This window comes from Triturus cristatus, chromosome 5_1, assembly GCF_964204655.1.
Source record: "Triturus cristatus chromosome 5_1, aTriCri1.1, whole genome shotgun sequence".
Classification (NCBI taxonomy): Eukaryota; Metazoa; Chordata; class Amphibia; order Caudata; family Salamandridae; genus Triturus; species Triturus cristatus.
Genome location: NC_140587.1, coordinates 530,095,922 through 530,240,100, shown reverse-complemented (window position 1 = coordinate 530,240,100; position 144,179 = coordinate 530,095,922).

The following is a 144,179-nucleotide window of genomic DNA, read 5'->3' as shown; positions in this document are numbered from 1 at the left end:
AGAGGGTGGTGGACATCCCCCTCCTCACTTGCAATATTTGCGGAATCAACAACCCACATAAATGTAAACAGGTCCTCACATATTTATCATGACATGGAGCTAAAATAGCTTTCCTGCAGAAAACTCACCTGCCACCTAGAGACTCCCAGACATTTGCTTCTATTTGGGGTGCACATTGTTATTTGTTTAGCTATAGCTCATACGCCAGGGGTGGTATTATTCTCATACATAAACGTTCTCCTTTTTCCTCCTCACCAGTCACTCAGACCCAGAGGGCCGTTATATTATACTGATCGGCAACTTGGCAGGCAAGTGTACGTTACTGGTTAATGTTTATGTCCCAAATGTCGACTCGCCTGAATCTTAGAGGACATATACGCCCATATGGGTCGGGCAGAAGTGGATCCTGTTGTAATGGGGGGCTTGGACCTGGTTCAAAACCCCACAGTAGACTCCACCAGTACACACCGAGTGGTTACCCACACGCCACGACGGTCCGTCACCATATCATCGACACATATGCCCTCAGTGACATCTGGCATGCACATCACTCCACCTCGTCTGACTATAGCTTCTACTCCACTCCCTATTATGTGTGGACACGGCTTGACTATTGGCTCTTGTCTGCCAATGTCTCGCTTTGGGCTACAGATGTCAAGTATCTATCAGACCACTGTCCGGTACTCCAGAGACTGCACATCCCTGGTGTTGGTGGACTGCGATGCTCCTGGAGGTTCCCTGGCAAGACCCTACATGATCAGGTTTTTCACACTAAACTACACAATGGCATTATTGAATACTTTGCCTTTAACACAGGCACGTGTCGACTCAGGCCACCCTTTGGGAGGCATATATGGCCTACATCCACGGCATCTGCATGTATACACATGCAGGCATTCTCCGGGACATAGATACCCAACTGACCCGGATCGAATCTGCACTGGTTGACATTGACCAAGCTGACTCTCAACCAGGTTGTTTCCTCCAATTACACAAATGTTCGGTCTTAAGGACTGAGTTTTGCAAATTTGCAGACAAGAAGGTGGCATACATAGGGATCCATGGCACTGCCAGACATTATGGAGAGGGGAATGACCAGGCCGCACACTTGCACATATCCTTCGCCCCAATCACCTCAGCGGATATGTTACCAAACTCCATACTACTACTGGGACCAGTATTTCTAATAATAATCAGGGCATATTATCTGAATTCAAGCACTATTATGAATACTGGTATGCCTCCCACTCTTCAGATGTTGAGTCTGAGATTGCAGTCTACCTTGCTGAGGTTCCTATGATGTGGGTGACTGATGACGAACGATGCTGTCTGAGTGAACCTATAACATGTGACAAAATTATACAGGTAATGGATGTTTTGGACGGCTCAAAAAATGTAGGTCTTGATGGCCTTACTGGAGCATTTTGCAAGGCTTATAAACATCAAATTGCCACATACCTACTCGCCTTGTACAGGGAGGCCCTGGACACTGGCTCTCAACCACTCACACTGCGTAAAGCGGTGCTCATGCTTCTCTTGGAACTAGGCAAGGACCCGCACTTATGCTTCTCCTATCGTCCGCTCTTCCTCCTTAATTTAATTAATAAAACCTTTGCAAAGGTTTTCGCCACACGTCAATTCCTGCTAATGGAGCAAATTATCTCTCTCGTTCAGTCTGGCTTTGCCCCTCACAGGTCCACTTCCCTTAATCTGAGGACACATTTGCGACATTAAATAGTATCTCTCAGTTCTCTTTTAATCCAACCCAGTGGTATGCCTTAGGGTGAACGGCTCCCTCACTGACCTCTTCCCTGTCACAAGAGGGACCAAACAGACTTGCCCTTTCTCCCCTCTCCTGTTCATCATTGTGATGAACCCATTAGTTTGCCACCTTCAAGAGCAGCACATGCATCGCTGCCTCCAACTCACACATGGTGCTCTTCTGCTCTCCCTGTCTCAGGATGACATATTGCTGTTCATCCATCATCCCTCTGAAAATCTCCCCCCTCTGATTTGCGAGATTATAGGTTTTGGAAGTCTTTCAGGTCTTCTAATAAACTGGGCTAAATCTGACTCTTCCCTTTAAATTAGATCACTCACCCCACAGATGTCGAATATCCCTAATGTGGAACACAGATTCCTCCAAATATTTAGGCATGTGCCTTCACACTCAAAAGGACCAAATACTTTGACTTAATTAAGGACCAGCCTTTGACAAACTTTCGACTCAAGTGGAACGTTGGATACAACTCACACTTACCATGCAATAAATTGGTTGTCCTCCCCCGTTTCCAGTATCTCTTTCTAAATATCCCAATACCACTAGAATAACATTTCTTTACCACCATCCACAGCCTCCTATTGTGGCTCATATATGCTGTACGCAAACCCCATATCCGGTGAAACACCTTAACTCTCCTTTATGAATGCAGAGGTTTTGGGGTCCCAGACTTCCATCTCTGTTATCTCGCTGCACCATGCCACTAGGCATACCGCTGGTACCATCCAGACGCCCGCTTCCCTTATCCCAAACCAGAAAGAGACCAGCTGGGACAGCAATCACATATATCTATACTACCGCAGGGTATCCCTATGGATTCTTCCGATATTCAAACTTTATCCACCACCTGCTGGGCCTGGCAGAAACTCTGCCGCGTTTTAGGAGTGGGTATCCTTTATTCTCCTGCTCTCCCACTGGCTGACAATTCCTGGCATCCTACACACTCCTGCATACCACATACCCTCTTGCCCCAGATGACTTCCCACTGTTAACACTTATCAGATCTGACGCTGATGATGGTCATTAAAATCCAGATTGTATCGCACTTGCTTGCGCATGAAGCTTGACTCCACCAAACGTGCTAGGGAGGCTTGGAGTGTCGATCTGGGCTATCCGCTCTCGAACAAAATTTGATCCTACTGTTGCTCCCAAATGAAGCTTGTATCTGTCAACCACAAACACAAGCTTATACATTTTAGGTTCCTACACAGGTCATACATCACCCTTATAGCTTTTGCATGATTCATCCCCACACGTTTTCCCCAGTGCCCCAAATGTCATGCTCCAGATGCCGCTTTAGCACAATTAACCTGGTCGTGCCCCCTCATTGGATGTTACTGGACCACTATCTTCACCCTCATTTCCACTATGATAGACTCTATGGTCATGTCTGACCCCTTGAGGACACTATAGGGTGCACCTATGACATTACCAATCTACCAGCAAATTTACGTCAGTGGAATTATTGTTTGCTAAACGGGAGCTCGCGTTGCGTTAAGGCAGTGGACAAGTCCATACAGACTCTACTAGGGTCAAAAATATGACACAGTGTGACATAATTAGTGAAGATTTTGCACAACTACAACCCCCCACCTCTAGGCCTAAAGATGTTTGCAGCACTTGCAAGACTATCTACTCACCCTGGCGTCAGACGACTCAAGTTGAACTATATTTCTGATTTATTACATGCCTGCTCAATGTGCTTTTTTCTCTAAGCTTCCTGTATCACCTACCTCTTGCTCCATAGCATAAGACTAATTTGTTAACATATCTTTTTCCCCTCCACATATTTTTTGTATCCATTTCCAGCTCACAAGTTATGATGCATCAAGTACTAACACGACAATGCTTATGCCTCTATGCAATGTACCTTTTGGGTGCTTGCATTTCTTTTAAAACTCAATAAAGAAATAATATATATATATTTTTTCTTACTGCAATATGCTGCTCCTTGCGGTTCCACCTTCCCACGGTACCGGTGACTGCGGCGGCGGCAGCAACCGTCTTAAATATTGTCCTTTTGGGTACTTCCTGGGGTTTCAAGAATAAACACAGCGGCACACCTCCAGACAGCATAAAATATTTATTATGCACAAAGACAACCCATTTCGGCAAAAGCGTGCTTTGAGTAAAGATCATGTGCCCATATGCCTCTAGAAATAATCTCAGGAGATCATAGAAAGAGAAGAGATACTTTCATGCATTGCAGTTACATCTAACTTTGATAATGCATCGCACTGAGTTTATATTTGAATTACGAACTCATTTCGATGTAATATCAAAGATCTTTACTCGAAAAAGGCTTTTGCCGAAACGCATCGTCTTTGTGCACAATAAATATTTTATGCTGTCTGGAGGTGTGCCGCTGTGTTTATTATTGGAGCCCCAGGAATTACCCAAAAGGACTTTACTTACTGAACTTTTTGACCACACCTTTGAAATTCACTGGAAAAATCATAGGTTTCAGGCACGTTATAGTTAGAAATTAGCATTTAAAAAGCCTTTGAAATTCACTGAAAAAACCTAATGCTAATTTCTAATTATAATGTTCTTTAAACCTATCTTTTTTTCTGTGTTTTTTAATTATCATCCCATTCTCAAATTGATGAAAACTGCAAATCTCACCACTCTTCCATCGATACCTTACTCCAACAAAATCGCCACAAACGAGAGCCACAACTAACACCAATGAAATGCAAAGTAGGCGTTCCTGTGCAAAAAAAACACAAACACACCACTAACCCATATTTTCAACGACCAGCCAAATCTGCAATGCGATCCAAAAAGCAGGCGATAAGCCGAGTTAGCAGTAACAAATTAACATCAACTTTTAACTGGTGTAAGGAGGTCGACTATCTACTCAGTGAATTGGACCCAACTCACAGCCACACCTAAAGACCAACACGTGATAGACCTACTGATCATGCAGCTCCGACACCCAACAAGGCCACAGCGCCACCACCACCAGAACCTCCCCCCCTGCACCACCCCCCCTACTACAACCGAGACAGTGCAAAACAGGACAACGGACCTTCCCAAAACGCCATGCCCCTCAGCCACACAATAGCTGAATGTTGGGAGATGTGGCAACCAACTATATATGAAGGAGGCAAGTCACCCATCAACAATAAAGCACACAATGCCAAGTGTAACGCAGATGTGCTGCACAGACCTCACTATGCAAAGCACAAACCTCTCCATGTGGAGATATACTATTGATACTTGTAGTGTAGTGCACAGTGGACGCAACCATGTTACCTCAGGCAGTGGGGAAGATCTTGGTCATGTAGCTGTGTTGTCACCCCCTGGAAGCGGAAGCGGAGTGGGCTGCTCCAACGTACGCCAATCCAGCGTAGGTGTATAAATAAATAGGCCAGACCCTAGGCGTGGTTCACTTGTGGGAAGACCAACGAGTCTGTCACAGCGGCAGCCCTCACCCTGGCACATGGCTGCCACCATAACCACGGGCCTCCTCGACACAGGCCCACTGTGAACCCAGCGGCACAGCACCGCAGATTGAAGATGTTGCAGTCCAGTTCGCAAGACACGTTGATCCCAGTATGGCCCGCACGGACCACGCATGATCGCAGGCTGTGCACACGCTGTGTGCTTCAGGTGCTACTAACTCATTGCACCATAAGTCATCACCACGTGGCCTCATCAAGCCAGAATTCATTACACAAAACACATTGCTCCCAGTGCAGCCCGCCGGAACCACGTATCATCACAGGGTGCGCACAAGCTGAGTACTCTAGGTGCCACTAACTGTGCAGCTCAATTCAATGCCACGTGGCTGTGCGTCCATCCTGACTGCTACCTCCGCCCTACACAGCGGTTACACGGTTCATAATACAAGCTTAGTAGCGACGCAAATTGTGTAAGACACTATAATGGGTTAAGAAGACCAAATGCTCCCAATCTGTGCAGCTCTACTCAACGTCACCTGCCTGTGGGCATTTTCTGACCGCTGCCTCCAGCCTACACTGTGGAAGACCGGCGACACGTGGTGCCAACTAACCCTGTTCAACACAAGCCGATCCCACATGTGTAACTGTGTCCTGAGTCCTGAATGGCAGCGACCACAGCACCAGACTCCCTTCGATCAGAGACGGGTATTTCCATATGGAAGGCCGGCGACACATGGTGTCACTGAACCTGCACTACGCAGGCCGGTGGGACCACCAACATATGCATGTGGCTGTGAAGCCTTGCTCACCGCTACCTCTGGGCTACACTGTGGAAGACCAGCGACAAATGGTGCCACTAACCGTCTTCAACACAAGCCGATCCCACATGTGCAACTGTGTCCTCAGTCCTGAATGGCAGCGACAACAGCACCAGACTCCCTTTGATCAGTGAGGGGTATTTTCATATGCAAGGCCAGCGATAAATGGTGCCACTAACCATCTTCAACACAAGCCGATCCCACATGTGGAACTGTGTCCTGAATGGCAGTGACCCCAACTCCGTGAGACAACCACAGCACCAGACTCCCTTCAATCAGTGAGGCATAGTTCCATATGCAACGGCGGTGACACGTGGTGCCAATAACTCTGTTCAACACAAGCCGAACAATCCCACATGTGGAACTGTGCCCTGAGTCCTGATTGGCAGTGACCCCAAGTCCATGGCAGTGAGCACAGCAGCATACTCCCTCTGATTAGTTAGGCATATTTCCATATGCAAGGCCGGCGACACGTGGTGCCAATAACCCTGTTAACACAAGCCAATCCCACATGTGTAACTGTGTCCTGAGTCCTGAATGGCAGTGACCCCAAGTCCGTGGAACCGTCCACAGCACCACACTCCCTTCGATCAGTAAGGCATATTTCGATATGCAAGGCCGGTGACACGTAGTCCCAGTAACCCTCTTTAACACAACCCGATCCCACATGTGTAACTGTGTCCTGAGTCCTGAATAGCAGTCACCCCAAGGCCGTGGCAGCGACCAACGGCACCACACTCCCTTTGATCAGTGAGGGGTATTTCCATATGCAACTACAGACACCAGTAGGCAAGTAACTATCACAGTCCTACACCCTACATATTATCCTTTTAGTATCCTCGCTTCAAGAACTTTTTTTATATCAGTTATAGATTTAATACAATGACCAAATTAATCTTCAAATGCAAACTAACATGGAATAGCAGTCTACACTGCAGGCGGTACAGCTCACAATTCCAATTTTAAATGCTAATTTCTAACAACAAGATTGTACTCAGAAAATCCAACACTTCGTCAGTGTATTCTATTCTTATTTCATCTTTTCATCATACGCCTACACTGCACTCAGTAGGGCTCACAATGAAAATTATTTCTTCATCCATTAACTACAGAGTCCACTAGGCATGTAACTATTACAGGCCTCAAATCTAGATAATATCCTTTTAGTATCCTTTCTTCTTGAACATTTTTTATATCAGTTATAGCTCTAGTACAATCACCAAATTCATTTTCAAGTACAAACGAACACTCAGCAGTCTACCCTGCAGGCAGCAGACCTCGCAATTTGAATTTTGGACACATGGTGCTAACTAACACTGTCCAACACAAGCCGATCCAACATGTGTAACTGTATCCTGAGTCCTGAATGGCAGTGACCCCAAGTCCATGGCACCGACCACAGCACCAGACTCCCTTTGATCAGTGAGGCATATGTCGATATGCAAGCCCGGCGACACGTAGTCCCACTAACCCTCTTTAACAGAAGCCGATCCCACATGTGTAACTGTATCCTAAGTGCTGAATGGCAGTGACCCCAACTTCGTGGCAGCGACCACAGCACCAGACTCCCTTCAGTCTTATTTGTTGTTCTTTTCTTTAAATAAATTTTTTTATATGTAACTCTATACATGACTAAGATTCTTCTTTGTCCAACCGCACAGGGACACTTCCAGGCCCAAGAAGGTTGTTGGGGGTATGATGGTAATGTGGGAAGAGGGTGTGTTACCTGCTGATGTGGGGAGAGGCAGCGTCAAAGGGGTATCTATAACAGAAAGAAGTCCGATATGTTTTCACAAATGCCTCAGAAAAATGCCAGCTGATGGACTGAATCACAAAATGGGTTTTCAATGCTTATGTAGTGTGAGTTATGAACAGTTCACACCCAAGCTCGCAGAGGGACAGCTGCGGCCCGTCCGCTCGACTCACAGATGCAGTACTATGAGCCGTCTGCGTCATTGTAGCCCTCCCTGCCCTGTTCTGTCGTACGCCACGCCACTTCGATTACGTTCCGACGTTGGCCCCACATAGCTACCTGACGCAGGCGTACTCGCTGTTAGTGTGCAGGTCAGTGGTCTAGTTCTCAACATCTCACGGCCACTCCCTGAGGGCAGGTTTGCACACACATCACACCCATCCGGCACATGCGTCACACGCCATGTAACCATGCAAATATAATAGATCAACATCACATCCTTTATTGCTGGTGCTGACTAGATGGCGGACGCTCCACGTGTCTCAACCATAAAGAGTCTTTGAAAAGTTGCGCAGAAGGCTAGTCGCACCCTGATCTGTATAGCCATCAGGGGCCTACCACCCCCTTGGCACAGACTTCAGATGCACAGGGTTAGTGCCACCTGCAGCTCATATGGCCATCAAGGGCCTAACACCACGTGGCACGGATTTGAGTTCTACAGGCTTAGCGGCCCCAAACTCAGGACTCAGCAACATGTGTGAGATCTGCCGGACCGCGGAGAAGCTGATGTGGTCTCCGCCATTGATGACTCAGGACTCAGCAACATGTGTGAGATCTGCCGGGCCGTGGAGAAGATGATGTGGTCTCCGCCATTCATGACTCAGGACTCAGCGACATCTGTGAGATCCGCGGAGAAGCTGATATGTTCTCCACCATTCAGGACTTAGCGACATATCTGGGATGCGCAGAGTTTTGACCGGCAAGTGGAGTGCCCACTGCTGCACACTCCGGTGGCACCAGGCAATTATTTGCTCATGGATGCGCAGGGGCAGCAGTGTCTGTCTGTCTGTCTGTCTGTCTGTCTGTCTGTCTCTCTCTCTCTCTCTCTATAACTCTCTCTCTTCCTTCTATCTCTCTAACTCTCTCTCCTCCTTCTCCCTTTCTCACTCCCTTTCTTTCCTTCCCTCTCTTTTTCTCGCTGGCTTTTTTTCCTTCTCTGTTTCTCTGTGTCTCTCTCCTTTGATATGCCCATTACAAACGTCCTTATTTTGTGCTTTATTTTCCAGGCTGTTTCGTCGGACATCCATGGTCCACATAGGAGTATTCCGCCTTGTTGTTTTATATTATTTTTGTTAAATTTTGCTTATTAGTTTATCATTCATTATATATATGTTAATAAAAAAATAAAGTTTGAAAATAGTTTTTCGTTTATCGTTTACATATATAATTATTAAAAAATAAAGATTGAAGAAAAAAAAATAATAACGTTTTGGGTTGTTCTCTTCACTGCTGTGGGACTCTTTCTTGTTCTTATTACTGTTATTTGATGGTGTCCACCGTGGTGTTAAATTTTGGGGCACTTATCGTGGGAATACTGGTGATATCTGCCGTTTGCACTAACTTCTGAATAGTGTGTTAGAGTTATCTCAACTTTACTTCCATTGAAGTGCTGATAATGAAATACAGACTAGCCGTTCCCGTACAAAAAGACACGAGGTGCACCTTTGGGATTTATTCTAAATACTAAAATCCTTTATTGAATTGCACTGAGGTAGTGGCTGCATTTACAGTGTACACACAAAATCAATTAAGAAATCTCATTGTATTTATATTGATTGGGAATAATGCATCCTGTGCTGGATCTTGACGAGATACACTGCTCAGTTTGTATATTGTTCTGCACACGAAAAAAATCACATCACAACTTTCACACCAACTACAATGCGAAACAAATTCCGGCGATAAGCCACGTTAGCACCAGGGATTTTACACCTGCTTTCAGCTGGTGTTAAGCAGGACGACTACCTGCACCATGAAACGGAACACAGCCAAGAGCCACACCAGAACACCGACAGGTGCCATACATGATACAGGTGCCATACATGATACAGGGATACCCATGAGGGCCACAAGACTCATCGCAACAACTCCAGGACCGCCAACGCCCCCAAACCTGCATCTGAGCAAGTGTTTCCCTGTAATCATTTTCTTAGCATGATGGGCACGACCCCTGCAACATCACAGTGTGCTGTCACCTCAGCGTTGGCAGTGAGCCTGGACATGTAGCTACGCACGCATCCTCCTGCATGCACAACCGGCGTGTGCTGGTCCGGAGTACATAGGTCAGCGCAGGGATATGCCTATCCGGCAAGGGGAACGGGATGTCTCGGACATGTCCGTGTACAGGAAGTGCGATAAGTGTGTCTCTGTGTTCTGGTGTGGCCTACCACAAAGGCCGCAGCACTCGATGTTGTAAAGTGGCATGCACCACCTCCAAACGGCACTGTGATGGTGTAGTTTGAATGTAGCAGGATAGGCGCGAATAGGCATTACAATGGTGTGCCGTACGAGTGCACGAGATACAACAGCGCATCATAGAAAAGTGTGGGGGCTCGTGGGAGGGAGGAGCAGCTGTTTGGCAATGTAACACACAGTGAACTTTCCCATGTGCCACGTGCTGGGCATCTCATCCATCATGATCACGGTCGCAGACATCCCACAACACCAACGACCGGCCTTTGTACACATACTGTATGAATGCAGTGTGGTTTTCACTTCTATGCTCGTTCAGTGGTGGGATGTTTGTGGGTTGTCTGACTTGTGCTCCTTGTTGGTGTGTTTCATTTTGGCCATTGTTTCTCTATACTTGTACTGTACTTAATTGTGCATGTGTGCCATTCTGCCCATCTCCCCCCGTCCCCCAACACCCTGCTTCTTCTTCTTCCTGGTGCTGTTGTGTCTATAATTTTGTTGCTCCACACATAAACACATGTAAAGAACAAATTAGAATAGTTCCTTGATTCTTTTAGGTTTCAGAACTTCTCTCTATTGGTTTCTTTTTAATTTTCCATATAAACCGTTTTTTTAACATTCAACAAGACATAGAAGTCAGAAGTGCAACATATTCTATGAATACACTTTCTAGAACATTCTACATCACGTACAGGTTAAAAGTTCATCAATTTTTTTAAACTTAACGATATTTTTTTGCAACATTTTCTCGAACATTTAACGGCACGTGCAGGTTAGAAGTTCATGATTGTTTTAAATTCGAACAGTGCCTTCCAAATGCAAGTAGCAGCTGTGGTTCAGTTGAGCAAATTTTATCCTATGATATGTACTCCACGTTGAAACTGCTTTTTCTTAACCAATCACAAAGATGCTTTTCCACAAAACGAATGTACACCCTACTTTTCATCTCCCAATCACGTATCGTTTTGTATGGCAAAAAAAAGTACTTCCCCATCTTTGAACATATCTCTTATTCTACCAAGGAACTGCATGAGCTACAGACATCTTTCCATACCATCCAGCCATACCTTCAAAATGCTAGTGTGGATCGTAGGACATAGCTATATTTTCAGGTGCAAGAGGTATGCAGAACACAGACGTACTGACTTAGACCTAGGTTTACAAATTGTGGACATTAAATGGTTTACACAGAGAAGATGGAAGTGGCACCAATTGCTACCTTTGGTTAAAACCTCTTTGCATCTTCCACACCCTGACCTCATGATTGTGCATTGTGGTGGAAATGACCTAGGCACATTGACTGGGGTAGGTTTGGAAATGCTTATGAAGGACACCTTTGGACACCTCAGCTCTGGGCAATAGCTCACTTAGTAGCTCACATAATTTCCACGCCGGCCTCAAGGGCCTTCAGACCCATAGGGGTGAGTAGTTTGTGCTTTACAAATACCGTATTCATGTGATACGTGAAAATTTACCTTCGCACTGCCTGTATAACACCCCCTAAGCACCATACACAAGTTACAATGTTCGAAACAAAAGTTCCTCTGAGTAGGTATAACTACATGCTGACACTACTTGACAGATGTGGCACAGTGGCCAGAGCACATGACTTCACAGAATATGACACACACTTTGGACTCACGCTTTCATCCCCGACTCCGGCAGCAGCTCACCTTAGCAGCATCAGACTACGCAATACCTCACTTAATTTCCGTACCCAGCACTTTCAGACCGGTAGGTATGAGTAGTTTGCTTCGCACCCCCTCTATAGCACACCCTAAACACCCCACAGAGTTTACAGTGCTCCTACCTCCTCTTTCCTACTTTTTTCACCCTTTTTTCCCCTTACTCGCTTCGATAGAATCACAAAATGGCGGCCAACACTTCCTGGTTGCAACCGCTCGCAGCCAATAAGCAGCAAGCTCGTGCTCAAAACGCCTCAGCCAATCAGATGGCAGAATTCCCAAATATCGATATCTGTAAATGTCGATATTTCTCAAACACTACTGAACGGATTTACACCAAATAAAAAAAAGCGTGCTTTCTAGACCAAGACCCTTCTCCCTGCCCAATTTGAGGTAAGTCCGTTCACCCGTTCGACCTGTAGCCTTGTCTAAAGTTTCCTATGGAAATTAACATGGAGAAAACACGTTTTGGGACCCCCCTTTTTTCTCGGCATACCCCCCTTGACGAATCACCCTTAAGCTTCAACATAGGAGCTGATATGAACAAAGAATTAGTTTAGAAAATTTCATGAAGATTGATCAAACGACGTCAAAGTTATAGGCAAAACAAAAAATGCTCTTCCTATGGAAACTTGGTCCTAACTATAACTACCTACTGGCGACTGCCAGTAGGTAATATATATATATATATATATTCACTGAAAAAACCATAGGTTTCACACACGTTATAGTTAGGAATTAGCATTTAAAAAACCTTGCAAATTCACTGAAAAAACCATAGGTTTCACACATGTTATAGTTAGCTGGACATTTTACTGTTAAAAAACCAATGAAATTCCCCCGTTATAGTTAGTGCAGGCAACTATAACTCACGCGACCGCAATCTTCTGCTGATGCTAATACTGTATTTAGACACTTATTTACCCATGTCTTCTTCCATAAATTTTTAGCTATACATATATTACAAATATTTTTTTTTCATAAAGACACATATGTCATCAGCAGAGGATTGCGGTCGCGTGAGTTATAGTTGCCTGCACTAACTATAACGGGGGAATTTCATTGGTTTTTTATCAGTAAAATGTCCAGCTAACTATAACATGTGTGAAACCTGTGGTTTTTTCAGTGAATTTGCAAGGTTTTTTAGATGCTAATTCCTAACTATAACGTGTGTGAAACCTATGGTTTTTTCAGTGAATTTGTACGGTTTTTTAAATGCTAAGTTACTTTACGCCATTCGTGCCGTGCGCGCCCACTTAACGCAGTTCGTTCCGTGCGCGCACGGTGCGCTTCGCGCACCGTGCGCGCACAGTGAGCACGCGGTGCGCTTCGCGCACCGCGCGCCCACTTTACACAGTTAGTGCCGTGGATGGGCCATGTACGCACGATGCACTTTGCGCACCGTGCGCACATGGAGGACATATTCAGCGCTTCGTTGTGAAAGGTAAGCTTTAAGATTTCTAATGCGGGCACCATTGGCACACGGGGAATGGAGAGTGTGGATAATTTTTTTTATAAGATATTTTTACCGTACGCGTAATCGGCGATTTTTCGTAAAAAAAAAAAAAAGATTTTTTGGCCTAGGAGGTACTTTGGGGACACATACATCAAAGCCAGGTGGTTAGGAGCTGTCTAACCAGTCCCTTTATATGTTTTTGGCCTTTGTTTATCCTCTCCCCGTCAGAGTGCGAGAGAGAAAATGGCGGACGCCGCTTCTTGGTTTGGAACGATTCGAATGTTTACTAAGATCTAACAGCCAATCAGAATAGCGCTCGCGCAGGGCACCGTACGCGTACGGTAAGCTTACGGTAAGCGCACCGTAAGCTGGCTCAGATATATATATTGATTTAAATGCTATTTTCTCAGGAACTACTGAACAGATTTACACCAGACCTACAAAAGGCACTTCCTTGACCTGAGGACTACCTCTCTGCCAAATTTCAAGTAACTCTGTTCAGCCGTTCGGGCTGTAGCTGTGTCTAAAGGTCCTATGGAAAAATGCATGGGAAAAACGCGTTTTGGGACCCCCCTTTTATCTCAGCCCCCGCTTGACGAATCCACCCGAGACTTTCAGGGTAGGAGCGGAGCGTAGCGCCCCATTAGTTTTGAAAATTTCGCGAGGATTCGTCGACCGGCGCCAAAGTTATTCCAAATAGAATGTTGCGGTTTTCCTATGGAAACAGGGTCCTAACTATAACTACCTACTGGCGACCGCCAGTGGGTAATATATATATATATATATATATATATATATATATATATATATATATATATATATATATATATATATATATATATATATATATATATATATATATATATATATATATATATATATATATATATATAAGAGAGAGTGAGAGAGAGAGATAGAGAGAGAGAGAGAGAGATATGAAACCCAGCACAGCTCTTCATGCTACGGCCACGGATGTACAAACGTTTTCTGTGCATATGCTAGGCATATATTTTCTGCTTGAACCAGATGTGTGATTGTTTTCTTGCAAGAAAACTGTTTTTTGTGAAACTAGGCGTGCGTAATTATATTTTGCAAGTTTTGGTTTCTCATGCAAAGTTGATATGCCATGTTCTCAGGAGTTTGGTAACGCAGAAAGGTTTTCGCCTGGATTGAGATGTGTGATGTGCTTGCTAAGTTTTCCTCTCGATTGAAATCAGATGGGTGTGCTCTATCTTTTTTCTCGCAGTGTTTTTTTTTTTTTACCAAACTTAACTTTTGTTGAATTTTGGGGGATTCAAATCGCAATGTAGAGCTTCCTAACTTTAATTCTCTCAAACGAAAAATATTTTTTTTATTAAAGAAGGATCACAGAGAGGAGTATGCAGTGCGTTATTGTGCAGGCATTTGTCACTTTCTCTTCCTACCCTAATGACTCGCCCCTCGTGAAAGTGACTGACGAAAGCATCACAGCATTCATTGTCAGCATCACCATACGTTTTTGGGAAAACCTAGTAAATTATTGTTGATTTGTAATGTGTTCTGTTTGCTGCACTGATGGTTGAGGTATAGAAGGCATAAATTATGTATTATTCTCTTTTAAGCATATTTTGTTTGCTGGAGGAGCTGGATGTATTCTTGTGCAAGACAGTTCTATGTAAGAGAAAAGTGAGTGATGAAAGAGCAATGGGCACTTTATGGACTAGAATCCATTACTGCAGTTGTTGGTGGCCTGGTTAAGTCACAGATTACCCGTGGGCATTTTTCTGGCTTCTTTATATAGTCTGTAATCATTTTTTGTACATGGCCGTGCTGCATTTTTGTGCACCAAATGCTTTTCTCAATACATTCTTTGCATTTTTGCATTTTTCTTTGTCTTCATCTTCTGGGTCAGACTATCATTTCGTGAATTTAGAGTGTGTGCATGTCTGTGTGTATGTGTGTGTGTGTATGTGCACGTTTGTGTAAGTGTACGTGGGAGAATGTGCATGTATGTGTTGATTTTTTCTGGACTAGTCAGACATTTTTCCAGCATGCCTTTTGGGATTCTGGGGGTGCTAGGAACCATTTTCTGCTGTTTTTTTCAAATTTGTGTGGTAACCTGCTGGGAGTGCTGGAAAGGTGATTGGTCATAGATATTTTACTCCTTTTGTCAGCATTTTCTAGCATATCTGTTGGGTTATTGGATTTTTAGGAGTACTGCCGTGAGGCCCTCAGATATTTTACTAGAGGTTTTCTGTATTTTAGGTATTTTTGTCTAGGTAACCTTCTGAACTGAGCCCTGCTGTGCAATTCCTCTCCTTTCTAATAATATGATTCACTAGCAATATGTATTTTTTATCCTTAGGGTGGATGTTCATATCAGTAGAATATGTCTGGCCTTCATTTTGCTAAGTGATAAAATGAATACATCTCTTATAGATCTTATAGATCAGAAGTGCTTGTCATAATCATAGACAAACAACATATCTTTTTAGCTCATTTGAAAAAAGTGACACCGTTTTTTTTATTAAATCATTGTATAGTTTGCATCCATGATATTGGTCCTGGTGAAGATCTGATTCTCCTCAAATTAATTTATACAGGTCGAAACATCAACAAGCAAAAACAATGTACCAAGCTTAACCTATTTCCACCTATACAGTAATTATTTCATTTTCTTTCACCACTCACTTGGATACTGTGTCATATCATGTCTTCATAGCCTAGGAGCACCTGTATGCTACTATCGAAACCTGTGTTTTTGAGCTGTGTTAAACAATCTGATGTTTCATCATATGAGAGAGACACTAACACATTTGAGAATTCGTGTTTTCATTCATTGATTATTGGAGAGCTCCCAAATGGAGTGATGCTCAAATGCTCAAAATGTCAAGCGAATAACCATCATGAAAATGAACATGAATTACCTCTCAAATTATTGTGTAGTGCCATCAGAAGCACCAGAAATGCTGTCCAGCTATCAGATTGTTAGCCATTGACATATCTGCAGTTGCAGCCTTCACTAAATATTTTTTATTTATCACCTCCTTGACTGACCAGTGCAATTTTTTTTAAAGAATATATGCTGTTAGTCCACTGATAAAGGGCATGTCTGTAATCCATGTCAGCTGACTTTGTCATGAATGCTGAAAGCGATGTCTTCCATTGCTACTGCCACCTCTTGGACTGATATGTATCTGTTCAGTCAAGGTAAACTGCACTTCTTTATCATCACAAAGGAAAACTTTAGTCAAAATAACATGTGATACGCTACTAACTCTACTTGCTCCATACCTGGCTGGTCTCCCTGGAGGACCCGGCTTCTTGCAGAGCTTTCTTGGCCTCACGGTGGGTCATTTTGGACACTTTTGCTGTCCCTATTTCTCCTGGTGGCTTGCTCTAGCCACTCGGAGCAGTCTTTTCATGCCTCCTTCTCCCACATGCACCTGGGGGTCAGGGTGAGCATACCCTGTCCCCTTACGTGACCTTTCATTTTTTTTCCAGAAGTCCTCACATTGCTGCCACAACATACACTCCATGTTGTGGCCAGTCCATTAGGATCCACCCATGCAGTGCCAATGGGCCACTCAGAGCATATCTGGGCACCAGCGGTCCAGACAGACCTAACACTTTCTGAGGGTGAATTTCCTTCATGCACAACACAAGCCCCTTTTGAAATGCTACTTTCTCAAAAAAAGGCCGAACAGATTTACTCCAAACCATAAAACATGCTTCCTACCTGGCCGAAAAGCTTTTGTGTTAATAGTTTTGATAATTAAGATTACATTTTAGAAATAACAATATGGAAAAAGATAAGCACATTACACTGGAAAAGAAACAAGGGATTTCAATTGTCTTCTCAATTGTGTACCTGGCTTAGTATGTAACAATATTGCCTATAAAATTGCCCAATTCATTTTATTTTAGTATATCAATAAGCATACCTTTGCACTGGTGCACATGGGAGAGCAATACTTAGTAATGCTACATTTTTCCCTATCAAAATGTATTCTGCGTGCTCTAACATAAGCCGTTTGAGATGAGTTCTGACCTCAGAGTGTACTTGGTTCACAAAACAGAACATGGCTTTTGAACAAAAATTCTTGGGAGAGCTCATGTTTGATCTTGTTTGCTTGCAGCTCCCATTTGTAATGACCATTGAGAATACCTAATTTTGAAGCCAGCACAGTAGGGATTTTGGACACAAATTGAATTCACTTTTAATTCTTATATTGAACAATATGCAAATATTGCATCTATTTTACTTCTTTCTACAGTACTTCCCCCCCTTGTTTAATGGGAGTCTGTGCAGATGTGTTAAGAACAAAAGTGACGTGGCAGAGGACGATATGGAAATAAAATGACTGAAAGAAAAGAGGCAGAGAAAAGATGTGTGTGACTGAGGCAAAGGCATTTTTGAGGAATCACATTTTTTCACTGCATTCAATTTTACCATCAAACAAAAGTGTAGTCTGCAACATGCACAAAAACCTGTGTGATTTGCCCATTCATCTAAGGTGGGCAGGTAATTAAAAGTATAGGAAAAATAAAAAACATGTAAGAAGCAAAGCTGTTCAGTGGAGCATGCATTACAAACGTGTATCCTTTGTTTGCACCATATGTGCTGACCTGTCACAGCATGGGTGATGTATGTGATCTCATACCAACCTTTTCCCGAACTCCACTTTGCTATCCAATCAAATTGTTCCCAAACCCAATTCACTTTAGAGATTTATTGTGTTGTGTGAATTGTTTTTCAATCATCCAAAGATCTCACAGTTAGTGGGACAGAGGTGGTCAGCAATGAGCTAGTTGAATGAAAGCAGCCTCATGATCAATCGTTCTTTGCACAAGATATATCATCCCCGGTGATTCCAGTACAAAGCTTATCATAGATGTTTCAAAGACTGTGGTTACATCTGTTCCTCTTCGTAGACTACTATGGAGGTGAAAACTAACATCAATGTCATTATTATTCTGATCACTGGAGAATATTAGTACAAAAACACTGGACTACGTGTGAGCTAGAGTAAAATAACTCTAAGCATGAGGGACCAATGGGCAAAAAAGAACTCCAAGACCGAAAGGTGATGGTAAGTGACTAGTATTGGGAGATGTTTGTACCTCAAAAATGGGGAGGTTTAAGAACCATGGTAGTAGATTCTGGTAATTAAAAAGAAAAATTAATTATCTTAGAAAGCTAATTGTACATTGAAGAGTGTAAACCTTAATGTTGAACTGGCACATATTTGAAATGTGCTGATTCACAATGGACAGTCATAGTTATTTGTGTAGGGCATAGATATGCTATGAAGCACATTTTGTTTAGCTAGATGTGAATTTAATGCTGCTGAAATGTGCACAGACATTTAGGAGTTTCACCTTTAAAAAGACCTGCTTAGAATTGTTGTCATAACTGCAGAATGTTTTAATTTGACAAATGTATTACTTTATAAGTAACTTTATTTCTTGAATGTCCAGAACTTCCTATTTTCTTTCTGTTTCATATAACGTTTAAACAGAATAACTTGTTCATTTTAAACAATAATGTTTGATGTGTATTAGATTTTAGATATATTGAGCGAGAGCGACCCCTTGTATTTTCCAAGGGAATGGGGTACTAATATCACAACAAAAGATACAATCCCTCTGCTGAGACACAGTGGTACAGTACTAGTATTGCATAGTACTACAAACAATTCAATTATGCTCGAATCATCATAATATGTTACTCACATTTATTATGCAGAGAAAATATTTAAAACAATTTGTGTACACGTATTTTATAAAAACAGATCATACATTAGCATGAATATTAAAAACACAAAGTTACACACCATATACTACTTGACAGATATTAAAAAACATATAACAACCTGTTTTGAGCCCGCAAAACAGAAAACAATACGAGACAGTATGCTTTGTCATTTGTTACACATCCTATTGGGCAATAAATTGATGTCCGTAGTTTGTGATATGTTACACAATTATATCTACTCCTAAAACCACGGTTCTCCCCAGATTGTGTAGTTAAGAAGCGTCGACGCGTTTCGATGGTAAACCTTATTAATCCATCTTTATCAAGACAAGTGTTATAGGCTTTAAGTCCTCGTTATTCAATCCGGGCCCTATTGAGAGAAAGAAAGTTTTTTGTTTTATATCGCCATTATGGAATGAATACTCCATTATTGGAGTGCTAGCTTAACCAGTGTCACTCTAATTATCAAGCCTGGCTAATGATGCATACAAGAATACTCCGTAGGGCACTATGGCGTTATACTATAATTATAAATGCTCCTAACTTATGCAAAATCTAATTCTTTTAAATAAAATTATTTTCAAGAGGAAACTATCCCCTTCATACGTAAGGAGCCAACACCGTGTGTATTATAGTAAGAGAGAACCACTTACTTCTCTGTGTTGAAAAGCGATGATCAATTAATATTGTCAATAATTATGCATAGAGGAAACAGAGGTCCGAGCTATCTGTCCTCATGGGCGACTCACCTAGTATAAAGAAATATAATAATATGTACTTGTAAGAAGCACTTCTAAAATGAAAGCTACGTTTATCTTATTATTCAAGCAGCGTATCCTACTCGCATAAACCAACTGGCCCCAACTGGCCCAAGAGACTACTTACTTGTCTGTTTCCAATACGAATATCCTAATGTGTATTTAAAGCAGCGTGACGGAGATTCTTAATAATTCTCCCACATTGGACGTCACTTGTTCACCAAATAAACAACGTGTGCAGATACTGACGCCATGAAGCAGCTTGAGATACCGTGACGGGGATCCGTAATAACTTTCCCTTGATATGCGTCACCTGTTACAAAGACGTGTGTAAGTATTCGCATTACACAAATAACATGACCAGCTAACGGGGCATAAAGTCCCCTTTAGTACGTTCTATCGTTTTTAATTTAGCTGCTAGTACTCTCACCTCTGCGTTCGATGTTGACGGTTCCGAGTGCGGAAATGCTCCTAATTACTCTCGCCTCACCTACGCACAAGGCGTCTGCTTATTTGTTGGTGCTGTCGAATACTGTGATAGGTCGGTGAGCACACCTGACTCTATCACGTGTCATATGTATCTTTTTTTTATTATTCTGTTTATTTATTTATTTGTCGAGACAATTTATAAAGGTAAACATCACGAATTTTATACGGAGGGCGCATAAAGTAACTGCTAATTGGTATATACTCACATTGGCTAAAGAAATCAAAATACACACGTGACTACAACCCCTCTAGTATATTAGTGACCAAGGAGATGTATCATTTTTTTAAAAAGGTGTGCCACGCATCCCATTAATAAAGTGGGCCGTGCATCGCATTATATAGATGGTTATGCGGAGAATATCCCGACGTAACCTCGCTGATGGAAATAACCTGATTGAGTGGGCAATCGAGGTCCTGCTATCAACATAACTAGTAGTTAATTCGTGTCACGTGATCCCGTACGTAATGTTCTTTGAAGTATTTCCAACTTTATCTTCACACTTTTTAATAATCCTAAGTACATACATATGGACATGCCCAAAAATTCTTATAATTCATTTACATATGTTATTTTATACATTTCTATACAGAATATAAGATTAGCCACGTATTTCAGTACATTATAGTAATTACAATATAAAGTAGATGTAATTAAGAACAGAAACAGTTCTCCTTTTTTCCTCATTTCCAATATGGCTTGCATTCGTCAACACCATATTATAGTAATTACAATATTAGGTGGATGTAATCAAGAACAGAAACAATTCTCTATTATATGTCATTTCCAATATGATTTGCAATCGTCAAACCTACATCTAGTAGAGACAGAGCTTATTCCATTACATGTGACAAAAACTATAATTGTACTATTCTCACTCCACTCACATATTCCAAATAACCCATATATAGGATATAACAGTGATAGTTTCTAAAATTTCAACAATCTATCATATCTATTGATGTACTACAAATAGTCCATATACAGGGTCTGACAATAGTATATTCTGAGATTTCAACAATCGTTTTTTAATCTGATTGCGATTGTAGCTTCATATTAATCTTCTATATAACATAGAAAGAACTGACTGATACTATGTGAGCTCGCATACCTTCGCTGTGTAAAATTTTCTCAGGTGGCTATGATACTCATCCAGTCCTCTTTCGAGTTAAGTCCCTTTTCTACTGTATTAAGATGGCATATAAACCATTGTTCTCTCTTTTTTCTTTTTATATTGACGTCTCCGCCTCTTCTATTGACTGTCACTTTTTCTAGAATAAACCACTGTATTTGATCCCAATTGTGGTTCTTTTCCAGAAAGTGATCTGTCAAAGGAGCATTTACTTTATTTGTTTTGATTGCCGATTTGTGTTCTAACAGGCGGGTACGTAGCTCCCTACTCGTTTCACCTACGTACCCAAAACCACATGGGCATATTAATAGGTAAACGATATTCTTGCTACGACAGTTATTTAAACTTCTAGCCCAGATCGTTTTGTTGTTATGAGTGAGGCTTTTTGCTTCAAGGCATAGGGGACAAATGGAACACGTTCCACATTTGTAATTACCCTTTGCTTTGCCTCCAGTAACCATAGTTTGAATTTCATGCTTTTCGTCATATGTTCTAACTAACGAATTCCGTATTGTTTTGTTTCGCCTGAATGAAAACAGAGGCTTTTCTAAAGTTGTTTCAGCTCCATAGTTTAAAATCTTCCAATTCTTATTCACAATATTTTTGATTCTATTACTAAGATTGGAAAATTGCGAAACGAAAACTATGCGTCCTGTTGTTTTATCATCTTTTTTCTCTTTATTGATCTCCAGTAGCTGATCACGATTATAGAATCTCGCTCTTTTGAACGAGTGTTTGATCAATTTGCTAGGGTAACCTCTAGCGGCCAGTTTTTTCTTCAGAGTTTCAGAATGGAGATAAAAGTCTGAGAGGGTTGTGCAATTGCGCCTCAGTCTTAAAAACTCCCCAAACGGAATATTGTCCTTTTGGGAGCGAGGATGGTTACTACCATATAATAGGAGTGTGTTTTTATCAGTAGGTTTGGAATATAACTCTACCTGCAGAGTATCTGTGACATTTTTGATTTTTATGTCTAAAAAGGCAACCTCAGAATCACTGTAATGAGCCGTAAATTTCAAATTTGGGTCTCCCAAATTGATCCATTCCAGGAACAGCTCTAAATCCTGGCTAGCACCGTTCCAGACAAAGATGATATCGTCAATGTAACGGTGCCAGCAGGTAACATTTTCAAAAAATGGAGCCATCTCGTTGTACACGTGTTTGGTTTCAAAGTCCCCAACATAGAGGCATGCCAGGCTCGGCGCACAGGCAGCCCCCATGCTGGTTCCTTTGATTTGGATATAGGCTTCATCTTTGAATAAAAATATGTTGTTTTTAAGTACCATTTTAATACAAGACATAATGAAGCCCTTGTTAGCTCCCTCCAAATCCTCTTGGTCTAAAATGTTCGAAATGACTCTTATGGTGTCATTCTGGGGGATATTTGTATACAGGGCTTCAATGTCCAGGGTCACCAACAACTGGTTGACCCTGTTGAAGCCCTGCCCCTCAAACACTGAAATAGCATGTGCTGTATCCTTTAAGTAAGATCTTTGTTTCTGGACAATCGGTTTAAGAAAGTGGTCTACATATTTGCTCAAGGGCTCCAATAGTGATCCTACACTGCTCACAATGGGCCTCATTGGTGGATCAGTGATACATTTGTGGATTTTGGGAAGTCCATAGATGGCCGGAATCATGGGGTGAGAGTTCAATAAAAATTTATGTTCATTCTCACATATCCATCCTAGTTCTCTCCCTTGATTTAAAAGTAATACCACTTCCTTCTTAAGGGCATCAATAGCTGTGAGGCGTATAGGTTGATAATGCTCTCTCACATTTAACAAGTCTCGCATTCTCCTATCATAGTCTATAGTATCAAATACGACTACACCTCCGCCTTTATCGGCAGGTTTGATAGTTATTTGGTTGCTTTCCTGTAGTGTTTTTAATGCCTTTTTCTGATCAGGAGGGAGGTTGTTGTTGTAATATTTTGAAACAGCCTGCCTCATATTTTTTATTTCCATTTCGACCACTCTCTCAAACAATTCCACGTTTTTATTGACTTGGCCTAAGTTGGGAGTAAATGTGGACTTTGGTTTTAAACCTGATATATTAGGTGCAGGTTCATAATGCTTATCCTCGAAAAATTTATTGAGCCTAATTTTTCTGAAAAAGCTTTTTAAGTCACTTTCTAACTCATATAAATTGTGCGGGGCACTTGGTGCAAAACTAAAACCTTTTTTTTAAAATTTCATTTTCGTCTTTGGTTAAATTCCTCTTAGATAGATTGATTATAGGCAATTCATCTACCTCCAATACTGTCTGCTCCGAGTGGCTAGATATTCCTGTCCCGGATTCTGAGGTTGATGGTTCCTCAGGGGTTCTTGCCGGTTGTAGCCACGGTAGCCCCTCTGTCCCCGATTCTGGCGTCTGCCTAAAAAAGGTTCCCGTTCAAATGAGGGAGCTCCTCTCATATTTTTCTCCCTATCTGTGTATTAGAAACAATGGATTACCTAACAGTGATTTTGCCTTTTAGTTAGTAGTTTTGGGACCTGGCCCTTTTTGCAGGGTTATAACCAAACTTTTTGCTTCCTTCCTCCTATTTTTTCTGACCCTCTTTGGTTGGCTATAGGACTCTGGGCACTTTACCACTGCTAATCAGTGCTAAAGTGCATAGGCTCTCTGAGTAAATTGTGATTATGATTGGTTATCCATCACCGGCATATTTCTTTACTGGTAAGCCCCTAGTAAAGTGCACTGTGTGTGCCCAGGGCCTGTAAATCAAATGCTACTAGTGGGCCTGCAGCACTGTTTGTGCCACCAACAGTAGTAGTTTTTTTCAAATGTGACTCAGATCTACCCCTGCAGTATCTGCATGCAGTTTTAACTGCCATGTCGACTTGGCAAGTGCAACCACTTGCAAGGCCTTACCCTTCCCTTTTACTACATGTTAGTCACTCCTAAGGTAGGCCCAAGGTACCCCCATGAGCAGTGTGCAGTGTATGTGAAGGGCAAGACATGTCCTGGTGTGTCTTACGTCCTGATAGTGAAATACTGTGCATTATGTTTTTCACTATTGCAAGTACTAGCTCTCCCATAGGCTATCATTGGAGCTGCCTTGTAACATTTTACATGTGTAACTTTCAATTGGGAGCAGCTAGAGATTTGGAGTTTAGGCTCTCTGAACTCAGTGTTTAAAACCCACCTTTTAGTAAAGGTCTTTTTTAAATTGTGTGTTTGAAAATGCCACTTTTAGAAAGTGGACATTTTCTTGTTTAGCCATCCTGTGTACCTCTGCCTGTTTGTGTATTCACCATCTGGTTTTGGAGTGACAGGAGCTGGGAATGGGCGTTCACTCTAAATGTTCACAAGGGAGGGGTGAGGTGTGTCCCACCTTTCCTGGGTGACTCGCAGCCAGGCTGAGTAGACTTTTCTGCATTTAGAGTGGTGTGAGGAGTTTTCACCAGTTCCTAAATAGGCTGTGTCTCCTCTGCACAATGCTGTCTCCACCTCCTGTAGTGAAACTGTACCAGGGAGGACTGAACTGGTTTTTACTGCACTCTGAGACTCTGGAAACAAAGACTACGAAGAGAAAATGGGGTATACGTATTGGACATAAAGCCCCAGAACTTTAGATAACTTCTGGAAGTAAGAGGACCCTGCCAAGAAGAAGAGCTGAAATGCTGCCCGGAGGAGTACTGCCCCTTTGCTGTGTGTTGCTTTGCTGGGTTGGCCTGCAGTTGCTGATTGTGTCTGTGGGCAGAGGAAAGGACTAAAACATTTGCTCTGCTGGGGCATCCTGCTTAAAGAAGATCTCCAAGGGCTTGATGCATAGCTTGTATCTTGTTCTGAAGTCTCAGGGACACAAAGACTTCACCTACCTGCAGCATCCTTGAGCTCCATTGCTGGAAGTTCTGACCTGCCTTGAGGTTCCAACTCAAGTTCTGGGCCCTTGGAGGTTGTTCCTGCTGCAAAGAACTAAAGAAACCTGAAAATTGATGCCTGGCCTGTTTTTCTGACTCAGCACTGCCATGCGGGAAGAATTTCCACGCACCACCACTGTGCTATCGAAGAATCGATGAAGCGTCTGTCAGCGGCTGAAAAATCTGCTGCATGCCAAGTCCAGTGCACTGACCCCCAAAGTCCGAGATCAGTGACCGACTCTGACACAGGCCCGGCTGTTTAGCTTAAAGAATCGAGGGATTGTGGCTGAAGAAATCGACTCTGCGCCTGTTTTGCCACATCGAACTCCAGCGCGTCGAGATTTCCATCCATCGCACCTGTGCAACACGTTTTCCGACTCATCTCCCGTAGACCAGAATCGTCTTGAAATCGACGCATTGCTTCCCCTTACAGTCCAGATTCAATGCAACACTTCTCCTGCGTGCAGCAGAACTGACGCATAATCTCCCTGAGGATTCAGGAACCGACTCATGGCTGTGTTTTTCTACGCTTCCCTTCTCTGTGGCTGTTTGGCCTTATGAATTTTGACCCACCTGAAGGTACATGGTGTAAAATCACGCTTCATTGATTTCTATAGATAGAATTGCTTGAAACCTTTTAAAAGTGATATTTTGATATATATGTATGTTTGATTTTTGTCATTTTGGTCTTGTTTGGTTTAGATAAAGATTAAAACAGATCTAAACTGGTGCAGTGTCCATTTGTGATGATTTCACTGTGTTACTGTGTGTTTGGGTACAAATACTTTGGGATACGCCTGTCTCATGCCAAGCTACAAAGGGGGCGAGCAGGGGATATCTAGAGTGTGTAACTCTCCTATCCTGACTAGAAGGAAGGGTCCCTACTTGGACAGGGTGCAGGCAACTGCCAACTGGAGACCCCCAATTCTAACTGTAGTTCATTGTTCTTGCAGTGAAATAAGTTGAAATGTAGAAGGTTGATTGTCATTTTGAGCCTATGGGAACAAAGCCTGATGTTTCCAGAATCTAACTACACAAGACTATCTGTAGCTAACCTTGTGATAAAAAGTATAAGCTGCATGTATTTCCATGAGAATGGAGGAACTGAACCTGCTCACTGAAGAACCCTGCTACCCTAATGGTCCGTGAACAAAGGCGCCTTTTACAATGTTTTCGACATGTTTTCTTGACTTTTATATTAGTGTGTGCTCCTAGGTAATCTCAAGTTATATTCTTTGGAGGATTGACCCAGACCAGTTGTGGCTACTGCTGCTACTGTTTTCCCTCTCTGCCTTACATTGCTATTTGACTTCACAGACTGCTACTGCAACTGTATGCTGATCTCCATGCATCTATTGAGACTCGGTTGAGTCTCATGAACTACTCTTTATGGGAGGATCTGCTATTTTAATTTGGCTTTGAAGCTTTATGCTCCTTTGATTTCACTCTTGAATTCGAACTCTTCATGGGTTCTTGAAATCTAAAGTTCTGATCCTGATCTGTGGAACAAGGAACTTAGGGGCCTATGCATCAACAATGCCATTTGCGATTCCTTATTAGCGAAAAATAAGGAATCGCTAATAAGGAATAGCAAAAGGCTATGCATGTAGGAATCGCTATTCAAATAGCGATTCCTTAATATTCCTTATTACCGAATCGGTAATACCGAATCGGTAATAAGGAATACCTACCCATTCATTCCTATGGGCTTGGAGGCCCATAGGAATGAATGTAAAGCCAGTCTGTATTAGCGATTCGGTATTACCGAATCGCTAATAGCGGGAGCACTTTCAAGGGTGCCAGGGTGTCAAAAGGACACCCTGTTGCACCCCTGAAAATGATATGTGCACATATGTTGCACACACACATGCTCTAAGGGCATGTGTGTGCGCAACATGAAACTTTGAAAAATGCACATAAGTGCATTTTTCAAAGTTTTTGCAAATTACCATGCAGTTCATCTTCATGGTAATTTGCTCCCCCTATTAGCGAAATTGCTAATTTTTTAACTTTGATGCATTGCATTTAAGGAATCTCACTTTGGGATTCCTTAAATGCAATCGGTATTTAAGGAATCGGTATTTAAGGAATCCCTATGTAAAGAATCGCTATTTAAGGATTCCTTAAATAGCGATTTCTGCTTTTGGGTTGATGCATTGGGATTGGGTATTTTTTCCTTAATACCGGGAGCTATTACCGAATCGGTATTTTACCGACTGGATTTTGGGTTGATGCATGAGGCTGTTATTCCTTTATGGAACTTGCTTAATGCAATTTATATTTTGATGCTTTATCCTAAGCAATTTTTCTTTGATGCGATTTCTATAAATGTTTTGGTTTTATGGACTTAAAGAAATGAAGACAAAAATAAAGAAAATAACTTTGCTAATCTCTTAATGAGAAACCAGGCTTTGAAAATAAAATACAACTCTCATCATTGACTGAATTTAACTGACAATTAAATTTAAGATTGAGATGTCTAATTTGCTCCTTGACTCCTATTACAATATTCCAAGGTCCATTGCTGAGAAGAAGAAGGATTTAGGGTGGTAAACAGGGCTTAACCCTACAAGATGGTGAATTGGTTCTGCTGCTAAATATTCTAGGGCCCAGTCCACGCTATTAAAGGGCATCACCAGGAGTTAAGTATGTATGTAGGTAAATAATTGGATAAATGAACACACCGTAATAGGTATCTAAAAGTATATAGGTTTCAGCTAGACAGTGTGATTTAAACAGGAATAGTAAATGAGCAAGCGTTAGGAATAGACAAGTGAAACGTTTTAAAGGGCTGGGGCAACTCAATGGCTGGATTAATGAACTATAAAGAGCAAACTAGAGAGGTCCTGCTCTTATTACGAAATCTCATGGTCAAAGTAACAGGACAGATTTACATTCACTGTTTGCGTCAACGGCACAGTGAAAAAATATTAAATAATCAATATGTATATTTTTTTGTGACAATGGCTAACCTCCTGAAGACATTATTTTTCCACTTGCTTGATAAAAAAAGATGTATGAAAATGCGCATTGTGCGTTGTGTTTTTTAAAAGTAAGTTCCCACATTTACGATGATTTTCTCTTGCGTGTGTGCCCTAAAATCTAGGGCCATAATTCACTGTTAGTTTCCAATGTATAACCTGATGCTGTTCCTCTCTTTCAGAAGAAGGTCACTGGGGAAGTAGGTGAGCAGCAAAGCCTGAGGGAATATTGACAGATTGCACTGGAAGTTCAAAAGCAAATATTTGAGAAACAGGCTCCGGCAGGATGCGGCTCCCATTAATCAGACGCTAGCTGGTGTTGTCAGCATTTTAGCCCAACATACAAAATGGTGATGTTAATTTGTGCTAACAGCTTGAGAGATGCAATAAAGCACTGTAATCACAACACGGTGACGCAATGGAAGCTCGCATGTGCAGGAAACATTATTTCTTGTTTGTCACCTCATTAAAACGAGATAGTTGTTCTCGCGCTTTCTGTGCTATTTGAACAGCAGGAAGTGCGCATCTTTAGAGCGAGAAGGGTGTTACTAAGATATACCATCTGTAAGCCTCTCGTGTGGACAGACCAAGGACGGCAAAACAAACACTCCAATCTGCCTTGGTGCATAGGAAGTAGATCCAGCCGGGAGTCTGAGGTTCAATGTGGAAAGAAGTACGCATGCGGAGGATTACACAGTGCGCGTGAAGCAAAAACCATCGCTTACAAGGCTCAACTCAACCCTTTGTTAAAACCAGGCTCCTATTACTAAGCAATACACCTCTGGATGAATGCTGGCGTCATGTCAACGGGGGCACTGTGTTCCCGTCTTTGGCTTTGATTTCACAAAATAATAGATGTTGTGAGGTGTAATCCTCCTTCCCCTTACTAGAACCAATGGCACTACATGTCTAGATTGGAAAAAAATTGAAATGTGGTGTCTTCGATGAAATGCAGTCATCGTGTAACCTTAATCTAGATGCTACACTGTTGCTACCACGTTGCGCTTAATAAATTGCACGGATACCAGGCGTGCTGTTATGTTATGTGTATTTCTAAAGGCCATTATCACCCGCAAGGGTATCCTGCTCCCACAGAGCAGAGATATTCACTGTCACTGTGCACTCACTTTCCCTGCCCAAGTATACAGCCGATACAAGCTTTTTCAGGGGGCTCTGTTTAATTAACTGGGCCCCAAACCTGCCGCTCGAGCCTCTATTTTTCCTTTCCCTTTAAATAATATATGAAATATGAAGTAATACTGAAGGATGACACACATACAAACATACACACACACACACAAGCACACTACAGAGTAGCAGTCATCACTGTGTAGTTATAGTTTTAGTTTTAGTTAAAGTTATAGTTAGGTCAGCGTTCCCATAATAACTTTGCACGGTTTGACGAATTTGCAGGCAACTTTCAAAAAAATACTTTATTTGCTTTCACTCCTTAATGATAAATTTCGCACAGATACGTCAAGAGAGGGCCAAAAATGAAAGGGGATTTCCAAAGTGTGATTTCCCATGATAGTTCAGTAGGAAACTTTGCTTTCCAAAACAAAAAAAACGCTGAACAGACATACACCACATTTGTAAAAAAGTTGGATATTTAATCAGGAAGCATTTTTTGTGATTTGGAGTAAATCTGTTTAGCCATTTCTTGAGAAAGGAGCATTTCAAGAAGGATTTGTTTTGGGCATGAAGGAAATTAACCCTCAGAAAGTGTTAGGTATATCTGGACCGCTGGTGCCCAGATATGCTCTGATTGGCCCATTGACACTGTATGGGTGGATCCTAATTGACTGTCCACAACATGGAGTGTATGCTGTGGCAGCAATTAAAGGTGTCGTATAGTTCCTATAAACCTATATAGGATCTGCGCATTTAGACAACATAGACTGTAGGATAGGTGTCCAGACTGATTCCAGAAAACCCCACTGGGTATGTTCACCTGTATACCAGCTAGCTCACAGTGCCACTGTAAACTCCTCTTACCAAGAAGAGAATAGTTCTTGGCAACTATCGAACATGACAACTCTGTCCCATCAGGGATCGTGGAAACAGTACAGTACTTTTCGTTCCGTCACTCGTGCTCACTTTGTCTCAGAAAGATACACAGAATAAATGGTGGGGATGTTTTTCAAAAAGCATTTATTGAACCAGCGTCATTCCAGTGTAAAATAGGTGTGCTGAAACAACAATAAGACAGAAGGATATATAAATGATTATAAGCACCAATAGAGTAAAAGGATGGTAGATTCCTACCATAGTGCTCAAACAATAAGTATATGCAAGCATATAAATATATGACAAGAATAATGCGTACTCCTACGATGCAACCCTAACTAGATGTACCTAAGTGTTCCTAGCATGTATGTAGGAGTAGAGCCAAGAATCCCCCTAAGCCGAAGCCAACCCCATTACTTGAAGTGAGAGACTGTGGGACCCTGTCTTGGTCTCGAGATGGACACCCCGCGAGGGATGTCAGACCATTGCGAGCTGGAGTATCTGCTTGCAGGAAACTCAGGGACTCGTGTCAGTGTATCAGCATGGAAGACTTTCTCCTCTGCCTGCCCCAGCAAAGATATGGTGTATATATATATATATATATATATATATATATATATATATATATATATATATATATATACCCAAAAGGTACCCTCAGGGGTTCTACCTTGCTGTGTTGTGTCATATAGGTCGTGGATGACAAAAGAGATGACCGTTATACATAGTTATTATAAAGAAGATGGTAATCCTGCTGTGATTCTTAGAATCCTCATGCATAATAAATGAGGCTCGTTTTCTGGGAAAACCACACGACATTTATGCAGTACCTTAACTAGGTAAAAGGTCAATACCAAAACCCGTTATGTAGTACAATGGCAGGGAAAATGTAGGTGAAAGTTAGGTGACTACCCAGTCCTATATTGGGGTACATTACAAAACATAACATAGGACTTCTGAAAAAAAAATGAAAGGTCACGTAAGGGGACAGAGTATGCTCACCCTGACCCACAGAGACATGGGGGGGGGGGAGTATGGAAAGGCTGCTCCAAGTGGCTAGAGCAGGCCACCAGGAGAAAAAGGACAGTAAAAGTGTCCAAAATGACCCACATGAGTTCACGAAAGCTGTGCAAGAAGCTGGGTCCTCCAAGGAGACCAGCCAGATATGGAGCAAGTAGCTCCCAGAGTTCTTGAGGACCAAGTCCTCTGGGGTCAGGACAAGGAGTTAAAAAAAAATTATAGGGCCCGATTCACAGAACTAACTTAAGACAAAATCCTAAACTTACTACCATTTTGGTATTCACAGAAGGCACTTACTCATTTTGGTATTCACAGAAGGCACTTACTCATTTCGGTATTCACAGAAGTTAGGAGTCCTAACTTTAGGACTCCTAAATGCCTTTTGTGAATACCGAAAGTCTTACAATTATGATTCTTCTTAGTTCAGTAGTAGTATAGTTAGGACTCCTAACTTTAGGACTCCTAAATGCCTTCTGTGAATACCGAAAGTCTTAAAATTAGGATTTTTCTCAATTTAGTAGTAGTAAAGTTAGGACTCCTAACTTTAGGACTCCTAAATGCCTTCTGTGAATACCGAAAGCCTTAAAATTAGGTTTTTTCTCAGTTTAGGAGTAGTAAAGTTAGGACTCCTAACTTTAAGACTCCTAAAATGAGAAAAATCCTAACTTTAAGACTTTCGGTATTCACAGAAGGCATTTAGGAGTCCTAAAGTTAGGACTCCTAACTTCTGTGAATACCGAAATGAGTAAGTGCCTTCTGTGAATACCAAAATGAGTAAGTGCCTTCTGTGAATACCAAAATGGTAGTAAGTTTAGGATTTTTGTCTTAAGTTAGTTCTGTGAATCGGGCCCAGCGACTTAGGGAGAGGGCGTGAGTGGAGCCCCCTCCACACAAGTCCATTAGCTCCCAGAGCCCCATCATCCCGGGAACCAATGAGCGCTGCTGCTCTCTCACAATATCTGTTCCCCATGGTTTCCAGCTCCCTGGGGACAAACAAGGACATCTGGAGGATACTCCTCCCGCTCCTGTGCCTATGTCTGGGGCGCAGGATCAACCAGCCTATAGTCTACCACATGTGCTGAACACATGTGGGAAGAGAGCTCTGATCTTGCTTCTACCAGCAGTCAGCGCAGGCAGGGGCAGGGAAGGATGCAGGCTTTCATGCTGAATGTATGTGGGGAGATGGCAGGGGCCACTGGGGCTTTGGGGGTCCCCCTCAAGCCCACAATGAAAAACAATGCTGTGGGTGCCACAGGTGAGACCAAGACACCCATTTAATAAAAGAAAACAGCATATTCCCCACTGTTAGAATTAACCCTGGGTGTGACACTACGCTTCGCCCACGTAGTGTACGTAGCGCTGCCTGCTTCGCAGTTTTTGAAGTAGGCGAAGCAGGCTAGCGCTACGCACACCCAGGGCGAAGCGTAGCTGCCTGCCGCCGCCACCCGCCTCCCGCCCGCCCTCCTTTTAAATCAAACCCCGCATTTAAAATAAATAAAAAGTAAAGAAACTTACCTGAAGCGCGGCGTCTCCGGAGCTCCCTCTTCCTCATTTCCAACTTCTTCTGACAAATGCGCATGTGCGGACGCCCGCGCATGCGCATTTCTTGCGAGAAATGCGCATGCGCGGGCGTCCGCGCATGCACATTTGTCAGAAGAAGTTGGAAATGGAAGAGGGAGCCCAGGAGACGCCGCACTTCAGGTAAGTTTCTTTACTTTTTATTTATTTTAAATGCGGGGTTTGATTTAAAAGGAGGGCGGGCGGGAGGAGGGTGGCGCGTAGTGGGGCTACGCATAGGGCGCGAGTGTGCGTAGGTTTGGGCACACTACGCGCTGCTTCACGTAGCCCCACTTCGCCCACCCTTAGAATTGGGGGTTTTCTAGTTGTCTGAGGTAGGTACCTTAGTCCAAATAGGGACCCTTGCTTCTAGCCAGGGAAAGGAGGGACACACTCTCAGATAGCCCCTGTTCACCCCTGGTAGCTTGGCACGAGCAGCCAGGCTTACAGCCGCGGTCGGTAGTAGGAGTAACTGCAGGGCGGTGACGTGGGGAGGGGGAGGGGCAGGGTGGGGGGTAGTAAACTATGGATTACGGAGGTGTACAGGTAAGTTAACAAATAAATTAATAAAACGAATTTCGTTGCGTGCACAGCATCGCATTTGGGGATGCAGTGCACGCAATGAAATTCGTTTTATTAATTTATATGTTAATTTACCTGTAAACCACCGTAATCCATAGTTTACTACCCCCCACCCTGCCCCTCCCCCTCCCCACGTCACCGCCCTGCAGTTACTCCTACTACCGACCGCGGCTGCAGTCTTATCTCCAAGGCATTGTGTAAAGTATTTGCAATCACACAAAGGAGAGATTTAAAAACCTGGCTCTTCTTACATTAGATTAGGCCTCCCTGCGTGTGCCTGAACTGCTTTGTCACTGGTTTTCTTTCCAGCGTCGGGACACTCCATGGAGTAGCCGTGCGTTTTACAAGTGCCCAGTAACATAGCATAACATAACACTCCCAGTAACACAGTGATAACACCACAAATGGACACCACAGAGGTTTTATAAAAATAGCGGTATCTTTATCAAAAAGGGATACGATGAGACCAAACGATAAAAATCCAGCATATGAGTATTCGTAATATTTCACTTTGCCGGTTATTAGGCCAACAATTCACTTGTAGGTTCTTGCGGTATTAATGAGCAGTTCGCGATTATCTAATTCAGTCTTAATGCTATGCACTTCGTAATGCAGTTCGTAACATAGAAATAAGACAATCCTTAATGCAAGAATAATGCAGTTCGTAATGCAAGAATAATGCGGTACGTGATGCAATAATAATGCGGTTCATAATGCAAAAATAAGGCAATTCGTAATGCAAGAATCAGGCAGTTCATAATGCAAAAATAAGGCGGTTCGTAATCCAAGAATCAGGCAGTTCGTAATGCAAAAATAATGCGGTTTGTAATGCAAGAATCAGGCAGTTCGTAATGCAAAAATAATGCAGTTTGTAATGCAAGAATCAGGCAGTTCGTAATGCAAAAATAATGCGGTTTGTAATGCAAGAATAATGCAGTTCATAATGCAAGAATAATGCGGTACGTGATGCAATAATAATGCGGTTCGGAATGCAAACATAAGGCAATTCGTAATGCAAGTATCAGGCAGTTCGTAATGCACAAATAATGTGGTTCGTAATGCAAGAATCAGGCAGTTCGTAATGCAAAAATAATGTGGTTCGTAATGCAAGAATCAGGCAGTTCATAATGCAAAAATAATGCTATAAGCCAATCTGTGCTGTCAACTCGAGCACCACTAGGCCCCAACAACAGGGACAATGGTCGTACGCTTCGCGAGGCGGCCCCAGTACTGCTGGGCAGGTACGGGCTGCTCTGGGATTCAGGACGTCTAACGCAGTGCGGCGGGAGAGAGATCGGAGCACTCCTGTACTCCTCCTGCACACATCCCCAGGCCACACACGCTTGCGGCTCCTTACCGGAGTCCAAGCCTTACCTGGGGGGGTGTGCTGCCTTGCTCTCTCTCTCCGCTCGTCGGACGTCCTGCTGTGCGGCCCTGGTGACGTCCAGCTCCGTTGCTAGGCGATGCTGTAGCCGGACGGGTTATGGCGCTGCCTTCTCCTTCGTTGACGATCTTGAGCAGATTCCTCTTGGCGAACAACGATCACGATCACTTTTGCCTCACAGCTTCCTTAGCTTCACGAAATCCTTTAGCAAATTGTGTCTCGGGCTGGCGGTGGCGATCCTCCCTCACAGCCTCAGTTACGATTTTGGCTCGAGCCACAAACAGCAATGCAGCAGCATGGACGATGTTTCACGCTGTGGGGGCAATGCGGTCACGGGGCACCTCGTAAACAGTACCACCGACCACACGGCAGTCTCAGGCGTGCAAAAGCACACGCACTAAGCATCGCTGAGACACGGTCAGAAACTTTGATGTTCCTGAGTTTCCACAACAAGGAGCCAGCTCTCCTCAGGCCCTTGGAGACAAGTTACTTCAGGACACAGCACACAGCAAAGTCCTTCCAAGCGGGGGACTCACAGCAAAGTCCCTTGTCCTCTCCTCAGTCAAATCAGCAAACTGCAGGCCAGCCCCAGAACACACAGCAAGGGCAGTCCTTTCCTTCGGTCTCTTCAGCTTTTCTCCTTTGGCAGAGGTTCCTCTTGTTCACAAAGTAGTTTCAATCCTGTTTCAGTCTGGATTGCAGTCTTCAGTTCAGGGGTTTCAACTCTTACATTTATACCCCTAAATGCCTTTGAAGTCTTTGTGTTCAGGGGGCTCTGAGTCCGGTCCAAACCAGTTCTGGGTGTCTTCCTGCCAGTGCATACCTTCTTCCTTTGATAGTGGGGGTCTGGTCCCAGACACTCTGCAGGAGGTGGAGCCATTCCTTCGTGGCAGCAGCACAGGCCTCTTCGCATCAAAGGGGCTACACCTCCCCCTATACCAAATGCAAGACAGTCTGTGTTGTCTCACCTACTCTTCTTTGGTTTCAAGACACTCCCCAGACCCTGTCACATCCAAACCCAGACAGTTAATACACAACCCGGCAGAGATACACAGGATGATTAGGACAAGAAACCAGCCACTTTTAAAAGTGTGGTTTCTGAACACACAATTTAAAAACCATCTTCATAGAAAGATGAGTTATCAAATTCTGAATTCAGGCACACTAAACTTCACCTCTCCATCATATGCCTATGGGAAGATATGCTGGAAACATGTGACACAGCATTCCCCATTCTGTCCTATGGGCAAGATGGCCTTGCAACAGTGAAAAAAGAATTTGGCAGTTTTTCACTGTCAGGACATGGTACACACCTCAGTACATGTCCTACCTTTCACATACACTTCACCCTGCCCAGGGGGTACCTTGGGCCTACTATAGGGGTGTCTGATGTGCATAAAAAGGGAAGGGTAAGGCCTGGAAAGTGGGTGCACTTGTGAGGACATCAAGGCAGTTTCACAAACTACGCGCAGGCACTGCAGTGACAGGCCTGAGATCTCTCTTTAGGGCTACTTATGTGGGTGGCACAACTAATGTTGCAGGCCCACTAGTAGCATTTGTATTATCAGCCCTGGCACACATAGTGCACTTTACCAGGGACTTTACTAGTAAGACAAACATACCAATTATGGACAACCAATTACTATAACACTTTATACAGAGAGCACTTGCACTTTGACACTGATCAGCAGTGGCAAAGTGTCCAAAGCATCTAAGCCAATAAGCGAAATCCATCACAGCATCACAAAAATAGAGGAGGTAGAGGCAAAAAGTCAGGGGTAACAACGCCAAGAAAGGCCAGGTCTAACACCCACATAGTCTGGCTGCATCAAAAGGTCACAGTGGGGATCGGCTCAGCAGAATTTGCATATTCCTCTTGTATTGCCCCTAAGCGGGCAAGGACACCACAAGCATGTTCCTAAATGCTTGCGGGGCTGTCAGGAGTGCAACAGTACCCACAGGTGCCCCACTAAAGTTTTGTTTTTTTAAGTCACCCAACATTTCCAAGGGGGTTCAATTAGAGACCCCAGGAGACTTTTCACACATTGTCAAGCACAGCTAGAGCTTGGGCTTTTTCTCAGAGGCTCTGTCATGTGGGTGATCTGTTGGTGGGTCCTAAGGCTGTGCTTGTAGCCTGTTAAAAGATAAAGACAAAAAGACTTATGCTCATATTTTATTTAAATTGCATGCTTTGATGACACTGACAAAATTGACAGTGAAGTTTTATATGTCACAATAAATGCAATAAAAAGGTTCAATCAAATACCATAAGGTTTAATTTGAGCCATTGCATGGTGGTATCATCCCCTAGCGCTTTTAAGGATGTTGCATTGGTTTGTTATTGTATCTTTCTGCTTTGATGAATGTTGCGACACTCTGAAAAAGCCAAAAGGTCAGCCTTTTGTTAACTACCCTCCCATATATTGTGTCTAGTGTGTATGGGTGTATCATGGTGTTACGGTTCAGGGCTCGCCTGGTGTGTGGACTGTTAGGAGGGATTGACCATAGGTAGTTCCACCTGCCTAAGTATACATATTTGAAAATGAAAGCAGAGTATTAAGTAGTGTGCCCCATAAGTCCTTGTGAGGGCAGTTTCAAATGTGCATGCTCTGCTTGTTCTGAGTGACTTGTTCCTAAATGTTTGTGGGGTTGCCCTGAGTGCAACAGTTCCCATAGGATCCCCACTAACCTTTTTTAAAGTCACCCTATGCCTCCCAGGGGGTTAAATGAGTGATCATGTGAGACTTTTCATACAGTTCCAAGTAAAGCTTGGGCTTTTGCTCAGAAGCGTGAGAACTGCTTTTGATGGGTTCTACAGCTATATTTGCAGCCTGTTGAATATGAAAGAAAGGTTTGTACATATATTTTAATGAAATTGCAATGCTTTATTTACAATGACAATATTGACAGTGATCATTCATATGCCTTAATAAAGGTCATAAGTATATTTAATCAATTATCACTAATTTAAAAGTGAGTCATTACATCTTCTCTTGAATGTCATTGTAAGATGGTGTAATTCATAGCAGTTCCAATGATTTTGCATTGGTCTGTTATTGAATGTGGTGACACCCTGAAATAGCCAGTGCGCCTTCCTTTTTATAACTGCACCCTGTAACATTGTGTCTAGCATACATGGGGCACATCATGGTCTTAAGGTTCAGAGCTCACTCGGGGTGTGGGCTGTAGTAGAGTGTCACCATAGATATGTCCACCTGCCTGCTTGTACATATTTGTAAATTAATGCATAGTATTAAGTGGTATGTACATAATGTGCAACAGTTATGCTACAAATGGGAAAGAAGCAATGACCGCTCCCAATTGTTAATACAACAAATTTTCTAAGTAAAAAGAAGAAATGCAGGCCTGCAGTGGAGAAATTCATAGTGCCTGAAACAAAGATGGCGGCCAACAGAGACCCAAAGGGAGTTGTTCAGTGAACTCTGTCCAGACGTGCTCAATAGTCGACGAGAAGTGGGTATAACATTGCATAGGAAGCGCCTGACACTCAATGCAACCCCCACAAAATTTAACCTTGCTGGAATGAACTAAATGGTGATGAGGAGAAGGGATGACTCTAGAAAGTTAGTATCTACCCGAGAAGGCACCTACTAGTGCCTATTCCCAATTTCTTAATGAAACAAAAATGCACCCACAAAACAGAGTCAAAATGTCACCGGCCAATCTAACTCCCCTCCATGCCTATACAGCAAACGGCTTAAAAACCCATGGCCGGAACTCCTTTTCCATCTTATTCCCACCCAATCTCTCACCTAAAGTGAAAAGAAGAAATTTTAAGCACAGGCTGATAAGACAACACCAGAAAACACTATTCACAGACCTATACCACTGCTCCTCTAAAGGCCAGCAGAAAATGGATCTCATTTTCCACACCCGGAGCCCTGCAAAATGGAACTCTATTCTTAGATCCAACCTCGACATTTCTAAAACAACTAGCACCTCTTTCAGCTGCAAACTAACGTTCCTAATCTCAAACCGAATCACTGACAAAATATCGACTAGCACAATATCGGGGTACAAAAATATCATGACAAAAATATCGAAGTCAGGAATATCGACATCCTATCTACATCATGGTAAGTACAAAAATATCCCCGAAAAATATTGTTGTCAAAAATATCGTTGTTAAAAATATAGTTTTTTTAATGTTAAGAAAATAATTAAAAATAAAGTAAATAATACATATAATTAAAAGAAACATAGTTAAACCTATTTTGAAATGTTTAAAAATGATAACTAATACATATAATGTAAAAATAAATTAAACATATATATATGTAAAATATAATATATATACTTAATAATATCAATAATTATTTTAATAACATAAATTGTTAAAAAACATTTTATAAATTATAAATACATATATACACATACAACAATAATATAAATAAAAATATATATAACAAATTAAAAGATTACAATATTTTTAATCTTCTTAAAATAAATTATACAATACATTAACTAAAACAGGAGAGAAAATATTGGATAGCGGAGGGAATATAATTAGTATTCCAACTACAGAGAGTGGAACAGTAGGGAAAGTGTTGGATAGTGTAGGGGTAAAAACTACTATTCCCACTTCAGAGAGTGGAATAGTAGGGAAAGTGTTGGATAGTGTAGGGGTAAAAACTACTATTCCCACTTCAGAGAGTGCAACAGTAGGGAAAATGTTGGAGAGCGTAAGGGTTACAATTACTGTTCCCACTCCAGTGAGTGCAACAGTAGGGAAAGTGTTGGATAGCGTAGGGGTAAAAATTACTATTCCCACTCCAGAGAGTGCAACAGTAGGGAAAGTGTTGGATAGCGAAAGGGTAAAAATTACTAATCCCACTCCACAGAGTGCAACAGTGGGGAAAGTGTTAGATAGCGTAGGGGTTAAACTTACTATTTCAACTCCAGAGAGTGCAACAGTAGGGAAAGTGTTGGATAGCGTAGGGCTAAAAATTACTACTCACACTCCAGAGATTGCAACAGCAGGAAAAGTGTTGGATAGCGAAAGGGTTAAAATTCCTATTCCCACTCCAGGGAGTGCAACAGTAGGGAAAGTGTTGGATAGCGTAGGGGTTAAAATTACTATTCCAACTCCAGAGAGTGCAACAGTAGGGAAAGTGTTGGGTAGCGAAGGGGTAAAAATTACTATTCCCACTCCAGTGAATGCAACAATAGGGAAAGTGTTGGATAGCGAAAGGGTAAAAATTACTAATCCCACTCCAAAGAGTGCAACAGTAGGGAAAGTGTTAGATAGCGTAGGGGTTAAAATTACTATTTCAACTCCAGAGAGTGCAACAGTAGGGAAAGTGTTGGATAGTATAGGGGTAAAAGTTACTATTCACACTCCAGAGATTGCAACAGTAGGAAAAGTGTTGGCTAGCGTAGGGGTAAAAATTACTATTTCCATTCCAGAGAGTGTAACAGTAGGGAAAGTGTTGGTTAGAGAACGGGTAAAAATGACTATTCCCACTCCAGTGAGTGCAAGAGTAGGAAAAGTGTTGGATAGCTTAAGGGTTAAAATTACTATTCCCACTCCAGTGAGTGCAACAGTAGGGAAAGTGTTGGATAGCGTAGGGGTAAAAATTACTATTCCCACTCCAGAGAGTGCAACAGTAGGGAAAGTGTTGGATAGCGAAAGGGTAAAAATTACTAATCCCACTCCACAGAGTGCAACAGTAGGGAAAGTGTTAGATAGCGTAGGGGTTAAAATTACTATTTCAACTCCAGAGAGTGCAACAGTAGGGAAAGTGTTGGGTAGCGAAGGGGTAAAAATTACTATTCCCACTCCACTGAATGCAACAATAGGGAAGGTGTTGGATAGCGAAAGGGTATAAATTACTAATCCCACTCCACAGAGTGCAACAGTAGGGAAAGTGTTAGATAGCATGTGGGTTAAAATTACTATTTCAACTCCAGAGAGTGCAACAGTAGGGAAAGTGCTGGATAGTTTAGGGGTAAACATTACTATTCACACTCCAGAGATTGCAACAGTAGGAAAAGTGTTGGATAGCGAAAGGGTTAAAATTACTATTCCCACTCCAGAGAGTGCAACAGTAGGGAAAGTGTTGGATAGCGTAGGGGTTAAAATTACTATTCCAACTCCAGAGAGTGCAACAATAGGGAAAGTGTTGGGTAGGGAAGGGGTAAAAATTACTATTCCCACTCCGTTTAATGCAACAATAGGGAAAGTGTTGGATAGCGTAAGGGATTAAAATTACTATTCCCACTCCAGAGAGTGCAACAGTAGGGAAAGTGTTGGCTAGCATAGGGGTAAAAATTACTATTCCCACTCCGGTGAATGCAACAGTAGGGAAAGTGTTGGATAGCGTAGGGGTTAAAATTACTATTCTCACTCCAGAGAGTGCAACAGTAGGGAAAGTGTTGGATACCACAGGGGTAAAAATTACTATTCCCACTCCAGAGAGTATAAAAATATGGAAAGTGTTGGATAGCAGAGGGTTAAAATGAACATGCTTTTCAAATAAATATTTTTTAAATTAAATAACAAATTAATAATTAATTAATAATAAATTCATTATGAATACTAACAAATTAAATGTAATAATTACTTTAATAACATTAAATTACTTCCCACCCTATTCCCCTATAAACCCACAACCCGCTCCTAAACTAAATTAACACAATTAATATAATGATCAATTAATCAATTAATAAAAATTAATTACCAATTAACAATTAATTAACAATCAATTAATTATCAATACCAAAAAATAAAAATTAATAATAACTTTATTATAATTAAATCACTTCCCACTCTATTCCCCTATAAACCCAAAACCCGCTACGGAACTAAAATGCAAAATGTAATTAAAAATAATTAATAATTTCTAAAAATTATTATTTTAGTTACTATAATTAAATTATTTCCTACCCTATTCCCCTATAGACCCACAACCCGCTACGGTACTAAAACGCAAAATTGACTCTAAAAAAAATTACTAACTTCTAAAAATGTAATACATATATTTAAAAAAAATACAAAATATAACAAAAAATGTGGAGCACATACATGTACTAAAATACACAACAATAATATAGACATCGATATTATTAACAGCAGTATTTTTGCAAATGATATCACTAACTTCGATATTACCAAAAACTATATGTCTTACCTTAAGGTCGATATTCTGGTCACCGATATTCTTGATGTCGATATTCTGTCCCTCCGATATTTACAACTCGATATTTCTGTAGGTCGAAAAAAAAACCTCGATAATATGTCTGTGCATCCTCAAACCACCATACATGCAATGGCAACATCTATGCAACCATCTACAGCAATGGCACAGTCCTTATCCAAGTCAACAATGACAACCTGGACGCATTTGACTCCCTCTTCCCCACACAACAGAACGCCTTCACTCATTCACACTTCTCCCACTCGAACAAAACCCTATCCTCGAACCAACCTACCCTCAGGGAAAAATCTCAAAACAAAATCATCAACCCTAACCCACCCCACCAACCTATTCCCCCCCAGCGCCACCCTCCACTCCTCCTCCATCTCCTCCCACAACTCGCTCAATACATTCCTCTCAGCCACTACAAACATGAGGTACACCCCGGATGAGAGGCTACAGTCCTCTCCCTGCCCCCTCCTCTCCCCCCACTCGACACTACTCCCATCAAACAACAAGGGAAACCGACCCGCAGACAATAGCCCTTAACTCTTGCCATGCACCAAATCCAGTGAAGCTGCCGCCCAATTCTCAAAGTAATCTGTCGCATCACATCCCCACGACCATCCCCAAGAACCACATAGGCATCAGCAACACTATGAACGACACCATAACTGATAAGCTCTTCCCATCCGTAGACATAGACATCAGCAACACTGTGAGCCACTCCTCCACCAACAAGCTCCCCCTTTCCATAAATTGCCCTGCTCAAGACATCCTGATAACAGACATCCCTACACCCTCCTCTATGAATACAACCCAAAGACTGGCACGGCTGGAATACCAGCTTGAGATCGTAATACAGGGTATAAATAAAATCTTATTGAACCGTACCACTCTCAAGGAGCCTTCCCAACACCCACTCCCCTCACCCACAGCCACTTTCAATAAACACACAAGTCTCCACAAGGCCCAAATGCTCAGATGGAACACAACCCCCTTTAGGAACCAGCCTCAGAGACCTAAAAGAACAAGCGCTGCAATGTCCATGAAAGAGGCAAGGGATCTCGCTGAATCATATAAAGCAACTTCAGCTGTCTTTTCCAGTTGCGGGATGCAGGTAATCACTGGATTTGGAAGAGACCACATCGTACCAAGAATGTTGAGACCTCCAGCCTACCTCACCAGTATCCCCATGGATCCCCCAAAGGAGAAACACAACAGTAAGAGGACGACCAATTGCATGCTCATAAACAGCAGATCTTCTACCAAACACGCTACAGAACTGGCAGAAACCATCCTCATCCATGACATAGACATCACGTTCATCACAGAAACCTGGTTGAATGAATCCTCACCCACCATCATCAACATGCTTGTACCCCCGGGGTTCTCAATCATCAACAAAGACAGAAAGAACCAGCGAGGCAGGGGGTACTGCAATCATCCACAAGAGTAACATCTCAGTAACGGAAACAGACTCCTTCAAATATAGCACATTTGAATACCTAACCACCACCATTAAGACGACGGACAACAAAACGCTATACTGCCACCTCCTCTACCATCGGCCAGGCAACACCCCTGCATTTGGAGAACACCTTTCCGACCTGATAACACACTGCTCACTCTCGGACCCGTACAACCTAATACTAGGCAACCTAAACCTACATTGGAATGAGGAAAACAACCCTCTGATCCAATCCATGAATGAGCTTCTTCGCAATAGTAATATGACTTAACACTGCACAGAGCAAACCCACAACAGAGGCTCAATCCTGGATGCCATTATAGCACAAGAAGACTCAGTCACCATTGACCGTATCCTCCTTGTTGACTAGTCAGACCACCATATCATTCTATTTCAATCAAAAGACCAAATCCCTTCCTCGCACAAATGGACCTCTTTACTGGACGAGAAACCTAAGTCAGATCCCCCTCGCCGAACTAGAGGAAAAGATAAGTGCACTCCCCCCCACCATCGCATGCGACAGTTCCACAACAGATCTTACCTCACATTACAATGCGACAATGACCGCCGTACTTGACCAAATAGCCCCATGAAACAAAAAAAAGTCAAGAACATTCCATCAAGACCGTGGTTCAACACAGACCTAAACTCGGAAAGGAGAAAACTTAGAGCTGCAGAAAGACTCTGGCGTAACAACCCTTTGACAGTCCACCTTGATCAGCTCAAACACAGGAAATATAAAAAGCACATCAAAAATGAAAAAAACCTCCTTCTGTGGTGCACCAAACAATGCCAAAAATCGCTCCAAACAACTCTTCAATCTCATTAGACAGCAAACATCCAGACCCCCAACCCCTTCTGCAATACCGGCTTCCAAAGACCTATGTGACAACTTTGCCAATTTCTTTAATGAAAAAAATCTCCAAAATTGAGCTCTCTCTAGAGGACCAACAACTGGAAATCATTCAAACCCATGTCTGTAACAGAAATCATGGAAATAACTACCAGAACCAAGCCCTCGTCACACATTGAAGACCCCCTCCCTGCCCAACTGGCCAAAAAGCTCAAACTCTCCCTAGCCCCACTCTGGACAAAGATTATAAATAGCTCACTGGAAACAGGAATCATGCCAGAACTCCTCAGAATCGGTCAAGTCATTACATTACTGTAAAAACCGGGCTCCGACCCAAACGATCTTAAGAACTTCAGGCCTGTCTCCAATATTCCATTCTTAGCCAAAATACTAGAACAATGTGTTCTCCATCAACTTACTCTTCACATGAACAACAACAAACTTCTTGACCCACACCAATCAGGATTCAGAAAGGGTTGCAGCACAGAGACAGCTATCCTGAATGTCATTGATGTCGTCTACAAATCACTCGACAACGGCCGCTGCTGTCTACTCATACTCCTGGACCTATCAGCGGCCTTCGACATGGTTGACCACAAACTGCTCATCAATGTTCTTCATGAAAGGGTAGGAGCAGAAGAGGTGGTCCTACAGTTGCTCACCTCCTTTTTACAGAACTGCTCCCAAAGAATAAAAGAAGAATAAAAAATCTGAAACTTCACATCTGACCTACACCCCGTAAGCAGGGGCATCCCACAAGGATCAGTTCTCTCACCCGCACTGTTCAACAGCAACATGGAGCACCTCACCACCATACTCAGAACAGCCAACACACCCTTCCATCCCTATGCTGATGACACCCAGATCTACCTAGAAACTTCCACCATGGCTGACTTAATGTCACTTTAACAGAAGACCAACAATGGCTATCCCACAACCACTTGAAACTCAACCAGGACAAAACTGAAACCCACCTCATAGCCAGCAAAGAGCAGACCCCCCCAAGTCACGGAATGGCAAAAATCTATTGATGCTCTCAACTGCACTCTCATCCCCGCTGACTGTGTGAAATCATTGGGATTCACTCTGGACCCGAACCTAGACATGGTCAAACACATCAAGAACACCGCAAAGAGTACTTTCTTCAACTACTCAACAAAATCAAACACTTCATCCCTCCAAAAGACCTTAAGCAAGCCACGCAATCCCTGGTGTTATACAGATTAGATTTCTGGGGACACCACCCTCACAGGCACTGCAAAATCTCACCTTGCTCTACTTAGATCAACTCTAAATGCAGCAGCCAGAATGGAGTAAAGAAATACAAACACATCTCCCCCGTCCTCAGGGAGCTAAACTGGCTACAAATCGAAATGCGTGCCAACTTCAGAACTGCGTGTCTCACTCACAAAGCTCTGCACACTGGCAAACCTGCCTATCTGGCCTCCAAATTCAACAAAGCTGGGCAGACAAGAAACCTCAGGAGCACCAACACTTTACTTCTATTCCCATCGAAAACTCGCAAACTAAACACCTTATCACGCTCCTTCTCTGGAAATGCACCAAAATTTGGAATATCATCCCAGTCCATATCAGAACTAACCCCTCCTTCAAAAAATGCAAAAGCCAACTCAAAGTCCTCTTCCTCAATCAAACTCTTATGAAGTGAGAGCTGACGCACAAGGCGGAATCATGCCCATCTGAGCATCCAATCACCGTGATAAGATCAACTTCTTACAGCATCTACCTCTTTACTCACTCCAATGTCTCCCCCCCGCAACAAGACATGTCACGAATCAATATGTTCACTACTGTTATTCTTCGCACTCGATTGTTACATGACAAATGTTGTAAAGCGCTCCGATACCTTAGGGTCTGGCCAGCGCTATATAAAACTCTCAAATAATGAAGTTCTTTTTCCTTTTTCTAAATATAAACATTGGCTGGCCAATGATTTTTTGAGTGTTCATCATTGTGTACATGCAGACTGGGGTAATAGCCACACCACCTCCCCTGAGTAGGCCTTGGACTGCTCTGCCTTGATACCCTTAGAGAGTCAAGTGCCACAATGGAGTACGTGGTATCCAGTAGACAGAAAGTTGTGTACTTCTTACTTTAGAAGGATTTGCATCTTTTGCAACTATTAATCAACTTTCATACATTGGTGGGGGGTTGTTAAGCCACGGGGATGAGTTTGGGCATGGCTGAAGGTCAGTTTAGTCCTGCGCCCAACACCTGCTGCACGCGGTCAAAGGCTGTTTGCAGCAGGGCCTTGGACACGCAAGGTGGTTACACATATCCTCAACTTAGAAAATGATCAATAAATCACAGAAATTCGCTAAAAACAAATGATATGCTGACATTATAGTTAGGTATGGTGATAAGATCTTACTGAAAATCACTGAATAAAGCAACAGTTAAAGTGATGTTGTAGTTAGGTGTTGCAAAGAGATAAGAACTAACATTTAAAAACTGGAAAAGCAGTGAGATTCAACAGTTACTATTTAGTGAACTAACTTGTGCCCCTGTCATGTACTGCTTATGACTCACAAATTACAGCACTCGCGATATGTTAACTGACATCATTGATGGCATAGCTATGTAAAACACATGAAAGTCAGTGATATTATTGAATTTACAGACAGTTCAACTAGTTCATGTGTATGGGGGCACACATCCATGCCTTTATAATTATACATTTAGCAGTGAGTTTCTGGGAAATCAGGTGAAACCCCTAGCACAAATGTCACTAAAGAGCAAAGGGGCTCAGTTCCACTTATTTATTTTATAGTATGCAGTCCCTATATAGTGACAGACAATCCCAAGAAACTGGAGTTTGACTCTGCCATTGACCAGTCACTGGGGGTGGGGGGGGGGGTGCATCAGATCTGCTGGGCTTGTCATCAAGGAGAAGAATGTATTGTAAGTGGGTTGGCTTGTGATGTTCTCTCATAGAACATTGAAGCCATTGCAACAACACTCAATCCACCTTCATTTCTTAGCCAAGCTATACACAAGTTACATAAGTGCTTGCCTCCTGTTAGTGAGCTTGAAACATATAAATGGTCACCTTTATGTTTAAGACTGAAAAATAGAAAGGTGTGCAGTTCCTGATAGTGGTAGGTTGGTTGGGTCCTGAAGGGGTCAAGTCCAGGGGATCTGATGGATCTGATCCTTTAGGAGCAAGGGTCCTCACACACCCCAAGGGGTGTCATGCTTCATCATTGGGCAGCTCCTTTTTGGGCCGGCGCTGCAATGCACAATGGGCCCCGCAGGAGGGCTCTTTCCCAGAGGTCTTTTGATCTGCTGTCTGTGAAGTGTGGGTGTTATGGTGAGGGTCTGGTGCGTGAGTAGTGTGGTGAAAAAGTGTTTAAAACTAACTCTAAAGGTACGTCAAGGGAAATGTATTATTACAGTACCCTAGGTTATATTAAAAATGAATGTGAGCTGCTGTGGTATATCTATATATGATCACTGGTATGTGACACGTGAGAAAAACGTCTCTGCATACTGGAGTCCAGACATATCACTGACCTCAATACAAAAACCCCCAATGGGTTAAACAGCGGAGAAGAACTAGCTACCCACATAGGATTATAAATCCTGGGACATTACAAACTATGGCCACCTTTCCGTGAAATGCTAGTCTATTATCACTGATTTTAAGTAGGGAGTGATTATTCTATTTGCCCGATATAGAAGTAGAAACAGGTTGACCTAACAGGGCTCTGTTAGTGCATTCATGAGATGCTTTCCTAGAGAACTAGAAAAAATATATATGTATAGATATATATGTTTTTACAGAATTTAGTAATTTTTCGTAATGTTTTCTTCTACTATATATAGGGCTCTAGAAAAATGGTTAATGCTGTTCCTTAGAAGAGAGAAGCAGATGAAATGGAATATAAACCAACATGACCAGAATGGTTCAAAGTCGGGAATCCATTTTGTTTGATTAGAATGCCCTCACACACCTGGTAGGGTGTCATGCTTCATCATCGGGCTGCTCCTCGTCGGGTCGGCGGTGCAATACCTGACGGGCTCCCTATTGTAGGGGCACTTAAATGGAGATCTTTTACCAACAGCCGTAAGAGGATGTGGGGGTGAGGGTTCTATTGTGTGTAGATGAATGTGTGTTGAAAGATCTAAAATAGGGTTGGGAGTACCTGAGACAGTAATTTTAATCAAGAGGCCCCCTACCCTAAGTAAAAACGGTAACATAAGGCACTCAACTGAGTATTATGTCTCAAATTATGGCGCTCTTATGGGTGACAAGGTCAACATGTTTCTCGTCGTCTAGCTAATGTGCTAATGGGCGATTCGTCAGGACCAAAAAACAATATTTAGACTATCTACAACTAAAAAATCAGACGGTGTGTGGCTGCACACTCACAACAAGCATACGACTCACTAGTCAGATACCTGGTAGTACTGGAACTACCCTAAAATGTGAACTAACCAGGCATCACAGTACCCGGTAGGTTTCAACACAAGGAGTTCCTCATGTATGTTGTGCCTGTAGCATGTCTCCAGGTGACCTACCCTTCTCTACCGGGACCGGGTGGTTGTTGTGAATGTTCAGCCACACACCGTCTGATTTTTTAGTTGTAGATAGTCTAAATATTGTTTTTTGGTCCTGACGAATCAGCCCGAGGATGAAGCTAACACCCTACCAGGTGTGTGAGGGCATTCTAATCCAACGACATGGATTCCTGACTTTGAACCATTCTGGTCAGGTTGGTTTATATTCGCTTTTATCTGATTCTCTCTTCTAAGGAACAGCATTAACCATTTTTCTAGACTCCTGTTAGGGCACTTTTGCTGGACCTTTTAAAAAAAAAAAACAATTGTCCCCACTTTGATTACTCACACTATATATAGGGCATCATGATTTAATTTCCTCTTTACAAACACATTTTTCACATGTATCACCATGAATTAATTTTTTTATTTCCCACCTCTCTCACATGATCACATACCAGTGATCATATATCGATAGTAGCACCACAACATGCTCTTTTCCGGAATAAAGCTGTACAATTCATTTAGAACACTGGGTACATTAGCCCATAGCAAATCTAAGTGCAGTCATACAATGTGGGGTGATATAGTCGAGGTATCTACTAAACTACCATTGAGATAGTTAGAGTCTCACGATTCACTAAGAAAGGATACAGCACCCAAGAGTAAAAATAAATATATATGTAGTTGTATACAGTTGCTACAAATGTGAAAGTTCAGTGTTTCTCAATTATTATCGCAATTCTATATTAGAGTATTGCCCAGTGTTCCTTTACCCTGCAACATTGTGCGGTCCCATGATTGATTAAATAACTTTATTGAAATGGCAAACGTTGATAAAAACAACGAGTCGGTAATGCAATAGTAGCTAATAATGAAATAGTTTGAAAATACTAGTGAACTATTTACATAAATACTGTTAACAATGACACTTGTTTGAAATAAGATCGTCCCGAGATTGTATGTATATAACTTTATTGAAAACGGGCACACAGATGAAACAATGGTGATATGTAGCTGCTGCAATCGAGAATCAAATGGTTGCAATGCGCAAATATTGTTGCATAAATATGCATATATACACATTTCCAATTGCGATCATTTTATTAAGATATGTCTTTTAAAATTAAAATGCACGAGAGGTTGAAATAAGTCTGAACCGCACGGGTAGTGCTTTTTCACTTTCTATGAACATGAAATTGTATTTCTAAAGGAAATCTGCATGATCACTTTACTCGAAGAAGGCTAACGCCGAAAAGTGTCGTCTTGGTGCACAATTAAGGATTGTGCAAAGTCCCCCTGGTGTGCCGCTTTGTTCTTTCTTCTGCATTGTCAGAGGAGAATACTTGTTAACACAAATAGCAGGCAACGACACTGCTGGAGGATGAACTGTGTAACGCAGCAACGGATAGCAGATATATATATATAGGGCGACTGTGCACTAAATACATATTAAAGCACAAATTACCGTGGTCCGTTTCCGTTGTGGGGAGAATCCAGTGGCGAAGCGGAAGTCAAGGATATGCCTCATGAGGGCCTCAGGACTAAAGTGGACTTCTTCCCCAAGCAGTAGTGCACCAGGAGGTGCATTTGCAGAGTGGTGGAGAAAGGGGTAGTGGCCTCTGATGACCTCTCAGCAGTCCAGCTGTGTGGGTCTTACTGGAGGTAACAGGAGGGGTCGTTGACGAGTTTCTGGAAAATGTACATACATATATATATTAAAAAGAAATCCAGAGGCAGTTGCCACTGGGTAGTTATAGTTAAGTCTATTTACATAGGAAAATGATTTTTGGTTTGCTAATAAGCTTGTCACCCTTTGACAAATCTTCACAAAACTTTCCAAAAGAAAGTCACATCCACCTAAACTTCTTCTTGGAAAGTTTTGGGGTGATCTGTCAAGCAGGGGTCAAGAAAAAGGGGGAGTCCCAAAACACCTTTTCTCCCAGGAAAATTGAATAGCCATACTGCAAATACAGCCAAACTGAATTATACCACATTTAGCAGAAAGCTAGATCTTGATTCAGAAAGCGTGCACTGCTTATGTGATTTTGTGTAAATCTGTTCAGTAGTTGTTGAGAAAGTAAGGCTCAAAATCTATGTATATTTCAGGCAGCTGCTCCACTGCGGACCCATCTCTGTGTATCCGTGTATCTGTGAGCTCCAGCCTGCATTATGATTGGCTGACTGCTACCCGAAGGAAAAGTTGCAGCCATATTCTTAAGACTCAGGTACTCAGTCCCCAAGCCCTTATGAATAATATAAAATATTACACGAGGGGCAGGGTAGGGGCACCTTAACCACCTTGGCAATGTGGGAGATCCCGTAGGGTGACCCTCATGGGCCAAATTAAGAAAAAGATTTTGGGGGGATTCCATGGATCCGGATCCACCTCAAGCCCCAGTGCGACCACCTGTAGAACCGCAGTGGACCAGAGGATCCGTGGTGCAACAAAATACAAAAAAGGTGTTTGTGTGCCAAACACCACGCATAGCCGAACATCAAGTGTGGCGCGGGGGTTAGGCATTCACGGGGGCATGGTGCAGGGCTGCTGCTGGATAGCCTGTAATGTCTGGGGATCTTACATGCATATGTGATGGGACTGCCCAGAGATCCAACACTTTTGGGAGGTAGTGATAACACGCATTCACAAGATCGCCGGAGTTGAGTATGGACTCTCTGACTGTATAACTAGGCATGGCCAATGACTAGGACCTGTCGCACCTCAACTCCATTACAGGAAAACTCATTGCTCAGCTACTTTAGTCGTCAGGTTGACAATTGTGAACAAATGGAAGCAGTCTGGTAAATCAACTATGTCCACATGGTGCAACAAAGTATTGAATCTCTATGCTATGGTGTAACAGCAACTGCCCAAGACAGGAAGCAATGATTTGAAAGAATATGAACTCCTTACTCAACGTTTGTCAAACACCAAGACTCGATGCAAAGAGGCAGACTACCTCCAGAATTTTGGCGTCACCTTGGTTGCCCATCTCCCTCAAACAGTGCTCACACTTATCTATGGTCTCATTGTCTGATGGGTTTGTTGCAAAAGGTTCCAGAGGTGAACACCATTTGAAACTTAGGTTGGTGAATATTATATAATTTGTTGCATATTTAATACTGTTGTACAAGGAGCGAAGATACATAATCATGTTCAAGGAATACTGAACATATAGAGGCAGATTCACTAAGGGCCTCCACCCTAATCGCGGAGGCCTCACAGTCATGACAGGGGGGCATTGGAAAGCTACATTACAACGGTTCTGCCATGAGGGTGGGGCCCCCACTGCGACTGCAGAGTCCCTTTGTGAATTAGGCCCATCCTTTTTAAACACTACTGATTTTGCTACTCATTGCTAGCTCTCAATTTATAATTGGGGAACTAGTGAGTTGAAGAGCTCATGGGTGACAAAAGATACTGTAAACACTTGATGGTGTACTAACAAGCACCCACTCACCATTAGTATATCATTGCATGTCTGTAGCACCCCTGTCACATTAACCAGTTGCTAAAAATGTAAATATTAAATAAACAAACATTATTTTTTTAAATATACAAGGCGCTCACTACGGAATTTCCGAAGTATATTTCAAGAATAAGTTCCCTAGTTGTTTGTATCATTCAGTTTATTTCTTTACAAGAAACAGTTCAAATTGTAAAACATTAATAGGTATCATGATAATCAAGCACATAATCCGCGATGATCCATACTGAGTTTAAGGTAATAATTCAACCTGATGTAGAGACCAAATAATATGTAGAATCTTAGCATTTTCTGATGATTGCTCAGATTATATGGATAAAATATAAAAATGTTATCTAGATTTCATGGAACTCTATGCAATTACAACTCCTGCACAGAAGTCTACAATGTAAATACAGTTCTTGTTCATTTCTATAACTTTCTTGTGTTTTTTTCATAACACCAAAATCAATTGGAATCCTTTTTGAAATTTAATACATGTTCTTCTTTATTATTTGTTAATCATTGTCTTTCATTTTGGATATTCCCTGAATATTTTCTGCATCTACTTCTCTTATTATTGGAGAGTTTCTTAAGCAGTTTTATGTGTTATAGTCATAGCAGTTAATGCAATCAAGTCAAGTTCCCTTCTGTTCTCTTGTTTTTGTACTTTAAGAAAAGCATAAACATTTACATTTTTGTGTAATACACAGATGTGTTGTTCTACAACTTCTACTGAAAAATCATTCACCCAACGTTAACAGAGTTTGCCAATTCTATATGTGTCAATGTGCGCTCTTCTTTGTATCGGGTCTGCTTTATTTGCCAATGGTTCTACTGCTCCTTTGGCAAATCTGTTGTATTGTTCGTTTGTTTCCAAACTCCAACTAAAAGTTCTCCGTTATCCAGGAGACACATTTTTTGAAGAAACATTAGCAATGACAGCCTGCATTGCATCACTACTTAATGTTCTTTCACATTTACAGTTTGAGAAGTGAGAATAATTTTCTTTCAATATTAAAGGTATTAGCAATTCATCAACAGCAAACGCAGCACGCATTATCTTATGAATAGTATTATTCAGAAGTACAAAACAGTCTGGAAAAAACATGCTGGAAGTAAAGTATATGATGCTTGGAACTGCCGATTTTCTGTTAGCCATATCAGCATAACTTTCCATGCTCAATAAACTTTCTCATAATATTCATCTAAAACTTCAACAAATAGATCACACAACTGTGGTTTGCTGCATTTTAGTTATACAAAATACATTTTCAGATATTTTTTGTGTCCCAATGGAGACTCCAAATAATGGAATTTTGCTTCAAACTCAGGCTTACTCCCTATTACAGGAACAGGTCACTGTTCCCATGGTTGCTGTCCCTATAATGTTCTTGTTGCATTTGATATATGTAGATACATGTCAGCATGCCAGCTGTAGCTACAGATTTGCATGTAATTTTCTATGGTGAGATGAGGATCAGCATTGTACATTAATGTATATGTCTGGAATTCCATGACTACATTTTTCACAGTGTCTTTGTCCCATTTATTGGGGTAAAAGAGCTTAGAGACATCATGTCACCTAAATCAAGGCAAAAATGTGTGAAACTTGGAAAGCCTCTGCTAGCCATAGAATATAATATTCTAATACTTTCAAGTAGACACCATCTTTCAACGGGGTGTCTCCTGTACTTCCTCAAGACACATCCTTGGTAACACTATGCGTTTCATTTTGATTGGTTATCATTCTAAGTGTTAAAGCTAGATTATGTATCTGGAACTTATTTGCCATGCACAATCATCACAAGAAAATCCACCACTATGAGCCAAATCACCAGTGAAATTGATGTTAATGTGAGCTAAACATAAGAGCAATGTGGACTCATATATTCTTTCATACTATATTTAGACTTCTATTTATTTTGTAAAGAAGTCTCTTCATTATCCTCTCTTCATTGACTAGGTATGCTGAAAATGCTGCAACAGAATACAATATGATTCATCATGGAGAGTCTCCCATCCTAGAAGGTCCAGTGAATACATTTTGACACCAAACAGCAGAGCAGTTTGGTAGTACACAGTAATGTCGACGGCCAAGGAGTGCTCAACCCCATGCCCTCGGCATGTCATGGAGTTGAGGTTTGGTTTATGCCAAAGTCACATAATATTAACAATATAGTAACGGTAGTTCCTCCCCAGTTGCCAACAAGTGTATGCCTTGTTTTTTCTCATCACAGTGCCCAAGCCCAGCCATGTGTGGCAACCCAGGTGCTAGCATCATTCCCACCCCCATTAACACAGGCAGCGGGGAACACAACAGTCTGGTGATGAGGACGGCTCACCCACACACCGCCTCGCTCCTCACTGAGGACCAGCTTCTTGTCTGGGCAAGCACTGCACACGTCACAGCCTGCATCGTCAGTCCTCCGCCAGCAGCAAGCATCCAGGCCCCCCCGGCCTTCCCAGCCACGGTGCAATTGCTGCATCACTTTGTGGGTGCCATAGAGGCCCTCAGTACCAGGCCCTTCAGCAGGGCACAAGTCCTAAAAAAATAAGTGGGGGAACTAACCTAGCTAATCAATATGCAAGTGACATCACGGGTGCATGACATCACGGCACATGACATCACAGCGCATGATATCACAGCGTGTGACATCACAGGAAGTGGTATCATAAGAAGTGACATCAGATCTTAAGCTCTCGCATATATGTTTAACATGTCTATCATGAGCACATTGCAGCTCAATTCAAGTATACAGCGAAACCCTCCTGATTTAGACAGAAGATTCACTCTTTTGTGAGCCACACATAAAACAATGTTGCCTTTTGTCAGCGTAAACATCCTCTATTAAAAGTGCTTTACAAGAGAAAATTGTGATATTTAAATTATTACAACACCTCCTCAGGGGTAGTAAGCACTGATTAAATGTTATTTACTTTGTGTAAATACTGGGAAACACCAACACGTCTGACATTCTTACAGGCATGCATATCTCCTAAACAGAACCTGAACAAAGTGAAAAGCTGCCTCTCTTAAGTATGTGTGACGTGCTAACGAGGTGTGAGCCTTTGTTTCCCCTCTGCTGCATATGCATCAGGTGTGAGGATCCTGACTGCTCCCAGCCAAGAGACGTGAACAAAAGGAGGCTTGATGACCCCTCAGATTTGGCCTTTGTTATGGGCCCAGCAGGAGTCTGAACCAAGAAAGCCCCATCAGTCCCCACCTGCATGTTGTTGCAGATCTAAAGCAGACAACGTGCAGGAGGTGCTGCTGAATGTGTCCTGGTGTTTGCAAATTACACTGGGATGAATTCAGCATATCTTTCAGTGAGCCCAACTTCTTGGCAGGGTGGACAGCATCCACTCTGTGAAAATAGTGGGTGGACGCTGTCCACCCGCGTGTACCCCCGACTCATGCCCTGCCCTTCAGAAGAGCACACAGACGCAGGCTGCGGCTACTGAGGAGACGCAGCGCCCACGGGGATCTAGATCCCGTCCAGCCTTCATCTTCGACCCTCAGTCAAGTGAGCAAGACCCTGCCCTCGCCCAGCCACCATCTTTGGCCGTCAGGAACCCACACGGCACCCGCATTCTGGAATCTTCACATAAGCGCCCCCTCTTTTTTGCGTTCACTCTCACTCATTGTGGAAGAGGGTACTGGAGATCCTCCAACCAACCAAGTGGCAATCACTGCCCTGCTACAGCATTCAGACAACACCTCAAAGGTGCTGCGGCCGCGTTTAGCCACGGTTGTCACCCACACAGACTCAGAAAACAAAAAGAAGCAAGATGATGTCCGTCCCATCCATTGAGCCTTTCCTCATATCTGGCGCCCCTTCCTCGCAATCGACCAAGTGATACACATGGGTTGATGCATCGAAATGTACTTTCCCGCCATAGGTCTTGAAGCCGACAGAGGCCACCCCATGTTTCTCCATCTAGGCGGCACTCATATACATAAACTCTCGACGATGGTGGCTGAACCTGTCCTTCCTTACACCTACACCGGGCAGTGGCATAGCAAAACTTGTGGGGGCCCCCCTGCAAGGTACATTGAGGGGCCCCCTTCAGACTCAATCAGGAGCTCTCCGGCCGAAGGGCTGTGCTGAGGGGGCAACCTGGAGCTTGAAAACCCCCCTCACGGCGGGGGGCTGCGGGCCTGTGTTACGCCCCTGACACCGGGTTCAAAGCTGCTCTAACTATTTATTTTGTACCTCTGGCCATCCCAGACTCTGAGTGGTTTCAGCTCCGGCAGGCCCAGCAGACAGCCAAAGAGTCGATAGAGGAATTCTATGCCATGCTCCAGGAGCTCGTAAGCCCCTGCACCCTCCCACATGAGCTCAATGAGATCTGGGAGCGGTTAATATGGGACCGCTCCTCAGCCCACTACGGGAGCAAATTCTGCAAGTCCCTGAGATGAGCATGGCTAACATCCTCATGCTAGGTAGATAAAAGTAACTTTCAAAGGCTCATGCAGCTCAAATGAAGGCAGCCCTCCAAAGCACACCATCCAGACGAAGCCTGTCAATCAGGTGACCAGTAACAACAAGCCCCACAACAAAAGACAAGATTGCCCGAAGATGTCCTAGCCCAACAGGCCATGTCGGTGGTGCGGAGGTTCCTCCCCACATGCCGGAGGATGCCCAGCAAAAGGGAGGAAGTGTTCAGTGTGCTGAAAGATGAATCATTATGTCAAAGTATGCCGGTCTGCATCATGGTAAGTCACAAAAAACAAAGGGACAATGGTGTCGGCTTTGCGGGTGTCAGGAAACAGTCACTAAATATGTTTTGTATTTCAAGAGGTTCCATGCAGCACCTGAAAGGACACCTGGGTGTAATGTAATTCCTGCCAAATGTGAAAGGAGACAACTACAGCTGGATGAGACTGATGAGGAGCTCAAACGATCTAAGCCACAACTCCCAGCTCCAGAGGTGCCTCAATAGTAGACCCTTGTCGAACCCCAGATCACGGGCAAAATATCCCCCTATAGAGGAGGCATCACGGCGAGATTTGCCACAATACAGCCTCAGGAGGAACACAGCTCCATCCAAGCAGTTCTAGGACTATGTGATGGACTCACTAAAAAGAGAAAGACATCCTAAATGAGACCACACCGAATGACTACTGTAGAAAAAGAGACTATCAAAAATATTATGTCTGCATGTTGAGTAATTTTTGGTTTTCTTTGTTTCATTTCAGGTAAAGAAGGAATGTAATGTCAAGGGCTGAGGGGTGCCCAACCCAGAAGCGGACAAGCATGAGCAAGTACACAATTTGGAAGGAATTAACTGCTTTCACCAATGGAGTGTGCGGAGTCTTACAAACTTTTTTGATAAATTTCATTTTGTAATACATATTGAGTGACTTGTTTTGCTATTAATGGCTACTAATCACACTCCTGTTGGATGCCTAGCATTGCACAAACACATGTGCATAGCCTGCAAAGAGAGGCTTTTTGTATTAGATTTATTCAACTAGACTCATTTGGCATATGGCGGTCCCCTATTTTAGGAATGCAAATTGTAGGCAGCCCATTTCGTCCTAGGAAGTAACTGTACTTCTCCTGAAAGCCAGGAGACAGGTCTTTTGTGCTGTGTGATAATTGAACTGCTGAGAACATATTCGCATTGATCCTGGTTTTTCACAGGGTCATTGTTACTACTTTGGAAACCTGATGGGCAGATTTTGCCACATGGCCATTCGAAGAAATGCCTGTAGAGTACATTTCCTCACTCCAGTGTGCCTACATGTACAGAATGTCGACCAATATAAGCTGTCCTAGAAGATCAGGTATCCAAGCTCAAAGCTGCTTAGCTTTTATTATCTTTCCACGTTAGCCTCCGTAATTTTGGCCTCACAGTTCTTTAAGTCAAAATGATGTCCTTGCACACACTGTAGTTCATGTGTCAGCAAAAAAGGGGGACAAGAGGTAGGATTAATGAGGTCCAGTGTACATACCCTATCAACTAGTACAACAAAAAAGGTACACAGTTCCTCTGGTCGGAGAGAGAAGGAAGAGTTAGATTGTCATGTGTAAGGGGAGGGGGGAGGGGGAAGACCCTCCCCCCTCCCCCCGAATGGGGCTCTTTGGCGGGGATCTTTTGTTCCTGCCGTAGGGTGCTGTGGGGGTAAGGGGCCCTAGAAAATGTAGATGTGAAGAAAATGTGTAAAATAGGTACTGTTGGTCCACAGATAAGGTTTATTTACGTGGTGAACAGCCTAATTAAAACCAAAATAAATTGAGGTGGGTATAAGCACTAGTGATTATGCAACTAGTTATGTATGCCCTACACTCACAAAGATCAACATGTTTCGTGCCTTGGTAGCCAAAACAATGGTCATGGCACTTCTTCAGGATCAAGAAATAGAACTATCTACAAAAAAGGTTAGTGTAAATATCACATACCTAACAGGTGCTTGAAAGTAACCTATCCTGCTAACAAGAGTTTCTTGCAGCAGTGAGCGGCGGAGAAAAGGACTCCAATATGGGTCACGCGTCGGAGGACGCAAATGCTGATGAACCTACCCCTGCCGCCGGACCTGGGATGCCCCGCCAAAGAGCCCCATTCGTGGGAGCCCGTCAGGAATTGCAGCGCCGACCTGACGAGGGGCAGGCTCAAATGATGAAGCATGACACCTAGCTTGCTGGGTGTGTGAGAGCCCTAGTTCCAACTAAGGGTCTTCCCCCTCCCCCCCTCCCCTTACACATGACAATCTAACTCTTCCTTCTCTCTCCGACCAGAGGAACTGTGTACCTTTTTTGTTGTACACACTGTAGTTCACCCTGCAATTTGTGTGGTTGAGTCACCCAAAGGCTTAGCACGTATATGTTTGATTTTAAATCCGGAACCCTTAAATGTGCCTCGCACTGCTGCACCAGCTGTGGAATAGAGCTATGTTATGCCTGTTGCTGGCTCAGGTTGGGGCTTCAGGTATAACCGGTCAATACTGTAGGAACTATTGTGTTTTTAATGTAGGATCATACTCACGCTGTGCATCAGTACTGGACTGACTTGTGGCCATTGCACTGAATGAACAGGCGCTACACATGGTTTCGGGATGTTTGCTTTGGAGGCATATTCTAGGGACAGTAATAGTGTTACAATAGATTATTTCCTTGGGTCGCTCCATGATAATTGCAGCTTTAAAAGAGTTCGTTTTTTCTCATTAGGAGCAAAGTTATTTAGGTATGAATTATATGTTATATGTATTGATTGTGCTCCATTGTACAGCATATACTTGTATCTGGATTGCCTGGGTACTATCCTGACCACCATATGCATTGTGTTGTCGTGTGTTTGTAATGTGCTGTTATACGCATGCCTCTCAATAAGCCTCTGAGTATTTGTGTTTCTGTTTGTGTTGTACTTCCAATCTTTTCTGGAAAACATAGTTATGATAAACTGGTATAAAAGTCTCTCTCCCTCAGTACAATGTAACAAATATTAAGGAATCCCATGAAGGCCTGTTATTCCTTAATTGAATTGGAAGGTCAAGCATGCCACATTTTTCTAAGAAGCCTTAATACATAGTTACAAGCCCCTATCGCCACCAGAGTGTTACTTTTTTTGACGTTCTGGTGGTATAGCACCATGTTCCATATTTACAAGATGGCGCTAAGCTACTTAGCATGGCTTAACGCCACCTTGTAAATATGCCTCTTCCCGCCGCAGTCCAATGCAACAAAGGCCAGTGCAATGGGTGTTGCTGAGGGCATTCCACCACAACACCCATTGCTTTTTGACGCTGCTCCAGATTTACAAGACTCAGGCAGAGCCAAAAACGAATGCCATGGAATACCAGGCTTTAGAATGGCAATATGAGGAGACATTATTAATTTCTCCTCGTTTTTTGCTCTTTCCTTGTGTGCTGCATTGCAGCACACATAGAAAGAGCAAATCACCATTATTAATTATTTACATGCAGGAAAGTGTCCCTTCCTGCACATAAACAATCGTCCCTGCATTGCAGGCACCCTTGCAACATGGCAGCAGGGTGCCTGTGAAGGAAGTGACCCAATTAAGGGCCACCCGGGTCACTCGCAACCACCTGTCAGCCTTCAACGCAAATGAAGAGTCAGTCAGACAGTAGAAAGTACATATCAAGTCATTTATTAGTTTGCGCTCAAGCAGAGTCCAGTCCGACCAGCCCCTTGGATTGCTGCAGAGAGGACTCACCCCCACCAACACAACAACAGCAGTTAAACATTTCCAATACCCAAGAGTTGGAGCAGGTTACACAATGAAGGTACAGAGGAATAAGTTTCAATTCTGAGACTGAGCACATACTATCTGTGCGTCAAGGTCACTTTGCCTGCCTTCGCAGCTGAGCCAGTGGGAGCAGGCTTCTATCTTATGGGAAAGGTATGCAGAAGTACAAAACAATGTATTCATGAGTACAGTGAGGCCCAACCTTGAGAGGCGCAGAAAATTCTGCACGGCTACTATTTGCAGAGCCAGGGAGCAATTAATGGTTATCATGTCCTAGAATTGGCTGCTAAGTATAAAATGGTGCCTCAAAGGCTAACTTAAGCATCATTACATATGGCAGCAAAGATCAGACTTGTAATTTAATTCCAACACCTATGCTGGCGTAAGGCAGCTTTTTTTTTTTGCACCAGTGCTAGGGGAAACACAGGAAAGCTCCGCATTCTTGTGAATACAGCGCATCCCTGTGTTTTCAAAATGTCGGACCACAGCGCTGCCAAATTTAGTGCCGCTCCGCGCGCCGACATTTTTGTTAATGCGTCTCCAGGTTTGAGTCCTTTTTCTTCACTAGATAGCTTGCACCATATGACATTCAAAAAGCATATTTTAGACTTACCGAAAATCAGTTGGTAGTTTGCTGCAGCTAGCTATAACTATGTTGTCTATCTACATTGTGTAAATGTTTTTCCAAATAATCATCTGTTATGTATATGCCATCGATATAAGAACCTACTCTCCGGTCAGTGTCATGAGCGCCCAGGGGGCCAAGAGAATCACAGCATAGTTTTGAAGGGGACCATCGGCTAGCTATAAAAATGCACACCCGCACTCTGCCTCATTGCTTGCACTTTCCTCCTTTTCCTTGAAGCAAGCATGGTGCTGCACCCTGCCACCGAGTTTGTAATCTTCTGATCCTGACCAATGGCTGACATCTCCATGACACCCGGATCCCCTGACTGCAGCTGCTTTACGTCTTCTACCAGAAAAGAAAGACAAAAGAAGAACAATCTCCAACAGACGCCTGTTCTGCCAAAACAAACGGGCAGACACGCTGTGCAACAGGAGAATGATACTTACCGCGCAGGATGGACTCCCAGAACCAAAGAGTCACTCCTAGAGGGAAGAAAATAGAATCTTGACTACCAAATGAATCTGCGACCATACTGAGAGACTTGCGACGACAAGGTAGATCAGAACTATAGACGTGGCCACAAACATTCCCTTTTGTTGTTTCCTGATCATTTGGGTAACAAGACAGTGCTTGAGTATCTAAGCCATACCCTGGTTCATTTGAAAGTTAAATATTTACAACGATTGACACTAATTTATAATAATAGAACGGGTTAAGCAGTCCCAGAGTGGAGAAAGAGGTATTATGGGTAATATTGCGATGTAGTAATAAAAGTAAATTCCACTGTCTGCCCTTTTAGGAACAAAAGTCACGCAGACACCAGACGACCTGAGAAAAGAACAGAAGTCATTTCCATGGGAAAGAGTGAATGTTGAGGTATCTACTGGAGCCAGATTAGGGTCATAGACATTCTTATTGCATACACAAAAACGTGAATAAACCGGTTTACCTCCCATATATTCTGAACTGTTTTTCATTATTGTTTTTGCTAACTAACTTTTTACAATAAGGTGCACCAAAGTATTTTAGGGCTAGAGAGTTCCTACTCACTTTTACTCTATTACTAAATATATACACATGCGTGTTTTTTTACGTATATTGATACTCTTGTTTGTGTAGCTTTAGTTATACACTTATGATATAAACTATAAACAATAGAAGGAGTATACCCTGAAGAAAGAGGTACGACGAGCGTGAAGAAAAAAGAAAAAGTATTCCTTTTTTTTTAAAAGACCCCTCACTCACCAACCTAGTTGGTACCATGCTTCATCATAGGGGTCCCACCCGAGTAGCCGAATGCTACCCGGGTGTGCTTTAGAAAGGCTCTGAACGAGACAGAATGGACATACACAACACCGAGACATTTCATCCTTGAGTGCGCCACGTTAGTCCTTAAAAGAAACTACTTTGAATTTGAGGGGGATCTCTACCTCCAAACCAGTGGGACTTCAATGGGAAGCACCTTCGCCACGATTGTGGCAGGGCTTTACGTCTTTGATTTTGAGAAAAAATATATATTAGGTGATGTCAACCCTTTCTCCTCACACATTGTGTTTTGGAAGAGATACATTGATGATGTCGTTGCCATTTGGCAAGGACCAAGTAACATCTTAATGGATTTCATCTCATGGATCAACACTTGTGACAGAAGCTTGAGGTTCACCCATTTCATGGACCACAACACCATGGTGTTCATTGACATCGTAATCACTAAGGAAAACGGGAAACTGGAAACACGGACATACCTCAAACCAACTGCGAAGAACAACTTGCTTAGGTTCAAGAGCTTTCACCCTAGGGCACTGAGGGAAAATATGCCCTATGGTAAGTACCTCAGATTAAAGAGCAATTGTAGCATAGTCTCTGTTGGAAGGTGGGTTATTGGTAGGGGCAAATGTCGGTCTGCCACTAGCAATAAGGCCACCAACACATAATAGGACCCAGCATAGGTCTTAGAAAATTAGTCCCATGCTCAACCCTTGATAACGTGGCTGCGAGCAGACAGGCTTAACTTCAAAGACAGGTATGTAAAGCATTCAAAAACACCATTTCAGTAAATAATTAAGACACAACACAAAATAAAAATCCAACACCAATTTATAAAAATATGTAATATTTTTATCTTTTAAATGACACCAAAACGAAAAAAATCCACTGTAGGGAACCAGAGTTATGAATTTTTAAAGATTAGTCACTTTCTAGTGCTTAGAAACCAACAGTGCCCCTTTTAGTCATTTCGTTTTCTCTGACAGGGACACACCTTTAGCAACGGTTCTGAAGAATATCTCACCACTGTGTAGCCTTCTTCAGCAGGCTATGTCCAGTTAGAACTCCTTCCTGAAGTTCTGCTTGCGGGTTCCAAAGTATCCAACACACAGTCCAAGGTTCTGGAATCTCCAAGAGGGTCCTTGAAAGTGTGAAACTTCAATTGCGCAATCCACTTGAACAAAACCCTTTCAAATCCACTGGCACTCCAGGCTGGGGATTCTTTGTGGGGATGTCCAGGTGAGCTCTGATAACCTGTAGCTTGCAGGGAGTCTACTTCTTAGTCCTTTTGTAGCAAGGTAATCCACAGGGCTGCAGTTTTCAGATGGCGCAGTTTTCAGAGGTCAGGCCTTAGAAGTCTTTGCACAGCAGAACTTCGCAGCAGGGCACGTCTTGCTTCAAGTAAGTTTCAAGCAACAGATCTGGAGGGCTCTGCCCCTCTCAGATACTTATTCACAATTCTCTGGGTCAAGCCACAGGTCACTTCTGACCAATGAAAGCAGGGTAACTCCTCATAGTTATGACCACATCCGGCAGAGTGTGGCATTATGTTGTCCCAGAGTGCATCTTTCTTCCAAATCCATAATGGCTGATTTTCCAGCAAGGAGGTAAGAGCTTGCTAAACACACCCCCTGGGATGGCTTATTTCCATGGACTCTCCCCCTACCATCTGCACATACCTTCCTTAAGCCTAGCCCTGACTCCTGGTCAAGAGTGTCAGAGGGAAACTGACACCCAGGCCTCCCCTCTGCCTTTGAAGAGCATAGTTTACGACTCCACCTCCTGGCCTGGAATAACTATAGACCAGCACACTACCCTCCCAGCAGAGTGGCCCTTTATCACCTCTTCAAAGCAGCCTGGCTAATCCACTTAACTCTGACCAATCAGGGCAGACCACTGGAAGGCTGAATTTGGACTTACAAACAAGAAAGTCTTATAACTTCTTGTATGTACACTTTAGGAGAGATTCAACAATATAATATTGTTGGATTTACTACTACCATTCTGGGAAGTCTTTGAATGGTCCGGCTAGTCCTCTCCTATCCCTATTTATTAATCTTTAACTTCCTACCATGTTAACCTATGGGCCATGGGGTCTGCAATGGGGAAAATGACTTGGGTCAGTTTTCTAGCACCAGGGCTTATAAAAACATATTTTATAAGTATTTCCCTAATCTCTACAGGACCCCCACCTCCTGTGCAACTAAGGGAGACTTTAGGGGTTCTGAATCTGCAGAAATATTGCAGATCGTCCTTAACCAGGTTTTCTAGCATCAAAGTCGAATTTGAGCAGCTCTTTACTTTTTAAAAGCAGTCCTGGCAACCAGGGCTGGTTTTAAACTGACCCCAGGCTTCAGCAGAGCACACATGCAAGTGCAGAAAAGCTGCTGGCCTCTAAACTGCCAGGCCCCAGGATACTGGGGACCTCTAGGTAGTTTCAATCCCCTGCCATATTATAAAAATCTAATGTGTTCCTTTCAGCTTGGCACTGGCCCTGGGCCTGGTTAGGCAGAGCCCAGGGTCAGTCAGAGTCAGTTACCACCAGTTCCAGTCAGCAAAAAGTTGGGGGTGCCCAGGGCACAGGATGACTTTGCAACATAGCCCCCCCCAAACGAAAGGTGATGGGTTACTAACCTACACCCTGGTAGTCCTCATCAGCTAAGTGGAAAAACCTGGAAAGTCCATCAGCATTGGCATGGGTAACCCCAGGTCTGTGTTCCACGGTAAAGTCAATTCCCTGTAGGGAAATGGACCACCTTAACAGCTTGGGATTCTCCCCTCTCATCTGCATGAGCCACCTGAGAGGTCTGTGGTCAGTTTGAACACGAAAGTGAGTCCCAAACAAATAGGGTCTGAACTTTTTCAGTGACCACACCACAGCAAAAGCCTCTCTCTCAATGGCACTCCACCTCTGCTCTCTGGGAAGAAGCCTCCTACTAATAAAGGCAACTGGCTGATCAAGGCCCCCTTCATTTAGCTGTGACAACACTGCCCCAATCCCTTGCTCTGAAGCATCTGTCTGAACTACAAACTCTTTTGTAGTCAGGGGCCAGTAACACTGGTGCTGAACACATAGCAGCTTTCAGAGTGTCAAAAGCCTTCTGACACTCTGGGGTCCAAATCATCTTTTTGGGCCTCTTTTTAGAAGTCAGTTCTGTTAGGGGCCCCACAAAGGTCCCGTAATTTTTAACAAACCTTCTATATTATCCTGTCAGTCCAAGGAATGCCCTGACCTGAGTCTGGGTAACAGGAGCTGTCCAATCCAAAATAGTTTGGATTTTAGCTTGGAGAGGCTGTACATGGCCCCCACCTACCAGGTGGCCCAGGTACACCACAGAACTCTGCCCTATTTGGCACTTGCTTGCCTTAATAGTCAGGCCTGCTTGCTGCATGGCCTGAAGCACTTCCCTTAGGTGGTTTAAGTGATCCCCCCAGGTAGAACTGTATACAGCTATATCGTCCAGGTAAGCTGCACTGAACTGTTCCAACCCAGACAAGACCCTGTTCACCAACCTTTGGAAGGTGGCAGGTGCATTCTTTAATCCAAAGGGCATTACCTTGAACTGATAATGTCCCTCTGGGGTGGAGAATGCTGACCTCTCCTTTGCTCCATCGGTGAGGGCAATCTGCCAGTAACCTAAAGTCAAATCAAACGTACTCAGGTACTTAGTAGCCCCTAACCTATCAATGAGCTCATCAGCTCTAGGTATAGGGTGACCTTAACTCCTTGGATCCCCCCTGAGGATTAGGTTTAGGTACCAGCACCACTGGACTGGCCCATGGACTCTCAGACGGTTCAATTACCCCCAGTTCCAGCATCTTAGCAACCTCAGCTTTAATGCTGGCTCTGACATGGTCAGACAACCTGTACAGTTTATTTTTGACAGGTAGGCTGTCACCAGTGTCAATGTGGTGCACACACCACTCAGTGATGCCTGGGGTCAAAGATAACAGGCCAGCAAACTGCTCCAGCACCTGCTTACAGTCTCTGTGCTGCTGGTCTGACAATTTGGGAGAGAGTACAACTCCTTCCACTGACCCATCTTGCACATTAGTGGAGAGGAGGTCGGGCACAGGCTCAGTTTCCTCCTCCACACCCTCATCAGTGACCAGTAACATGGTCATGTCTGCTCTGTCATGGTGGGGTTTCAATCTATTCACATGCAGGACCCTGTGAGGGTTCCTGGGGGTGCCAAGGTCAACCAAATAAGTAACCTCACCCTTCTTTTCTAAGATTGGATAGGGCCCACTCCACTTGTCATGGAGGGCCCTGGGAGCCACAGGCTCCAACACCCACACCAATTGTCCTGGACTATACTCAGGCATAGTAGCCTTTTGATCATACCAGTGCTTCATGAGCTCCTGGCTGGCCTCCAGTTTCCTGTTTGCCTTGTACATGTACTCTGCCATTCTAGATCTTAGGCCTAGCACATAATCAAGCACATTGTCCTTTGCTTCCTTAAGAGGCTTCTCTAAAGACTCTCTTAGCAGGCTCAATGGCCCCCTCACAGGGTGTCCAAACACCAACTCAAAGGGACTGAAACCAACCCCTTTCTGTGGCACCTCCCTGTAGGCAAACAGTAAGCATGGGAGGAGAACATCCCATCTCCTCCTGAGTTTCTCTGACAACCCATTTATCATGCCCTTCAGGGTTTTGTTGAATCTCTCAACAAGACCATTTCCTTGTGGGTGATAGGGGGTGGTGAACTTGTAGTTGACACCACACTCATCCCACATAGCAGTCAGATAGCTGGACAGGAAGTTCGTGCCCCTATCTGACACCACCTCTTTTGGAAAACCCACTCTGGTGAACACACCAATCAGTGCTCTAGCCACAGCAGGTGCATCAATGGTTCTAAGAGATATGGCTTCAGGGTATCTAGTGGCGTGGTCAACTACCACTAAGATATACCTATTCCCTGATGCAGTAGGTGGGTCCAGGGGACCAACAATGTCCATCCCCACCCTTTCAAAAGGAACCCCAACCACTGGCAGTGGTATTAGGGGAGCCTTTGTCTTTCCTCCTGCCTTGCCACTGGCCTGACAGGTGACACAGGAGCTGCAAAACTCCTTTACCTTTTCAGACATAAGGGGCCAGTAGAAATGGTTCACCAACCGGTTCCATGTCTTTGTCTGTCCCAAATGTCCTGCCAAGGGGATATCGTGACTCAAAGTCAGGATGAACTCTCTGTACTTCTGGGGCACCACCAACCTCCTGGTGGCCCCCTCCTTGAGGTTTCTGGCCTCAGTATAAAGCAGTCCATCTTCCCAGTAGAGTCTGTGAAACCCACTGTCATCCCCCTCCTCTTGCTTAGAAGCAATCCGCCTCAAGCTCTCAAGGGTGGGACAGTCACGCTGTCCCTGACTGAACTCCTCTCTGGAGGGTCCACCTGCTCCTGTCAGTTCTGCCAAATCTGACAGCTCTGGCAGGGATGGAGTCCCTCCCTCAGAGGCCAGATCCTCACAATCAGGGTTAGATTCTTCCTGCACCTCTGGAGTTCCCTGGGCTGGCTCACCAGGCCCAGTGCCCTTGTCCTTGGATGCTTGGCCCTTTGTTCCAGGGTCCAAGTGTCCAGCCCCTCCCTTCTGGCTAGTCTGTGACCTAGTCACAGCACATACCCACTCAGGGAGCTCCAATATTTTCATATGGAGTTCTCTCTCCACCTCTGACCACACAGAGGCTTCAAGATCATTGCCCAGTAAACACTGGACTGGGAGCACCTTTGACACAGCTACCTTCATAGGGCCTGTCACACCTCCCCATTCCAAATCCACTACAGCCATAGGATGGAGTTTGGTAGTGCTGTCTGCATATGTCACCTGGTGAAACTCACCAGGTAACAACCTCTCTGGAGGCACCAGTTCATCCAGGACCATAGTTACACTAGCCCCAGTGTCTCTGATAGCCTCAACCTCAGCCCCATTCACTTTAGTCCTCTGCCTGTACTTGTCCATGTTTGGAGGTAAGGCAGCAAGGGTTGCAATATTCACCCCACCCAGGGACACTAAGGTTGCTTCCACCACCTGACTACCCCTCTCTGGGGCACCACTCTCCACCCCTACACTGACACTGGCAATCCCTGTGGATGGCCCCTTAGGGGGGAGCTTCTTGGCGCAGACAGCATCTCCCTGTTTGTACCCTGGCTGGTTACAGTCAAAGCACTTACCCACCTTTGAGGGATCAAAGAACCTACCAGGCTTTCCCTGATACCCCCTCCCTTTGAATTTGGGTTGGCTCGGGCCCCCCCTCCTTGTGCAGGTTTTTGTGGGTCTTTGGAGGACTCTTGGTTTTGACCTTCCTTTCCCTGGGCTTTCCCCTGGGGAGGGACCTGTCCTCCTTTCTTCTGGTCACCCCCCTGGTGCTGAATGGAAACCCGGGTTCTCACCCACTCATCAGCTGCTTCTCCCAGCTCTCTGGGGTCTGTCAGCTTAGAGTCCACTAGATACTGGCGTAACTTCTCTTCTGCGCAATGAGTCAGAATATGTTCTTTCAAAAACAAATTATACAATCCCTCATATGAGCCAACTGTGTTACCTAACAATCCAGCCTTCCAGTGCCTTCACTGAAATGTCCACAAAGTCTACCCAAGACTTTGAACTCAATTTCTGGGTGCCTCTGAACTTCACCCTGTACTGCTCTGGAGTCAGACCAAATCTCTTGACTAAGCATGCCTTCATCTGCTGGTATGATTCTGCATCCTCTCCCTTCAGGGTCAGGAGCCTATCCCTCCCAGCTACTGGAATCAACTCCCACAGGAGTGCACCCCAATACCTAGAGTGGACCCTACTCATTTTAAGGGCCCTCTCAAAAGCTGCTAGCCACTTGTCAATGTCATCCCCCTCAGTGTACTTAGGTACTATGCCCTTGGGAAGTTTAGGTTCAAATCTACCACCCCTGGACATCTCAATATCCTCTTCACTTTCGCTGCCACCATTCCTCTTCTCCTCCTCCCTCTCCCATCTTCTCTTAGCCAGTTCGAATTTCTCCTTCTCCAAGGCAATCAGCTCTAATTGAGCCTGAAGCTGTCTCTCTGCAAGGGACAGTAGTGGTACCTGAGTAAGGGACCCTTCCCCACTCCCACCACCACCTTCATTCACCTGGCTAACACTAGTCACAATGGGAGAGGTCTCATCCTCACCCCTCTCTCGGGTGAGGTTGGGGGGATCATCCTCCCACCCCCCTTGCGTCTCCTCAGCTACCCCAGCCCAGGCCATTAGGGACTTAAGCAACGCTGTCTTCTTAATCTTGTTGGAAGCAGGCAGCCCCCTAAGCCTACACTGTACCCTAAGATCACCCACTGCGAACTGGGACAGTTTAGCCAGGTCCAGCTCCATGGTTCCCTAGTTTTGGGTCACAAAAACTAGGCACAACAGACTTAAAACAATTTGGAAAAATCAAAACAATGGATTAAAAACAGTTTAGTCCAAATTCCAAAAATCAAACTCAAAAGTTTTGTTCTAAGGCAATTTAGAGGATTTTTATAATCTTAAATCATTCACTGAAAGGTGTACGTTTTAAATGCAAGTCCACATCCACACCGCTGAACACCAAATGTTGGAAGGTGGGTTATTGGTAGGGGCAAATGTCGGTCTGCCACTAGCAATAAGGCCACCAACACATAATAGGACCCAGCATAGGTCTTAGAAAATTAGTCCCATGCTCAACCCTTGGTAACGTGGCTGCGAGCAGACAGGCTTAACTTCAAAGACAGGTATGTAAAGCATTCAAAAACACCATTTCAGTAAATAATTAAGACACAACACAAAATAAAAATCCAACACCAATTTATAAAAATATGTAATATTTTTATCTTTTAAATGACACCAAAATGAAAAAAATCCACTGTAGGGAACCAGAGTTATGAATTTTTAAAGATTAGTCACTTTCTAGTGCTTAGAAACCAACAGTGCCCCTTTTAGTCATTTCGTTTTCTCTGACAGGGACACACCTTTAGCAACGGTTCTGAAGAATATCTCACCACTGTGTAGCCTTCTTCAGCAGGCTATGTCCAGTTAGAACTCCTTCCTGAAGTTCTGCTTGCGGGTTCCAAAGTATCCAACACACAGTCCAAGGTTCTGGAATCTCCAAGAGGGTCCTTGAAAGTGTGAAACTTCAATTGCGCAATCCACTTGAACAAAACCCTTTCAAATCCACTGGCACTCCAGGCTAGGGATTCTTTGTGGGGATGTCCAGGTGAGCTCTGTTAACCTGTAGCTTGCAGGGAGTCTACTTCTTAGTCCTTTTGTAGCAAGGTAATCCACAGGGCTGCAGTTTTCAGATGGCGCAGTTTTCAGAGGTCAGGCCTTAGAAGTCTTTGCACAGCAGAACTTCGCAGCAGGGCACGTCTTGCTTCAAGTAAGTTTCAAGCAGCAGATCTGGAGGGCTCTGCCCCTCTCAGATACTTATTCACAATTCTCTGGGTCAAGCCACAGGTCACTTCTGACCAATGAAAGCAGGGTAACTCCTCATAGTTATGACCACATCCGGCAGAGTGTGGCATTATGTTGTCCCAGAGTGCATCTTTCTTCCAAATCCATAATGGCTGATTTTCCAGCAAGGAGGTAAGAACTGGCTAAACACACCCCCTGGGATGGCTTATTTCCATGGACTCTCCCCCTACCATCTGCACATACCTTCCTTAAGCCTAGCCCTGACTCCTGGTCAAGAGTGTCAGAGGGAAACTGACACCCAGGCCTCCCCTCTGCCTTTGAAGAGCATAGTTTACGACTCCACCTCCTGGCCTGGAATAACTATAGACCAGCACACTACCCTCCCAGCAGAGTGGCCCTATATCACCTCTTCAAAGCAGCATTGTTAAATGGTAGCGGCAGTCGTAGCCGATAACCTTTCAAGTATTGCCCGGCGGTAATCGCCTCTTATACCATTCGATGCTAAACCAATGAAGAGGCAGGCGCCGGAGACTGGAAGGCAGGAAACAAAGTTTTATTCTCTCCAGAGGAGAACACATCAGATCAGACAGCAAGGTATCGTCACGAGGTGCTCTAACTGCATCTCTGAGGCCTAGCCTCTTATACACAGGTTTATGACTTTATTGCAGGTTATCATACATGGCACATTCTTGAGATCACTTTGATGTATGAAAGAACATCCTCGAAATCCCCACTTCGAGCTCGTTCCCACACATATCTACAGTGGAAGTTCCCACCCCACCCACAGTAGGAGATGGCTATCACACAGCTGGACATTCCGCCAATTCCCGGGGGTGTGTGTGACCGGTCGGGTCTCAGGGGGTGGGGGGACTTGATCTACTGTAATCCCTTTGATGTGGGGTGTTTCCCTTATAGTAGGGGCAATAAACTGCATCCGCAGGGCTAGGTGATGGCCTGGGATCGGTTCGGACAATGGGGCGCAGAGGAAGGGGGTTATCAAAGAGATGCATGACCATGTATGGGATGTCGGTCAGGCGTGGGATGTGGTTCCATGGCAGGGTTGCGCAGAAGGAGAGGGTTTATGGCTCGTGTATGAGAGAGCGGGGGTGGTCGGCGCGCGGGGGTGGGTGCTTGCAGCGCCAGGGGGACGCGCTGGCGATTGGCAATGAGCAGGGAGAGACCAAAAGTGCCTAAAATGGCTGCCGTGCGCTTTCCTGAGTGTCACGCTGGGGAGAGGCAAGATGGCGCAGATAATGTTCAGTTGTAAACTAAATTTCCACAGCCTGGCTAATCCACTTAAGTCTGACCAATCAGGGCAGACCACTGGAAGGCTGAATTTGGACTTACAAACAAGAAAGTCTTATAACTTCTTGTATGTACACTTTAGGAGAGATTCAACAATATAATATTGTTGGATTTACTACTACCATTCTGGGAAGTCTTTGAATGGTCCGGCTAGTCCTCTCCTATCCCTATTTATTAATCTTTAACTTCCTACCATGTTAACCTATGGGCCATTGGGTCTGCAATGGGGAAAATGACTTGGGTCAGTTTTCTAGCACCAGGGCTTATAAAAACATATTTTATAAGTATTTCCCTAATCTCTACAGGACCCCCACCCCCTATGCAACTAAGGGAGACTTTAGGGGTTCTGAATCTGCAGAAATATTGCAGATCGTCCTTAACCAGGTTTTCTAGCATCAAAGTCGAATTTGAGCAGCTCTTTACTTTTTAAAAGCAGTCCTGGCAACCAGGGCTGGTTTTAAACTGACCCCAGGCTTCAGCAGAGCACACATGCAAGTGCAGAAAAGCTGCTGGCCTCTAAACTGCCAGGCCCCAGGATACTGGGGACCTCTAGGTAGTTTCAATCCCCTGCCATATTATAAAAATCTAATGTGTTCCTTTCAGCTTGGCACTGGCCCTGGGCCTGGTTAGGCAGAGCCCAGGGTCAGTCAGAGTCAGTTACCACCAGTTTCAGTCAGCAAAAAGTTGGAGGTGCCCAGGGCACAGGATGACTTTGCAACAGTCTCCGACTACTGTACCCAAGCAGCCGACCTCTCCAAAAAACTATCGGAGAGTGGATACCCTGATAAAATACTGAACACTTGCCAGAAATGTGCACGGAACCAACATCGGGATGCCCTCCTAGAAGAAAAAAGAACCACAGTGAAAGACATACCATTGACGTGTTACAACATATAGCACGGTCTCCAATCAGGTAACACGTTCTATTAACAAACACTGGGGGATTTCCAGACAGGAACCCTACACCGGGAGAAACCCTTATTTTCCTTCAGAAAGGCAAGGAGTCTTAAAGACACACTGGTAACCACCCATCCCAGAAAAAGAGAACAAGATAAGACATCTTGAAGGCATGGGGCCTACCTAACATTTTGGGCCACTTCCCCTTCGGCAATTGCAGTGTGTGCCATCTAACTACTGCAACAAAAACTCTGAACCTTGAACCTGGGAAGGTTTGGACACAACGGGCACACACTAACTGCAACAGTATGAACGTTGTCTACCTCATAAGATGCCCATGCGGCCTACGATACGTTGGTATGACTGGAAGAAAAATCAAACAAAGGATATGTGAACATCGTAGCATAGTCAGGTGTAAAAAAGTGACAACTAAACTGACTGAGCACTTCCTCCAGGCCAACCACACTAGAAATGACATGAAATGGACAGTTATAGAACAAATTAGAACCCACGAACAGACTCAGCAACGCTTATTTGAAAAAGAGCAACATTGGGTGTATAGATTGTCTTCACGCAAGAATAGGTTAAATGATAATAGCCCATGGTATTCTGTGAAACAGATACAATTCCCATTGGCCCCTTCTTCTACATGAGACAGCAAGTTTTTTGCCCTGCCTTCCACCACTGCTATTTTTGCAGACTTTGTGCCCTAGAACTTGGGTATGCCACTTAATAGAGGGATACATATCGTGAGCACCATACAACCAGTTGTATGGAATGAGATCAACTTATCTTTAATTACCAGATCATGACACAACGACACACTTAATCGTTAACAATCTGTTTGATTTCTGACTGCTTTTTCTAAAACGTTTTGGGACATTTTTACATTCTCCTTGAATGTTTTTAACAGCTCAGGCAATATAGTCTCTTCCGGAATGGCCAACATGTCTGCCAGGGCGGCGCCTCTCACCCAGCCACTAGGCTGATGCCGAGAGCGGTGTTGCCTGGGATCCTGTACGCCTGCTGCACCCCAGGCCGCTGTTCCCCAGACCCGTCTTGCCCACCCCTGCGCATCCAGGCCTCACTGCTCACCTGCCGACACCGGCGTGTGTCAAAGAGGGCCCACCACGTGCCAGTGCAAGCTCCAAGCCTGAGGCCCACGACCTTGGCAGCCTCCTCAGACCATCACTGGCCTCCGCGACACAGGACCCCAGCATTCCTTTCTCGTTGACGTACTCCACTGCTGCCTCCGGCCTACACTGCGGTCTAGTAGGTCACACATTTGGAACGGAGTCTTGATATCATGATGGCCGAGTTCATATGTCAATGGGACGTTTTATATCACTGTACTCCCTTCGATGTGGTGCCACCAACGCTGTGCATAGCATTCCAACGACACCTGTCTGTGGTCCCTTGCTTACTACTGCCTTCGGCTTACACTGCGGTCGAGTAGGTCACACATTTGGAACTGAGTCTTGATTTCTCCATGGCAGAGTTCATATCATTGTATGCAAGGAAAGGAGTAAGAGGAAGACGCGGTTCAGTCCGGAGGAAAACAGGATCATCGTTACTGAGGTGATCGAACACTACCAACAACTGCTCTAGTGCCACTAACTCTGTGCATCGCAAGCTAGCGACATGTGGGTGTGGGCTCCTGCTGACCACTGCCTCCGGCCTACACTGCGGTCGAGTAGGTCACACCTTTGGAACTGAGAATGATTTATTTATGGCAGAGTTTATATCATTGTACAGGCCTCATCGCCGACTGCATCCCCTTTTAGCTCTGGTGCCACTAACTCTGTGTCGCAAAATTCATGGACGCTCTCTGGTTGAACTTTGGTGGCATCTGAGTATATGGCCTGGGGGTTGTCTTCATCATCATGTAGCTGATACTGACTTGGTGTTAAGAATGAGTCTTAGCATTCATCTCCTCCATATTGCCTGTTTCTACTTGGTTCTGCCCTCTGCATCATGCCCTGGAAGAACACCTTCCACTGTCCCCCGAAATACTCAGCGACATTTACCTTGGACATCGACGAGGACCCGCTCAGCTCTCGTGGCCCTACCTCAGTGCACCGCAAGTCACCGTCCCGTGAAGGTGTGCCTGTGCCGTCCACAGTGCATCCGGGGACACTAACTCTGTGTAGCTCAAGTCATGGACCCTTGCTGTTTGAACTTTAAACTTCTGATTGTCTGATCACTGTTGTAGTTGTTGCCAGCACCAACCACTCCCTGAGGGCTGGCTTACACTCACCCGACATTCATCCAGCACAGGAGTCACTGGGCATGTGACCCTGGCACTAAAAGGGGCCGGGCGCACGTGCCCGTAGATAGTTCCACAAACTATCTGAGTCTGTCTGTGTGGTCATTATGTATGCATGAGGGCTACGGGCCCTACCATATAACATTGTGCTGTGTACAGCGGATGCAACCATGTCACCTCAGGCAGTGGGGTAGACCTGGGACATGTAGCTGTGTTGTACCCCCCTGTGAGTGTAAGCGGAGTGGACTGGCGTATGACAGTCCAGCGAAGGGATGTGGTTCATCAACCCAGGGCTCTGGGCGTGGTCAAGTTTTGGCCTTGCCAATGCAGTAACCAATGCGTGTGTCTCTGTTGTAGTGTCGGCGACCCCCATCCCGCGATGGACAATGTTGCAATGTAGTATGCCCCGGAGTGCGGGCTTGGCCGAAGGGGTAAATGAGGGAGGGCAAACCGCTCGGGGTCCGGGATCATACATGCCAACTGTTGTGTGTGTCGCCATTACTGCAGCATAAGCCAAAGGTCTACCCTCAACTGCATCGCGAGTTCAGCCAGCCATGAAGTCTACATCTGTGTCCGCCCCATCCTTACCATAGGCCTACACTCACGTGGCCGCCCACCTTCAACACACAACATCACAGTCTCGTTTTCAGGCTTGTGGACATGCGCAGACGTGCCGTAGGAGTGCAAGTGATGCAACTGCACTGCGCACAATAGTAAATAGGCTCGGGAGGGAGGAGCAGCAGTGAGGCTATGTAATACAAATTGATGCCACTCATTTGCTACAAGCAGTACATGTCAAACAGGAATCACTAAGTCACACATGTCAACCACCAATGAACCAGTGAGCATGCCAACACATCATGCAGAACCAACTATTGACTCATGTCTCTCTGCACTGTCACAGGTGACCAAGGTTAGGCACTCTGCCCTTGGATGATGACACCCCTCCGAGCCCCGAACACACAGGCCTAGAGGCAGTACAATGCGGCCCACAAACACACCAGGGGCATTGTGGAAAGCACATTTGGCATGTTGAAGTCACGTTTCAGGTGCCTGGACATCACAGGTGGAAGGCTCCTGTACAGCCCAGAAATCGTGTGCAAGATGATCGTTAAATATTGTGTGTTGCACAACATATGTGTACGGACCAATGTCCCATGGCTACAAGTGCCAGATGCACCCGACGATGATGAGGATGATGAGGCAGGTGGACCACACCCCACTGCAGCTGCAGCACTAATAGCCCGTAGGAACACCATCATTGACAATTTCTTCACATGAGCACGTCACATTGTCACAGTCCTTAGCAGTCATGGGACAGTACAAAATGACCACAGGCACAGCATGTGCAAATAAATTCAATCCAACAGACATTCCCTGAGTGCATGTCACTCTTCTGTACAAGCACATCACTCTGACAAGTGTAAGTGCAAAATGTAGTGCTAACAATCTCGAAAATTGAGAATAGATGTTGGGTGTGTCACTTCTGCACAGAGAGGCTGTTTGGGTTGTCACATATTAAAAATACCATTTCAATGTGTCAAAGATAGAATCCCACTCATCAGCGTTTCACATGTGTCCCAAATCATTACATATAGGCTGTAATTTGTGACCTACAATTGCCAACAGGGCTTCTTTTGGGGTCAGATATGTACCACCATGGTGCAGGGCTGCACCCTGTGACTCAAGTCCCACTACATGAGCAACATGGACGTAAGGGGGAATCACTGCCCCTACATTCGTCCATGCTTTCATACTTGATTAATCATAGACATGACACATCTGTGTGTATTAGAATGTATTATTCACGTTCAGTGGAGTGTTGAAGCTGTCTTAGTACTAGGCCATGCAGGCAACACTTTACAATGTTGCCCCGTGGAGGGCCAGCCAGATTCCTTGAGGGATTAACAAGTTACTCGGAAGGGGAAGAGTCCAGTCCGCAGGCTGATTGCTGTGTCATTGTTTTGCAAACAATAAATGGTGGTCCATGTCGAGGTGCAAGGTTAGTGTCGCAGGGCATATCTGGGGACAGTGGAAGGTGTTATTCCAGGGCATGATGCAGAGGGCAGAACCAAGCAGAAAGGAGCCATATGGCGGAGATAATGCTACTGCTTCCTACTTACCACTAAGGCAGATTCATCCTCATCTTCGGCCTCTGATGTTTCATGTGCCTCACATGTGGGTGGTGGGGTTTGGTCTGCAGCACTGTGTGACACTAACAGATCAGGGGCCAGAGATGTGGATGTAGAAGTAGCAGCAGCATTCATCTGCGCAATGTCTTGTGGCATCACTCCCATGATGAGGATCTGCAGGGCATGGAAGATCGCATCTACAGCTTTCTCGTGTACAGCCGTGGTAGCCATTCTTTGTGCCTGCATCCGCTCCATGTTCTCCATGACCCTCCTTATGTTTCCCAAATCACGGATGACATTGCTGTAGACACTCTGACTAGACAGTTGTTGTTGTCTCCAAGTCATGACTCCAGCGACGCCAGCCATGGATTGTTGGAGGGAATGGGGCGGACTGTGGGTGTCCGTTAGGGAGTGTAAGTGGTCCCTGATGGGATTTAGACACCCACGTATAGCATCTAGTTTGGCTGCCATGAGTTCGAATCCCACCTACACCTGTTCAGCCAGCTCCTTCTGGCAGTCTAACACACGGCGTTGGAATGCCATGTGTTCTTCGGTGAGGTGCTGGCAGTCAGACGTGGTTGTGGGTGCTTCCTGCTGTGTGGTCTGTGCAAGGGGTTGGCTCACCTCGATGGTGCTGGGCTGACCTGCTACTGGAGGTGGGATGCGGAGGGTGTCCATGAACCGTTGGAGTTCGTCTAGGTCGATGTCCTCGGGGTCGTCTCCATCATCACTGTCATGATGTAGGGTCTGCTCTACAGAAGGTGTTGATTGTCCCTCTGCAATGTAAAGAGGAGATGCAGTTTCACAGTGTGTTCCATGTATGTTGACGCATTGGTGAAGTTTACATACAGACTGCATGACAATGTACGTTGTGACTGTTTGTGAGGAGATGCCTATTTGATGCGGGTCAGTGGACATTTGTACTGAATCACGGATGTGAGGTTGTACTCGTACATGTCACAGTTTCCTGCTATGCCAGATGTGATTGGCCATTTTGGACACACATGCGGAACCATGTGTGTCCTGTGTTCTGTTGTGAAAGTGTTGCAGTTTGTACCACAAAGTTGCCAATGTTGAGGTGCTCTTATTCTTTTGTGTGTGTGCTGCATTGTGGGTGAGTCGCCCCTGCAGCTCTGATTTAGCTGCCCCTCATCCCTTTCAGGCGGTGTTCCTTTGACTTCTGTGCTTCTACAGTGCTGAGATGCAGCAGACTTGGGTGAATTGGGCTCTTGGTCGATTTGTGACTCTTGGGCATGGTTTGTCCGCAGATGTGTTATTGAGGTCAGGGGTTGTTTGTGCACGTGGATGTGTCAGACTGTGACCTGCTCCTTTCTGGATGTGGTCCACACTCAGCCACCTCAGTGTTGTGGCGTGCACAATGTCAAGATGATTGGACTGCAGCCATGCTAATCGTCATGTAGTGTCACTTGCAGTGTCAGTGTGGCTCACAAATATGCATCTTTGCTGGGTTTCGCACATGTGCATGTGTTGGTGGTGAGATTGGTGATGTGTGGGGTGGGACCCCTTTGGGGACATGGGGTACGGGGGCCTACTTGGTGTTTGTATGTGTGCTGCAGTATGCCACAGGGATCAGGGACATGATCCAGAGAAATTGTGGGCGTGCAGTGCGCTCTACTTAATTGTGCATGTGTGCCATTGTGCCCATCTCCCCCCGTTGATGTTGTGTCAGGTCATGTTGAGCAGTGTCCGGATCCCCAACTCCTGGCACCCTATCCCGACTGATGACTGTGGCCTCTATTTTCTCCATGTCATCCAGCTCCTGGTGTGCGCCGGACCCCCACCTCCAATGAGCGTTGCTGCTTTCATGTTGGCATCGAGTTTTTTCTTGGTTTTGCCCTTCACATCATTCCAGCGCCTCTTGACCTCTTCCATTGTCCTCCTTAACGCTGCAACTGCATTCACATCGTCCAAGATGGTCTGTCATATTTGCGTCTTTGTTGCCAATGACACGTTGGAGGTGACGAACAGTTGTTGGTAGTGTTCTATCACCTCCATAACGGTGATCCTGTTTTCCTGCGGGCTGAACCGCGTCTTCCTCTTCCTCTTCTCCTTGGCCTTCCCCGACCCCGAGGTTCCTTGCTGGTGGTCTGTGGGGCTTGTGGGGTTTGCGTTGTCCTCTGCACTCGGTCCGGGTGCATCCATGGTGCTACGCAGTTTATTTATTTTTTGTCTTTTTTTTGTTCTGCTTTTATAGTGCATTTTCCCCACATGACGCGTGGGAATTGCAGGCCTGTCGCTGGTTATCGCTGATTTTTGTTTCGCGATTGGCCACATTGCAACTTTTTTCGCATTCGTGTTTTACGTTTTTTCGGCATTGCGTTAATTATAACGCGGTCATTTGATGCGTTATCGTGAGACTATCGCATGGTAACGCCATGTTGAGAATACAACGTTGACACAGCGTTATTTTCCCACGATAGACTGCGATGTGCAAAGTTGCGTTAAGCTAATTTTGCGATAATTATCACACGTTCTTGAGAATATCCCCCAATGACCATTGTACAATTTTGTATGGAAAAACGGATTATTGTGGAACAGCCCTGTTGTTAAATCTTTTTTAGGACACCAGCAAAATTATATAGGTCTGACAGGAATATCTACTTCTGTGATTTTGCACATTTCAAATAATAATAATAATAATAATCCACATTTGTAAAGCGCGAACAATCACCCGTAAGGGTCTCTAGTGCTGGGGGCCGTCGGGAAGATTAAGCAAGCTATTGCCCAGAGTCACATGGTGCTGGGCTAATCTGCCGCCGGGGATCGAACCGTGAATCCCAGATTCCGGAGTCAGTCGCCCTGGCCGCGGCGCCACACCTCTTTCTCAAACACTACAGGATGATGAAAACGCATTAATTTTATAGTTTTAGGATGCAAGACAAATCTGCATAATAACAACAGCCTCTCAGTACTGAGATGCTTTCTGTAACTAATAGCTTGCCACCCAGATTCGGGGCTGAATCTCGACTGGCTGTAAATGGGGAAGGTTCAAACTTTTTAGCTTGGGGTTGAGAAGGTGAGAGTATACCAGGGGTCGGACTTTTTCAGAGTGATGGAAAGAAGGGGTCAGAGTGGAATGGCTTTGGAGCAAGAGAGTGATGGTGGCATTCTCTAATGTCTTTACCCCCTCCATGTGTTATACCCTTGGGGTCTGCCTTTTCTGCTTCCTGCTACCACCCTTCAATGCATTACTCCACCCCCACCTGTAAACTTCTCCTCCTCTCCCACCCAATCACCTTGTCATGTTATCAGCTGCTTCACTTGTGAAGCCCACAGCCTAATTTCTCCAAGACACTTTCCATCATTCCTAACCCTACACCATTCTTTTGGTTTTTGGGTCTGCAACATTAAATACTGCTTCACACCCAGTCAGTAAGGTTCTCCAGTTAATACTGCTTCACGCCCGGTCAGTAAGGATCTCCAGTTAAAACTGCATCATGCCCAGTCTGTAAAGAACTCCAGTTCAGTGCTTGATTTGCAAAATAATGAGTGGTGGTTCCCAAAGCTCTGCTCAGAAGCCAGCAGCTGGTGCTATTAAATGTGCAGTGCACCCACTACCTAACAGGGTAAGAGGGGAGAGGATGTGGCATAAAGACCAGGACTTCCATCTTTGGAACTTGAGAACCAGCTTTGAATCTCGGTGTCAGCTCAAAATCCTGTGGTTCAGGGCAAATCAATTACTCTCCCCATGCCTACAAAAATAAAAGTGTCCTTTAATGTAAATGGTGCACTTGTAAAGCGCCCCAATACCTTCAGGTAAAACTAAATAAAACTGCAAAAATGTATATATCACCAAGGCTGCATAGTCTTGAATCCACCTCATGCCTCTTTATTCCACTACCAGACACTAACTGCCCTTTCATCTCACTCTTGCAAGTTGCTGCTTTCTCCCTTTATGGTGTTTTTTTTATCGTCGTTCTCTTCTTCCGTCTTTCCGCTTTGTTTTTCCCTCTCTCACTCACTGGAAATGTCTGAGGCAGAAAAAGAAGTCCTTGTCCTTTAGAATAAATGCTAGTGGCACCAACCAGCAACCACTGGCTCAAATTAAGCACTGCTCCAGTTATCTACTCTCTAACAAAGTTAGAATTGCCCATCAACCTCTCTGCTACAGCCCATTATAATAGGGTACAAGCAGAAATATTGCATACTCGCTTCATGAGAAGGGTTTGTTAAAACCGTGCATTTGAGGATAAACCTACATGATGTTTGGTCTAACTAAACGACTTCTTTTTATGGCCATTGACCGATGATTTTGGAGCCAGCTTCTTACAGAACAACAGAGTACACTGCACTCTTAGTAGATGGATACCTCACTAGCATTTATTGCTGCACTGATGTTTCTAACACCTGTCATGTTGTATATCATTTTCTTCGCTGCGTTATGAACTATGCACTAACGTTCCTAAAGCCCGCACTGGTAATATTTGCTTATCTTTGCTTCTTTATGAAAGAACAACTCAACAATCAACTGGCCTTACTTAATTTAACACCCACATACATGCACTGTGGCACAGGCTTGGCAAAAAAGTTAGCTATCGCTATGATACAATAATCAAGAAATTCTGAGATAAGCTACACAATGTCTCAATCAATACAATTTGATTGACTTTGCGTATGCACCAAACGCACTGCCAGTAGCGGCTCCTGGAGGGAGTGCTGAGGGGCGGTGGGAGAGGGTTAGGATGGGGGTAGTAAACTCCGGATTAAGGCCGAACAGAGTTCAGTAATAAATAGATAAATAAAATGAATTGCATTGCTCGCTGCATCGCCGGTTCGGCATTGCAGCGCACGTAATGTAATTCGTTTTATTTATTTATTTAGTTACTGAACTCCGTTCAGCCTTAATCCGGAGTTTACTACCTCCACCCTGCCCCCCCCCCCCACAGCCCCGCCCCACCGCCCGCAGCACTCCCTCCAGGAACCGCTACTGCTCACTGCTAATCTGCTATAACTGTTCACACTGATACCCAAAAGCTCTTCTGACTAACTGCGCAACACTTTTCTAAAGACACCATAATTTACCTTTTTTACACTTGATGTGATATGCAGAAGCTCAAGATAAACACAGCATGGCACCGAAGTAAAACGGCTGGTAATGTGCAGACAAGTCAACAGCACTCTTCCCTCGCCACACCAACATGCTTCTGAAATCCAAACATATCCCCCTCCCCTGCAAAACACCACATTATAGCTACATAGCAGGTTAGTAGTTTCTGTCTCAGGGGCGGCACCTCTGCAATGGCAGAGGAGAGTCGCCCCCTCCTGCCAGCATGCTCTAAATCATGAAAAATAAAAGAAGAATAAAACAGGTTTAAAACCTGTTTTATTATCATTTTATTTTACTTTCCCGAATTTTGGCCACAGTGACGACAGGCACTGATGAGAGTGGTATGTGCACTCCCTTCACTGCACATGACGGTTCAGCCGGCCGTTTCAGGCCGGCTAAACCATCATGCGCAGTGAAAGTTCTCTCCAACGCAGCAACGCTGCTGGGCTGGAGGGAACAGGCACAGACTCACAGCCTGTCCTGAAGCACAAATTGAGGACACTCAGGCCAATCCTGAAGCTGCTCTCATGTGAGAGCAGCTTCAAGATTGGCCGCTGGGCAGGCTGGGATCCTGTGCCTTCCGACAGAAGAAGAGAGAAGAAGTTGAGCGCGACGTGATGGAGGGCAGCAGGTAAGTTTTTTTTTTAACATTGATCACCTTCGTCCCCTTTTAGACCCCCAACCCCTTCACCCCCGCCCGCCTGCCTCTTTTCTGTGATACGAGCCGCAGTTGTTCTGTCAAGAAACCAAGGCCCAGATTTACAGAGGGCTTGCGTTGCCCTAGCATCACACAAGGTGACGCAAGGTAACACAAGCCCTTAATGGTATTTTCTAGACACACAAAGCCACCATGTGTGGCTTAGTAAATCCAGAGTAACACAAGGTAGCGCAAATCGCTGCTCAGTGTTACTTAGCATTAGGAAGGTGTTCCATGGGTGGAGCAGGGGCGTTCCCATGCATCAGATCATGGAATCTGGCGCAATCCCATATTTACTGAGGTTAGTAAACCTGGGATTGTGTCAAAATGGAGCACCTTCCCAATAGAGGTATACCGAGGAGAAATATCTTTATTTCTCCTTGTTATTTCTTATTTCTATGTGTGCTGCATTTTATAGCACACACAGAAAGATGGAAATGCTTCAAATGATTGTATTTGTGCAGGAAGGTGTCTCTTCCTCCACAAAAACAATCCTCTCTGTAATGCAGACACCCTTGCATCATGGCATACAGGTGCCTGCATTGGCGTCAGGCAGCACTCAGTGCTTCCACTCAGGGAGAGAGCAAGAATGTGTTATATTTTAGTAGATGCCTTGCTGAGTTGCATGACTTGTTGATAAATCTGCCCCCCAAATGTCTCTAATTTGGCAATGGACAACTAACCAACCAGCTACAGGAAAAACTGGAAAATCTTTTGACACCTTCATCATACACACAACGCAGTACTACTTATCTGGCCGAAACTCATTTTAATCTCATTTAATCTCATTCCACACAACACGAACCATTATTAAACTAGAATTTTAGCAAGCATTAGTCCACTAACTACACACAGCCAAACAGAAGTGACAAATGGAAACACAAAACTATATAACAAGGGTACTTAAATTCAAGAAAAGGCTACGCTGCCATAGTTATGGCTGAGGGCATTATACAAATACTGTTATTGTAATATAGCAAATGTATTTTATGGAAGGGCCGTTTTTAAGTGATCGTCCCAATATATTCCTACCCATGTTGTCAACCTCCTCTGCCCTCAGATTCCATGTGTTGTCCGAGATGGACTGGAGAGAGGGTCTGGGGTGCTAGCCCATGACATTGCTGTCCACTGTGGTACCTTGAATAGAGGCATGATTTTCCCTGCATAGGTTCCCTGCGGGCCTGCAATTGTATCACCTGATCCCAGAAAGCAGCTCCCGCTTCTCTTGCACACACGTTAAGCTTGAGCCAAGATGGAGTCCTTTGAGCATCCTTTTCTGTCAGTTTACTATACTGTAGAAGATTTCATGGCTAGCCAGGTGTTGTTTCAAAAAGACCATGGCTTGCTCATTTCTAGTTAGGTTTGCATACATTGATGACGCTGCAGAATGAGGGCTTCTGGCAATGTGTACTGCTCGTCATTCCTTACAGTGTCCCCTTGATAACTTTCTTTATGCAATGGGAGAGGCACATAGAATCAGGTTCTAGTTTCCAACTATCACAGTCATTGGCCAGAAGCAGCACATCATTAGGTCCAGTTATTATTTGTTCGGGACTATTCCTTTTTGAGATCTCCAGAGCCCATATGTCTCCATCTGCTGGCCTCCCCATACGTGTGATGCGTGTTAAGTCTCTCAGCTTCCAGAAATGCCCCTTCAAACGATTACAATAGGGCTTTGGGGGGGCGGCCGACCACTGGAGGCTTGCCCCCCTCCCCCCTGGGATTTTTGGGCCATGGTGCAGCTCAGAGCCCAATTGGGCTCGTTAGGCTATACATTGGGCGGGTTGGGTTAAAAAAGGCCATTTTAGGATGCTGTGTCACCATTTCTGTAAGGTGACATGGTGGCTTCTCTGGGCAGCTGGGTGGGTGCAATTTTTGTCTGGGAGGTGGCAGGGGCAGTCGCCAGGGGAGGCTCCAGGACCTCATGAAGAAGGGGGATGGGTGAAAACAGGCAGGCAAGGGCAGCCTTCTGGGGGAGGAGGGGGTCAAGTGGGGACGGGTGCCGTCATTAGAGTTGGGAGGGTGGCTGGAAAGGGCCCCAGCCGGGCTCTGGCACAGCTGGTCTGAAGAGGGGGGCTGGGCCAGAGACAGGATCCCAGCAGTGCAGGGGGGTGGAGGTGCGAGGGACAGGAGGTCTCCTGCCCCGGAGGGTGGTGGAGGGGTGGGCCATGCGGCAGATAGGCTGGCGGACATCTTGGAGTGGAGCGACAGGGAGGAGCAGGGGAGGGGGGACTATGGAGGTGAAGGGCGCTGGGCCCCGGATGCGTTACATGCGGGCCAGAGGGAGGGCCAGGGGGACACCCGGCGCGGCGGGGGGGACATTTGTCTGGTGGGGGCAGGAAGAGGGTGTGGGGGAGGAGCAGGTGGAGGGAACAAGGGGTACAGAGGTGGAGAGGTGGGAGAGGGGGGGTTACTGGCAGTAGTGTGCAGGTTTTCCAGGTGCAGGTGAGGGCATTAACCCTGGCACGTCGGACCTTACTTTTCCTTTGCAGGGGGACCAGGCCAGGTCCTCGGTGAGTCGCATGCGTCTCCATGGCATCGAGATGATGGTTGGGCATTGTCCCGAGCGGGCAGCCAGACCCCGGTGTGGGACCTGCAGGAGACCGAAAGTTGGAGGATGGAGGCACGGGAAGTGGTGCCCAAGCCCCAGTGGGTCGATGCGGCCTGAAGGGCGGTGGAACAGGGCGCAGGGCAGATTTATGCGCATAATGGGAAAAGATCGAAGTCAGGCCACTGTGGTACAGGCGGGGGCCTGGATGCGTTGATACACAGGTGAAGGGAAAAGGCCCAGTCAAGCATGCAGGAGCCAGGGTTTGGGGAACAGTGGCAACTAGACTATGATGAGGATAGCGTTGAGGAGGGGGAGATCCTGGAGGACAAGGGGTAGCGGGGGGAGGCAGGGGGGTTGAATAATGCTGTGCCTAATTTTTTGCAGAAGGACTTGGAAGACCGGTGTGGTGCCACCTCCTGCACAACTAGTTAGGCGGTGGGATCCGGTGAGGACGCCGACCTTGACGCCAGGTAAGGATGTGGAGGAGGGAGACAGGGCGGGACACAGGGACTGAATCATGGGGGACGGATGCCAGAGGGGGGAAGATGGAGAGGTGTGCTTGCGCAAGGGGCGGTACATCAGGGATGCAGGGGTTGGTCCGGAGGCAATTGGGCAACCCGGGGTCGAGAAGAAGGCAAAGGCGACCGACAGTGGACAGATGGGTCCAAAAAGGCTATAGATTCAGAGCATAAGGGGGACCAAGGGGCACAGGCTGACGGGAAAAAGGAGAGTCACAAGATCAAGCTTAAGCACCTCCCATACATGGGAGTTACCAACCCGCTGGGCGCGCAACTTATGTTATCAACTAAGGAAAAGATCTGGAAAGGGGAATATGTAGATATGTTGATGCTGCTACATAGAGAGCTGAGGGCCAAGGAAGGATTGAAGGAGGAAGAGCTAGAACTGGCCAAGAGGCCCCGGGTGCCCATGACCATTGAAAACTGGTCGGCGGCCTTTTTGATATTTGCCAGTGTCTACTGTGAGAAGTACCCGGACAGATCAGCGGCCCTGTTCAAATGCATGGACGTGATCAGACGGGCAGAATTGACATATGTGGGATACGCTTGGTCACATTATGATGAGGAGTTCAGGACTGGGCTTGCTTGGGACACCGAGGCTAAGTGGGGGGAGATAGATACTGACCTATATCACCAGACAATGGGGGCTGTAAAGTTTGGCAAGACGACTTATACGGGCAGCGGCCTCCCTCTGTTCTATCGTCCCTTTCAGAGCCGCCCCACTGGGCGGGGGAGGATACACGGCAAAGGGCACAGGAAATGTCGAAGGGGCATGGGTACATGTGCCAGGGAATTTTGCAAGTTCATACACGAATGCTCGAAGTGTTCAGGCAAGCCCCCATTGGTGCAATGCCATGGGTAGGGCTTCAGCGGACAGGGACATCAGTTCAACCAAGGTCCTCACCACAACACCGGGAATATGGGTGGCAGAGGAGCGCAAGGGAATATTGGCAAAGACTCATCCACCCATTAGGCAGGCCTGCTTAGAGCAATTTTTGGCGGCCTACCCCCTCACGGAGGACGCAGAGTTGTAGAGAGTGGGTTGCAGGGAGGGTTTTCGAATTGGTTACGAGGGCCATCGGACCGCCAGGTGGGCTGAGAATTTGAAATCAGCTAAAACACACAGAGGGGTGGTGCGGGACAAACTGTTCAAAGAAGTAGCCGAAGGGCACATGGCGGGATCATTTCCAGTTCCCCCCATCCCAGAATTGACCATTTCACCCATAGGGATCGTGCCAAAAAAGGAGCCAGGGCAATTCCGGCTGATGCTACACGTCTCCTGGCCGGAGGTTTTGTCAGTGAACGACTTCATAGCGGACGACTTGATGTCAGTGTTGTATTCATCCGTGGACGTAGCCAGGAGTTAGTGGTGACAGTCGGGATAGGAGCCTTGATGGCGAAATGTGACATTAAGTCGGCTTACCGCCTAATGCCTATACACCCTGATAATTTCAGGGTGCTCGGTATACAGTTTGAAGGGCTCTTCTTTGTGGACATGGCACTGCCAATGGGCTGCTCGATATCCTGTGCACTGTTTGAACGCTTCAGTTTATTTTTGCAATGGGTTTTCACTTGGCACACGGGCAAAGAGACAGTGACTCACTACCTTGATGACTTCTTCCTGGTGGGCCAGCCTGGTTCAACGGACTGTAAGTTACAGCTGACAAGTTTTCAAGAGCTCATGGGCCAATTGGGTGTGCCCCTGGCACCAGAGAAGACACAAGGTCCCAGTACAGTGTTGTAATTTCTTGCCATTCAACTGGATTCAGAGGCGATGGAGGCACGCCTCACGGGTTAAAAAAAAGCTGCACATGTTGATTTTGATTGATGAAAAGGTGATGGTCAGGGAGGTGCAAGTACTGCTCAGACATCTGAACTTCGCATGTTGTGTAGTCAGGGCAGGATGGACTTGTAAGAGGTTAGGGAGGTCTCTGGTGGGCTTGACATTGCCGCACCAGCACATGTGTCTGTCCGCAGGGACGAAAGCAGATTTGCGCATGTGGAGAACATTCTTGGAGGAGTTTAATGGCATTCCCCTGGCAACACCAAAGGAGTGGGAGTGGGAGGTTACCATATACTCAGATGCGGTGGTGGTTCATGGTTTTGGGCTCTAGTGGGATGGGAGGTGGTGCACAGAAGAGTGGCCTCGACAATGGAAGAATGGGGGAGGAGTATCGCCTTTCTAGAACTCTTTCCACTAGTGGTTGCGGTGACAGTTTGGGCCCAGGATTTGGCGCACAAGAAAGGGGTTTTCAAGGTGGATAACATGTCTGTGGTTCAAGTGGTGAATAAGCAAACAGCAAGGGATGCACAGGTACTTAACTTAATGAGTGTGTTTGTCCTTAGCTGTCTGAAACATGACATTATGTTTCAAGCCAGACATGTGCCAGGTGTGGACAATGACATAGCGGACGCTTTGTCCCGTTCACAGTGGGACTAGTCACGGAGGCGGAAGAAGGCAAGACGCCGGTTCCAGCGGGGATGTGGTCAGTTGGCAACAAAGTATGCTTGACCTGGTGGTAGGGTCCTTGGCACCAACGACGCTGAAGGCGTATGCCCAGGCATGGAGAGAGTTTCTGGGGGGGGGGGCTCGGGGACGGACAGAGAAATGGGCGAGGTAAGAGGAAGTGGTCCAGTTCATTTTGTCACTTATTGACAGAGGTTTATCGAGGGTCACTATAGCGGGCAAACTGTCAGGCATCGCTTTTATGGGGAAATTGTGGTGGGGCTATGCTCCATCGGCGGGGGAGATCGGCAGCCGCATACTGGAGGGTTGGGTGAGGGAAAGGTGCATTCGGCCATGGGTGAGGAGGCCGGTGTCCAAGGTTTTTTTTTACCAGGTTGCTACAGTGGGGCGAAGTGGAGCTCGGGAAGGAGCGGGTGGCGTTGAATATTACCCAATCCAAGACAGACCAGAGGGGAGCTGGTAGGTGGGTTTTTATGGATGCCACGGATGACATGGATGTGGGTCCAGTTCTTTGAGGAAGGACTTTGAGTCGGTGGCGGCTGCCGGGTCGTGGGGCGGTTTTCTGCAGGAGATCAGGCCTTCAAGTGACAGCGGTGCAACTGCTGTGGGTCATTGCTACTGTGCAAAGGCGAAGCACCGAGCAATTTTGGTACACATTATTTTCGCATAGGGGCAACAACTGAGGGGGCCAGGCAGGACTGGGGGAGGGACAGGATCATGAGACTGGGAGGTTGGAAGTCGGATTGCTTTAAAAGATACATTCAGTTACAGCAGTTGGGGGGGAGAAGCGTGATTTGTTCCAGTTCTCTGTTTCTCACATATGTGTCTTTGCAGGTGCAGTGTCCGGGCCAGCGTTCGCTGAGTTATCCATTTGGATTGTTGGCCATTCCTTCGTGAAGAGTGCCGAGCGTCACGAGTTGGATAAAGGAAAGGGTTTGAGTCTTGGTCTTGACACAGATTTGTTTAAGTGTTCTTGGTATGGGAAAGGGGGCATGAGTTAGCATGAGTTGTTTCCATTGTTAAATAAGTTAGTTAGGGGTAACATCTGTCCAGATGTTTTGATCATTAATTTAGATGAGAATGATTTGGTTCTGTGTAAGGGCTTGGCTTTATTGAAGCAAATGAAGCTGGACTTATTGGTGATAAAGCAGCATAGGTCTGGGTGTTATGTCATCTGGTCGGAGTTTATCCCAAGAAGGCATTGGAGGGGGGCAGAGAGACCGGCAGCAATAGATAAGGCCAGGAGGAAGATCAACAGGGACATGAGATTGTTTTGCAATAAAGAGGGTATTGGGAGAGTGGAACATCCGTAACTCAGATCCGCAGCAATTTATTTTTTCAGACCAGATGGCGTGCACATGTCATGTTTTGGTTTGGAATTGTACATCATTCAGATTAAGGAGGGTCTAGACAGGGCATTGGGCATTAGACGGTATCCGAAAAAGCCCTAGGCCCTAGTCGGGGGGTCAAAAAAGTTGTGAGCCACAGTCTTTTTTGAATGGTGTTTTTCTTGCTAACTAGTGGATTATATTGTTTAAAGGTTTAGGTTTAGGTTTGGAAAAGTTATTCCGGGAGTAGGGAGGATGGGGAATGTAGCATAGGAAAAGTTTAGTTAGATAGTTATCTTAGGAAGTAAGAAGAGGTTACAAGGTTAGTTAATGTGACAGCATGGAATGTCCGAGGTGGGGGGTTATAAAATGTTGCAAGTAAGGGAAATCTTTAGGGGTGGGGGTGGGTGGAAAGGTAGGAAGAAAATTATTTAGTGAGGTTTAGTTTTGTATGGCAAAGGCCAAGGGAAATGTTTTATTGTGAGGTGCACCTGTCTTCTTTAAAGCGGCCTTTTCCACACATATAGAGCGTTTTGGCGGTCTGTGCTGCACCCTCCCTTTGGCCCAATAGGGCTTTGGGGGGGCGGCCGACCACGGGAGGCTTGCCCCCCGGAGATTCTTGGGCCATGGTGCAGCCCAGAGCCAAATTGGGCTTGTTGGGCTACACATTGGGCGGGTTGGGTTAAAACTGGGCATTTTAGGATGCTGTGTCACCATTTCAGTAAGGTGACACGGCGGCCGGTCTGGGCAGCTGGGTGGGTGGAAGTGTTTCCTCCCACCCTCCCTCCCAATTTTCAGCGGGGGTTTCCCTCAAAATGTTGCTTTCAGGAGGTGTTTTTTCGCGGCTACAGGTGCGTTAGGGGATTTGTTGTACATTGGGTGTCGCTTGAAGCAGGTGCTGGCGTTTTTCTTGCTAACTAGTGGTTTATATTGTTTACAGGTTAAGTTGAGGTTTGGAAAAGTTATTCCGGGAAGGTACGAAAGGGAATGTAGCATAGGAAATGATTAGTTAGATAGTTATCTTAGGAAGTAAGAAGAGGTTACAAGGTCAATGTGACAGCATGGAATGTCCGAGGTGGGGGGTTATAAAATGTTGCAAATAAGGAGAAACTTTAGGGGTGGGTGGGTGAAAAGGTAGGAAAAAAATTATTTAGTGAGGTTTAGTTTTGTACGGCAAAGGCCAAGGTAAATGTTTTATTGTGAGGAGCAGCAGTCTTCAATAAAGCGGCCTTTTCCACAAATATAGAGCGTTTTGGTGGTTTGTGCTGCGCCCTCCCGTTGGCCCAATATGGTCTATTAGGAACTGATAGGTGTGGTGGAAGATGTGGAGAGTCTCTTTGGTGTGTCTCGGTGTGTATGTAACTTGCTGTGCACAACTAAATGTCTTAACATATTTCAATGAGTGTAGAGCTTAGTAGGGCATGGTTGAGTGAACGCTGGACACAAAGCATGGTGGAAGGTCCTCTATCTGGGGACGTGCAGGGCACCTCTGAGGGTGAGCAGGTCATTTCTGTATGTTTCATTGTTCAAGTTATGGTGGGTGAAGTAACTAGTATTGATTGTTCTAGATGAAAGTAAGGAACCAAGCCAGGCACAATAATATTACTACTTTTTAATGTTCCTATTCATACAGGGTTCGTTATGGTCTACCAGCAAAAATGTATTATTCCATAATATTTCTGTTAAGCTGAAAGGTCTTCTGCCTGGCTCATTCCTGTGTCTTTTCCTTTCCTTTCCTTTGGTAGTGCTTCTCGAGTGCTTCGTTTTCTGATTCCATTGTCTATCCCTCTGTCCACTAAGGGGAAATACTGGGTGACCTCTGGAATGCCCTACCACTATCTTTGAATATAAAGGAAGAAAGAGCCAGCCATCCAGTGTAGTACTGCCATTAATGGGATGGAAAATAGAAATTCATTGTTTAACACGTTGCCAGAAATATTCGATTACAACAGTTCAGGCCCATCTCGGTAGGACACGTTCCAGAATATTTCCAGTACAGTATGTGAGTCTTTATGTGCCTACATTTTAAAAACATCTGGATAATCAAAGGAAGTCAAGTCTTGTGAACTGTGGGATATTTGCCACTGACTTCCATATACTTTTCAACACTGAGAGAGAACTGTTGGAAGGAGATTCCTTATGAGTGAAAGTGATAGTATCTGTGATGTGGACATGCAGGGATACCACGAATGCGGGCCATTTGATTAGATTGGTTCAAAAGTGAAAACAACAATATAAACCAGATGTCAGAAAAAGTGTAATACTTACATTGATCACAACAAAGGTATCTGTAGTTTTTCTGTTCCCTTTGTCAGACTCTTTGCGTTATTCAGGATCATGTCTATCCTTGAACCATAAATCCTGTTGCCTACTAGGTTCTGAAAATATGTAATCAGTCAGTCAACTTCACCACCAAGATAACTGATATTTAAACAAAATGTTAAGGCCCTGATTACGAATTAAGGTATTATTTATTGCAGCTGATCCATAACGATACCACGGGGTGCAATATATAACACCTATTATGAGTTGGTGGGGAATAACATGCAGATTTTGGTGTTTAATGCACCCAGGTCCACATGATATGATAAATACTGTATGCTTTCACCTGTTACATTTCTGCATGTTTGAACTGCCAAAATGTAATGAAAGTTGAGGTATTTAAGACATCCGATAATCATGGGATGCGATAAATACCTATCAACTCCAAATTCCGACCCATGCATAAACAGGGGTTTACGCATGGGCAGGATTAACGTACCTACTCGAAATCAGGCCCTAGGACAGTATCTCACAACGGATTTCAGTCTCACGCAACAAATGTGCTCCTCTCTGACTTCCCATTAACCACAAAGGAAAAAGCATGTAGCATCTGCTAGTCAGAAAATGAAAATCATTAAATTGATAATCTACATGGTGTCTGCCAAGGGTTGGGGTTTTCCAGCTTTAGAGGACACTGAACCTAGTGTTTGGGGACGGAGGCAGTAAAGACACATCATATTTCTAAATGATAAAACTTAAAAGGACAGAGATGTCCTTAGAGGGTTCAGGATGATGTGCCCTCTAGGACCTTGAACAAAAAAGTTGTGTGCAGCTCATATAATCTTGCAGGTAGCAGAAGGCAGCCTGTGGAAGATGAAACCTGAGTTGGAATAGTGGGTGTTGGACTTTGTCCTTTCTGCAGGGTCATCCCCAGACTTTTTGCCTTTACCCTCCCGTTTTCTGAACTCGTTTTTATTGGCTTTTAGGACTCTGTGCACTTTACCACTGCCAACTAGTACTAACTTACTTGTGCTCTCTCCTTTGAAGATTGTAGAAGTGGCTTACACCCAATTGGTACATTTAGTTTACTTGTAAGTCCCTAGGAAAGTAGTACTATCTGTACCTAGGGTCCGTAAATTAAATGCTACTGATGGATCTACGTGGTACAAAAGGGGGTGGTGATGGACGGAGCATCAGAACCAATCAAACACTCACACCCAGTCAACAGATCTGGGTTTGATCCATCACCGTTCTTTAGCCCACTCTGCCACCCCAGTTCAGACATGGCCATATGCAAATCAGTCTGACCCTGTGCCTCATGGGAACAGTCCAGCCCGAACTGCCAAGCCATGCCTTCCCTGGACCGGAAACAAGCTTCCTAGGACCGGTTTCTGGCATTTCAGCCGTCTTCAGCCAGGCTTGCTTGATTCCAGTGGCAAAGTGAGCAAGGGACTCACGTCTGAGCATACCCTGCCAACTTATGGCGAACAAAGCGGTACAAAAGGGGGTGGTGATGGACGGAGCATCAGAACCAATCAAAGACTCATACTCAGTCAACAGATCTGGGTTTGATCCATCACGTTCTTTAGCCTACTCTGCCACCCCAGTTCAGACATGGCCATATGCAAATCAGTCTGACCCTGTGCCTCATGGGAACAGTCCAGCCCGAACTGCCAAGCCATGCCTTCCCTGGACCGGAAACAAGCTTCCTAGGACCGGTTTCTGGCATTTCAGCCGTCTTCAGCCAGGCTTGCTTGATTCCAGTGGCAAAGTGAGCAAGGGACTCACGTCTGAGCATACCCTGCCAACTTATGGCGAACAAAGCGGTACAAAAGGGGGTGGTGATGGACGGAGCATCAGAACCAATCAAACACTCACACCCAGTCAACAGATCTGGGTTTGATCCATCACCGTTCTTTAGCCCACTCTGTCACCCCAGCTCAGACATGGCCATATGCAAATCAGTCTGACCCTGTGCCTCATGGGAACAGTCCAGCCCGAACTGCCAAGCCATGCCTTCCCTGGACCGGAAACAAGCTTCCTAGGACCGGTTTCTGGCATTTCAGCCGTCTTCAGTCAGGCTGGCTTGATTCCAGTGGCAAAGTGAGCAAGGGACTCACGTCTGAGCATACCCAGCCAACTTATGGCGAACAAAGTGGTACAAAAGGGGGTGGTGATGGACGGAGCATCAGAACCAATCAAACACTCACACCCAGTCAACAGATCTGGGTTTGATCCATCACCGTTCTTTAGCCCACTCTGCCACCCCAGTTCAGACATGGCCATATGCAAATCAGTCTGACCTTGTGCTTCATGGGAACAGTCCAGCCCGAAATGCCAAGCCATGCATTCCCTGGACCGGAAACAAGCTTCCTAGGACTGGTTTCTGGCATTGCAGCCGTCTTCAGCCAGGCTTGCTTGATTCCAGTGGCAAAGTGAGCAAGGGACTCACGTCTGAGCATACCCTGCCAACTTATGGCGAACAAAGCGGTACAAAAGGGGGTGGTGATGGACGGAGCATCAGAACCAATCAAACACTCACACCCAGTCAACAGATCTGGGTTTGATCCATCACCGTTCTTTAGCCCACTCTGCCACCCCAGTTCAGACATGGCCATATGCAAATCAGTCTGACCCTGTGCCTCATGGGAACAGTCCAGCCCGAACTGCCAAGCCATGCCTTCCCTGGACCGGAAACAAGCTTCCTAGGACCGGTTTCTGGCATTTCAGCCGTCTTCAGCCAGGCTTGCTTGATTCCAGTGGCAAAGTGAGCAAGGGACTCACGTCTGAGCATACCCTGCCAACTTATGGCGAACAAAGCGGTACAAAAGGGGGTGGTGATGGACGGAGCATCAGAACCAATCAAACACTCACACCCAGTCAACAGATCTGGGTTTGATCCATCACCGTTCTTTAGCCCACTCTGCCACCCCAGTTCAGACATGGCCATATGCAAATCAGTCTGACCCTGTGCCTCATGGGAACAGTCCAGCCTGAACTGCCAAGCCATGCTTTCCCTGGACCGGAAACAAGCTTCCTAGGACCGGTTTCTGGCATTTCAGCCGTCTTCAGCCAGGCTTGCTTGATTCCAGTGGCAAAGTGAGCAAGGGACTCACGTCTGAGCATACCCTGCCAACTTATGGATCTACAACACTGACTGTGCCACCCACTGAAGTAGCCTTTTGAACATGTCTCAGGCCTGCCATTTCAGCCTGTGTGTGCAGTTTAAACTGCCATTTCGGCTTATCAAAATGAACCTTTTGCCATGTCTAAACCTTCCTTTTTATACATATAGGTCACCCCTAGGGTAGGCCCTAAACAGCCCATAGGGCAGGGTGCAGTGTATTTATAACGTTGGATATGTACTTTTAATTTTTACTTGTTCTGGTAGTGAAAAACTCTTACATTTGTTTTTCACTACTGCAAGCCCTACCTCTCCCATAAGATAACATGGGGTTGTCTTATTACACTTAATAAGTGCTAACGTTTGATTGATAACAGGTAAACATTTCATGTTTGGTGTCTGAAAAATAATTGCAATTAAGAATCCTCTTTAATGGTAAAGGTGGATTTTAAGTACAATTTTGAAAATGCCACTTTTATAAAGCTTGCATTTTCCTGCCCTAACTATTTGGTGCCTGCATCCTGCTCCTGCATCAAATGGTTGGGTGTATTTGGCAGTTGAACTATTTTTATACCTCACAGAAAGCCACACAATAGAGGGATAAGGTGTTCTTGGTTGGGCCATCAATTGAAAGGATGAGGAGTGGAGGTGAGCACAGCCTCTTGTAACTGAATAGGCTGTGCCCTGCCTTCACATAAAGGACTTGTCACCACTACATTGTTCATGCAGCCAGCTTGGAGTGCCAAGGAACGAGAGGCAGGAAACTTCAAGTACTTCAAGTATAAACTTCCCCTGCTTCAAAGTGGGCACTAGGTATAAATGGTGGACCCTCAGACCCAACTCTTCACTACACTGCTGGACCTGTGGATACTACAGAAGAAGGACTGCTGTGCTGCATTTCTGCCAGGAGGGCAGCTATTCTGTTGCCCTGCTGCCTGCTGCCCTGCTTGCTGAGAAGGAAAATGGACCCTCATCCTTCATCACAGGCTGAAGTGACTCCAAGGGGCAGCTGACTTGCCTCCAGTTCTGAGCTACATTGAAATTCCAAGTTCCAGAGGCTCCCTGCAACTGGTAAGCTGAACTGCTGCCTGGACCTGCCTTAGCCCTGCTGGTCTCTGTTGGAATGAGTTTTTAGTCCCCAAGAGATTCCCCTCAGGTTCTGGACCCTTGGTGTGGCATCAGTTGAGCTCTCTCTTTAAGAAATCCTCACATTTTGGGCTCTTTGGGAAAGAGAACAGGCCTCTTTACACTAACCTGTTGCCGCTTCATGCCACCATCCAATGTGAAGGTCTGGTGATAACTGGATGATGTCATCAGTGATGTCACTTGAGATGTTGTTAGATATGGGGATCTCTAGTTGGCAGGGGTAGGTACCTTTGACCAAATAGGGACCCTTGCTTCTAGTCAGGGTAAGGGGGATACTTTAGATATTCCCTGCTCGCCCCCTGGGTAGCTTGGCACTAGCGGACAGACTTATCCCAAAGGCAATGCGTATTTGTACTCAAAATGCACAATAATACAGTGATAACACCACAAATGGACACCACACCAGTTTAGAAAAAGTAGTTCACAATGCCAAACAGCCGCAGAGATGGAAAGCATCGAAAAACAAAAGAGGCGAAGCGACAGTTCTGCTGCACGCAGGAAAAGTGATGCATCGAATCCGGTCTGTAGGGGGAAGTGATGCGTCGATTCCGAGATGTTTCTAGTCTGAGTGTGATGCGTCTGGAAAACTTGCAGCACAGGTATGATGCGCGGAAAACCTTGATGTGTCAGCGATCTATACGTCGGCGATCGATGCATCAGCGATTGATGCGCCACAAATCGATGCTTCAGCGTTGAGCGGGGCTGCATTGGTTTTTTCAGCTGCGATTCCTCTATGCGACGGTTCTTGCAGTGGCAACAGGTGCTGCGTTGGTTCTGCAGCAGCGATGCGTGGTGATTCTTGTCGCACAGCGGTGCTGCATCGGAAAAACTGCCGCAAGAAGAGCGATGCATCGAATTTTGTCGGTTGTTTAGGTTTCTTCACGCTCCCAGCAGTAAGAACAACCTCCAAAGGCCCAGAACGGGAACAGGCACCTACTGGCAGGTCAGAACTCTCAGCAGCAGAGTTCAGGTGAGCTGGGGGTGAAGATTTGTGTCCCTGAGACTTCAGAACAGGAGGCCAGTACACACAGGCTCTTGGAGTTATTCTTCAAGCAGGTTCAAAGCAAAGTTCCAGTCTTTGTCCTTTCCTTGGCAGAAATAGCAACTGCAAGCCAACACCACACAGCACACAGCAAAGGGGCAGTACTCCTCCTCACAGCTCTTCAGTTCCTTTCATCTGCAAAGGTTCCCCTTGAGTCCAGAAGTGCTCTTAATCTCTGGGGTTTTAGGTCTAATACTTATACACCAAAATATGTTTGTTCTCTTTGTGCAAGGGTCTCTGAGCCCAGTCCAAACCAGTTCTGTCCTCACTGGTGCAGTATGACCACAGGGGGTGGAGACAGCATTGTGCAAGGGAAATAGGCCCTATTCAGGTGCAAGGACATCTCCTCCCACTACTCTAAATGCAGCCAAACCCCATTCAGCTCAGCTCTGAGTCATCCAGGAAGGGCCAGGCACACTTCAACCCCCCTAGTGGCTCTCAAAAGTGAATAAACATCCCCAGCCCCTGTCACTTCAAAACCAGACAGTCAATACACAAACAGGCAGAGGCACACAGAATGGTTAAACAAGAAAATGCCTACTTTCCAGGAGTGGGAGATGAGGCAGCTAAGCGCGCACTCGTGTAGAGAAATTCTTAATCAAAACATATACACAATATTCTAGTTCTGTGTGCAATGCCTGAGGTGGTTCTACCCTGCCACCTGTGAAATGAGAACTGCAACTAGGCCCCTGTGGTCTAGACAGGCTATGCACTACCTAATTCACTCATAAAAGAGTATATTACATGCTTCAAAACATTCTTAACATCAGTTTAACTAGTTCAAACTCATTATGACCAGTTGCTGAACAACAAATTGCAGAAACAAAATCGTTGCAGGAGTTAATCCAAAAATAATGCCAAGAGTCCAAAATAGAAGTGCTTCAATGAATGTTTCTTTAGGATGTGTAATCATTTATTACCACATCTGTAAACGTAAATCCAAAAAGTTTCTTCACAGAAAATCAAATTAATCCCAATGCATTTCGGGTGTAACAATCACCCTTCTTCAGGGGAACTATGAATAACAAAAATACAAATTAACAATGTAGTACATACTTGTTTGAATGCAATAAAAAGAATTGGACTGAAATCTAAGTTAACAGCTTGATTATATAAAAGAGAAGAATGGTGTGAAATCTACCAGGAGGAAGAACAATAGTGTTCAATAGTTTGTTGAATATCCAGAAATGTTCACGAAATAGCTTGTGACAGTCGATAGTAAAGAACCAGAAGGCCCACAAAGCACCAGCATGCCGCGTATCTAATAATGTGAAAAACGCTGTGTAAAACAACAAGTGGACTACCTTAAAATGAGTCTGTGATGTGGGAAACTGCCGGTGATTAAAACGATGAAAAAGTATGCCACATAACCTGAAAATAAACGTGAGTGTCAATGTAAACTCATGCTATATAGATAAAATAGCATATTGAGTTGTGAGGTCTAACCGATAAAACTTCACTACTAAATACCTCATGGGAATTCAACCGAATTCGAGATGGGATGTAGAGGAAAACCAAAACAGTGTACTGTCTTCATGAACAGGACTCCTTAGAAGGAGTAGATAACTTCCGTAGACATGCACTCGTGCTGATATTAGTAGCTGTGTCCGTTGCGGTCAATTTCGCAGCTGTCACTGGAAATAAAATAAAATGCGCAAACTAAGAGATTGAAACCTCGTGAAGAAAACGACAGCTCAAGCGGTTTATGGAACTCGGAACGAAGTTCCTTACCTAAATCCTAGAAGACGATACGGTGTGAACTGTGCTCCGGTCAGGAAAGGAACCCAGGTGTGATGAGCGTTCAGTCGGCTCCCGTATGTACTAACGTGAGATGTCGTTCACGTGTTGATTAGTGGAAAGAGGTGATGGACTCGGAAATCAAAAGAAAGGAGTGCGATGTCGGCCATATTGGACTGGTGTCTATAACGTAATTTGTGTGGACTGTGCAAGGAAATGCTGTGTCAAGACGAAAGAATGAAAGTGTATTTGCTAAGTATCCAAACAATAAAAATATATAATAATGTTAAACATGCGTGCTGTATCCAGCACGCATGTTTAACATTATTATATATTTTTATTGTTTGGATACTTAGCAAATACACTTTCATTCTTTCGTCTTGACACAGCATTTCCTTGCACAGTCCACACAAATTACGTTATAGACACCAGTTTTTAGGTAAGGAACTTCGTTCCGAGTTCCATAAACCGCTTGAGCTGTCGTTTTCTTCACGAGGTTTCAATCTCTTAGTTTGCGCATTTTATTTTATTTCCAGTGACAGCTGCGAAATTGACCGCAACGGACACAGCTACTAATATCAGCACGAGTGCATGTCTACGGAAGTTATCTACTCCTTCTAAGGAGTCCTGTTCATGAAGACAGTACACTGTTTTGGTTTTCCTCTACATCCCATCTCGAATTCGGTTGAATTCCCATGAGGTATTTAGTAGTGAAGTTTTATCGGTTAGACCTCACAACTCAATATGCTATTTTATCTATATAGCATGAGTTTACATTGACACTCACGTTTATTTTCAGGTTATGTGGCATACTTTTTCATCGTTTTAATCACCGGCAGTTTCCCACATCACAGACTCATTTTAAGGTAGTCCACTTGTTGTTTTACACAGCGTTTTTCACATTATTAGATACGCGGCATGCTGGTGCTTTGTGGGCCTTCTGGTTCTTTACTATCGACTTTCACAAGCTATTTCGTGAACATTTCTGGATATTCAACAAACTATTGAACACTATTGTTCTTCCTCCTGGTAGATTTCACACCATTCTTCTCTTTTATATAATCAAGCTGTTAACTTAGATTTCAGTCCAATTCTTTTTATTGCATTCAAACAAGTATGTACTACATTGTTAATTTGTATTTTTGTTATTCATAGTTCCCCTGAAGAAGGGTGATTGTTACACCCGAAATGCATTGGGATTAATTTGATTTTCTGTGAAGAAACTTTTTGGATTTACGTTTACAGATGTGGTAATAAATGATTACACATCCTAAAGAAACATTCATTGAAGCACTTCTATTTTGGACTCTTGGCATTATTTTTGGATTAACTCCTGCAACGATTTTGTTTCTGCAATTTGTTGTTCAGCAACTGGTCATAATGAGTTTGAACTAGTTAAACTGATGTTAAGAATGTTTTGAAGCATGTAATATACTCTTTTATGAGTGAATTAGGTAGTGCATAGCCTGTCTAGACCACAGGGGTCTACTTTCCAGGAGTGGCATATTCAAACACACAATTGAAAAATCATCTTTACTAAAAGGTGTTTTATTAAATTCTGAGTTCAGAGAGCCTAAGCATTATTTCGGCATCTTGTTCCAATGGGAAGTTATACTTCTAAGATGTTACAAAGCATTTCACTTTCTATCCTATAGGGCAAGATACCCTTTCAATAGTGAAAATCTTAATTGGCAGTATTTCACTATCAGGACATGATACACACCAATACATATCCTACCTTTCACATACACTGCACCCCGCCCTGAGGGGGTAACTTGGGCCTACCATAGGGGTGCCTTACATGTATAAAAAGAGAAGGTTAGGGCATGGCAAGTGAATGCACTTGCCAAGTCGACATGGCAGTTAACAACTGTGCACAGTCACTGCAGTGGCAGGTCTGCGATACCTTTTCAGGGCTACTCATGGGGGTGGCACAATGCTGCAGGCCCACTAGTAGCATTTGATTTACAGGTCCTGGCACACTTCAGTGCCCTTTACTAGGGACTTACCAGTAAATCAAATATGCCAATCATGGATAACCAATCATGATAACAATTTACACAGAGAGCATATGCACTTCAGCGCTGATTACCAGTGGTAAAGTGTCCAGGGTCCTATAGCCAACAACAACAGGTCAGGAAAAGGTTTGGGAACAACCCTGAAAAAAGGGCCAAGTCCAACTGATGTCATGAGTGATGTCACTGACCTTGTCATGAGTGATGCAATATGTGAGGTAATAAGCAGTGGATTGAGAGGGACATAAATCATAGTTAGCTCAGGTAACTAAAACAGCTGAATTTCACTGGTTTTCTACGAGTGAAATCTGAGCCTAACTATAATGTTCCTATAACCTTTGGGTTTTTCAGTGAATTTCTAAGGCTTTTTAAATTCTATTTCCTAACTCCAACATCCCTGTAATCTTTAGCTTTTTCAGTAAAGTTCTACGATTTTGTAATGTTATTCCCTAACTATAATGTCCCTGTAATCATTTTTTTGATTAATGAATTTCTACCATTTTTTAATGTTATTTCCTAACTATAATGTCCCTGTAATAGTTTGTGAATTTCAACGGTTGTTTAAATTTTATTTCCTAACTGTAAGCTTTGAGAGTGAGTATGTGAGGGGCTGTATAGGTCGGTGACTGGGTGTGTGAGTTGCTCTATCAGTCTGTGAGTAGGTGTGTGAGTGTGTGTGTGAGTGTCTGTATGGGTTAGTGACTGGGAGTGTGAGTGGTTGTATGGGTCTGTAAGTGGGTGCATGAGGAACTGTGTGGGTGTTGACCGGTTTTGAGAGTGGCTGTATGGGTCTGTGAATGGGAGTGTGATTTACTGTATTGGTCTGTGAATGGGTGTGTGAGTGGCAATATGGAGCTGTAAGTGGGCATGTGAGTGGCTATATAGCTCTATAAGTGGGTGTGTGAGTAGCTGTATGGGTGTTTGAGTAGTTTTCTGAGTGTGTGAGTGGCTGTGTGAGTGGCCATATGGGTCTGTGAGTGGGTGTGCGGGTGGCTGTACGGGTCTGTGAGTGGGTGTGTTAGTGGTTTTGTGGGTATGTTAGTGGGTATGTGAGTAGCTTTATGGGTGTGTGAACGGCTGTGTGCATCTGTGAGTGCATGTGAAAGTGTCTAAATGTGTGTCTTAGTGGGTGTTTCCTAGTATCTGTGTGTGTCAGTACCTGTGTGTGTGACTAGCCAGAACAGATCCTCACCTGCCCTTTATCCAAAAAGAGTCCACAGTTCTGCACAAAATGTTTACCCAACTGGAGTACTTTCTACTGCTTAATTATTACATTTTCCCTTGTTGGGTAATGAGTGAAAATTCTATGGATCTGTGAGTGTGTGAGTAGCTGTATGGGTCAGTGACTGGGAGTGTGAGTGGTTGTATGGATCTGTGACTGGGTGCGTGAGTAGCTGTGTGGGTGTTGACTGGTTTTGAGAGTGGCTGTATGGGTCTGTGAATGGGCGTGTGATTTGCTGCAATGGTCTGTGAATTGGTGTGTGAGTGGCTATATGGATCTATGAGTGGGTGTGTGAGTGGCTATATGGCTCTGTAAGTGGGTGTGTGAGTGGCTATATGTGTGTGAGTCACTTTCTGAGGGTGTGAATGACTGTGTGAGTGACTGTATGGGTATGTGAGTGGGTGTGCAGGTGACTTTATGGGTCTGTAAGTGGGTGTGTTAGTGGGCATGTACGTAGCTGTATGGGTGTGTGAGTGGCTGTGTGGGTCTGTGAGTGTATGTAAGAGTGGCCAAATGGGTATCTTAGTGGTGTTACGTGGCCCATGTGGATGTTGTCATTTTTTCACTGACTTGGCATGAGCACGTCGCATCTTGCCTGCTGCTCTGCACACGTTACTACATGTCTTTATTTTCTGCAATAAGTTCAATGGCTACTTTCACATGAGAACTCTTTGCTGTGTTCGCTCTCATCGTGTTCCTGGGTTTTTGATGGAACATTGTGTGCAAGGTCGAACGACAGTGCCCCTTGTTATTTGGTTCTGGCCAGACCTTAGCCCTTAGACAAAACATACCAATGCAGCTGTTGTTTGGACAGCATACTTAGGTTTATAGTGGGGTACACAAATAGGTGACACAAACACTTGGAGAGGGATCTTTCCAGGAAGAAGAGTGAGACAGCACCTATGATGTAGGTCTACCATCAACAGGCTAAGGTGTGGTGTCTGCTGACAAAGCCTAGAGATCTTCTATCATATAATAATACTTCTTCATAGCAAGGGAGGGATGTTAGGCACTATAGTCCTTTCTCCATTGTCTTTCTATGACGACATCTCACTTCATGATATATGGACTATCTGCTATGCTGACAATATTTGTACTATGCATTTTTCCTGCTTGTTGTGGCACATATACTGCATGTTAGGACACGTTAGTTAACATAAATATTTTAAACTGTTTTGTGTCTCTGTCAGATCTTACTGTGGACCAGTACAAGAGAGTGAGCAAAAGGGTGTGTCTTGTTACCATGATTCCTGAGAGATCTGTGTGTGTTGTGTTCAGGGGTGTCTAATCACTTGCTTCTCTATGAGTGAGTAGGAGAGCAAGTGAGACACTATAGCTAGTCGGTCCTGGGTTCGTGGGTACTAAGTTGGTACGAAGACCCAGTCCCTATACACCAAGGTCCCATATTCCTGCGCATAGTTCTGTATTTATGTAGAATCGCTGCAACAGTGGGTGTTTGAGTGACTGTGCGGATGTGTCAGTAGCTGTGTGTGTGACTGGCCAGAATGGAACCTTCCCTACCCCTTTATCCAACATAAGTCCACAGTTCTGCACAAAATGTTCACCCAACTTGAGTACTTTCTACAGCTTAATTATTAAATTCTACCTTGTTAGGTAATAACTAGTGCATATTCTACAGTACAGCTGTGTATGGACCATGAGGAAATGTCTCCAGTGACCTTGTGTCTCCAGTGATCTTGTATACATGTAATTTCTGTTCCTTGAGCGTCTTGATCCACAAATCTTTGATAAAATGAATCCTTGTCTAGAGAGCAGGACGGGACTACAAAGAGGGGAATCTCCACCAAACAAGGGTACTTCTTCCTAACTATATGAAGTAAGTGCTTCTGCCACCCCCCCAGGGCCAGCTGTCTCCAGTGACCTTGTGTGCATGTATTTCCAGCAATGTGATTGTTCCTGCAGAGCCTTCATCCACATATTCGACACTACAGTTGTGTATGGACCACAGGGAAATGTCTCCAGTGACCTTGTGTCTCCAGTGACCTTGTGTACATGTAATTTCTGTTCCTTGAGCGTCTTGATCCTCAAATCTGTGATAACATGAATCCTCATCAAGAGAAGGCGACGAGACTATTAAAGAGGTAAATCTCCACCAAACAAGGATACTTCCTCCTAACTATATAAAGTATGTGCTTGTTTGATTGGTGGAGATGGCCTTATGTTTCTCTGCATCAAGAATATGTCACCCAAATCAGCACGAAGCACGCTCGGGGGCCATTTGGTAAGCTGTCCATCAACGTGGGAAAAGGCGGGAAGACTTTTACATACTACTAAGGAAAACAGGGTGGGGCCAAAGGAGCAGAGCTTGCAGACGATTTTAGGCATACTTGGGGTAATTAAAAGGGGCAACCATGGACTCTACTTTTATAATGATACAAAGGGAGGGGGGCCATGTAGCCCTCTCCCTGGGCCAATTTCGGACCCCAGAACCCCATCCCCCGGAGCTTGGCATTTTCAAGCTGGGTGACCAGGAGCCCACCCAGGGTACCCAGTCTTCAGCAGCAGTTAGCCTTAACGCCCTTAATGCTTAACAGTGTGCTGGAAAACAATAAAAACTCCACTCGCAGCGAGCTGGAGCAGTTTTCCTGCACCTACCCCCTGGGAGTGGAGTTACTGTTGGCTCTTGCTTGGTGGGAGCTGTCAAAGCTCCTGCCAAGTTAAGGCAAACTCCTATCTCCTGCAGGTGGACACCTCAGGAGATACGGAGCTGGCTGTGGGGGTGCAAGTCCTCAAGGCCATTAATGGCTCTAGGAGTGGGTCCTACATTGTGCACAGGGCCAGACCCGGCTGAAAATGGCCCGGGAGGGGGGCGTGCCCCTCCCACTTATGTATCGGTCATGCCTCGGGGAGGTAGCTGTCCCCAGGACTGAATATGACCCAGGAGGGGGTTCGCACGGTCCACCTCCACCTTTTTCAAAGTATTGTGCCTCAGGGAGGTGGCAGTCTCTGGGGAAATTTCAATACCAATAGAGGGTCTATGTGACCCCCCTCCTATTGGCGGGGCAAGCCACAGGGAGGTGGCAGTCCCTGGGGCACAAACTGCCCTTAGGGAGGGCTGCAAAATGCGCCCCCCACTTTTCAATATTTAATTATGCTTCTGGAACTTGGCCCAACTAGGTCTGAAAGAGTAACAAGCGTGGGAGACGAGGCTTGTTTTTTTTTTTTTACACAAATTTGTTAATCCGTTGTAATTTTCACTGTGAACTTTTTTTTAAAATGCTTTTTGGGCCTGGCGAGGTCCCTGGGGGACCTCTCCACCAGGCCTAGGGGGTCACAGTATTCCTACCCTGTCCCTGAGTCCGAGTCCCAAGATGGCTGCCAAGACTTTCTGGATGAAGTGCTGGCAGTCAATCAGATCCCTGCATGAGTTCGGCAAGATTCACACCTCTAGATATACACATTTGTTTTTTCCTTTAATATCTCCAAAACTACTGAACAGATTTACACAAAATAACAAAAAGTACTCTTTCTGGACCAAGATCTAGCTTTCTGCCAAATTTGATGTAATTCTGTCCAGCGGTTCGGGCAGTGATTCAGGCTTCAGCCGAGCCCCAAAAACAAATGCTGTAAAAGTGAAAAGGGGCAGGGTATGAATACACTCACCCTCTAGCTCTGCTGCTGGTTCTAAGAGGGACCCTGCCAGGGCAAGATAAGTATTTTTTGTTTTGAAATTCATCAGCGATTTTTGGGAAATATTTGCAAATATCGCCGTGAATTTAAAAAAAAAAAAACTTGTTCTCCTGCTTTTAATACTGCCTCCAGGTGGAGCAGGTCCCAGAGTCTTTTGTTTTTTTTTTAAAAGGAGGGGGCCCAATGGCCCCACACTCTTGGGTTCATTTTTGCCTCGGGCACCACCACCTCCCTGGGGCTTTTAATTTAAAAATACATAGGGGGTCCACGTGGACCACCCCAGTGACCACCACCTCATCAATCACGTCTTTTGATATGTCATCAGTGATGTCACTTACCATGTCAAGAGTGATGTGATATGTGACGTCATCAGCAATATATATTCAGTGAAGAAACCATATGTTTCAGGGAAGTTATAGTTAGAAATTAGCCTTTAAAGAACCATAGAAATTCACTGAAAAAACCATAGGTTTCAGGGACGTTATAGTTAGTTGGACATTTCACTCATACAAAACCAGAGAAATTCGGCCATTATAGTTAGTTCAGCTAACTATGCACGCGCCCCCGCAATGCACTGCTGATGATGTCACATATTACATCATTCATGACATGGTCAGTGACATCACTGATGACATCTCAAATGACATCACTGATGACATCACTGAGTACATCATCCAGTGACTGTGCTTCTGTAAAGTTGAAATATGTTTTATATATATATATGCCAAGGTGTATTGATGTATCAGTGGGTGTATGAGTGTCTGACTAGATGATTTAGTAGGTGTGTGACTGACTGTATAAGTGAGTGATTAAATGTGTCTTACTGAATGCATGGGTTAGTAAGTTAACTATGTAAATATCTGTATCAGTCTGTCAGTTGGTGTGTAAGCGGCTGCATGGGTTGGTGAGAACCTACATGACTGCCTATATGGGTTATTGATTGGTTGTCTGAGTATCTGTATGAGTGCCTGAGTGTCTGTGTGGGTGGGTGGGGGGGTGTGACTCTGTGCATAGATGTGTGAGTGGGTAATTCACTGGATGTATGAATTCAAGAGTGTAACTGTGAAGGGCTGTATGGGTGGGTGAGTGTGTGTATGGGTGTGTTGGTGAGTGAATGGATGTCTCAGTGGTACATGTGTGAGTAACTACATATGTGAAAGGCAGTATATGTGAGTGTTGGAGTATATAAATCACTATATGTGAGAGTGAGTGTTTGTGAGAGTGGCTGTATGGATGAGTGTGTGTGTTTTTATCAGTGATTGTATAAGAGAGTAAGTATGTGTTAGTGTCCGTATGAATAAGTGAGGTGGTGTGTGTATAACTGTATAGGTGAGTAAACAGGAATGTGAATGATTCTTTGCATGATTGACTAGGTGTGTGAGTAAATCTATGGATGAGTGGTGATGTGTGAGCGTCTGTATAGGTGTATGAGTGCAAATGATAGTGCTGTATTGATAAGTGACTGTATGTATGAGTGACTGTATCGGTGAATGAGTGGGCATGTGTGTAGACCTAGGAATCAGTGAGTGGGTATGTAGTAACTGGTATTGGTGTGTCTATGGTTTCGAAAATGGTAGTCTGTATTTTAGAGTGGGTGTATCAAAGGTTATATTAGGGTGTGAGGAGGTGCATCAGATTATCACGTGGATGATGTCATCAGTGATGTCATTTGAGATGTCATCAGTAATGTCACTGACCATGTCATGAATGATGTAATATGTGACCTCAATTAGCAGTGCATTGCGGGGCGTGAGTTATATTTAGCTCAACTAACTATAACGGACTAATTTCTCTGGTTTTGTACGAGTGAAGTGTCCAACTAACTATAATGTCCCTGAAACCAATGTTTTTTTGCAGTACATTTCTATGGCTTTTTAAAGGCAAATTTCTAACTATAACGTCCCTGAAACCTATGGTTTTTTCAGTGAATTTCAAAGGTATTTTAAATGATAATTTCTAACTATAACTTCCCTGAAACCTATGTGTTTTTTCAGTGAATGTCAAAGGTTTTTTAAATGATAATTTCTAACTATAATGTCCCTGAAATCTATGGTTTTTTCATGGAGTTTTTAAGGTTTTTTTAAATGCTAATTTCTAACTATGCCTACAGAGGTAGGACATGTGAAGAAAGAGGAAGGAAGGAGCAGAAAGAAGCAAGAAAAATGCAGAAAGAGGCAACAAAAGTCCAGAAAGACGAAGAAAAGTGCAGAAAGTAGTAAGAGATATACAGAAAGAACCAACAGAGGTGCAGAAAGAGGCCTTGTTTCAAAGTCATCCTGTGCCCCCAACTTTGTACAGAGTGGTACTGGTGGTAACTGACTCTGACTAACCAGGCCCGGAGCCAATGCTATGCTGAAAGACACTTAGAATACAGTGAAAATACCTACATACACTAGGGTACACTATGGGTGGGCTATCCCTGTGATTGGCATGACATCCCCTGTGAGGCCGTAGTACATATTAGGGCAGGAGGATTAAAAGTACCTCTAACTCAGAGGTGAAGAAAGAGGTAAGAGAGGTGCAGAAATAGTCAGGAAAGGTACAGAAACAGGGGACAGGGGTGCAGAAAGAGGCAAGTGAGGTGCAGAAAGAAGTAAGAGCAGTCCAGAAAGAACCAGCAAAGGTGCAAAAAGAGGCAAGAGGGGTACAGAAAAAGGTAGGAGGGATGCACAAAGAGGCAAGAGTGTTACAGAAAGAGACAGGAGGGGTGCTGAAAGAAAGAAGAGAAGTGCAGAAAGATGCAAGTGAGGTACAGCAAAAAACAAGAGCAGTGCAGAAAGAACCAACAGAGGTGCTGAAAAAGGCATGAAGGGTGCAGAAAGAGCAATAAAAGTGCAGAATGAGGCAACAGAAGTACAGAAAAAGGCAAGAGAGGTACAGAAACAGGCAGGAAAGGTGAAGAAACAGGGAACAGGGGTCCAGAAAGAGGCAAGAGAGGTACAGAAATAGAAAAGAGAGGTGCAGAAAGTGGCAAGATATCTGCAGAAAAAAGCAACAGAGGTGCTGGAAGAGGCAGTGAGGTTGCAGAAAGAGGCAAGAGAACTGCAGAAAAAAGCAACAGAGGTGCTGAAAGAGGCACGTGGGGTACAGAAAGAAGCAAGAGAGGTGCAGAAAGAGGCAATAGAAGTGAAGAAAGAAGCAACAGAGGTGCAGAAAGAGGCAAGAGGGGTGCAGAAAGAGGAGAGAGAAGTGCAGAAAGTAGCAAAAGAGGTGCTCAAAGAGGCAAGAGGGATGCAGAAAAAGGCAAGAGCAGTGTAGAAAGAACCAAGAGAAGTGCAGAAAGAAGTAACAGAGGTGCAAAAGGAGGCACGAGGGGTGCAGAAAGAAGGAAGTGAAGTGCAAAAAGAAGCAACAGGTGCTGAAAGAGGCATGAAGGCTGCAGAAAGAGGCAAGAGAAGTGCAGAAAGAGGCAAGAGAGTTGCACAAATAGGGAAGTGGGGTGTAGAAAGAGTCAGGAGGGGTGCAGAGAGAAGCAACAGTGGTGCCGAAAGAGGCAAGAGAGGTGCAGAAAGAAGCAAGTGAAGTACAGAAAGAGGTAACAGATACAGAAAGACGCAAGAGAGGTGCAGAAAAAAGCAAGGGAAGTGCAGAACGAGGCAAGAGAATTGCTGAAAGAAGCAACAGAGGTTTAGAAAGAAGCAAGAGAAGTACAGAAAGAGGCAAGTGAGATGCAGAAAGAAGCAATAGCAGTGCAGAAAGAACCAACAGAGGTTCAAAAAGAGGCAAGAGGGGTTCAGAAAGAGGTAGGAGAGGTGCACAAAGAGGCAAGAGAGGTACAGAATGAGGCAGGAGGGGTGCAAAAAGAAGGAAGAGAAGTGCAAAAAGAGGCAAGAGAATTGCTGAAAGAAGCAACAGAGGTGTAGAAAGAAGCAAGAGAAGAGAGAAAGTGCCCAGTGAGGTGCAGAAAAAAGCAAGAACAGTTCAGAAAGAACCAACAGAGGTGCTGAAAGAGGCAACATAGGTGCAGAAGGAGGCACGAGAGGTGCAGAAAGAAGGAAGAGGAGTGCAAAAAGAAGCAAAAGAGGTGCTGAAAGAGTCACGAGGGATGCAGAAAGAAGGAAGAGGATTGCAGAAGGAAGCAACAGAGGTGCTGAAAGGGTACGGAGGGTACAGAAAAAGGCAAGAGAAGTACAGAAGGAAGCAACAGAGGTATAGAAAGAGGCAAGTGAGGTGCAGAAAGAAACAAGAGAGGTGCAGAAAGAAGGAAGAGAAGTGTCGAAAGAAGTAATACAGGTGCAGAAAGAGGCAAAAAAGGTGCAGAAAAACGTAAGAGGGATACAGAAAAAAGCTAGAGAGGTGCAGAAAGAGGGAAGAAGGGTGCAGAAAGAGGCAAGAGGGGTACAGAAAGAAGCAAATGAGGTGCAGAAAGGCAACAGACATGCAGAAAAAGGGAAGAGAGGTGCAGAAAGTAGAAGAGATTTGCAGAAAGAGGCAAGAGAAGTGCAGAAAAAGAAAGAAATGTGCAGAAAGAAGCAACAGAAATGCACAAAGAGGCAAGAGAGGTGCAGAAGGAAGCAAGAGTGGCTTGCACACCATTAGTACAAATTTAACACCCAAATTTAGCAATAAGCAACAGGTGACCATTCTAGGTTTGCAAAGGGCCTTCCACCATACTGTAACACTTGTTGCTGCATGTTTGGTAACATTTGAGCCGTTTGAGCTAAAAACAAGGCTTTTTTTGTTCAAATCTGCCGATTAGGGAGCAGAGGATGAATTATGTGGCTAATGCAGAAAATGTATAATTGTAAGAAAGTCGGTGCAGCCAAACAGTCACATAATTCCAGTGACTCTGCTCATATCTCAGTGATTCCTTGTTTTTTTGTCTCATAGGTGAGCATCTATAGAAACGAGGAAGACTAAACCTGAGGTTACCACTCCACATAATTACTCTCCTTAACAGACAATCCCACTCTAGATAAATCCTATACACTAAATACTACATACTTTCTAGCCACATAATTTCACTGCACAACATACCACATAATTCCACTACACACAACGTACATCCTCTCCACTCCAAAAACATTAATAAAAAACTTTTACATTTACAACGCCAATAGCGCAAACTCTCGCAAATGTGAAACCTATTACATTGCAAACACTTCTTTAACTAGTAGTCGCGTTTACAGAGTGGTGGAGAAAGGGTGCTGGGCCTCCGACCAGCGCTCAGGAATTCCACTGTGTAGGATTTACAGGAGGTACCAGAAGGGATTCTTGGCCCCCAAAGTCCATCAGGAGTAAAGTGGATTTCATCCCCCATGACGTAGTCTGCCAGGAGGCGGGTTTGCAGAATGGTGGAGAAAGGGAGAATGGCCTCCAAAGACGTCTTAGCAATCCTACTGTGTGGGACTTACTGGAGGTAACAAGAGGGGTACTTGGCCCCCAAGAACATTCGTGGGGGCCAACTACCCCTCTTATTACCTCCAGTAAGTACCACACAGCAGGATTGCAAAGTTCTCATTACAGGCCACGCCCCTTTTGCCCACCACTCTGCAAACGCGCTCCATGGTGTGCTCTTGGATGGGGATTGAAGTTCCCTTCGCTGCTGGGGGTCCTTTAGAGACCAAATAGCCTACCTCTTACCTCCAGTAAGCCCCACACAGTGGGATTGCTGAGAATTTCCCTAACCAAGAGCTGGTGAGCACCAAGGGTTCTCAATAGCACAGAGGGGAGTCGAAGAATGTAAAAATACGATTAGAATGAAATTTGCATAGTTATATGAATGTTTTTGAAAAAAAAATGAACAGATTGTCTCTCTATGGGTACAATAATATGTGGGCTACTTGGCCGAAATATATGCGTCATTTAAACAGTAACAAGAGGGATCTGAAATGAACATGTTGTGTACATAACATTACATGCATCATATATAGTTAGTAATACAGTAAAAATCTTTGGTGTACCTTATCGTAAAAGGTTAGTTATTAAAAACAATAATAAAAAACAGCCCACTGTTCAGAATAAATGGGAGGTAAACCTGTTTATTCATGTTTGTGTATATGCAATGAGAATGCTCATATATATATATTCATTAAAAAAACAAAGGTTACAGGCATGTTATAGTTAGCAAATAGAATCTGAAAAACCTTAAAAATTCACACAAAAACAAAGGTTACAGGGATGTTATAGTTAGGGTGACATTTCACTCATAAAAAACCAAACAAATGCACCCGTTATAGTTACTGGAGTTAACTATAACTTGCACCCAAGAAATGCACTGCTAATGACCTCACATATTACTTCACTCATGACATGGTCAGTGACATCACTGATAACATCACTGATGGCATCTCAAAGGACATCACTGATGGCGTCTCAATGACATCACTGATGACGTCTTCGGTGACTGTGAGTGTTTTTAAAAAGTTTGAGTGTTAAATTATATACCAAGGTGTGTTGGTGAGTCAGTGGGTGTATGAGTGCCTGATTGGATGATTCAATGGGTGTGTGAATAACTGTATAAGTGAGTGAGTAGGTGTCTCAGTGAATGTATGGGTGAGTGACTGGTTGTATGAATGTCTGTATCTGTCTGTCAGTTGGTGTCTAAGGGGCTGTATGGCTTTGTAAGTGGGTATGTGAGTTTCTGTATGGGTGAGTGATTGGTTGTCTGAGTACCTCTATGGGTGTCTGAGTGCATGTCTGGGTGGGTGATGAGTGAGTGGGTGACTCAGTGGCTGTATGGGTTAGTGAGTACATGTGTTTGGGGCTGTATGGGTGGGCAAGTGTGTGAATGGCTGTATCAGTGAATGAGTGAATGAGTTAGTGGTATATGGGTGAGTAACTGGGTATGAGAAAGGCAGGATAGGTGAGTGATGGGGTATATCAGTGACTGTAAGGGGAAGTGAGTTAGTGTGGAAGTGGATGCATCGGTGAGAGAGTGAATGTGAGAGTGGGTGTATGGGTGAGTGTGTGCTTGTGTCAGAATGTATGTAAGTGAGTGTGTGTTAGGATCTATATGAGATAGTGGAGTGTGTGGGTAACTGTAGGGGTGAGTAAGTAGCTATGTGAATGACTATATGGGTGAGTGAGTAGGTGTGTGAAGCTCTATGGGTGACTGACTCAGTATGTGATTGGCTGTATGGGTGTATGAGTAGCTTTGTCAGTGGCTGTATTAGTGGGTTAGTGGGTGTATAAGCAGCTGTAAGCTTGAGTGAGTAGATGTGTGTTTTGACCAATGAATCAGTGATTCACTGTGTAAGTACTGGTATGGGTGTGTGAATGGGTTTGAGAATGGGAGTGTGAAAGTTGGAGTGGGTGTATGAAAGGTTCTATGGGGTGTGAGTGGGTGCGTCAGAGATTTTGTGGATGATCTCATCAGTGATATCATCAAGGATTTCATCAATGATGTCACTGGCCATGTCATGAGTGATGTAATATATGAGGTCATAAGCAGTGCATTGTGGGGGCACAAGTTATAGTTAGCTCACTAGCTGTAATGGCTGAATTTCTCCGGTTTTGTGTGAGTGGCACCTGAGCCTAACAATAACGTCTCTGTAACCTCTGATTTTTTCAGTCAATTTCTAAGGTTTTTTTAATGCTAATTCTTAACTATGATGTCCCTGTAACATTTGTTTTTTCAGTGTTTTTTTTTTTAAACTAGTAGTTGTATTTGCATAATGGTGGTGAAAGGGGGCTGGGCCTCCGATCAGCTCTCAAGAATCATGCTGTGTAGGACTTACAGAAAGTACTATGAGGGTTTCTTGGCCCTCAAGGTCCCTCAGGTGCAAAGTGGGTTTCTTCTCTCAACCAGTAGTGCACCTTAAAATACATTTGCAGAGTGGTGGAGAAAGGGGGCATGGCCCACTATGTGGGACTTACTGGAGGTAACAGGTGGGGTAGTTATTGGTGGCTGCCTTGCCACCGAGGGAGCACCACCTCATGTGCATAGGGGGCCACTGGGGTCGGATTCACCGCTTCTGTTTGTGGAGTGGAGGCACAGGATTAGGAGGACGACACAAGCTGAAGCCCAATTGTGGGATTTGAATGACATTTCAGCAGTTTATTTGTGTACTTCAGAGGGAACGCACTTCCCCACGGGACTGCAACTCCCATAATACAACGTGCAGCATTCATTAAGAACAGCCCATAGAGGGCGTATGATCGAGTATTTGAAGAAGCAGGGACCAGCTGTGCAAGCTTTCTTTCACCTCAAATGCCTTTGAGAAAGATTGACTTCGAAACGCGTCAGGCAGGTGGTGTCAGCTGTGAAGGATATCGGCTTACTGCTGTTCTCCATACCTTTTATTTGGACCTATGCTTGAAGGTCCGTGCCTTCATTCGAGTGCCCCTCATGAGAAGGGCAAGCCTGAGCATGGATTTATTGGCGGCTGCCTTGCCGCCGAGGGAGCACCACCTCATGTGCATAGGGGGCCACTGGGGTCGGATTCACCGGCTTCTGTTTGTGGAGTGGAGGCACAGGATTAGGAGAACGACACAAGCTGAGGCTCATTCGTGGGCTTTGAATGACATTTCAGCAGTTTATTTGTGTACTTCAGAGGTAACGCACTTCCCCACGGGACTGCTACTCCCATAATACAACATTCAGCATTCATTCAGAACAGCCCATAGAGGGCGCACAATCGAGTATTTGAGGAAGCAGGGTCCGGCTGTGCACGTTTTCTTTCACCACGAATGCCTTTGAGAAAGATTGACTTCGAAACGCATCAGGCAGATGGTGTCAGCTGTGAAGGATATCGGCTCGCTGCTGTTCTCCATCCCTTTTATTTGGACCTATGCTTGAAGATCCGTGCCTTCATTCGAATGCCCCTCATGAGAAGGTCAAGCTTCTATGAGTTAATAGACATCTTATCGGTTAAAGAATGCAGTATTTATGGGCATGTTTGTATGCAGCTAAGGTCTTTAGTGTTTTAAGCATTTATGCAGTAATAGGCTAGCATAAGCCACAATTTGGTTTGTGCAGGTAACAAATGAATTTGTTGATATATGTATTTATATATATTTATTTGTATTTATATATATTTATTCTAGGTTTTTATCAAATCCAGATTTTATAAACAAGTTTTAACTACATGTTTATACTTTTACAAACACAGACTATAGTAACGCTGCTAAGTAGATGTTGTCTTGGTTAACACAACAATTGTGTAATAAGTTTGCACTACTTTTATCTTTATGCCCACTCTTTGACATGTATTTAAACTAGTAAGATTAGCAATATGAGTATCAAATATAAAACAAATGTGTATATATCTCCGCTGCTGACTCACCCATCGTGGTGTAGGAAAGTATTTTCTTTATGTTTATCACAGGTGTTGAGCACTAAAAAGTATAAAAACAAATAACGGACAGCGTTTCCGCATGTGATCAAGGGCACTTTGTATGCTCGAAACGCGTCATAAGGCTTGGTGAAATAAATACGGTTTGAGCCATCATTCTTGGGTCCGTGACTCTTTGCTGTGGAAACAGACATCATGAAGGAGTCGTCTTGCTAATTCATTATTACGGAATACCGGTTGATTCCGCTTACGGACCCCCTCGCCAGAAGAAGGAAGCTGCCTGCAACCAACAAACTCTACACACCCGGAAGGGATTCCAAGGCAGCCTCCCCCTACGGCAACCGACGGAAACCACCGCACGTGAGGACGAAGGAGGATGGGTCGGAGGACCCGCCGAAATCGAACGCCACTGCGGTGAGTGCAATATCGGGATCTGCATAGGAGGGGAGGTGTGGCATAGCAAACCATTAGCCGGAGGTCTGATTTACGGGACCCGGCACCAGCGCAAGCCTAATTATGTCAGCGGATGAGGTCCGGGAGCGGGAGGCAGCTGCCGATGAACTATTCAAAAATTTACCTACTATACCGGTGGCGGCAGGAAACACACAGTCTAACACCGACAATGCTGGAAAAGATTCCAAGGCCAGGGAGCTTCTTAAAAAGTTGGAAAAATGCAAACGTTCAGAAGTCACTAAATGGTGGGAAAACAAGTCCCTAATCAAGTACGAGGAAGCAGGGCGTGTACCAAGAGGATTGAGAATTTTCCTCGCTCCCAGTTTTGAAAATCCAAATCCTGCTATGCTAAAGGAATGGGGACAAAGCAATTTGGATGCATCGATGAACCTTGTACGCATCCTTATTAAGTATGCTGAAATAGATCGATTAGAGCTCGTCAAGGAGATCGATAAAATCAATGAAGAACTAAGCTTACTTGAACCAAATGAACTCATAGCTAAAATGAAACTAGAGATCCTCGGACGCCTCAAAAAACAGGAGGACAAAATCAAAACACGTAAAGTTTACAAATTTGCTCGCGATTTAGCAGATTATGAACAAGGGAGGATCTATACTTTTGCCCGTAAATTTACCAATGCTAAAAGAATAAATAACAAAGCAGCCCCAGTCAAGGACAATACTAATATTAGATCAGAAATCGCAAGTACATCCAAAGACTCGCTATCAGAATCAGACATCAATACCTTGAGTAGCGACATAGCCTCAGAAGACAGTGACAGCATTACAACTAATGCTGAACTAAGAAGACTGAGTCTGGGGGAAGAAGTGGATTTTTTAGCGGTAGATCGGCGCAACACATTGAGACCACGGAAACAAGAACAAGCCAAAGAAAAAAATGCAACGTCAAAAGAAGAGAGCGGCGCAAGAAAACAAAAAACAAAATCAAAAAGAAACTTTTGGCGCAAGTAGAGAATCTAGATGAGAAAACTATTGTCAATCTATCATCAATAGTTCTAACAACAGCGGAGAAAAAAATACTTGGCCTAGGTTTGTCGTATTGTCCACCCAATGAATTCAACTATGTTCAAACTAGGATAGATATATTTGGATACATCCGCAAACTCAAGCTAAAAAAGTTTTTTGCTATAAAAAATGGCTTAAAAGAACAACACAAGAACAATCCCAGCAACAAATCGGGTCTCCAAATCACAGATATCCCACTGCTGCGTACTGTACATGAATTGAAAGAAGGGACGATTTTACACACAGAGGACACTGCATTGCAAATGTCCACACAACATCAACTTTCAAATATGGATATCAGGCAACAAGGGGCTGGGAGCAGCCCTTTCAAATCTAAGTCAACATTTATACCAATAATGCCCAAAGATGCCATAGATATCTTCCATGAGACAGTGACGGAAGAATTGAAAAAACTCAATCTTCAGCTGAACAAGAAAAGGCGTAAAAAGAATTACAACGAGTTACAATATCAAGCATTGATTAATAAATTGCGAAAAAATCATGAAGTGGTAATCACTAAGAGTGATAAGGGAGGTAATATCATCATCTGGCCCAAAACTGAATACATCCAAGAAGCACAAAGACAATTACAGGATTCTACTTGCTATGCAAAATCTAACTGGAAAGAGTATAATAAAGCGAAAGACTCTTTGGACAAAAAACTACACCAGTTTAAAAGAGAAGGAATGATCTCACTGGAAGAATTCAAGTTTTTACAGATAACACATCCAGTGATTCCAATAATTTATTTCATTCCCAAAATTCATAAGAAAACTGTACCTATCCCTGGGCGCCCAATAATATCAGCCATAAATAGCATGAGCGAACACGTATCCCAATACATTGACTTCTTTTTACAAGAACTAGTTAAAAAATTACCAACGTATGTAAAAGACACGGGAGATTTTTTAAGGAAAATCAAAAAGATCAAATGGGATAAAGACATGATTCTTATGACATTGGATATTGAATCCTTGTATACGTGCATAAAACATGAGACAGGATTACAAGCTATCAGACATTTTCTAAATTCAAGAGCTATTGAATCCTACGATCACAACAACATGCTACTGGATTGTATATGTTGGTGTCTCAATAATAACTTCTTTCTCTTTGGCACAGATGTATATAAACAGTTGCGTGGTGTGGCTATGGGATCCTGCTTCTCTCCCAGCTATGCCTGTTTGATGGTAGGCTGGTGGGAGGAGCAGGTTCTCAGGGGCACCCACGCGGAAATATACAACCAACATGTTAAGTATTGGTTTAGATATATAGATGATGTTTTTGTGGTGTGGCAGGGCAATGTAGATAATGCACAAATGTTTATCAATACCATCAATGATAATAATGTCAATCTGAAGTTTACATCTAATATAAACGCAGAAAGAATTGAATTTCTTGATGTTGAGGTCATTATCAAAAATGAGCAAATCACTACAACACTGCATAGAAAAACTACAGCAGGTAACTCAACCCTCCATGCCTCTAGCAATCATCCTAAACATCTAGTACGAAGTATTCCGTTTGGGGAACTTTTACGTATTAAAAGAATCTGTAGCCATGAACAAGATTTAGAGCAATGCACCAATGAAGCTATTTCAAGATTCAGAGAGAGAGGCTACAATGAGGCTGTCCTACAAGAAGCACTGGCCAAAGTAAAACTGAAAAATCGTGAAGGTCTTTTAGAACCCACAATAGACAACACTGAAGCAACACACAATGATGATTCGGCACCACGACTGATCATCACATACAATCAGCAAGAGAGAAAGATCAAATCTATTGTAAAGCGCAACTGGCCCATCATCCTCACTGATGCGGTATTGGCACCCTTTGTTTCAGACAGTCCAACGATCACTTTTAGGAAAGGCACATCAATGAGGACACAATTGGTCAGAAACAGCCCAGAGATAAGTCTCAACAAAATGTGGTTACAACCCAAACAAGGTTTTTTTAAATGTTCAAGTTGCAGAGCTTGCAAATTTGGGATTAACACCACTAGCTATATGACCCCATTTGATGCTAAACCTAAGCAAATTATAGGCAACTACAATTGCAAAACTGAGTTTGCTGTGTATGTCCTGACATGCACATGTGGGTTCAGATATGTAGGCAGCACTAAGTTGCAGGTGCATGTCAGGATATTACAGCACATTCGAGCTATTGTTAATAATAATGATGCCTATCCTGTTGCAAGGCATTTTAAACAAACCCACAACAATGATCTTAAATGCCTAAATTATTTTGTCATTAGCTCAATACCCAAACCACGTAGAGGTGGTAATAGAGAACGCTCTCTACGACAAGTGGAATCACGTTTTATTATTGAGTTGGATAGCAAACATCCTAATGGACTCAATAATACAGAAGACCTTCATAACTTTTTGTAATCCACATCATGAAGGGTCATAAACTGATTTTTAGATATACTTGTAGGTTTAGTTCTAACTAACACCCTAATAACCCCTGGTATGATCTTGACCATGAAATTCCGCATCTGTCCACCAATGGATACGGTATGAAGAATATAATACCGTAGTCCATGTAATGTAGGCTGCTCATAGACCATCATAGTGTATAATTTTTAACAATTTTAGTAGGTGCTATGAGAAGATTTATAACATGACATATTATAGTTCAATGTCAGCTGCTATTCCCTCCATTTTTATCTATTCTCTTTTAGGTAAAACACTTTAATTCCACGCACTTATGCACAAATTTTTTTAAACATATTAGCACATAGCACTTTAATAAAAATACAATGATTGTACCGATGGAGTCTAGCTTAATGCAATATACAGGGATTGGAAATTTTATCACTCATGAGTTAATAGACATCTTATCGGTTAAAGAATGCAGTATTTATGGGCATGTTTGTATGCAGCTAAGGTCTTTAGTGTTTTAAGCATTTATGCAGTAATAGGCTAGCATAAGCCACAATTTGGTTTGTGCAGGTAACAAATGAATTTGTTGATATATGTATTTATATGTATTTATATATATTTATTTGTATTTATATATATTTATTCTAGGTTTTTATCAAATCCAGATTTTATAAACAAGTTTTAACTACATGTTTATACTTTTACAAACACAGACTATAGTAACGCTGCTAAGTAGATGTTGTCTTGGTTAACACAACAATTGTGTAATAAGTTTGCACTACTTTTATCTTTATGCCCACTCTTTGACATGTATTTAAACTAGTAAGATTAGCAATATGAGTATCAAATATAAAACAAATGTGTATATATCTCCGCTGCTGACTCACCCATCGTGGTGTAGGAAAGTATTTTCTTTATGTTTATCACAGGTGTTGAGCACTAAAAAGTATAAAAACAAATAACGGACAGCGTTTCCGCATGTGATCAAGGGCACTTTGTATGCTCGAAACTCGTCATAAGGCTTGGTGAAATAAATACGGTTTGAGCCATCATTCTTGGATCCGTGACTCTTTGCTGTGGAAACAGACATCATGAAGGAGTCGTCTTGCTAATATATATATATATATATATATATATATATATATATATATATATATATATATATATATATATATATATATATATATATATATATATATATATATATATCTTTTTTTTATTATCGAAGGGAGGGTTGCGCATCCACCCTCCCTGGCTAATGTTGGCCCCGGGTACTTCATCCCCCGGGACCTGGCCTTTTCTTTTTTAATTTAAAGGGAGGGGGGCTGATCGACCCCCTCCTGGCCCATTTTTGACCCCGGGGACCCACATTTTACATGTTTGGGACTGCGTGGGAGCCTGAAGGCCCCCACAGTCCTGGCCCGGCTCCCCACCTCCTGCAGGAGCTGGCTTTGCTTTCTACACACAGGGAGCTGATGACATGCTCTTGTTTGTTCAAAGTGGAGCACTGTCTGCTATCGCAAGGCGGGAGTGATGCTCTCGCCATGCCAAAGCAAGCTGCAATATCCCAGGATTCGGGATTTGGAATCCCGGGACATTACTGGAGACGGCCCTGGGGGGTGGTGGTCCCCAGGGCCATGTACGGCTAAAGGAGGGGGCCATGTGGCCCCCTCATTCCTTGACTGGGGGTCTGCCCCAGTGAGGTGGCGGTCCCTGCGGCTGACAATGACCCAGAAGGGGGGCCACGTGGCCCCCTCCCATTTCTTAATGATACACTTTGACCCTGGGGAAGTGGTGGCACCTGGGGTGGGATGGGTCCATGAGGACCCCCACATGAAAATGTTAAGCCCCGGAGAGGTGGTGGTACCTGGGGCAGGGGGTTCCTCAAGGCCCCCAATTACATTAGCTCCGGGGAGGTGGCAGTCCCCGGGGCTGCAGGTGGCCATGTGGGGCCCCTGCATCTGGTTCAATATGTTAGCTCTTGGGAGGTGGCAGTCCCCAGGGCACAAGTGTGCTGCATGGGCACCACCCACATTACTATATAATCTATATAAACTGCCACTGAGACGTGGCCCACCCCGGGACCTATGCCTATATTTAACGAAGTGCAGGAGACCGCTCTTCATTTAAAAAAAATTATGCAGGAGTCGCGGAACTAGCGTGACTCCCACCCAAAACATTTTTTGTGATATGTTTTGGGCCATGGGGAGTCCATGTGGAAGCCACTCAAGTGGCCTAGGGGTTCGCTGTATTTCTACCCTGCCCCCTTTTCTTTTTTATTTTACTTTTGTCTTGTGACTCGGTTCAACCGAGTTACAAGATGGCTGCCAACACTTCCTGGTTTGAAGTGTTGGCAGCCAATCAGATCTCAGTCTCGAGATCAGGAGGGGTCGCAGATCCGAATGTCCCTATATATACAACTGGAAATGTCTTTACATTTCTCAACAACTACTGAACAGATTTACAACACGGATAGGTGCTTGGCTGGCGGTGTGTGTGAACTTGCACTTGGTTGGCAGGGTGTGTGGACTTCCGCTTGTCTTTTTTAAAAATGTTTTTTATTGAGCATATGCAAGTTATAAAGACATTGTCAATGAGCACTTATAATTGAATAACCAACTCAAAAACACGTGGCAGTGGCATATGTATCAATCAGTTGCAATAAATAACAAGGAAACTGCATATTATAACAGAGTATCACGCTTATAAACGGGAGAATTGTACATTCAATATTCAGCATTACCTGGGGACTCAACCTGCTCGACCGATCGCAGGTATCGTAGCAGCGGTTCCCATATGTCATTAGGTCTAGAAGTGGTGGGGAGTTCTTCAGCATAGAGCACCAGATTATCCCGGCAAATCTCCAAGTCTCGAAGCCATCGTGCAGTTGATGGCCCAGCTGTGGCCTCCCACGTCATTGCTACATGCATTTTGGCCATAAGCTAATCCACCCTTACCAGCTTACCTGTAGCCCCCCTCACAGAGGGCACCAAGTCCAGCAGACAGACATGTGGTGAACATAGCAATTCTAGACCAACCATTTCTGACAGTGTACAAATCACTCCATCCCAGAACAACGCTACCCTGTGTGTCAGTGTCTCTAAGCCCGTATATGAATAGCTTATGTGGAGTATAGTACGCTTGGTGTATGTATTTAAAATGGATTATACGGAGGTTACCATTAGAAGTGAGGGCCCCGGTAAGCTGGCAGCAGTGTTCTCAGTCCTCCAACGTCAGTGGTGGAGTTAACCGAGCATTCCATTTCTCTAAACTTTTGTTGTGGAGAATCGGCCTCTCCGCTCTAGAGGATCGATATAGCTTGGTAAGAAGCTTACGGCGTGTGGTACTGACAAGCAGGGTGTGGAGAGTTTGTAGTGTTGAAAGTTCCACAGGGAAAGTGTGATAGTGGGCTTGTATCGCTTTCTTTAGTTTGTGGAATAGGAATATAAATAGCGGTGTTTTATTCTGTATGAAGCTTAGATCACTGTCGGTCAAAAAGACGCCTTCGGGAAACAGGTCTTGCATTTTGACAATTCCTACCAGTTGCAAAGTGCGCATAGAGCCCACCTCATGTGTCACGGACAAATTTGAATGATACGCTAGAGGCAGTAGGGAGGAATACAACGGTAGGTTCCCTGTCATGTGACCTAACGCCTGCCAGGCTCTTATAGTGGTGTCAATAGTGTTTATTTCCGAGCGGGGGTCTGTCATTTAGTGTGCGTCAATATGGAGCTTAGTGGAATAGGGTGGGCGTCTCCATCCTCCACCGCCACATGCAGGATGAAGTCACGAGTGCCAAACCAATAGTGCGCATATTGTGCGTGAGCGCATAAATAATACAAATAGAAGTCGGGCAAGCTAAAGTCCCTGTGTTTGTAATCCAGAATAAGTGTTTCCCAATTCACGCAGGCCTGTTTACCTCCCCAAACAAGTTTGAGGAGCAAAGAGCGCACGGTTTAAAAAAATTGTTTAGTTAATGGGATCGGTATATTACTGAAAAGATATAAAAATTGGGGAAGCACAACCATCTTAATAAGAACGATACGGTCGGCCAGAGATAGTGCAAGCTTCACCCATCTGTCTACCTTTCGCTCCAATTTCACACATGCAGGGCTGTAATTCTCGAGAATAACCGTGTCAGGGTCTCTATGTACCCATATCCCCAAGTATTTCATGGGGTCCGCGGACCACTCAAGTGGGAATTCAAGTTTGTGAGGTAAGGTGCATTCTGTTAGTGGCACCACCACTGATTTAGCCCAGTTAATATGCAGGCCTGAGAAAAAACGGAACCTAATATACTCCCGCAGCACTCGTGCCATGAAAGTGCGTGGTTCTCTTATAAAAAGCAGCATATCATCCGCGTATAACGAAATGCCAATGGGGCTGTGGGCAAAGCAGAGGGCCGAGGCTCGGTGTCACTGTTGAATGTTACAAGCAAGGGGCTCAAGTGTTAGTGCAAAAAGAAGGGGCAAGAGGGGGCATCCCTGTCTCGTCTCCCTTGTGATGCATATAGGGTCCAATGTGCCACCCTCCACATGGATGTGTGCCACAGGGTCGGTATACGGCAGGCATATCCAGTGAACATAAATAGGGGGGAAGCCCATTCGATGCAGAATGTAAAAAAGATAACTTAATTCTATAAAGTCAAAGGCCTTGGCGGCATCTAGCATGACAGCTGCTGCCTGTAGCTAGGGGTCGAGAAGGTGAAAAGTGGCAAAAAGAGTACACAGGTTATGCGAGGTGGATCGAGTGGGAATAAAACCAGATTGGTCTGGTAGGACCAGGCCCTGCATGAGCGGTTGCAACCTGGTGGCCCAAATTTTGGCCTGTATCTTAGCGTCAGTGTTAACGAGCGACAGTGGCCGATAGGAGTCTCGACAATGTGGCAGTTTATCCTTCTTGATCAGTGTAATAAGCAGAGCTTCCCGAAGGGTTGGTGGCAATTTGCCAGATTCATAGGCCTCGGAATACATTTCCAGAAGATAGGGAGTTCGTTTTTCTACGAATTCTTTATAAAATGTGCTAGGGAAGCCATCTGGGCCAGGGGCCTTTTTGTTTGGGAGGGCCTTAATTGCTGCGCGGACATACTCTTCCATAATCGGTTGACTGAGAAACTCCCTCTGCCCATCTGATAACCAAGCAATGGCGATATCAGCTGGGTATGTATCTAAGTCGTCACTGTCAGCCGCCCCTGTGTAGTGTATAGCTCTGCATATGTAGCTTGGAACTGTGTTAAGATGTCCGGGGTAGTGTAGTAGTTGTGGCCAGTTGCATCAGTGATCTTAGGAAAATTGTGTCGGGTCATACGATCTTTAATCTTGTGAGCCAGGTGTCACCCCGGTCGCCCACCCTCCCCATAAACGCGGGCAACATGGCATCTAGAAATATACTTAACTTCCCTCTCTGTTAGCTCGGTGTACTCCAACTTGGCCTCTTTAATCGGCGCAAGTGTCTGAGCGCAGGGTGAGATCTCGTAGTCGCGCTCGAGCCCGTGTAGTGTGGTGTCAAGTTTAGCAAGCTGTCCGCACAAGTCTTTTAATATGCCACCAGATGTGCTAATGCAAGTACCCCGAATGGTGGCTTTAAACACCTCTCATAGGGTCAGTGCATTGTCCACTGAGCCCTTTTTGTTGGTAAAGTGTTGATTGATGGCTTTGCGAATAGTTATGACATAGAGGGGGTCAAGCAAGGCCTCAGAGCGAAGGCGCCAGGTTGAACGAACGGCGCACAGTGTCAGGGAAGTGTAGGGTAATGCGGACTGGGTTATGATCAGACAATGTGCGAGGTAACCCCAGCCCACCGCCGTCTCGCTCAGCAGCCAGTAATCCAGCTGGTACCAGCTACCATGCGCCGTGGAAATGTGTGTACCCTCGGGCTTGTCAGCATTTCTCTGACACCATATGTCTACCAGTCCCAGCTCAAACATTCCCTCATCAATGACCTGGGCCGCCTTAGGGGACTGACCACCTCTGCCACTCGTTTTGTCACTGGTGGGGTCTGACTTGAGCTTGTCTGGCAGAGTGTGTAGACTGGTGTTTGGCTGGCAGTGTGTGTGGACTGCTGCTTCGATGGTGGTGTGCATATACAGGAGTTTGGCTGGTAGTGTGTGTGTCTGGTCGTGTGTGTGGACTAGCACTTGACTGGTGGTGTATGTAGACTGGAACTTGGCTGGCACTGTGCCTTGACTGTTACTGGTCTGGTGATGTGTGTGGTCTGGTGGTGTGTTGGTGGCTGGTAGCCATTATGTGTATTGACTAGCTTGTGGTATGTTTGTCAGTTGTCTGATGTTTGGGTGCTGGGTGGTGTGATTGGGGAGTTGGCATATGAGAGTGATGGGCCCTTAAATGGCACTGTTTGCAAATGTAAGTGTTGTATTGTTTTGGGCCAGTAGCTGTCAGTGTGAATGGTTCCCTGTGTGTAATGCATGAAAGGCATGTGAATTGGCTGTAAAGTGGTTGGTACCTTGTCTCGGCTTTATAGCTCAAGAGCTGTAAATCAGTGGTTCTATGATATGCTGTTGAAATGATCAACAATGGCTTTTGCGGATTTTATTTTGTAAAGTCATTGGTGAAAACATTTTTTTTTTATGAACCAATTACTTATCTTCATGCCAATTCCAACCGGCATGCCTGTGATTGATTAGTGGAAGGGTGTGCAATAACGTTTAGGTGTTTTTTTTGCTTTTGACCATCAGTGCATACTCTCTCTGTAGTGAACACCTTATGCCCACACATCTATTTGAAAAATGGTCATTAAGGGAATAATATGTGGTATATTTTGTGTTTATCCCACAAGGTTTACGTACTCAGAAGCCCTTGTAAATTTGATTAATTGACATAAACATATTTTTTCCTCACATTTCTGTGTGGGACATTTGTGGGATGACTGGGCCGGCACAAATTACCTACCACAGAGCATTTCACCAAGTCTCCCAATAAAAATGCTACCTCACTTATGTGGGTGGACCAAGTGCCCGGGACAGTGAAGGGCCCAAAACGTATTGTGGAGACATCAAAGTTACTTGTCACAAAACAACCTGGTTTTGCAAGGGTGCACCTAGTTTTTGCTAGGGAAACCTAACCACCACAGAATTTTCTGAAAACTAAACACCCGGAGGAGTCCAGCCAGGTGAGGATTGCATGTTTTCTAAGCCAGAATGCTCTGCAAAGATGTAACATGTGATAAAAACATTTTTGTCCGTTCATTTCTGTGATGTTAACTACAGGAATGTGTAGGGGTCCACAAAATAACTACTACCCACCATTTGCCCACTTTTCTCGATAAAAACACTACCCCAATAGTGTACCTGGGCCTAGTCCTTACATCAGGAATGGATCACAGCAGGGTCAACAGTAGTCCACATGCAAGGACTTCCATTGGCCCTTGTGTGATCCATTCTTGGAGCGGGCACTTGAGCCAAGCACACAAGTGGGGTAGCACTCTTATCTGGACAAGTGGGGAATGCAGGATGGTAGGAATTTTGTGGATCCATTCCCATGCCTATAGTTTATATCAAGGAAATGCAAGGGAAATGTTTTTTTATTCAATGCACACCTATGCAGTGTATTCTGGGTAAGAAAACATTGGGGGAGCCACACAAGCAGCACCTCCCTAAACTCCCTTTGATGTCTACTTTTCAGAAATGTCTGATAGATTCCCTACGTGGTTGCTGACCCCAGGACTAACTAGCAACCTACCATAGTTATCATTATCGTCACAATACGTTTTGGGCCCTTCCCTGTCGTGGGCACTTGGCCCACCCACACAAGTGAGTTAACATTTTTATTGGGAGACCTGGGGGAACGCTGGGTGGTAGGAAATGTATGCCGGCCCGGTGATCCCACAATTTTCCCACACGGAAATGTGAGGAAAATCTGACTTTTTAGCTAAATTTGAGATTTGCAGGGGATTCTAGGTAAGGAAAGGTTGTGGGATCCATTCAAGTCACACCTCCCTCGACTCCCCCGGGTGTCTAGTTTCCAAAAATGCCTGGGTTTGGTAGGTTTCCCTTAATGGCCACCGAGCCTGGGGCCAAAAACGCAGGTGCACCCCTTGCAAAACCAGGCTGTTTTGTGATAGATAACTTTGATGTCTCCACAATACATTTTGGGACCTTCCCTGTCATGGGCTCTTGGCCCACCCACACAAATGGGGTAGAATTTTTATCTGGAGACCTGGGGGTATACTGAGTGGTAGAAAAATTGTGTCAGCCTGGTGATCTTACAACTTTCTCAATAGACAACAAAAGAGTGAAGCCAAAAGGTAAAGGGCTATCAACAGGAGTCACTCATGTTTTTATAAAAGAGCTCTCACTCACTAACCTAGTTGGTGACATGCTTCATCATTGGGCTCCCACAAGAGAGGCCAAGTGCGACAATTGCAAAGTATGCCATGAGCGGCGCTTAAACTATAAGTGTGCTTGCTCTAGTCGTATCAGAGTTGTGTAAGAAAAGTGAAACTGACTTTAAAAAGACATGTATACGGTTGTTTGGTCGATGGTATATCACTTTTCTTACACAACTATGATGCGACTAGAGCAGACATCGCCCAGATCGCGTGGCATTGTACCCACAACTGGTTAATGTTGGTCATAAAAACTGCCCTGAGATTATCAGAGGCAATATTGGTGGAGATACAACTCACCGAGAACCACTTTAAGACCACACTGACTGGTTGCAAAAAGAAACTTGACGAGCTCAACAAAGAGGTCAACGAATATATAGAAAATCTAACCCAATCTAAGGTCCAGAAATTTCAAAAAGATCTCAAACGCTTTGCCTTTAATAATGCAGATCCTGAATACACTCCCCCCACCAGGAGTGCTAGTAACTCTGATGTTTCAGAGGATGACGCCTCCACAACTAGTGGCTCTAGTGGGGGCAGCTATAAATCTAGAGAGAAAGGCAGGGGTAGAATTAGCAACAATGCCATCCACAACCACGGCCCCAATTTTCTACCCCTGAGGGTGGCTTCTTCCCAAACGAGTTCCAGCAACCGCAGAATCCCATTATGGGCTGGAATCCAGCTTTCATGCAGATGCCTCCCTTCCCCCAAAACATGTAAAGGCCGCCTTTTTGAGAGAAGGGCAGGAGGGGCAGAGGAAGAAAAAGAGGGGCAAATTAGGTCCACTGGCAACAAGAAGACTCGGTGGGAAACAACACTTGCAGCAGGACGAAGGAACAGACAGCGGGACCAAGCAATCAGAGAGTCTAGTAAACAACCTATCCAAACTGACCCTCACCCTGACGGAAATGAGCGTACTTGAAAAGGGTTTGGGATTTGTTCCTACGGCATGGCTTGACAAGTTCCGCCTCCATTGGCAGCTGTTGGACTTTTTTAGAAAACTCAAACTGAGGGTCTACTTTGAAAAAACAGAACCAGCGGAAGCACCTAGCACAACAGGCGAAACTGATCTTAGGTTGAAATCCACCTTCTGCCCACCCCCTCATACTGTACCGGTAGAGATATTGACCTTTGAGCAGGCTGTCTTTAATGATATGGAGAAATTTGTAGACCTGAGCACATTTAAGAATCTGAGTGCTACTGAGTTCCTCGCCCTCCAAAATCTGCAATGTAATGACACCATCGTGATTAAGCCTACAGATAAAGGAGGGGGTTTGGTCATTCTAGATAAAGATGATTATGATACCGAATGTAGACGTCTCCTATACGACCGGAAAAACGACACTCCATTGTCACCAGATCCCACGCCCTCACTCAAAGCAGAAATTGCTAGTCTGGTGAGCTGTGACTAAGCAAATGGTCACATCGACAAGCACGAAGCAGACTTCCTCACTGCTGGTGACAGTGTCATACCGTACTTTTACACCGTACCAAAGACACACAAGAACAGGATTCCTCCACCAGGGCGCCCGATTGTTTCGGGTATCGGGTCCTTGTTGGAACCACTATCAAGGTTTTGAGACTTTTTCCTTAAACCATTGATACAGAAAACCTCCACCTACCTTAAGGATACCAAGACCCTACTGGCTTTCCTGCAGAATCTCTTTGTAGACGAAGACTCCACCATACTGGTCACGGTGGACATGGAGAGCCTGTACACTAGTATCCCCCAGGATGCAATGATTAGAGTACTAGCTAAGGCACTAGCAGAGACGACATGGGGGTACAACACCACGCAAGAGTTAATTATCGAATATGCCACCTTGGCACTGAAAATAATTTTTTTGAGTATGAAGGAGAGCTGTTTCTGCAGACAACAGGAACTTCTATGAGCACCACCTTTGTCCCGAGTGTGGCCAGTTTTTATGTAAATGACTTCGAATAGAAGTACGTCCTGGCCGAAGACAACCCCTTTGCATCTTACTTATCCTGCTGGAGAAGTTATATAGACGATGTCCTTGTCATTGGGCAGGGACCTGAAGACATCCTGATGGATTTCTTCGAATGGATCAATGCGGTTCACTCACACCCATGATAGGAAAGAGATGGTCTTCTTAATTGTTACCATCTCCAAGGAAGAAAGGAGACTGACAACCAAGACATTTAAAACCAACGGCGAAAAACAATCTCCTAGCCTTCTCTAGCTTCCATCCAAGAATCCTTTGTGAGAATCTTCCGTATGGACAGTACCTCAGAATCAGGAGGAATTGTAGCAGTACTAATGATTACTGCACCAAAGCCACTGACTTATCTACAAAACTATGTAATCGTGGCTACCCTGAGAACATTCTCAAGAAGAGCTACAAGCGAGCAAGGAACCAGCCTCGCGAAAACCTCTTAGAAGATATCCAGAGGGGCGACGAGAAAACCCCACTGACATGTGTGACCACGTATAGTACGGCACCGAATGTAGTCATGAAGTCTATCAATGGACATTGGAAAATTCTAGAAACTGGCAACAGAAAATGGGAAAAGCCCCTGTTTTCATTTAAAAGAGCAAGAAGCCTCAGGGATTGTCTAGTACACACTCGCCCTAAAAAACCTGACACTAACACCAATCCGTCAGTGCTTAACGCATGGGGCTTACCGAGCGTTGTGGGTCACTTTCCCTGTGGAAACTGTAGTGTCTGCCACCTGACTTCTGCCTCCAAGACACTAGCACTTGAGCCTAACAAGATCTGGACCCAGAGAGCCCACACGAATTGTAATTCAAGCAACGTGATATATCTTATCACGTGTCCTTGTGGCTTACGATATCTGGGTATGACCACCCGGAAGATAAAACAACGTATATGTGAACACCAGAGCAACATCCAATGTAAGAAAAATACCACTACGATGACTGAACATTTTCTGCAGGCCAACCATTCTACCAATGATATACACTGGACAACAGTAATCGAACAACTAAGACAGGGCAGAAACACACATGGGGCCCTTTTTCAGAAAGAGCAACGTTGGATATATCGTTTGGCCACCTATAAGCAAGAAATGAATGACAACATTCCATAGGGGTCAGTCCTGAGACGGTAATCACTCTGTACCTTCCAAATTAACCTTGTCATACCCTGTGACTTTTCAGGTACCGTAGATACACCGGACCATCTACATGGCTACACAGTCACTCAGTCACATGATATCATGTGACAGTATTAAGTGCCGACCTCTCTACTGGTGTCCATGAATAATTCCACCTATACTGGATCTACAGTCACTAATTATAGCTCAATGGTTGTTTCTACACCTTAATACAGGCATCCGATCTAACTCTATAAAGAAACAATTTCTGGTCATTTACGCTGATCATTTGGTTTTGTGTTACCATACTCGTTCTTTCCTTAAAAAATAAAAAACACATACACAACGTTGTAGCTTTATCAACCGCTATGTTTTTAAACCACCTTCTAGGGGTTAAATTCCACCGTTTTAGTTGCCCTGTATAACCATCTTCCTAGACACATATAACTACGTTGGCATGCGCACACCGCCCACTGACACCACTATGTTGTTGTATGGTTAGCGGTACACTCCTCCATTTGGACATGGACGCATGCGTATGCATACACGCGCCAACAGCAAGCCGTCGGCAGAGCCTCCGCCCTCAGACACCGCCAGGGCTTCCGTTTAAATATACCCGATGGCAGACCTCTTACATCTTTGGGGTCCTGTAGACGGGCACAAACTAGTTGCCACACGGGCGGCAGACTTTGGAGAAGTAAGTGACCCAGCATTGACCGAGTGATAAAAGGTATTTGTTCTAACCGTGCACCGTAAGAACTGATGGTGCGCTCTCTCATTTTCCTTCCCACCTTTAGCGTGTGACTATAAGTCACCGCCCCCTGCCAGGACCCATGATGTAAAACTTCTCTACATCTAATGTAAGCCTTGGCTCTCCCTTTTCTTTGGCACTTCTAACTGGCCATACCATCGACCAAACGAGCGTATACACGTCTTTTTAAAGTCAGTTTCACTTTTCTTACACAACTCTGATATGACTAGCGCAGGCAAACTTATAGTTTAATCGCCGCTCATGGCATACTTTGCATACTCCATTTTGAAATTTTCACCTGGAAATTCTCCAGATCATTAAGTGCTTAGTCAGCCACCCACACTAGCACCATGTCTAGAATAGCGCCTATTTGATCACATATATTATCCACATGTGAACGCATGATTTTATGATGTTACAGCTAAGGGCACGTGTGAATGCATGATAAGGATCACTCGCATTTGGACTGATTGTCAGACTAAATATGTGTGAATTGTTATGTCTTTTGTTTGTTTTTCTATGTGTCCTTTTTTTTTAAAACACTCAGCTCCAAGAATAAGTTACGATCTTGACATTTTACACTGTTCAAAACTGCTACTGTACAAGGCATATGCTGACTCAATGGAATTTAAGCAAAGGCAACACTATCTTACTTTTACTTTAAGTCACGGCGCCCGGCGATGCATGATTTTACTTCGACTTGGGATTCTCCCTTTTAAATCCCTAACTTGCAATTGGACACAAAATAAAAATGTCGGAAGCCTATGCGATCTCTGTCAAGGAGGAGTTCAAGACTTGATACATGCACTGTTCATATGCCCTAATCCCACAGTCGTTGCTGCTAGAAAGAGGTTCTTAAAGCCAATCCAAACAAAGTGCAACTGTGAAAATGTAGAGTTTGATTTCTCTTTTAAAATCACCTCCTAATGAATTTACCTGTTATAACCTGTTCAAATTTTTTTAACTTTTTAGAAATGTATATTAGGATGAATGTTACAAAGTCTTTTTAGTCACAGATGTAATTTTGCTGTTTTTAAACTTCTTATTTGTTGTTCTCAGTAGAGAACTAAATCAAATAAAAGAAATTTGAATTTGAATTTTGAATTATGTGTCCTTCTCTCCCTACAGAGTTGTTTATGCATTCAGAAGTCCTGAAGGCGTCAATTGCAAACTGTGAGTAATTTGGTTCCCATTGCGGCCACTGGTTAGGGTGCACCTTAGCGAGTGCATACCGCCGTGGTCCCTGGTCCTGAAGAAAGTCTCGTGATTGGCATTTGGAGGCTGAAACATGTAGACCTCATTTTTACTTAGGATGTGACTGATCAATTTACTCAGTCGCAACATCCACTGCACATTACAAATTTTAATCTAGCCTTACTATCCCACTATTAAATAAATTTCAGGAATAGTAAAGGCTTTTTTATTCCCACCTTTGCACCATCACTTGCACTTATCACAAAACAAATAATCCCGCTCCGCTGTAGTCAGGCGTCATAGAACACCAGAGAGGCACTCGGCCTCTCTGGTGGGAGCCCAATGATGAAGCATGTCACCAACTAGGTTGGTGAGTGAGGGCTCTTTTAAAATAACATGAGTGACTCCTGTTGATAGCCCTTTACCTTTTGGCTTCACTCTTTTCTTGTTAATTGAGTATTCCTCCGGGGAGAACAAGAGTGGGTGCTCAAATTTCCCTCTCTCTCCTGTTGTTTATATATGATCTTACAACTTTCCCACCCAGAAATGTGAGGAAAGTGTGATTTTATTTCAGCAAAATGTGAGGTTTGCAGGGGATTCTGGGTAAGAAAACATGGGGGCATCCATACAAGCTATCCTTTCCCTGGACACCTCCGTAGATTTCCCTAGATGCCATCTGAGCCGTGACAAAAAACGCAGGTACCCTCCACCCAAAACCAGTTCATTTTGTGATAGATAACTTTGATGTCTCCACAATACGTTTTGGGCCCTTACATGTCGTGAGGGTTTGTCCCACCCATACAAGTGAGGTAGAATTTTTATCGAGAGACCTGGGGGAACACTGGGTGGTAGGAAATTTGTGCCGACCCGGTGATCCCACAACTCTCTCATGCAGAAATGTGAGGAAATTTTGACTTTTTTGCTAAATATGAGGTTTGCAGGGGATTCTGGGTAAGAAAACGACAAAACTGTGTTAAAAAATGTGGTTTTCTCATTCAAGTCTGTTTGTTCTTGGAAGCTGGGGTGATTTTAGCATTGCAAACCCTTAGTTCAAGCCATTTGCAGGAAACAAAAACAGATGTTTTCTTAAGAAGCACTTTTTTCCAATTTTTTCCAAAAAACCCTATATTTAGATATATTTTGGCTAATGTTGTCTACTTTTCAGAAGTGCATAGCTTTTATGGTTCACAATGCGTTTCACATGCATTTCCGCCACAAACTGGAAGGAGGTTGAAAGCACAGAAAATAGGAAAAGTGGGCTATCTCCAAGTAAAATGCCAAAACTGTGTTAAAAAATGTGGTTTTCTGATTCAAGTCTGCTTGTTCTTGAAAGCTGGGGGATGGTGATTTTAGCACTGAAGCCCCTTCATAGTAGCCATTTGCAGGTAACAAAAACAGATGCTTTCTTCTGTAGCACTTTTTTCCCATTTGTCCCCCAAAAAACACTAAATGTAGATATATTTTGGCAAATTTCTCAGCACACTCCAGGGGAATCCACAAACCCTGGGTACCTTTAGCCTCCCCAGTGGGAAAAAAGGACACAAATTTGGCGTAGATACCTTTTGTGGAAAAAATGTTATGTAACGTTAAGCGGAAGCTTCCCCAAATAGCGAGAAAAGGGCTCAGCACTGGGGGGGGGGGGGGGGGGGGGGGTACGGCAGCTAAGGGGATAAATCTTTGAAATTTAATATCACAAGTTCTACTGATTGTATTTTTGTTTTTTTGGTCTCAAATAATTTACTCCATTTTACTCTATTTTTCTAAATAAATGTGAAGTTTTTCTTGTGTGCTGTGTTTTCACTTTATTACTGTTTGAATTGCTGCATAAATACTGTACATGTTGCTTCTAAGTTAAGCCTGGCAGTTTCTATGCCAAGCTACCTGAAGGTTAAGCACAAGTTAATTTAGGCTCGGTTGTGTTTCAGAGATTGTGGTTGCTGCTCGAGTAGGATTTCTGCTTCCTGAACCAGTAACCACATTTTCAACAGTGGGGCTAGAATGTGTGAGGTGCCTTACAGTAAAGAATTAATATAACATGAGATTCAATGGAAGCCCATTGGTGGTAGCCTAGTTTATTATCAAAGTAGCTATTGAGCCTAGAAGATTCACCATAAATCAGGGGTGTAGCGATCAATAGTTCAGCAGGTGCAGTGACAGTAGGCCCCAGAGGTGTAAGAGGCCCATTAAACTCCAACTTTGGCTGTATTTCACTCCTTTCCTAGAACATTTCCCTTTCCATTCTCTTTGCCTGTATTGTTATTGCTATGTCACTAGCACAAAGTAGGTAATTCTGTTACAAATGAACCCCCCCTATGATTTTTCATACAAACCCATAGAGTTCACCACAGGGCCAGCAAGTCCTCCACTGCCGTGACTACCCTGACAGCCTTTACTACGTGCGCCAAACTTTAAATCAGGCCCTAAGTGTGAAAGTGGGATATTGTTGGCTGGTGCTCGGTAATCACAAAGAGCAAATGGGTAGTCAAGTTGATTACTTTATCAAGAGGAGAGAAGGCATGTTTTTGGAGACTAAGTTAACTAGTATTGTACTCATTTTTCCACGTGACCAGCGAGTTAATGAATGAACTACTGTTATGAAATGGGCGGCCGTGTTTGGTTTTCTGTATGTTTAGAGGTTGGTATCCCACTGCAGATGCAGCTGCAAAGATGAAGGATAGGACATTGTCTGTCAAATAGTATAACAAGATTTCTAGCCAAGTGGAAAATGTCAAGGACATGGGTACTGTAGGAAATCAACCTTTTCTGTGTGGCTACCCCAGATTTTTCACCTTTTGCTGGAACCTACCTTTCTCTGCCTTTGGAACTCTGGACACGTTTACCTCCCAACCAGTCGTAAAGTGACTGTGCTCCCCCTTTAAACATGGTTGAATTGGCATACTCATAGTTGCCATATTTACCTTGCCTAAAAGTCTCTAGTATATGGTACAAAATGTACCCAGGACCTGGAAGTTAAATACTAATAGTGGACTGCAGCACTAATTATGCCATCCACTACAGTGGCAATGCGAACATGACATCTGACATACGTTTATAGCTTGACTGCAATTCGACTTGTAAAAATAACCCCTTTTGACGGGTCAAAACCTTCCTTTTACATATTAATAAGTAACCTCTATGTGGCCTTGTAGCCCACAAGGCAGGGTGTATACTATTTAAAAGTAGGGTAAGTAGAAATGTAATGTTAACATGTTCTTACAGTGGCTAGCACCCAAAAAAGTGATTTGCACTGTAGCAGGCTTAGCTGTCAGTGTAGAAAATCAGAGTACAGATTAATATACTAATACTGTGCCTTGGGAATAGGGTCAGCTAGGGAAAAAATTAAACAACTATTTTAATAGTTCTTAAAAATCCAATTATATGGTGAAGACGTATTTTTATTAAATATTAAGGAAAAGTAACTTTTCAAATGTCACAATTCTCCTGTCAAAAGTTCCTGGACGCCAATTTGCATTTGACTCTCCATTTTCTCCCATTGAGTAATGAGCCCTGAATAGGTGTGAATAAGTGTGAAATGCCTTCCAGTGGCAGACAATAGGCTGACCTGAATGGGCAGAGATGACTCTTCTGAACTTTGCAGAACATGCCAAGTGGGGGCTGTGGGCATCCTTTTTGACACTGCAGTCTCAAATCTTGATTCAGTCTCAAATCCTGCATGACAAGTCCGCTTAGTTTATATATAATCCATGGGGCACACTTGAAAAGAGAGAAAACAAGATGCCAAGACTGTTCCAGATTGGGAAACTGATGTTCTGGCTGAATCGGTACTCCAATAGGAATGCAGCCAAGATATTGTCCCAGGGGTTTTCTACAGGTTTTCGCATTCCCACCCAGGGAGTGCCACCTGCCGGTCATTGCAATAACTTACAATCTGCACGCACACATTCCACCATTCCACTGTGGTGTCTCAAAAGGTTAGTGAGGAAAGCTTGTTGGGGCGGATAGCAGGCGCCTTCGCTACCCCCCCATGGCCAGATTATGTTTGTTCACCGTTAGGGGTGGTACCTAAAAAGGATCCAGACCAGTACAGGATGATACATAATCTATCTGCTCCTAAGGGGCGTCAGTGAATGATGCGATAGACCCATCATTATGCTCGGTGACATATTCTTCCTTTGACACAGCATTGCAGAAGCTGCATGAGCTAGGTCCCAATGCCTTCATGGCGAAAACAGACATTGAGTCAGCCTTCCGGCTCATGCCTGTGCACCCTGAGGATTATCACTTGTTGGGTTTCCAGCTGAATAACCATTATTATTATGACAAATGTATGTATGCCAATGGGATGTGCTGTGTCTTGTAACTATTTTGAGATGGTTAGCTCCATGCTCCTTTGGCTGTTTACTTGCAGAACAGGGCACATTGACATTGTGCATTACTTGGATGACTTCATGGTAATGGGCCCGTTCGCGTCTGGGACATGTGGTCAGGCTTTGAGGGAACTGGTCTCAATTGTGAACGTGCGTAGCAAGTTGTGCGCGCGGGGAGTTCTTCTGCACCTCTCTCTTTGGCCCCTGAGTACTCGGCGGGTGCAGCTTGCATAATACAGTGGGCAGGGTGTCAGTTTACATTCAAATAAGGGCCGTTGGAGTTAAGCGTGGCCTCCGACGACACAACGCGGTAGAAGCAGATTACTGGCCAGTAAGCCATCAGTACACTCCCATTCGCGGGGGCGGCCAAGTTAGTTAAGGGGGCATTACAAGTGAGGCGCTAATCTTGGGAGCAAGGGATCTTGGCAGTGTCTGAGTCTTTGAGAGTAGGCGCGCAGAGTGAGTGCGCGCTAATTACAGTCAGCACCGGCTCTTGCCCCGCTGTATCAGCTGGTTTGCGTGGGGGGCCGCCTTTAGTACTACATTCCCTGTGAGAAGACCATTCGTGGAAAGTGGGCAATCAGGGCAACAAAGCGTCGGTAAGGCAGGTTGGTGAGCCTGCGCCAAGAAACTATAGAATGCCTGCCAAAGGGCGTAACCCAAAGAGGAATACCAGCGACCCCGACCTGTCCCAGTTGTTAAAACGTGTCCTGGCCAAATTAAGTCAGATCGGCTGCCTTGTGTCCTCAACTGTGAACGCGCATAGCAGGATGTGCACGCGGGGAGTTCATCGGCACCTCTCTCTTTGGCCCCTGAGTACCCGGCGGGTGCGGGTTGCATAATACAGTGGGCAGAGTGTCAGTTTACCTTCAAAAAACGGCCATTGAAGTTAAGAGCGGCTTCCGACGACACGACGCGGTAGAAGGAGATTACCAGCCAGTAAGCCATCAGTACACTTCCATTTGCGAGGGCTGCCAAATTAATTAAGGGGGCACTACAAGTGAGGCGCTAATCTTGGGAGCAAGGGATCTTTGCAGTGCCTGAGTCTTTGAGAGTAGTCGCGCAGAGCGAGTGAGCGCTAATTACAGTCAGCACCGGCAATTGCTCCGCTGTATCAGCTGGTTTACATGGGGGGGCCACCTTTAGCACTACATCCTCTGCGAGGAAACCATTCTGCAGCGTGAAAAGTGGGCAATCAGGGCAACAAAGCGTCAGTAAGGCAGGTTGGTGAGGCTGCGCCAACAAACTATAGAATGCCTGCCAAAGGGCGTAACCCAAAGAGGAAGGACAGCGAACCCGACCTGTCCCAGTTGTTAAAACTTGTCCTGGCCAAATTAAGTCAGAACGAAGGGAGTGATGATGAGGCTGTGGGGTAGGCCACAGAGCGGGATCAGGGCATGGAAGGGGAAGATCGTACCCATAGAACCAATGTCTCCCCCAGGGCAGCATTCCCTCCCCTGGAGAAGAGGCCCAGGACTCGCCCGGGTGAAGAGAAGAGTTAGGGTGGGAGAGGGGCAGGAGGAATAATGATGGAAATGGGGAAGGAGAACAGGAGGAGCACCCCCCTTTTATTTGGCGCCTCATGGGGCACCCAATGAACCACCCCATCCCATGCCAGTGCAAGCAGTACCCAATGGGACAGAGCAGGATGATGGGGGGGCAGTGTTAGCAGAGATTAGGGGCTCATTGAAGGCATTAACGCACGCGCCCGAACCCCCAGGCACAGTGACAACTGTTGGGCCATGAACTGAGAAGAGAGGGCAGAGTGCCCAGAAGGACCCAGCTCCTGCACTGGTACTAGCCCCAGCGACCCAGGGTGGGTTAGGAGGGGGAGTGCCACCACAGGGTAATGCATTGGGGTGTAGCTCCCCCGCTTCAGGTAATTCTGAGGGGCCAGCAGGGGTAACGCAAGGGAAAACGACTAGCATATTAGCCTTATTAGCAACATTGCTAGCACAATTGGCAGAGCTGGCATCAGGGAGTCAGGGCAATGGGGTACCGGTGGCACCATGGGCTCCACCACCAGCCTTAGGGAGCACTGCCAATGAAATTAGTAGGCAATTAGCTCTCTTGGCAAGGGCGCAGGACAAAGACGTGAGCACAGCCTCTTCAGCGGTGGGTCAAGCGGCCCCCGCACAATCTGCTGCAGCGACAGTGGCCGCAACAGGTAAGGTGGTTGAGAACACAAGCAAGAGTACCAACGGCGGGGTGAAAGGCATTGGGGGGCAGGATTCACTGTTGTCCAAGCCAGGAAAATTGGCTTCGCATGTTCCTCTGGACATTAGGGAAAAGATTTGGAAGGGTGAATTCATAGAAATATTCTTCTTAATCAGACCAAAAGGGAGGGAAGTGAAGTCTAAAGAAAGGGATGGGAAAGAGGGCTCTTTCAAAGACAGGAAACCAAGGGGAGAGGAGTCAATTACGAATTGGCTGTTTGGTTTTAATGTATTTACAACAGTAATGCTTGAAAGAAGGCCTGAGCTGGTGATACCATTGATATTTTATGCTAATAAAATCCTAAAGGCACACCCAATGTACGGCGGGATGGCATGGCTGGATTACGACAGGGATTTCAGATGGGCTAAGGTAGAGGACCCAGACATGGGCTGGAATCAGACAGAGGTGAATGTTTGGTTAGAGAGCGTTAACAACAAAAGACCAATGAAGCAGCCGTTTCGGACTTCACAAGGGGGATCAGGCGAGAAAAAAGGGACCTGCTGGGCATTTAACCGAAAAATATGTACTCGGCCGGCAGGATCATGTACGTTTAAGCATGCCTGCACATTATGTGGTAACCCATCCCACCCTGAGTTTAAATGCATCAAAAAATCGAACGATAGAGGTAGGGATCACAATGCACCCCCACAATAGGTTGCCCATGCCAAATGTATGCCAATGGGATGTGCTGTGTCTTGTAAATATTTTGAGATGTTTCGCTCCATGCTCCATTGGGTGTTTACTTTCAGAACAGGGCACATTGACATTGTGCATTACTTGGATGACTTCATGGTCATGGGCCCGTCTGCATCTGGGACTTGTGGTCAGGCTTTGAGGGAACTGGTCTCCATGTTTGAGGAATTTGGGGTGCCATTGGCGCCTGGAAAAACAGTAGGTCCTTCGACATGCATGTCTTTCCTGGGGATCGAGATAGACACTGTGGTGGGAGAGTTCAGGTTACCGGAGGACAAAGTGCAGGCCTTCTCCCAAGCGATAGATTCAGCATTGGCAGGGGCAAAAGTGATGTTACACCAACTCCAGGTATTGGTGAGCCCGTTGCATTTTACCTTATGTATCATCCCGATGAGGCGCCCCCTCTCGAGGTCAATTGCTAGAGCAATGGCTGGGTTGACTCAGTAGCACCATCATGTGAGACTGCGGTCTGAGGTGAGGGAGGGCCAGAGACTACAGGGCAGTTTCTTGAAAGATTTTAATGGTAAAGTTGTGTGGCCAGCGCCAGCAGTTACCAGCTGACTCACTGACTCAGCTGGTAGTGTAGGTTTTGGAGCAGTGTTGGGACCGCACTAGTGCAGGGACGATTGGCCGGCAGCTTGGCATGAGAGCGGGTTGACCAGGAACGTGGCCTTCTTAGAATTATTTCCAATTGTGGTGGCGGTTACTGTGCGGGCCGACTTCTGGAATAAATCTGTAGTGTTTTGGTCAGACAACATGGCTGTAGTGGAAGCTATTAACAGACAGGGGGCTACCTGTATGCATGTTCTGAGACTTTTGAAACATTTAGTATTGGCATGCTTGAAGCTGAATCTGCTGTTCAGAGCGGCACAATCCCCAGGTGTAGAGAATCAGGCTGCTGACGCTTTGTCTCGCTCCAAGTTGCGGGAATTCTGGAGGTACCATCCACAAGCAGAGGCCCAGACTACAGTGTTCCCGACATCTCTGTGGAGGATTGGAGCCCCGCATTGGCGGGGTTGGTTGGGGCCTCATTGAGCGAGCGCACCCGGAAGGCTTATCAGCAGCATTTTAAGGCTTACAGGTTTTTCTTGCAGCACTCAGGGGTAGTGGACCTCTTTTCATCTGTGGCCATATATGGTTTCTTGCAGGCTTTAAGGGAGCAGGGCAGGCCTGTTTTTTATGCAAGGGTGCACAGAGCAGCGGTGGGCTTCTGTGCAAAATTGGCAGGAGTGCAGGACCCGGGCAATTCATTCTTAGTCAGAAAAGCGCTCACAGGGTGGGCCAGGTAGGATGGAGTGAAGAAGGATTGCAGAAGGCCACTGGACTTGAACACGCTGGGGGATATACTGGACGCCTTGCAGACAGTATGCTCTTCGGATTATGAGAGCACCTTATTTGCGGCTGCTTTTACTCTAGCCTTTTATGGGGCTTTTAGATTGGGTGAGTTGGTAGGGGCCTCCAAGACAGATTATGCTGGCGGTTTGCAGTAGCACGACATGAAGTTAGTTCAGGGAGGGCTGTTGGTTGTATTGCATAGTTCTAAGACAAACCCTTTGGGCAAAGGTACCGCGATTCGGCTCAGTCTGGCACCTGGAGCGCGAGTGTGTCCAATAGCCCAGATGGAAGCATACTTGACTATCCGCCCACAAGGGAGAGAGCAAGCTCTGTTCGTACATGAACAAGAGGGGTGCCTGTCTAAATATCAATTCAGGGTGGTGTTCAGGAGTTCCCTGACGAGTTTGGGGTTAGATCCCGTTGGTTACCTATCCCACTCATTCAGAATTGGGGCAGCGACTTTAGCAGCGGGAGCGCGCCCATCAGTGGAAGAAGTGAAGCGGGTTAGGCGATGGTCGTCCTCATGTTTCAAGCGCTATGTGCAGCCGGAATTATTGTAGTATGACGCACAAATGCGCAGGCATGACCACTGTAATGACCCCCCTTTCTCTTCCCGCTATAGTATGCCCTCTAAGGTGATATGGGTGTTGGGACACTCTTTCGTACGGCGGGCCGTGTGCCGGTTGCAGCAGCATTGGGTGTCAAAACTGGCAGGTTTGAAGGAGATGTCGTTCCATTGGCGAGGCATTGGGGACCTGCGAATCAGGCCACTGTGGCGGTTAGTGGATGAAAGGAGAGCGCACGAGGGACATCAGTCCCCGGATTTAATTGTCCTTCATTTGGGCGGCAATGACATGGTGGATCTTGGGCGGCAGGCAGTCAGAGAGGCATTGCTGACAGAATTTGTATAGTTGGGACGGACATTCCCGCGGGCGCTGATAGCCTGGTCATGCATGATTCAGTGGCAGACATGGGGCGCGAGAGTAAGATTGACAGCATTGAACGTGTCAGTAAGGCACCTCAATGGGGAACTGGCAAAGCTGTACACTGGATAGGGCCGCTTGTGCCACATACCACACAGACTGATCAGAGGCGACCAGATGTTTCACCACAACGGCGTACATTTGTCAGACATTGGGACGGATGTTTGGATCAACGGCATCTGGTCATTTGTGCAGAACTTGTTTGTGGTGGGGAGGGCGAAGGACCTGTAGGCCCTGGTAGCCCTCGTGGCAGTAAAGAGGCCACAAAAGATTGACTCACATTGTTAAAGGGAGTCCTACTACATACTCCCTAAGCCAGCACTGAGGGGGAGAGACGGTAAGCTCTCCGCAGAGAGAATGGGGACACCGACTGGGGGGCAATGGCGCCAGGTCACAAGCTAGAGCATCGGGCAGCGGCCCCTGGATATTCCCTACGAGCCTCCTTGTCAGCCTGGTGATAGAGGGGTGGGCCCTAAAATGGCAGACATGGACCAGAGGGCTAGGGCTCACCTCTGAAGGACGCAGGTGGGTTGCGCCATGCATGGTTCTCAGTTGGGGGATGCGAGCCGGAGGGCCCCTTGGTGCTGGAGCGATAGAGTGTCTTATAGATAAGTAAGTCAGTTGGTTAGGCTGATTGTCTATGATTGCCAATATTAAAAGTGTGAATATGGATTTGTGCGATATGTAAACAAGTCATTTCAATTGGTCATGTTTATGTGTGATGGTGTTAAAATAAACATGCCGTTTGTACCCACAGTTATGGTATCAAGTATTGATTTGTGGGGTTTTCATGGGGGCGGGGCTGGGAGCATCCTAGGGGGTCCAGGCTCTTCGGAGAGCGCACCATTAGGGCCCGGCAACCTGGGATTCTAGCCACGCCCCCCTTGCAAGCTGTGGTAGCCCGATTGGCATCCGGCAAGTAAGCAAGTCCTTCCGGGTCACATGGGGACCGGCGCTGGGAGGGGGAGGAGCTGGAGCCTATTCATGGCTAGGGGGCTCCAGTCTTCAGTCTCTCTCTATCCCGCGCCAGCCCCAGTCGCAGTCATCAGCGAAGAATCTCCCACCCACCCGTCCCTTAGATTAAGCATTTGGGTAGGTGTAGGCGGTAAAGTGGCCACAGAAGATTGACTCATATTGTTAACAGGAGTCCTCCTACATACTCCCTAGGCCAGCACTGAGGGGGAGAGACTGTAAGCTCTTCGCAGAGAGAATGGGGACACCGGCTGGGGGGCAAGGGCGCCAGGTCACAAGCTAGGGCATGGGGCAGCGGCCCCTAGTTATTCCCTAGGAGCCTCCTTGTCAGCCTGGTGGTAGAGGGATGGGCCCTTAAATGGCAGACAAGGACCAGAGGGCTGGGGCTCACCTGTCAAAGACGCAGGTGGGATGCGCCTTGCGTGTTTCTCAGTTGAGGGCCCCTTGGTACTGGAGCGATAGAATGTCTGTCAGTCGTTAGGCTGATTGTCTATGATTGTCAATATTAAAAGTGTGAATATGGATTTGTGCAATATGTAAATAAGTAATTTCAATTTGTCATGTTTATGTGTGATGGTGTTAAAATAAACATGGCTGTTTGTACCCACAGTTATGGTATAAAGTATTGATTTGTGCGGTTTTCATGCGGGCGGGGCTGGGCTCTATAACGACCGCTTCTAACGTTCCAAAATCGGACCGCAGAGACTAGGATGACATAAACCCGAATGCAGTGACTTTTTGCTTGCCAACTAAAACGCGAGGTAAGGCCCGAGACAGCCAGTGTTGTCGTTGAATGGAGTTGTCTCGGACAAACAGACCACTCATTGGCCCTCTCATTTCATACTTTTCACTTTACAGACCTTTTCTATCTCCTGACTCCACCTTGCCCAATCCCTAAAACGCTACATGAGGTCCGCTAAACAAAATCCACTTAAGTACTTCTGTTCATTATTAAACCTTATACCGAA